General features: G+C 33.5%; 11 protein-coding genes and 2 pseudogenes across 16 annotated transcripts; 8 read left to right on the forward strand and 5 right to left on the reverse strand.

Annotated features, from left to right (window-relative positions):
• Positions 1-2,906: 2,906 nt before the first annotated feature.
• LOC146943876 (acetolactate synthase 3, chloroplastic-like) lies at positions 2,907-5,094 on the forward strand. The gene has a single exon (XM_085742176.1). It carries the CDS (start codon positions 2,936-2,938, stop codon positions 4,901-4,903), a length of 1,968 nt encoding a protein of 655 aa, XP_085598302.1. The 5' UTR covers positions 2,907-2,935; the 3' UTR covers positions 4,904-5,094.
• A 3,199-nt stretch (positions 5,095-8,293) lies between these two features.
• On the forward strand, positions 8,294-16,873 carry LOC146943877 (splicing factor U2af large subunit A-like). 2 transcript variants are annotated; one of them, XM_085742177.1, is made up of 18 exons: positions 8,294-8,446; positions 9,041-9,210; positions 9,336-9,452; positions 9,847-9,908; positions 10,486-10,556; positions 10,642-10,686; positions 10,778-10,837; positions 11,427-11,487; positions 11,787-11,899; positions 13,462-13,577; positions 13,687-13,785; positions 13,932-14,007; positions 14,175-14,263; positions 15,059-15,122; positions 15,206-15,292; positions 15,501-15,582; positions 16,191-16,258; positions 16,519-16,873. In XM_085742177.1, the coding sequence occupies exons 1-18, from the start codon at positions 8,396-8,398 to the stop codon at positions 16,654-16,656; spliced, it is 1,569 nt and encodes a 522-aa protein (XP_085598303.1). In that variant the 5' UTR covers positions 8,294-8,395; the 3' UTR covers positions 16,657-16,873. The 2 variants fall into 2 exon arrangements, with proteins under 2 accessions (XP_085598303.1, XP_085598304.1); XM_085742178.1 differs by lacking the exon at positions 10,642-10,686.
• Positions 16,874-18,974: 2,101 nt separating this feature from the next.
• Positions 18,975-20,862, forward strand: LOC146943878 (stem-specific protein TSJT1-like). The gene is made up of 5 exons (XM_085742179.1): positions 18,975-19,005; positions 19,108-19,368; positions 19,823-20,063; positions 20,155-20,275; positions 20,475-20,862. Exons 2-5 carry the CDS (start codon positions 19,163-19,165, stop codon positions 20,660-20,662), a joined length of 756 nt encoding a protein of 251 aa, XP_085598305.1. The 5' UTR covers positions 18,975-19,005; positions 19,108-19,162; the 3' UTR covers positions 20,663-20,862.
• A 671-nt stretch (positions 20,863-21,533) lies between these two features.
• On the reverse strand, positions 21,534-22,460 carry LOC146943879 (mediator of RNA polymerase II transcription subunit 16-like; annotated as a pseudogene). Its single transcript, XR_015025759.1, has 2 exons — positions 21,981-22,460; positions 21,534-21,831 (listed from the first exon to the last, which is right to left on the reverse strand). The product of XR_015025759.1 is annotated as a mediator of RNA polymerase II transcription subunit 16-like (transcript).
• Positions 22,461-23,995: 1,535 nt separating this feature from the next.
• LOC146943880 (mediator of RNA polymerase II transcription subunit 16-like) lies at positions 23,996-33,973 on the reverse strand (annotated as a pseudogene). Its single transcript, XR_015025758.1, has 16 exons — positions 33,871-33,973; positions 32,351-32,554; positions 32,197-32,268; positions 31,075-31,163; positions 30,338-30,450; positions 30,005-30,106; positions 29,431-29,521; positions 28,515-29,036; positions 27,519-28,053; positions 27,322-27,401; positions 27,020-27,102; positions 26,368-26,604; positions 25,612-26,079; positions 25,289-25,465; positions 24,510-24,866; positions 23,996-24,384 (listed from the first exon to the last, which is right to left on the reverse strand). The product of XR_015025758.1 is annotated as a mediator of RNA polymerase II transcription subunit 16-like (transcript).
• Positions 33,974-37,144: 3,171 nt separating this feature from the next.
• Positions 37,145-45,785, reverse strand: LOC146943881 (mediator of RNA polymerase II transcription subunit 16-like). The gene is made up of 16 exons (XM_085742180.1): positions 45,562-45,785; positions 45,397-45,465; positions 44,923-45,011; positions 44,216-44,328; positions 43,769-43,861; positions 43,550-43,640; positions 42,196-42,789; positions 41,233-41,767; positions 41,035-41,114; positions 40,728-40,810; positions 40,158-40,394; positions 39,630-39,801; positions 38,819-39,267; positions 38,494-38,670; positions 37,723-38,061; positions 37,145-37,586 (listed from the first exon to the last, which is right to left on the reverse strand). The coding sequence occupies exons 1-16, from the start codon at positions 45,738-45,740 to the stop codon at positions 37,440-37,442; spliced, it is 3,447 nt and encodes a 1,148-aa protein (XP_085598306.1). The 5' UTR covers positions 45,741-45,785; the 3' UTR covers positions 37,145-37,439.
• A 4,575-nt stretch (positions 45,786-50,360) lies between these two features.
• Positions 50,361-53,381, forward strand: LOC146943882 (cold-responsive protein kinase 1-like). Of its 2 annotated transcripts, XM_085742181.1 has the most exons (7): positions 50,361-50,455; positions 50,585-50,702; positions 50,857-50,969; positions 51,732-51,942; positions 52,045-52,282; positions 52,372-52,522; positions 52,669-53,381. In XM_085742181.1, exons 2-7 carry the CDS (start codon positions 50,621-50,623, stop codon positions 52,984-52,986), a joined length of 1,113 nt encoding a protein of 370 aa, XP_085598307.1. In that variant the 5' UTR covers positions 50,361-50,455; positions 50,585-50,620; the 3' UTR covers positions 52,987-53,381. The 2 variants fall into 2 exon arrangements, with proteins under 2 accessions (XP_085598307.1, XP_085598308.1); XM_085742182.1 differs by lacking the exon at positions 50,361-50,455 and having other exon boundaries at positions 50,581-50,702.
• A 747-nt stretch (positions 53,382-54,128) lies between these two features.
• Positions 54,129-57,993, reverse strand: LOC146943883 (clathrin light chain 1-like). The gene is made up of 3 exons (XM_085742183.1): positions 57,535-57,993; positions 54,899-55,052; positions 54,129-54,801 (listed from the first exon to the last, which is right to left on the reverse strand). The coding sequence occupies exons 1-3, from the start codon at positions 57,894-57,896 to the stop codon at positions 54,376-54,378; spliced, it is 942 nt and encodes a 313-aa protein (XP_085598309.1). The 5' UTR covers positions 57,897-57,993; the 3' UTR covers positions 54,129-54,375.
• Positions 57,994-64,471: 6,478 nt separating this feature from the next.
• On the forward strand, positions 64,472-69,103 carry LOC146943884 (NADPH HC-toxin reductase 1-like). The gene is made up of 5 exons (XM_085742184.1): positions 64,472-64,650; positions 64,869-65,035; positions 65,290-65,502; positions 67,501-67,889; positions 68,722-69,103. Exons 1-5 carry the CDS (start codon positions 64,536-64,538, stop codon positions 68,861-68,863), a joined length of 1,026 nt encoding a protein of 341 aa, XP_085598310.1. The 5' UTR covers positions 64,472-64,535; the 3' UTR covers positions 68,864-69,103.
• A 1,184-nt stretch (positions 69,104-70,287) lies between these two features.
• LOC146943885 (uncharacterized protein At4g19900-like) lies at positions 70,288-71,869 on the forward strand. The gene has a single exon (XM_085748778.1). The coding sequence runs from the start codon at positions 70,402-70,404 to the stop codon at positions 71,719-71,721; it is 1,320 nt and encodes a 439-aa protein (XP_085604904.1). The 5' UTR covers positions 70,288-70,401; the 3' UTR covers positions 71,722-71,869.
• A 2,249-nt stretch (positions 71,870-74,118) lies between these two features.
• LOC146943886 (putative polyol transporter 4) lies at positions 74,119-77,316 on the reverse strand. Of its 2 annotated transcripts, none has more exons than XM_085742166.1 (2): positions 76,723-77,316; positions 74,119-75,814 (listed from the first exon to the last, which is right to left on the reverse strand). In XM_085742166.1, exons 1-2 carry the CDS (start codon positions 76,928-76,930, stop codon positions 74,451-74,453), a joined length of 1,572 nt encoding a protein of 523 aa, XP_085598292.1. In that variant the 5' UTR covers positions 76,931-77,316; the 3' UTR covers positions 74,119-74,450. The 2 variants fall into 2 exon arrangements, with proteins under 2 accessions (XP_085598292.1, XP_085598293.1); XM_085742167.1 differs by having other exon boundaries at positions 76,719-77,156.
• Positions 77,317-79,028: 1,712 nt separating this feature from the next.
• Positions 79,029-86,537, forward strand: LOC146943887 (uncharacterized). Its single transcript, XM_085742185.1, has 18 exons — positions 79,029-79,142; positions 79,531-79,638; positions 79,740-79,865; positions 79,970-80,032; positions 80,131-80,238; positions 81,565-81,642; positions 82,230-82,322; positions 82,449-82,535; positions 83,465-83,566; positions 83,646-83,765; positions 83,849-83,908; positions 84,415-84,563; positions 85,342-85,426; positions 85,520-85,578; positions 85,688-85,733; positions 85,835-85,926; positions 86,014-86,083; positions 86,184-86,537. The coding sequence occupies exons 1-18, from the start codon at positions 79,080-79,082 to the stop codon at positions 86,253-86,255; spliced, it is 1,581 nt and encodes a 526-aa protein (XP_085598311.1). The 5' UTR covers positions 79,029-79,079; the 3' UTR covers positions 86,256-86,537.
• Positions 86,538-91,680: 5,143 nt separating this feature from the next.
• LOC146943888 (uncharacterized) lies at positions 91,681-93,592 on the forward strand. The gene has a single exon (XM_085742186.1). It carries the CDS (start codon positions 92,331-92,333, stop codon positions 93,159-93,161), a length of 831 nt encoding a protein of 276 aa, XP_085598312.1. The 5' UTR covers positions 91,681-92,330; the 3' UTR covers positions 93,162-93,592.
• The last annotated feature ends 25,479 nt before the right edge of the window (positions 93,593-119,071 follow it).

Here is a 119,071-nt window from a genome sequence, read left to right on the forward strand (position 1 = left end):
TTTAACTTACACTTAACACATTAACATCTCTCCATTAAGTGTCAGACTCTCCGTGTTCGTGATCCACCACCTAGAACACTCCCACTCCCCTACAACGTTGAACCATGATATCATACCACAGTTGGACTTTCTGGAGGAGCCAACAATAATGTGGATCAACTCATCGAAGAAAGGGCAACCACACGGTGAAAATGAGACTACAGTTTGATCCAAAAATCAGTAATACAGTGTGGTTGCACGGGTGGATTATAATGAGACTACAATTTGAAAATGAGACTACAATTTGCAAAGAGAAGTTGCATAAAGACATACAGATCATTCCCTATCAAAATCACGACATCGTTAACGAGATATAATCCACAACCTTGAAGATAAATCAATTTCTTACCAACGAAATCAACTTTCATTGCCTCATAAGTTCAAATGGATTTTGTTAGTCATTTTGAGTCGAAGATGTGTTTTTTTTGGGTTAATTTGATAGTTTCTACCTATGAAGCCCGGATACGGGTGCGGGTACAATACGATACGGGTACGCGGATCCGTGAATTTTTCAAAATTTAGGATACGATACGGCTAAGATACGTTAACAAAAACTTACTTGAAGAAAATAAACATTGATTAATAGAACTCAACACAAATTTGATCTAATGTTGATTAACTAAATCACCTCTCTCTCTCTCTCTCGTTACATTCATCCACAAGAAGTATAATTTTAAGTGGTTCATCGAGAAACAATTCTACTGATGCATATCTAAAATTGAATCATATACATCTCTACTGAATGTTCACAACATTGTCACACTTTTTTACTCATCATCTTTTTCTATGGATACATATATGTGAAATATCTTATAAGTATCCTTGTGTATCTGCGGAGTATCGTATAAGTATCCGTTAAAATATTTTAAAAAATTTAAATAATTAATTCTGATACTTCGTGGGTGCGTATTCGTAGAGTATCGGTATCCGATACGGGTACATCTCTGTTTTGGAGTATATGTACTTCATGGATTTCTACTCAATGGTTTAGTTTTTCTTTTTTTCTCGAACTTGTTGTATAAAATTTAGTAGTAAATAGACAAGTTTAATTTTATATAAACAATTATTATTATTTTTTTGTTACAAAAGAGGGTAAAGCCCATATGCATAATTTTAAAACTCGGCTCGGTCATCGACTCGGCAGAGGCATCGAGTCATTGAGTCGATGGTCGAACCATCAGATCATTGGTTGAACCGCATGACATAATCAGATTAAATCGGATGACTCGGTTAGATAACCCGGTGTTTAGATTAAATTTGTATAGGTATTTAATCATATAAAATCGGATTGTACCGATGACTCGATTACTCCAAAAACTAAAATAATAACATATATAAAATAAAAAAATATCCAACAAACATAATTTCATATACTAATTATTCATGTGATAAAAAAAAAGCGAAGAGTAATTATTCATGAGCTTTAAATAGAATATTTGAGCTTTATAATTATATCTTTTTTAGGGAAGCTTTATAATTATATATGTCGATTTTTTTGAGGGAATTTATATATGTCTACGTTTTTGTATGTTAATATTGTGAGTTATTTTTATAAACAAAATAAAAAATTGATAGGTATTTTCTTTGTAAAGTATTAACCGTTAATTTTGTGAGGTATTTTTATCAACTGAAAAAAGGTATTTACTTTGTACAGTATTCAATATTTAGACAGTTATGATCTTTTCCAAAAATTTGTTTGATATATTCTTACGAAAAGAAAATAAAAAATAAAAAGGACAGGTGCTTCAGTGGTTAGGAAGTTGTTTCTTAATGGAAGTGTCACGAGTTCAACTCACATATGTGCCATTTTTTTGTAAAATAATTGAATTATCAACTCACATATGTGCCATTTTTTTTGTAAAATAATTGAATTAAAACATGATTTAGGGTTCGTTTGGTTCGAGAGTTTTGGAGGGGAGGGGAGGAGAGGGGAGGAGAGATTTTTAAATGTGCCATTTTTTTGTAAAATAATTGAATTAAAACATGATTTAGGGTCCGTTTGGTTCGAGAGTTTTGGAGGGGAGGGGAGGGGAGGGGAGGAGAGATTTTTAATTTTGACGTGTTTGGTTCAATTTTTAAGGAGGGGAGGGGAGCAAATTTTATTACACCGCCAAAATTATCCTTAGATTAATTTAAAATCTCAATATTATCCTTATAACAATATTTATTATTATTAGGTTGTAGGTTGTATTATCTTGTATCAACTTTTATTATTATTGATATTGAGATTTTAACAACTTTTATTATTATTAGGTTATATTATCATTGTAACAACTTTTATTCCATATTCTTGTAAAAAAAAAAAAAACTTTTATTCCATATTATCAACAACTTTTTTTTTCCTTGTAACAACTTTTATTACTACTTGTAACAACCCTATTACTAATCCATTATTTCCGTCTGTATTATGTTGTTATCGATTACATCATTATTGTTTCGTTACTTTATTATCCTTATATAATTAAGTTTAAGGGTAAAACAGTAAAATAATTTTAAAATCCCTCCCCTCCGTTAAAATCCCTTCCTTCCCCTCCCCTTCTAATTCTCGAACCAAATGAAAGCAAAAAAAAAAAAAAAAAAGAGAAGAACCGGTTCGACCCATAACTCGGCCAAGTCACCGGTTTTTACCAAGTTTGACCGGTTTTGACCTTTGACCAATTCTTGCCGAGCCAACTGCATGGCCGATCCGAAGGTATGTTCGAACCGGTCTACCCGCCGGTTCCCGGTTCGAGCCGAGTTTCAAAACTATGCCCATATGAACAATTATTTATTTTTAAAATTTATTTAATTTCACTATTTTCTGTTTGACTAAATTAATTTCACCACCTTTAGGACAATATAAACAACAGAAACTTCTTAGGGCCTGCATTTTGAAACTTCTCATCTCAACAAAAACATGGCAGCCACTGCTGCAAAAACCGCGTTCACGACCACCATCTCTTCATCTTCACCACAATCACTTCCAAACCAAAACCACGTTTTCAGAATCACTTACCCATTTTCCACTTCCCCAAACACTCCCTTCAAACTCAACCACCGCTCTTTCAAAATCTCCGCTTCCATCTCCAACCCTACTCAAAAAACCACTCCCATCCCCCCACATGAACAATTCATTTCCCGATTTGCCCCTAACGAACCCCGAAAAGGCGCAGATATCCTCGTCGAAGCACTTGAACGTCAGGGAGTTACAAATGTCTTCGCTTACCCTGGCGGCGCTTCAATGGAAATTCATCAAGCACTCACGCGCTCCACCGCCATTCGTAACGTTCTCCCTCGTCACGAACAAGGTGGAATCTTCGCTGCCGAGGGTTACGCTCGTTCCTCCGGTCTCCCTGGTGTCTGCATCGCCACTTCCGGCCCAGGTGCTACTAATCTCGTCAGTGGACTTGCTGATGCTATGCTTGACAGTGTTCCTCTTATTGCCATCACCGGTCAGGTTCCCCGGAGAATGATTGGTACTGATGCTTTTCAAGAAACTCCGATTGTTGAGGTAACTAGATCAATCACCAAGCATAATTATCTTGTTCTTGATGTTGATGATATACCTAGGATAGTGAATGAAGCGTTTTTATTAGCTTCTAGTGGTAGACCTGGACCTGTTTTGATCGATATACCTAAGGATATTCAGCAACAGGTTTCTGTTCCGAATTGGGATCAACCTATTAGGTTAACTGGGTATATGAATAGGTTACCCAAGGCACCGAAAGAGGCACATTTGGAACAGATTGTGAGGTTGTTATTGGAGTCTAAGAAACCTGTTTTGTATGTTGGTGGTGGTAGTTTGAATTGTAGCGAGGAATTGAGGCGGTTTGTTGAGTTAACCGGTGTACCTGTTGCTAGTACTTTGATGGGGTTGGGTTCCTATCCTAGTTCGGATGAGAATTCGTTGCAGATGCTTGGGATGCATGGGACTGTTTATGCTAATTATGCGGTTGATAAGAGTGATCTTTTGCTTGCGTTTGGGGTTAGGTTTGATGATCGGGTTACTGGGAAGCTTGAGGCTTTTGCGAGCCGGGCGAAGATTGTTCATATTGATATTGATGCTGCTGAGATTGGGAAGAATAAGCAGCCTCATGTGTCGGTTTGTGGGGATTTGAAGTTGGCTTTGAAGGGGATCAATCGAATTTTGGAGAGTAATGGGATAGAGAGTAAGCTTGATTTCGGAGGTTGGAGAGAAGAACTGAATGATCAGAAAGTTAGGTTTCCGATGAGTTATAAGAAGTTTGATGAAGCTATTCCTCCGCAGTATGCTATACAGGTTCTTGACGAGCTTACCAATGGGGAGGCTATCATAAGTACTGGTGTTGGACAACATCAGATGTGGGCTGCTCAGTTTTATAGGTACAAGAGACCGAGGCAGTGGTTGACTTCTGCTGGTCTTGGCGCTATGGGATTTGGATTGCCGGCTGCCATGGGAGCTGCTGTTGCCAATCCCGACGCTATTGTGGTTGACATCGATGGTGATGGAAGCTTTATGATGAATGTTCAGGAGTTGGCTACTATCAAGGTGGAGAATCTCCCTGTTAAGATATTGTTGTTGAACAATCAACACTTGGGTATGGTTGTCCAGTGGGAGGATCGGTTCTATAAAGCCAATAGAGCTCACACCTACCTGGGAGACCCAGCCAATGAGAAAGAAATATTCCCCAATATGTTGAAGTTTGCAGGTGCTTGTGGTATACCGGCAGCTCGTGTGACAAAGAGGGCAGACCTTAGAGCAGCGATTCAGAAAATGTTAGATACCCCTGGCCCCTACCTTCTTGATGTCATTGTACCGCATCAAGAGCATGTGTTGCCAATGATTCCTGCAAATGGATCCTTTGAGGATGTCATAACCGAGGGTGATGGCAGGATAAGTTACTGATTTCCCAAGCTAGGTTCATCTTGATACTGGTTTTGTATAATAGTAAGCCATAATGTTATAATTTTTGTTCTAGTGTTCGTAATAAGACAAATAAGACAAACTTATTTGTTTCTCTACAATTTCCATTTCCCTTATAAATATTCCATACTGTTCTTATAAGTTATAGATGATGTTTTAATTGGTATTGCTTATGTTCTTTTTGTTCATTATATTTCTTTTGGGTTATTTGGTTACTGAAATTGTTTTTTCCTGCCTTTATAATGTGGCCCTTTAATCTTTATGAGTAGCAAACAACCAATGAGAATACTATTAAAAACTGAGTAGTGAAACGTAGTTCATGGATGCTGAGTAACAAAATACTGCGGATCAGGCCCTCCCCCATTTAGGTACAGAAACAGACGTTTTGTTGAATAATGGGAAACACGTGAATCAAAATTGGCATATTATGATATAGTATATACTTGTTTTTTCATTGGATGATCTTTCTTGTGATCCGAATGTCGATTTTAGCCACTGATGGTGATAGCCCCATTCTAGTTATGGGTGATCAGCAGTGTCATTACTTGTACTCCTAAAGATAAACGGTGCAAGGCTACCTGATTGTCTTGCAAATTGAAATTGGCTGGAGCAGATCATTTGTTTTTTCCTCAAGAGAGGAAGAAACTTAGAAAGGGTTTTTCATTTTTTATAACATAGCTTATTTTATGCAGTTGCTTTGTTAGAATGATCGGCAAACAATATAAAATGTGTTTGTCATTCTACTAATCCTAGTTCTTTTGCATATTAGGCACAGTCTCTTCAATGTAATGTGTTTGTTTATTTAGTTTTTTATGGCTTACAATGCTTGTCCAAGCTACTACCTAGAGCCTACAGGAGAAGAACAATAATATTTACACTCAATGTTTAATTTCAATTCAACCAAGCATTTCGTAATACAGAACTCTGTCTTTAGAGCACTCTCCATACAAAGTAGTATCTTCAACGAGGGTACGTGGAGTTTCATAGTAAATGCCATAAAAACTTGGAACAGTTGTGGTCTTATTCTATCTTCAGGAAGTAGTGATGGTGAATCATCGAGTTACGTTGTGTTGTTTATCTTTGTGTTCTTATTTCCTTCGTTTTGGCGTCTGTCCGAAAGGAAGTTTTGACTGCGGCTGACGTGGCAGTGAGGAGTGGTTTTCTTTTGCAGGGGCAGTTGTTGCTGCTTAATCTGCATAATTGTGCAGGAGAAGTTCTGGTGTTTTGTGGCCAGTTATTTTCGTCGACAGGGATTGTATTTCGATGCAGATTCTTATTGGTCATATGTCATTTAACATACTGTTTTATTTGGTAGCTCTGATTGGAATTTCTTGGTTAGAAGCGATTGCGACTTCCCGGGGTGCAAGGCTGCTAACTAAGAGGCAAATTGGTTGTTAGCAGTATCTATTTGCCAGAGTTAATTGTTGTTTGTTGTACATATTTTATCAGGTCAAATTGGGTGATAGTATTTGAGTGGCATGCACTCCTAAGCTCATGCTGAGGTTTTCAGTAGCTGTATGTAGATTTTCCCTTTCAGTGTCTTCATGTCAGCATCATTTGAGTTTGTTAAGTTGGTTTTATTGTATGGATGTTTTTATCAGGGAGCTCATATTTATCAAGTTTTGTTGTGGAAATCTATTTGGTTGGTTTGGTGTCTATTTTTCTTGGTTTTGTGGAGAAATCCTAGTTGTAAATACTAAATATTGTGACTTTGTGGTTTGGCTGTATCTTTGTATTTGATCTACCCCATGTCCAACTTGTGCTTGGGATAAAATCGTGTCTTCTCAGAAAGAAAACAAAAAGTTCCCTGCCCCATTCTCTTCTGGTGACCTTAATGTTTCGCCGTATGCTTGCCAAAATGATTGCTCAATCTGCCCTAAAAAAAAATGCAGCATTTTATCGTAAGTATGTTTTTGACAGATTTGAGCACATAGAAGGTGAATTGAGAAATCATCCTTACCATTTGCTACATATCAATCATCTACCGAAAAGTGAATTATAAGGCAAAATAAAAATAAAAATACATTTGCACCTACAAGTTAAATAATCAAAATCAGATAAATAAGACTTTGAAGAGTGCAAACTCTTTTTTTTGAAGGAAAAGAGTGCAAACTCTTAATAACACGTGTAAGGAATAATTCCCTTGTTCACAAAAGTGACTTAAGCAAACATCTTTTAATGGGTCATTTTATGTGTGATTTACACATGCTAGAGAAAATATAAAAAAATGTCTCTCTTAATTTTTAATGGTGAGAGATTACACATTACTCTTACGGTAAATCATATGTGAGAGAATCTATTTCCGACGATATATATGTTAACTAAGATGAATTTCCTTGATAAAAAAAAAAAAACTAAGATGAATACTCCTTCATTACTTTTGATGTAAATGTCAATACTACATTTAGTTGACTAGAAAAATTGTATTTGCCTAAATTTTAACATAACGAAGTTATTATTTCGCTATGAAATACATGTGAAATATAAGGAAGAACATGATCATCATAATGAGAGAATAGATATTAGTGAAACCACTCTAGACCAAGAGTGAACAACCCCATCAGTTGATTTTTTAATCAATTTACCGAAAAGTTGAGATTAGAAGTCAAAGCACATCCGCACTCACAAATTAAATAACCCTTTTTAGATAAATCTAACTATGAAGAACTTAAACTTGTAATAACTATTTGAAAAAAATCTAACAAAAATTATTATTTGAAAATCAATCTCAAAAAATATGATGAAAAAATGAACAACAACTCCTTTGAAAAAAATCTAACAAAAATAATTATTTGAAAATTAATCTCAAAAAATAGGATGAAAAAATGAACAACAACTCCTTTGTCCACAATAGTCATTTTAAGCAGGCGTAATAGAGTTTAAAATACGGTTTCGGCTGTGCGAAAGCAAACGGAACCTTTAAATTAAATTTCTAACTTTGGCCCATGACCTATAAAATCTTATTTTTTTTGGTGTGGACCTATAAAATCTTATTAGTATTTTATTTTATTTTTTCTAAAATATAATTGGTATTATTAATGCAATAACTAATTTTGGAATATAAATAAAATATCAAGGGTGATATAATAATGATTTTTTTGACTAAATTATCTTATACATGTAAATAATGATTTTTTTTGACGAAATTATCTTATACATGTATTATGATTGAATTTAACTGTAAAATAACAAATCAAAATCAAAATAATATTATTAAACTCAATAAAAATATATTTTAATTTATTTTTTAAAAAAATATTTTAATTAACTTGTAAAAAAAAAAATAATATTGTCATTATTCATTAACTATGGTTTGGATTCAGAAATGGTTGGCAGCAATTACATGATGATGACGAACGCTTGATTCAAATCAGAGTCATTTTTTTCTTCATAAACTCAAACACACGAAGAATCAATTTAGGGTTTCAAATTTTTGAGCAATACCATTTCATCACCTTCCTCGCTTTCCCTGCAATGTCTGACATCGATAATCACGCATATCACGGTGCTTCTTCCCCCGACAAGGTGCTTCCTTTTGCACAATAGTTTAGCTACGAACTTATTTCTATCCATAATCGTATACGGTTTTCGAATTCATACATAAAAATCCTTTTTTTGTTTTAGGCCATTGTTAGCTTTGATTACGTTTTCAGCTTTTCTTGAAAGTGTTTGCTATTTATTTTGTGTAAATGCATTGTTTTTGAGATAGTATTAGTAAAGTAGTGATTGTTTCATAACATAATTATGCTAATAATTGGTGTGTGTTTGGTTCTGCTGTGACAAAAATTGAATTTAAGTGACTTGATTCTGGATAAAAGTGAGTTGAACAATACATTTGAGTGTAAAAATCAATTCTAGAATCAAAAGCTCCACTTTTTAACTTCAAGTTAAAATCAATTCTGGAGGCAAAATCAATTTTACTCGAGAGTAATCAAACATATCAAAATCGATTCCACTCCTCTAGAATAAATGTCGGCTCTTCCAAAAGTGGAACTGCAATTTGCAGTGGTTTTATGAGATTAAAACACAATGTATATTGCTTGTATACTTGGATTATTTGTTTTGGTTAATCTCTTGATAGAGTTGGATGAGATGACTGAATGTTTTTAAATACTTCAGCCAAGTTCCCGTGGATCTGGTCATGAGAGCACGAGGATGAGAAGGAGAGATGGAGACAGGAAAAGTTTTCATGACCACCGTGACCGTCACAGAGATGATAAATATGAAGGTTTTAAAGGAAGAGGCAGATATGACAGTTATAATCGGCAACGTGGCCGTGATTATGATAGGTTTGGACTATTCATCATGCTTTTCTCCTCTTTTCAGATTAGATTTTCTAAAGCAATGTATAGATTAGCAGCTTTCTATGTACTATTTACCATTTCATACATTGTATAGTATGTTCCTTTTGTAGGCATAATGACTATGATCGTGACAGAGATACAAGGAACAGATATGGAGCACATTCAAAGAGATCCAGGAGAGAATCTAGATCTAGATCACGGTCCAGATCCCCTTCTCAATCTGAAGGGTACACGAACTTCTATTTTCAGTTTGTCCATTGTTCTTGTGTGATATTAAATATCTCCTCGGTCTTCGATAATTACCAAATTACCAATATTTGTTTTACTTTCGTACCTATTGATCTAGCCTCACTTACCAACGCAATTTATAAGTGGACCTTTTGGCTTGTTAACTAGTAAACTCATATGCACTTTATCTGTTAGAAGGTGAGACAAGTATATATATTGAAAACAACTTATATTGATGAAGTTTCCCTTTCACTCTTTTGTAGATTCTTCTATGAAAAAAAAACTGGAATAGGGCAAACTTACTTTACCCGTTACATTTTTTTTTTTACTTAACCATGCAAGTACAATTTTTAATTTTTGAAATCTGACTCTTGAGCTCCGATTTGTCTACAGCAAAAGGACCTCTGGTTTTGACATGGCACCACCTGCTACCGGTGTAACACCCACTGTTTCAGGTTTGTACCCAACCACTTAATTTAGTGCTCTACATGTATGGGTTCCTCATTGAATTTCGTATGCTAGCTTCAGTTCCCCCCACCCCAATTCAGTCTGTATTATGCATTGCCTTAGTTTAAAGTGTTTATGCTGATATTTTCTTTACATATTTAAGATGATAAATTTAATTTTGAAACTAAGAATCATTCTTGTGTTGCTTTGCTGTTGTGTGTGGTTTTGTGTCTGGCTTATTTTTATGGTTGGGTGAGAAGGCAATGTTGGGCTGCATGTCCTACCAACCTACCTATCAGTGTACACCCTGTATCATATTCAATGGCTGGCTTATACATTCTGTAGCTGTACCTTTCACTCTCAACGTCTGCAGTGGTTGAACTGATTTCTAAATTATTATATATTCAATCATACTTAATATTAGGTATGATATATTTACTTTCATTTGGGCTTTATTTGTAGTGAAATGAATGCTTATGCGTCCCTCATTTGTTTGATTTACTGAAAAACTATAAATTCATGCATCGTTTCTCTTTACAACTTATTTTTTATGTATTATTGTTTTATTAAGAGTTAGTAATGCAGGGCAAATGCTGGGGATTGCTCATATGATTCAAGGAGCCACACAAAATTTCTCACCATATGGGATATCGCAGGTGCTAGTTTTTCATGATTGTTCTGCCACCAGATTTTCAGCTATTTTAGTTCTACTAGCACACTAGATGATTTCATTTGTCACAGATTGGAGCTCTTTCATTAATGCAAGTTCAACCTATGACACAACAGGTTTGCTTGATTCCTGATACGTTTGTGTTAATTTATGCATTTATAGGCTTATATATCTGTATGACAGATTCTTTGTTTTTTGTTCTAAAAGGCTACAAGGCATGCTCGGCGAGTGTACGTTGGTGGGCTTCCTCCTTTTGCTAACGAGCAGGTTCTCTACATGGACATGTCACCCATTTAAGTTCTAAAATATTTTTAAATGATTAACAACTCTCATAATTAGTTCACTCCAATTCTATGTAATAAATTCATCTAAATTTAAACAATGTTGCAAATTGTTATTAAATGTAGAAATTAATTGTTGCAAAAAGATTTAAGAATCATAGTTATGGCAACTTGGGGAGTGCAAAAGAATTGCAGCTTGCACTTAATTTGGAGTAATTACTATTAGTAGGGTTATACTGGTCATCTATAATGAATGCTATCTGGAATTGATCTTGTCAGGGCAAAATGTTACTATATTCATGCTCTAAGTAATATTTCATATTAGTATGTGATCTCCTTTATGTACCAGTTGTACTATTTATGTTCTTCCATGCTTCTTTTTGTTTTTTGGGGCGGGGGTGTGTTGTATTGTATGACATCGACAATAACTAATGTTGTGCTAGTGCTTATTGAATACTAGTATGTTTGCTGCCTGTTCCATTAATAAATTAGGCTATATTCCAATTAACACAATGTAATTGTTTCCCTTTGCTTTTCGGAATTGTTGAGTTTGTTTTATTTTATTTTTGTAACAGTCAATTGCATCTTTCTTTAGCCAAGTCATGATTGCTATTGGGGGAAATTCTGCTGGATCAGGTGTTGTATTTTCAATAATTTATTTTGTGATTATATCTATATAAAACTTGACATACTTGCTCTACTCAAAATCGATAACTTGTGAAAGAAGGATGTTTCATTAATCTGACCTTTGAATTACCAGTAGTTGTGCTGCAATTGTATTTTAAATTAAAAAGGATTATATAGGTTTTTTAATTAAATTGTTTTATTGCACCATGCAAGTGTCTTGGGTCTTGGACTAGAGATTATGTATGTATGTATCTATGTACGGATCATATTTATTTATTTATTTATTTTCAAGATTTCCTGACTTACAGGTGATTCGGTTGTCAATGTCTACATTAATCATGAGAAGAAATTTGCGTTTGTGGAGATGAGAACCGTTGAAGAAGCTAGCAATGCAATGGCTTTAGATGGAATAGTATTTGAGGCAAGCACTTTCATATTATTGTGAAGCCATCATAAGTTTTGATATTAGATTGAGATTAACAATAGAAAGAATTAAATACGTCAATTGTTGTACAATCCATCTCTTGAATTTCCATTTTAAGTCATAACTTAAGGCTTGGGATTCTGGAGCATTTGTCATTCTCAAGATTATGACAAATTAAAATTAATGGAACATATATATGTTATTAAGAAAAACTGATAGACGAGCCCAATAAATCCACAAACTTCCTTCACTGTTTTATTTTAAGAATAAGAATAGGCCAATGAACAACACTCTTCTTTTTGTCTTGATCTACAGCAACACCCTCAAGAAATGATTTGACCAAGGTAAGGAATTGTTGTTTAACCAAAACTACATTTCTTTTTAGCAAACAATTGCTGTATCAAAATATCCAGCTCCATCTTCACATGTAACAGTGATCCTGCCAATTTCTACCATAAGAATGTCACATTAAACCAAAACAAACCTCAAATATGGCTCACATGCTGCTTTCATGTTACATTGAGAAGTAGCGAGGGTATTAATCAAGCCAAATTACATAATTAAAACTCGTATCTGTTCTCAATGTTGTCTTTGGGATATCTTTAGGCTTCACTCCGATTTGAAGGTATCTTGACCCCAAGTTTATCAGAGCCCATGCAACTCATTCAACAACTCCTCTATCATATTAATGGGTGCATGTTGGGAATTGTTGCTTTATTGAGGGTATGATAATCTACAAAATCTCCAGCCTCCATTCTTCTTTACATCCAACATTTTGTTCACCAAGTGCTCAGTTTCTCCTTTCTGACTGTGAGCATGTATGACCTTACATTTATTCGACACATGCTCGAAAGTATTTGAATGGTACGTTCCCCCTCTCATTTAATGAGAAAAATGGTAAATCAGGATAGTTACATTCATGGTTCCCCTAATCTTCAATTAATTCAGCCACTTTAAGTTCCTCATCTTCCATCGCTTCCTCCTATTCACAGAATGAATTCTTCAGAAACAGTTTGTTCAATACAAAGAATGAATTTTTCATCTTCTCTCTATGCAAAGGGCCATAGGGTTGACAACAACCCACCCCCTTTTCTTACAACACATATCCTTGAAATTTGATAAGTAAAGTAATATGCCTAATACTTCTATTTCTGTTGAAATCTTTGTTGACTGCCTGTGATAAAATAAAACTACTGCGTGGTTGTCCTTTTGACCTTGTGTCGGATTATTGTGAACGAGTAGGGCAGAAGATGAATACCTGTCCGAACTCCAAATCATTGATTTTCTTCCTTATTTGAAATATTTGGGGTGTGATCTGTAATTCCCCCAAACCACCACTGTATTATACATAGGGGGTAATTGCCGCCGCGAATCCAATCAATTTGAACCCCATTTTTCCCCCATACAATTTGACTTATCAATGTAATGAGCTGGAGAAATTGCTTTCTGCATATTGTTTCGGATAACATCAGTTACACCATTAATGAAATAGCCCAGAGTTTGCCCGTCCAATATGTTTTAGAGCACTAAAAACTGATGTTTTTCTTGTGATATCTCAGGGTGTTGCTGTGAGAGTTCGTAGGCCTACTGACTATAACCCTTCATTAGCTGCAGTTCTAGGTCCCTGCCAGCCAAGTGCAAACCTCAACTTATCTGCTGTTGGACTTTCTGCAGGGTAAGTTGACCACATCCTTTGATGTTTATATGCATGTTTTACATGGATTTTTCATAATGCTGGAGTATACCTTCTGTTCTGACCTATCTGGAATGTTCCCACTTTCCAGTACAATTGGTGGAGCCGAGGGACTTGATCGCATCTTTGTGGGTGGGCTGCCATACTACTTTACTGAAGTACAAATGAGAGAATTGCTTCAAGCTTTTGGGTATGATATCATGGATACATCTATTCACGTGTTTACTCTTCTATGTATTCTGGAATTTTATTTGATTTTCTAACCATGCTTATTGATTTACTTTACAAGCATAAACCTGACACATTTCTGTTGTGATATCATTTGACCCATTGCAGTCCTCTTCGAAGTTTTGATATAGTTAGAGATAAAGAAACAGGAAATTCTAAAGGATATGGTTTCTGCATCTATCAGGTGAAGAAAGTTGTATTATAGATCTTAATGTCAATTCACTTTTCAAATGTTTCTCTAAGTAATTACCTTGCAATTTTTTTTTTTTTGGGGCATTTGGTAATTTCCTAACAGAGTATAAAGCTTTGTATTTTTTTCTTTCAAATTTATTTTCTGGTTAATCTTTTTAGGATCCAGCAGTAACAGACATTGCTTGTGCCGCTCTCAATGGCCTTAAAATGGGAGATAAAACATTGACTGTAAGGCGTGCTACTGTCAGGTTAGCCTTTCTATGGAAGAGTCTATCTATTATTTGCTTGAACTTTTATTTAATCTATTTCTTAATTTTGTTTTCAATTATTTTCCATTACTTCCTATCTTTATTTCCAATTATTTTCTATTACTTCCGTGGCACACACAATTTCCAATTTTTCTTCCTTCAATATGCTAATTTGCCACAGAACATGATTCATAGAAATAGAAGGGAGAAATTTAAATTGAGAGGAAGAAATGACCAAGGAGGGGGAAATAATTTTCTGAGAGTCTGAGACTATACTCAGTAATATCCCTTTTAAGTTGGCAAACCTCTAGTAGCTTCAATATTAGTACTACTTTTAGAAACCTTAATCGGTATTCTCTTCAAGAAATTGTAATTTAATAGAAAAAACTGATTGCATTAAATTTCTATTCATGTCTAAACCCCTGAATCCCCTTCTTGCTGATTAATCTTAATTCCCTTAGATACATACATCATTCATGGAATTAGACCATTCTATTATGCTGTCAAGCTTCTTTATATCTGTTTTAGCATCTGTTAATTTTGTTTGCTTTTGGTATTTTGTTGTATTTCCTCAGTTATTTCCCTCTGTTTGTGTGTCATTGATAATGTAACGAGCATGTTATGTACCAAGGGGGTTAATAACGGTTTATATGGATTTTGTATTTTCGTTAAAACTGATGCTGCAGCAATACTCACCGATGCATTTTGATTATCTATATGACTAAATCTTAAATTTATATACATTTTTACTTTCTATTGATTAATAAAATTCATTGTGATGTACTTGTCGGGCAGTGCACATTCTAAACCAGAAGAGGATAACATCTTTGCACGGGCTCAACAGCATATAGCTATGCAGGTGAGGCACATACTTTTAGCTTCTGTTTTTCTACTTGTTTTCCATTCATTATTACTCAATTATTTACATCCTTCAACCAACAGAAAATAGCGTTGGAAGTGGTTGGGCTAAATATTCCAGGAGTCCCAACAAACGATGAAAGCCCCACCAAAGTTTTATGTTTAACTGAGGTGATTTTAGTTTATATTACATGCAAAGTTTTACAACCAAAGCACCCTGTTTAGAGTTGACTGACTGATTTGCTTTCTGTTTTTTATTTATTTTTTGTTTCCTTCCCCTCTTTATTTTCATTTTGTCAAAATTTCCTATGGCTGTTAACAATTTGATTTGACTGACCCTTATTTTCACCTCACCTGCTCTACCTTATTTCCTTTGAAGGCCGTCACTACTGAACAATTAACTGATAATGGAGAATATGAAGAAATATTGGAAGACATGCGGGATGAATGCCGCAAATTTGGTATGCATGTTGTGTAATATGTGCCATATTACTTTGCCATTTTCTGCTTAAAGTTGTGCTTATGAACTCATATATTACATTTTCTCTGGTTAAGTGGGTGAGTTGGATCTATTTATAAAATGTAATTAATCTCAATATCTCATCCAAGTTTTTGGAAAACTATGCTCGAGGCATTAATAGTAAGCTTGTTCAACTAATGTTTTGATCGACATTTATAGTTTGGTGTCAACAAGTATCAAGACAAGTTCAGTATTTCAATTATATAGTTAATTCTCTCTTGGGACATATAAAATGGCTGATAGCAATTCAGTACGATGGTTGTAAAACAAAAATTTGTTGGAGAAGCTTGTCTTTCAGAGTGTCTTAGACCATTTCAACGGGACATAGAGTATTAAACAAGTTGTGCGCGTGTGTGCTCGTGACAATGTCCCTTTGCCAGTCATTATAGGTGTTATAGGAAGTGTGTCTGATGACTTTATTTTTGTGATAATATATTTTACTGCAAGATCAATTGGACAATAACAAATGAATGTTCTGAAATTCCAGTAACGTCTTTGTTCATGGGTTTCTGATTGATATAATTTCTTGCACCTTATTGGAATGTACAGGGACCTTGGTGAATGTTGTTATCCCTCGTCCAAATCCAAACGGAGAGCTGTCTACAGGAATTGGAAAGGTACATAGTTCACTTGTGATGCATTTGAGATTCGTTTGTTAATGTCATGCATGCAGCTCCACTTTAGTTTGCGTATGAAACATATGTAGTGCGTGAGTTACATACAAATTTCACGCACCTCGGGCTGGGCCATAGTGATTTGAAACTTTTAAATGGGTCGAGCTTTGTGGTCTTTCTCTGTTTCTCTAACAAATAAAGTATGCGAGGCTATTCTTAATCCAAACGTAGTTGTTTAATTGTGGTTTCGGTTTCTCTTGTAGGTGTTCTTGGAATACTCTGATTGTACTGCTTGTTTAGCTGCAAAAAATGCTCTAAATGGTAGGAAATTTGGGGGTAGTATTGTGACTGCATTTTATTATCCAGAAGAAAAATATCATAGTATGGATTATGATTTGTAACCGATTGTAGGGAGAGATATAATTATCTGTTTGTAGTGTTTATAGCCACTTTTTGTCACTCAAGTTTTTATATGAAACTTTGCAACCAAGTTTATTACATATATAATGTACTTGTCAATCATATATTGATGCTATTGTCCTTGATGTGTTCATGCATTCACTGGAAAATAACGTTTATTGGTTCAATCTTAATTATCAACTGTTAAATTCTTCAAAACCGTTGATGGTGTGTATATATTATTGTTTTTTTTTTTCGTGCTTTTAGATAAACATTTCCACTTACCGAGTTCAGTTCCTACTCGTAAAAAAGGTCATTACTTCCACTTTATGTGGTTTCGGTTTATCTGTATACCCGAAATTTAAAAAACTCAAGAGAAATGACATTTTCGCAGCCCCAGTTGAATAATTCTGAGAAAAGCTTTGCAACATAATGCGTCCAAATGTTGGATATCTCAGCCCCAGTGATGTAATGTAAGCAACATGATAGGTAAATAAGAGACAAATGTTTATAATAATAGAGATAAAAGAGTATCAAATGTAGTATCTTGTAATTTTGTTTGTTTGTAAAACACAAGTCTGTTTCAGCATAATTAGTGGTGTCAAATACTAATTTAGTCTTGTAATTCCACTTTTTTTTTTTTGTTTTTGGAAATTAAATGCCACTTTTATGACAAAAATATCAAATTCCACTCGTCAAATTACATTGTCATTTTATCAAAAAAGAAGCAAATTATGTCACAATTCGTAGGTGTCGACGAGTCATAATGGGCATGGGACGCTATAAAACAAAATGAGATGATGCATCCATTACAGACCAAAAAACGATGATGCATCCATTGAATTCAGATTCCTCTGACTTGTAAGATTCAGACATGAATGACGTTTTTAACCTCAACAATAATTTAATAAAATCTGGCACTATCTGTGGATGATGTACGGTGGTTTTCAAAGTTGCTGAGTCGGATCAATGTCATATCAAAATGGATAAGATTTTTCCTTTTTTTTATATTCCTGATCCTGTATCCGAAAAATAAATATATTTTAATTCCCAAATTCCAATTACGCGTTTACACTAATTACTACCATCAATTACCTCCATTTCATCATAACACGTTCTCTTCCATGACTAGATTATGATGCTATGCCACGCACCCATCTAGGAATACTAATTAATTCTAATCATACTACCTCCATCTCGGTATAATTGACCTACTTTAGTTTTTCACACAGATTAAGAAAAGTGTATAAATAAAGGGGAAAGTGGAATATATTGTATTGGGAATGATAAAAGTAGTATTATTTAGTGTTATATTGTATTGGGAATGATGAAAGTTGTATTGAAAATTGAAATGGGTCAGTTATTTTGGGACACTTTTTTTTAGAAAATGAGTCAGTTATTCCGGGACGGAGAGAGTAATAATTTTCAAATTCAAAATACTATTATGCATCAGACCATTTTCTTAGGAAAATGTTGTTTTTATATCAAGAAAATAAATATAGGATATTTTGTTTTTTAGAGGAAATATAAAAATATTATGTTGAAAAATACGAGATCAACTATTACATGTTCATTGTTGGAGATTAATAATTGTTAAATGATAAAAAAATTTTTTTTTGACAAAATTGTTAAATGATGATAACAATTCTGTACTAATAATATATATTATTAACAAAAACTATGTTTTTCTTCTTTAACAAATGTCTATTTTTTTTTTGAGCAAATGTCTAATTATGACACTTATTAGCACGGTTATTTCTTTTAAAATATTATTATAAGTGAATTATACATCACTAGAATATTTATATTAGACAACATGCACTTTCATAACATGGTTCTTAGGATCTCTCAAAAAAAATAAAAATAACATGGTTCTTTGGCACTTTCTTTTGTCTCCTCCAATATAATTAAAAAATATCACTTCTGCATCTGACCTACATACATATTTAAAAAAAAAAAAATGATTGAGATACTCCCTCCGGTCACTATTATAAGTAAATTTTAACTTTTTAGGTTCATTCAATAAATGATGTATGTGGTCTACAATATAGACCACATACATCATTTATTGAATAAATTTAAAAAGTAAAAATTTGCTTATAATAGTGACCGGAGGGAGTACGTTCCTTTTTCTTTTTCTTTTTGAATAAACGTTACTTTTTCATGATTATCTACTATTCCTTATTTAGATTGGATAGGATTTCCATTTTCCACGTCACCTCTTTCACTCGCTTTCTTCTAGTCAAAAAACTAAAAAGACTCAAACACCCTTTCTATTTTCATCTATATATATCCTATACCATTCCCTCTCATTCTTCTCATCATTATCCATTTTCAATCTCCATTTCTTGGTATGTTCATTTTTTTCACTCTGTCTTTTTGCTTATGTTTTTCTTTTTCTTTTACATCATCGCTAATTTTTCATGTTTTTATTTATTTTTTTTTTTTTGCAGCTAATTATTACTTAAACAAAGATTCGAAGCAAAGTTTTTTGATCTAGAAGAAAACATGTTGGGAATTTTCAAGGAAAAGTTGGTTAATGCACCAAAGGAGCTTAACAGTCCAGCTTCTAATTCACACACTAAGGCTAAACCAAGTCATGAAATTCTTAGAGATTTCATGTCATGCAATTCCTCTAATGCATTTTACATGACCTTTGGAAATGATGCTTTATTAGCCTATTCCCCTTCAAACAAACCCTCCATTCATCAAAGGTATGCTATAAATACCTTCTAATTATAAACTAATGATAATCCATTTAGTTTTTTTTTTTTCTTTCTTTGTGATATGAGTTGCACTTAAAAATCAAAATATTTAGATTTAGACTAATATTTCATTTTATTTTTTTTATAAAGTTTTGCTTTGTATTTTTTGATATATTGTATATAATTTTAGCTTCTATAGGTTTCAGATCTGATTGTAGGCACAAAGAATCCTAAGTTTATGTCTAAGATTAGACCTGCAAACCGTAGGAGAAAAGATTATATGCAATTATATTTCAAATAATATTAGGTCAAACTACTGGAATTAATTTTCTTGATTTCATAAAAAAGTGTATTCTAAAAAATGACCTGAACTAGATCTAGGTAAATAAAAAGGTAGTTGAAAAATGAAACTTGTTTATTAATTTCTATTGCTAATACAAGAAATGTGTCATTTGTCACACAGGTTGTTTAGTGGTTTGGACAACATATACTGTGCTTTCATGGGTAACCTGCATAATCTTAGTCAATTAAACAAGCAGTATGGACTATCAAAGGGAGGCAACGAGGCTATGTTTATCATCGAAGCATATCGGACACTTCGTGACAGGGGTCCATACCCTGCTGATCAAGTCCTCAAAGAACTTGAAGGCAGTTTTGCATTTGTGATCTATGATCATAAGGATGGAACAGTTTTTGCTGCATCTGTGAGTCACTTTCTTAATTAGCCTCTAAACGTTGGAAAAAATTAACCTTTTTTTGACTAATTAATTGATAATTATGTTTGTGTTTGATTAGGGTTCTGATGGCCATATTGGACTCTATTGGGGTATTGCTGCTGATGGTTCTGTGGTTATTTCTGAAAATTTGGAGCTTGAAAAAGCTAGCTGTGCTAAATCATTTGCACCATTTCCAACTGGTATGTATATTTGGTTTGCAAAGTCATGAGTTTTTAACTACCCTATGGAAAGATCATAAATGATTTTGTAATTTACTAATAACATGTTGCAGTTTTGATTTTTAAATAACCATTTAGATCAAATTGGCATACTAAAATAATGTGCGAAATTGTCTATGGGCTAATAGAATTTAATTCTTAAATGTTGTTGAAATTTCAGGGTGTTTGTTTCATAGTGAGCATGGCCTGTTGAACTTTGAGCATCCAACCAAGAAGATGAAAGCAATGCCTAGGATAGACAGTGAGGGTGTTATGTGTGGGGCCAATTTCAATGTTGATTCTCAGTCGAGGAATCAAATGATGCCACGTGTCGGAAGTGAAGCTAACTGGGCTACTTGGGGAAGCTAGACTAATTTTATCATCATCATAATAATAATAATCTAAGTTTCTTTTGTATTTTGTTTGCCAAGAGCAACTTATTAGTCCTTTTGGGATATTTAGTTTTTGTCGTTTGGTTTCGTTGTTGTGTACATATTTGTGCTTCAATGTTGAGCATGACTGATGATTTCCGATATGAATAACACGAAGTTTTAGTTTTGCCTAATCAATTTCAGTGTCTTCTTTGCTTCTGTTATGCTTTATTGCTATGAATCCATAACAAAAATGCATATGAGAAGGAGAAAAATCACATATTAGTAAACACGAACGACCTGTTTTCGATTTGACATTTGAGATGCTTTTATGCTTTTATAAGAGACATACACAAAAATTCAAGTATGTTGTCCGTCACTTGATAAAATTCAAGTACATAGGAGACAAACACAAATTAATTCCACTCAGAAAACACATGAGTGTGTTAGGTTGAGCGTTTTCGCTCTCCAAATGCACGGTTCCGCATCGAAACGCGGTTTTCATTGTTAATTGATGATATACTAGAGCCAAGTGCTAGACATCTTTTTGGTATTGTTATGTTAGTAGGTTGCAGTTATTATGTTATTGAGCAACAATTACAATTAGACAGTTATTGAATAAATAGAAAAATGGAAGAAAAAGTCAGTAGATAATTAAGCCCTGTTTGTCTTAGATTCTCTAAAAATAATTTTTCATATAAATGAGTTATGTGATACGAGCAAACGAGCTAAACTTAACGAGCTGTAGAGTTGAGTTATACCAATTCTTGTAAAGTTGAGCTGAGGTAAGTTCAATTCAACTTCACTCATTTTCAACTCTAGTTAGGAGAGCCTCTCAATTTTTTGGCTAGTTAGGAGAGCCTCTCAATTTTTTGGTAGGGTGCAATCCAAGACTATGAAATTTCTTGAGAATCCATTGTGTAATCCTATTCTACCATCAATAAAAGTTATTTCTATTTTATTTCTTCGTTGTACAAATTGTACAAATTCAGTGAAAATGTTTCTGCCTACACTAACCAGCTATGCAACTCGTACCCATCTTCCTTCACACATTGGACAGGCGTAAGCCCAGCGGCTGACCCACCAACGCTCCCGGTCATTTTGAATGGGAAGGTTGGTTGAATTGGGTGAAGCAAAGGCAGAAGTCTGCCGCTGACATCGTATGCACTGCACCACATAGAAGTAAATAGAAAAGTCAGAAAATAGAATACTATTCACATGGAGGCAGAAAACAAAGTTAGGAGTTTGGGAAGAAGAAGGGTAATTTCCAAGCATCATCGTAAGAATAACTTTATGTACAAGACTTCTTTTCATACCTTGTACCAGACCCCTTCAAGGCCAGTCTTCCATAATGTAGAAACGTCGTCTCTTCGAGATCCCATTATACCAAGATAAGCTCCCAAACCCACTGAAGTGCTCAACCCAAAAGCTACATCATGCTCGGACATTCTGCACTTCCTTGGCCATAAGCCATTGAAATCAAGTGGATTTGAAGTAACAGGTGTTGGTGCATCATTCTACAATCCTCATCATCTGGATCAGTACAAGGTCGTCCAAACATATTCAGTCGATACCAGTCCTCTGCTGGAGGGTGGAGTTCTAGCTCACGTAGTAGAAAACTTGCGACATTTGCAACTCTAGAACGAGGCATGTTCTGCATAGCCATTTTTATTTAGTTTAGGGGCAGGCATTGCTCTTAAGAAAGTTAGTTACTCAGTCCAAGGAAAGAAACAGATCTTAATTCACCCAAATGAAACAAAACAAACAAAAACATGTATTTTATCAAGAGCTCAATATTCAAACATATCAACTGCTCCTATATGAAAAAAACTCGACGAGTCTTTGCTGCCTCTCAGTGATGCCTATTAGTCTTTGCTGCATCTCAAATACATTTCCACACACTTATTTAGTTCATTTAACCAACCATCTGATTGTGGATAGTTTGTCAAACTCATTTTAGAGCAGTCCCTTGTAACAGAAAAAGATTATTCCAGAAATTGCTGGTAAACACTTTGTTTCTATATGATACATTGAGTTTTGGCATCCTATTTAGCTTTACGATTTGATTCTGCAGAGTTTTTGCAACTATCATGTTGATATACTTATTTTATATGCTATAAAGTCAGCAAATGTAGATAGTCTATCAATCACCTCCAGCATTGTTGTATACCCGAATCAATTACAAAAGTTGGTAATAAAATTCATTGCTATATCCTCCCTTCCCTTCAAAGGATTTTTTTTTTTTTGAAGAATCCCTTCAAAGGAATTGATAGTGGCTATAGCAATCCAGTAGGTAAAGTATGGATGATAGTCTTCACTGCTGACATGTTGCATAATGGTGGCCACTAAAATTGAGATCTTATTTCAGCCAAAGTTCTAGTGATGCATTTGTGTCCCTCTATAGGAGAACTATGGTTTTCTTAGCACCTTCTATTTCATAGATTTGTTGTTAGGCACTACTAGTAGATTAGTCCAACACATTAGTCTCCTTTGACAGAATGATTTAGACAATTTCCAATATGAATAACACGAAGTTTTTGTTATAATACTCTTATATCCTTAAGAAAAATGAACAAGGGTAGGAGGAAATCACACACAGAAGAAATTTATATTTGTTCCATCTGATGGTTCGTTCGAATTATGAGAGAAATGCTCACATTCATTTGAAAGTATCAAGCTAAGTAACTCTGATCTCCCACTCACTAAGTAAGTAATTAACTAAGCTCTGGTCTCCTGCTCACTAAGTCTTTATAACTGTAAAACATAAAACAATGTGAGATGAGATTACTAGCCTGTTTTGTTGGCAACAAACGCACGTTCACCACACTCCCCACCGTGATTTCTAAGAAGTTACAAAATCAAGCTTCTGCGCTGCCGTGATTTTTCACCCTAATTTTCACAAAGTTGACGTTGAACCAAATATATGCTACATCTCAGTGGATCCCAAATGATGGAACATACGAGTGAAATGACAACCTAGAACTATCTACACTTATCTTTAATTCCTCATCTAGTCTTAGTATAACTATGTATCTAAGTTACTAGGCGACCCAATCACTTAACCCTAAGCTATCGTTTCTTCCTATATAGGATAAGATAATATAGGGTAATCCATTTAGCAAGAAAAGATCCTATTGATTAAGTATACAAATGAATATATGATATTATACAGTCTTTACTAATCAAAACCATATTAAAAAAATATAATTTACATAGTATAATCCATTGATCCCATATATTGAGCAATTATACTAATTCCTCAAGCACAACATCCATTTATAGTAAGATAAACCCACAATTGATTTATAAGACGCAAGAAAGGTAAAATACATGATTGGAAGAGAACTTGAGCGCCAAATTAAGTTATTTGCAAACACTTTACCGTTCATTTTACTTGAGACTCATTAGAGCAACTAAATATAAAAGCATACTTAACTTGTAAAAGATAAATAAAATTGGGTAGATTTTAACACTACCCTCCGCATCCTGCCTATCAAGTAAATCTACATCTCTTCTTCCCTATACAATTTAGTCGATATTTGAGTCGGATACCAAGTTCCAAAAGAAAAACAGCTATACAACTCGGACCCATCTTCCACCACACATGGGACAGCTGTAGGCCCAGCGGCTGACCCACCAACTCTCCCGCTCATTTTGATTGGGAATGTTGGCGGAACCTGGGGAAGTAAAAGCAGAAGTCTGCCTCATACATCTTATGCACTGCACCACACAGAAGTAAAAAGAAGAATCAGAAAATAGAATAACATATGAAGTGTCTTTTTACTAATTTTCAAGCATCGTTGAAAGTATAACATTTTGAATATGTACAAAACTTCTTTTCATACCTTGTACCAGACCCCTTCAAGGCCAGTCTTCCATGATGTAGTAATGACATCTCTTCGAGATCCCATTATTCCAAGATAAGCTCCCAAACCGAGTGAAGTGTTCAACCCGAAAGCTGCATCTCGCTCAATCATCCTGCGCTTCTTTGGCCGCAAGCCATTGGTTCCATAATCGATATCGTTACTTTCCAATGACCTGGAATCAAGTGGATTTGACCTAAAGGGTTTTGGTGTATCATTTAGATCAGTACAAGGTCTGACAAACATACTAAGTTGATGCCACTCTTCTGCTGGAGGGTGGAGTTGTAGCGCGTGTAGTAGAAGATCAGTGTCATCTGCACCGCCAGGACGAGGCATGTTCTGCATAGCAATTTTTATTTAGTTTAAGGGCAGGCATTGCTCTTAGGAAAGTTAGTAACTCAGTCCAAGGAAAGAAAGAACTTAATTCAACCAATAGAAACAAAACAAACAAAAACGCATATTTTATTGAGAGACCAATATTCAAACATATTAACTGCTCCTGTATGATCTAAAACAGTGTACTTTATTATTAAATGAGAAACAACATGCTATAAAAGGCATCATTATTAAAGAAAGACTACTGAACCCCTTCATATCCTATTTCATTAACTTCCATCACTCTTACATCACATTTTCAAATCATGAATTGAATGGCATCATAAACTTGTGGCAGTGATGCACATGTTTGTGAAATACAACTAATAACTAGTTCCGTTTGTCTACCAGACACACTAACTTTGAAATGAGAACACAGAAGTTACCTGCATATATGGGCCAAGGGATGCTTCCACAACCTCTGGCAGTACAGTGTAGCTCCCCTCAATATAATGCAGCTGAACCTGAATGTTTCCACTCCCCACCTGAGAAACCGGCAAGGGGTGTTGCATCCCAGAAGTTCGGCGACAGAGATCCAAAAGTACTTGAAAAATAACCTTGACCTGAATTAATAGTGATTTCAGACCTCGAGTAAAACTAAAAGTTCAATCATTTTAAGCAAAGGAAAGAATTGCCATGGTTCCCAAACATTCATGCAAGACAAATAACCAAAATAAGAACTTCTGGGAAAGTTGTAGCAAAGTTATACCTCTTCAACACTATACCCTTGGCCTGCATTTCCATTACCAAGTCTTACAGGCCCTGGAGACAGTTCTTCACCTCCTTTTGATCCAGGCACAATCTGTCTAGCCCGACCTATCTGACCGTCATTTGACCTAACCAAACTTGTCTCAGAAGTTCTCCGCAAACCACTCTTATAGCGGACAAGTTGTGACCGTTTAAAGAAAAAGCAGAAGAACAAAAGTTGGCATAACCTATGAAGGAAATGACAGTCCCCAATAAGTCGAACTGCAGGTGTTCCTGTATTAATGCTTATGAGCATTAAAGATGAAGGACCACTGATCGAGGGATTAAGAGTTAGGTTGGGCACTCCACCAGAAGTGCTTCCGTTCCCTACAGTGACAGCTTGATTTGCCAATGTACGAAAAATCTTAGCATAATGCCACAACCGAGTGATCAAATGTGATGCCAGATCAATAACTGAATCAACATAGGCCTACATAATATATTAAAACAATTATGAGATGTATATACAGTTAAATGTGTAACAGAATCATAGCAACAACAACTCATTGAAAGAAAGGAGGCAGTCAAAGGGTTACAGATACAAACACATTTAATAGGTTGGTAGATATATTTATCTATATGATGTATTATATTTGCGAAAAAATAAGTTATTTTAACAGTGAATATAAATAGAAGTATGTATAGAAAAAACTATAAACTCCCCATCAAACAAAATATGTGGCATGTAATTCCAATTTACAACTGTAAACAAACAAACCTGAATACATGGAGTTAGTTCAGGTTCAACAGCCATTTCTTCCATGTCAATGTTAGATAGTATCTCCTCGGATGACTGCCATGGATCAGGCAATAAAGCTGAAGGATTTATTAAGGCGGACTCAATTCCTTTCCCGAGCATATCTAGCATCACCCTAGCTTGCATATCAAGAACCGTTGCCCTGACCTCTTGAGCATTTGATCCTACAAGTAGCCTACTCTTTATCATGTCTAGACCCTGCAATCATACAAAACATAGTTGTTTTGAGCACTGAAAGCAGCATAGAAAAGCCATTTCCATATGCATTAAAACATTACACTAAGACAAAAAGATAAAATGTAAAGTTAATGTCAGACAATTTAACAAGAGATGTACCGTATGAAAGCCACAAAAAAAGATTGGTCAAACTAAGGGAGACCAAATTGCTACTAACATGCATTTGCTACAAGATCCATAATTTACTTGTCTTATGAGACTAAACTGATACTAACAAGCATTTGCTACAAGATCCATGATCCGACTAATATTATATCCATGAAACACTCCATCAATACCACATAGAATCATACAAAATAACAGAAAAATAATAATTGGAGTTAACGACAAAGAAGATAATTGAGCAAGCTAATGCTGATAGTTTACAGAAACATACAAGACAGTACTGTTGTCTGTGCTGAGCAGTAGGAAGGGAATGGAAATCCGCATCTAAGACTGCAATAACACCGATGACTGAAACTGAAACCAAAAAAATAATCTCATTAACATACAGAATCAGTAGGCAGTAGCAATTATGCAGATGCTTTATAATAGAGTGCATATATGAAATAAAATAAATTGTAATGGTCGTCTTTTTTTCTGGCATAAACCCAGAAAAAATAGCAGCAGGACTAAATAGTTTGCATCTCTAATTTCCCAAACACAAACTTCTATAAAAAATAATTTGCACATTCTTACCAATACCCTCTTCAGCAGCTCTCTGTGTACAACCCACAACATCCCACCAATCAACTCCAACCAAAAGGCTAAACCAGAACCTGTTTTTCCTAACAGACGTTAGCAGAGAAATAAACCATTGATAAAAAAATACACATAAATCACAACTTCCAGAGCAGTTAGGAACATGCCATGTCCTAAAGCATTTAAGCAATCACCTTTCAGCAATTGCATGTTCCCAAGTTGATGAGGTTGCTTTCTCTTGACCAATTGGAAAAGGTGATGGAAGAACTCGGGTTATTTTCAACATGGTCTCACCCTTTCCTGTGTCATGCCAAACAGAAGCTGAACAGCAGCTTGTTGCAGAAAAAGCAGGAACAGCAATTGATGCTCCAACATTAATCTGATAGTTGGCTACAGGTTCAAAATTCGAACCAGAAAATATGCGTACTCGGCCCTGAAAAAAAGTAACGGCAATTTCACCACCTTGAGCTGAGTAACCAACTCGTGCGAGGGTCCCAAGATATGTGGGAAGATCAAAAGGATTGAAATGGATCCCTTTTGACTTATCGTCTAATGCGGGAATACAAATGTCCACTTTGGACTCCCAAATCGTTTGCATAGGAGGATTTCCATCAAAACTTTCAAATAATGGATGGAGGACAACAGGTTGGAAAGATGATTCCCATCGTTGGACTCTCCACCCTGTGATTGACGGGCCCTCATCTGGATCATGAGGGGACATGTACATCCCTGCAAAGATGAGTTGCAACTTTTAGTATCTATTTTCTGGATAAATGATCAGTGCATGTGAGACTTAAGCATAAAATTCTGACAAACATAAATCACAATCAACATCATCAACATCATCACAATATGTAGAAGATATTATATTACTCAAGTTGGTCATAGAGGATTTTGTAGGCAGTGACAACATTAATAACGAAGGAAACGGTAATAGTAGGCAAGAATCAAGGAGAAAATGCATATTAAAGGAATATATCATATTGCCAGTGAAAAAACACAGGTTAAGACATAAATGTTTAAAAAACTTGAACAGTTTAACACAATATGGGTAAAATAAGGCTTCACAGATCTTAGTGCCATTCAATTGTAATCAGTTTATAAATATGGTTAGGATAATAATGAATGTAAAAAATAATGTAGAAAGAATATATTGAAATTGAGGATTCAAGTTAGAATTATGTACATACCCTCAACCACGACAGCAGCTATCACAGAACCGCCACGCGTCGGATCAAAGGCCACCCCTGCTACACCACAACATTGGGTAGTGGGTGCCGCTTCAGAACTCACATATGCTGAAAAACTTGAAACTGTTGAGCAGTGAAGTGGTATAGATTGATCTTGCCAACTGAACAAAAAGGCAGGTAAAGGAGAAAATCTGCCCCAGTTGGGTGGGCTAAGAGGTGCTGAAGTTGTAATACTTGTCTTGGGAGAAAATTCTAGACCATTTCCCCGTCCAGGCAAAACCTCCCATACTATAACCGTAGCTGGATTAGAAGCTTGCACACCGGCCACGTGTAACGTACCACTGTCTGTGATGATAGCATCAGCAGCTATAATCCTGCTTGTCCCACAGTCAAATAGCCCTTTGCTAGTGCAAAACCATTTGGGCGCTGCTGCATTCTGAGTAGGAGGACTTTGGGACCAATGAAGTTGAACCTTTCCTGATCGAAATACAGAACAGACACAGAGAAAATTGGGCCATCTAGCTGAAATCAAAACAACTATAAGTGTCAGACACACAAGCATCTTACAATTTAATTAGAAAAGGAAAACCACAAAAAGCAATCAGATATTAAAGACAAAGAGTAGATAACATAATTCTAATTTAAATTTCAGTCATAAATGTCGCGACCAGCATCATCAACATATAAAATTTGTTTGCTATGAGCCTAAGAAGGAAGACGTTGGATATCTTTATCATGATATGAGATTTGAATAATATGGCATCAGCCTTCATCTCAAATATAAAAAGAGAAATCATGCAACAACTAAACTATAGTCCCGATAGAACAATACACATGTACATACACGTACATCCCTATGCTTTTACAGCTTAATAAAAACCATATAAAGTAGAACAGTAATTCAAAAAGGATAGACCTGAAGTTTAAGGTTGTTGTGAAATAAACTTTTCAACAAATCTAGACTTCGAATTTGTAGGAGCTCTTGATTTTGATGAAAACCACCTATACTGTTTTTCAAAAAAGTAACTCGGATTAAAAAACAGATCACATTGAACATTACAATATCTATATATATATATATATATATATATATATATATATATATATATATATATATATATATATATATATATATATTTGTGTGTGTGTGTGCGCGCGCGCGCGCTCCCATTTTTATTAACTGTTAGAGTTCAAATTGCAAGTCAATACAACAATGCCCTGAGAAAACCTATCTTTCTATTTTTTTTTTTGAGAGAATCTTTCTATTTTTTTTCAAACCTACAAAAACTATATTTTTTGTTATCTTTCTATTTTTTTCCCAAAAACCTATCTCTCTAAACTCTTGGAGGATTTTATTTATCGATAGAAAACTTTTTTTGAGAGAATTGTTATAAGTTTTTCTTATCAGATAATTGTTTGTTTCTAATAAATCACAAAAGACAATGTATAGGAAATTTAAACATAGCACATAAGAAAAGTTAACAACATACCGGAGAATCCCCTGATAGCCACTTTGTAACAACTGCGGTATCTTGACGCCACTCATGCTCAAGCTGCCAGCAGTTGGTGTCAATTACAAGATTAGCTGGCCCCTGAATGGTTAAGAAATTAGCAACAAACCGGAAAAGCATATAGCCTTATGAGTAATGGAGATGCTAGAGAGGAATAAAGATGGAGAAAAGAGGCAGATACAAGCACGAAGTCAATGACATTAACCTCCTTCAAGGCTAAAAAATAACTAACTCTATTATAGGCAGAAAGCAACTTGGCAATTAACATAGGGAAACCTATAATAGAATACTTAACACATAACAATCACTTACTTGAGATGTTTGAGTCCAAATAGTTACTCTTCCCTGGAAATTTGCTATCAATAATGCACGGGGACAACAGATAGGAGACCATTGAATAGACTGGACAGAATCAAGAGAAGAATCTAGAGAAGGCATTTAGTGCAACCAATCAAATTTCCAAATATATAATGCATTTTCCTATATAATGAAGCAGTTCAAGCAAGAAAGAACATATACGACGAACAGTCCATCAAGTAAATCAACGGAAATATTTCCATATATGAGAGTATTCAACTCTTGTTATAGAGGATCTCAATTTCCTCGGCTGTCTAGATTGTATCATTTATATTCAATTCAGCTTATTTCTTATTTTACCAATATTATACAAATAAGATGTTATTATTATTATCATCATGATTTAACTTATATAGTCATCACGAAGATCCTGGACATTACTGTTGAAATCAATTATACTGCCCCTCTGGTTGTGAAACATCAATTTCATAAAGATTTGATTACAACTTGAAAAGGAGTCGATCTGACATCTAATGCTTATTAGCTATATCCTCCAAAGGTTCAATTCAAAATATGAGTGCCAAAAATTCTTAAATTAGAAGATTCCTTCTCTGCTTTTAACTTGATGCTTATAATGGTAATGAAAATGAAATAGATGAACTTCTAACTTTAACATTACTGCCATGTGAAGAATAATATCAAACAAAACCGACCAACACAGTAATAGTGAAAGAGCCACGGCATCAAAGTACCTGCTACAACATTGAATGCCGCAATTTCAGTTGGCCTCTCTGGGATCACAATGTGTATAGGGATCCAAAACCGTGGATTTACAGATGATCTATAAAAAAAGGAAACACAATCAAACATTACAAAGTTGCCAATAAAAACAAACATACATGATAACATATGATCTTTGGACATTTTTAAACTAACTTTTTTTGTACATATAAAAGTTTTTGTTTTCCATGAACATTGTTCATTCAAATTTCCTGGTATTCTGTCTAACAAATGAATACACACACACACACACACCAAGTGAGAGGTGTGAGTCAATGTAAGAAATGGGGGGATATAATATTAACTGTAGATCAAAATAAACGATCAAGATTAAAATTTTCAATTAAAAAGGAACACAATCATTGTTCACACATGTAATAGAGAAAGTTTCAGAAATTAATCAATGGAATCTTCTTGAACTCATCCATAAATTCTTTAATGCATTGTAACCACCAAAATATCCCAATCTAGTCAATTATTTTCTCTTAAATCTTTCATCAACTATCCATTATACAAACTATTAGATTTTGCACCTAACTCAACCTAAAAAATTGGCTTGTAAGACAAGAATTGCTTGAATCTCTAGTCAACTATGGAACTGAACACACCCTCTTGTGCTTAGGATTGGACATCTAAAGCATGGACATTTTGATCATGAACAAGCACGGGTAGAGGTGGAATGCTTATCTAGGATAAGCTTCGATACCATCATAGAATTTCGGTCAAGTCTACCTCAGCCTCACAAAATCGGCTTGTAAAGTTAGGTCAAATCACTATCCAATAAAAGTCTCTCAATGACAAAAACTATCATATTTTCAACGAAACACTTAGCAATATCCAGAGATTTTATGAAAATTGAAAACATTTACCATCGTAAAATTTCGATCAGAGTCTAACTCAATCTCATAAAACCTACTTGTAAAAATAGTGTTGTCCCTTAAATCCCTTAATTATAAATAACTATTAAGTTCGTATCACTATCCAATACGATCGTCTCTCAACAAAAAAAAATCATATTTGTAATAAAACATATAGCACATATCCAGAGATTTTAAGAAAACATGAGCACTGAGTGGATAAACACACACACAAACCTTGGAATTCCGTTGGCACATGTTTCAGTAGCACAAGCAATAACATTCAGTTTTGCACACCAAGCAACAGCACTGAGAAGAAAAAAAAACATTGAAAGTGTAGCAGCATTATGATAAGCATCGAAAGAAAACAGTGGAAAAAAAATATGTATACCTGAAATTGCAACGCATGCTTTCATGAAGAGTTATCTTGTGGAGTGAAGTTGAAGGTGATTGTTCGAGGCTAACGTGGAAAACAGTGCCTGCTTCAACTTTTTCTTCTTCTTCCATCATTGGATCATTCACTGTTGCTTCTGCTTCACTCTCTTTCATTGGATTCATAGTTCTCTGAAGTGGTAGAAGGAACCAAAACTCGAAACTGAATAAAGGTGGCAAGTCAAGAAAAAGTATAGGTATAGTTAAATAGAGATTAGTAGACTCTAATATGCTGTGGGTTTTTAATTTGTGTTTAGGGCTTTTCCCCTCAAAAAACAAAGTTTAGGGTTTGTTTTATAATTTTTTTTTACTAAATTGATTAAAGTTAAATAAATTTGGTAAAATAAAATATAAGTTTAACCAAATAAATTAATTAGATGAAAAAAATCACATTAGGTGAAAATCATGAAGTAAATATGCTAATATTAAATATACACTAATATGTGACTTTTTTTTCTTTAGATATATTGAATATTGTATGCTCTATATATTGTTTTGAAAGTCTTATGCGTTTTTTTATGCTTAACGGTGAAACTTTGTCCACAGTATTAAACAACCAATATTGCTGTAACAAAAAAATAATAATGCTGATATTATTAATCTCTATGTTTTAATTTAAAATAAAAGAAAGTCATATTTTGACCAAAAACAAAAAAAAATAATGATTATATATTAATATTGTCAAATAAGATAATAAATTAGCTTAAGATAATAAAAACCTACCTATTAATATTTAAAATTTAAATTTAAATATTTAAAATATGAGCCCAGTAAGGATAATGCATAATATATGCAAGGTCTGAAGTTCGAACATCGGACACCACAAAAAAAAAAAAAGCTTTGAAAATATGAAATAAATTATATTAAAGGGATATGATCATTATTTTCTTCAAAAGTTTTCTTTGACAATTTGATAGATCAGCTAATTATAAGATCATTCATGTAATTAAAATAAATTTCAACACTTTTAAAAAACTCAATTTTCACAAAGCTAAAAAATGAAATTTTTTATTAGATCTATAATATCAACGACATGATCTATCATTTTCGTAAATAAACGAGTGATAAAAAATCCAAAATTAACCCTCCGAGACACACATATAGAGCTCCAACAAACATAATGAAAGAGAAGAAGGTATTTTTCTAAAATATCTTCGATAGAGAGGGACCCTATAAGTGTCGATCTAACCCCTAGCAAGCTTGATCTAAGAGTATAGCAAGATATTTGAAGAAATGGAAGATATTTTTTTTTTGAAGATGTGGTAAAGAGTTGTTTATAATTTTCAACACTTTTAAAAAAATGTCAAATTTTTCACAAAGCTCAAAAAACAAAATTTTCTTTAGGATCTATAAACTCAATGACCTAATCTATCATTTTCGTAAAGGAATGAGGAATAAAAAATAAAAAATTAAGCCTCTTAGACTATAACGGTGATTCAAGAGACATAGAGAAAAAGAATAAGGGATATTTCAAAATACCTTTGATGGATAGGATCTTAAAAGTGTAGTTCTAACCCTTAGTAAGCTTGATCTAAGAGTCTAGCAAGGTGGTGTCCTGGTGGTGGCCGCAACAAGAGAAGGTGAAGGGAGTTTTTTTTTATTTTTTTTGAAAATGTGAGTGGTAAATAGTTGTTTATATGCTAAGGAGAAAGGATTGAAATATTAAAATATTAAAATAATGAAATCAAATACCATTTTAATTTTCCTTAAAAAAAATATACCATTTTAATTTAATATATTACTAAAAATATATTTTATTATAAAAATTTCTTTAATATTTTTCATCACATCTTTAAATTTAATATTATTTGATGATTAAAGTATTTTCCATCAAATTTTAATTAAAATATTATTTTTCATCACATCTTCAATTTAATATATTATTTTAATAATTAAAATATTTTATAAAGTAATAATTATTAAGGAAAATAAATTATTATTTTAATAATTAAATTTTTCCAACTAGGTGTTGCCACATCCTCAAAATTGACTCCAAAATGGGATGGAGGATCAAAACTCCAGAAAACAAAAGTCCATTTAAACCTAAAATTTTGGTGACAAACATACTCCGCTAAAATTTAGACATCATATATATTTTTTTTTTGTGGTGGCCTGGAATCGAACCCCAGACCTTGCATATTTTATGCATTGTCCAAACCAAGTGAGCTAAGCCCACGAGGATAAAATTTAGACATCATATGAATTTTCACATGTTTCCCCTTAAAATAAAGTCGAATTTTTTCTCATTAGATAAACAATTAACACATCATAAGACATACAAACATGTCATCAAACATTCTTAATGCTTGGCACAAATCACAAAATTATGTTTATGTCATATAGATGAAATAAATAACAAAAAATAGAAACATACATCGTTGAATTAGCTATTTCAAATTTACGGGTGTTTCCCCTTAAAATAAAGTCGAATTTTTTCTCATTAGATAAACAATTAACACATCATAAGACATACAAACATGTCATCAAACATTCTTAATGCTTGGCACAAATCACAAAATTATGTTTATGTCATATAGATGAAATAAATAACAAAAAATAGAAACATACATCGTTGAATTAGCTATTTCAAATTTACGGGTGTTTCCCCTTAAAATAAAGTCAAATTTTTTCTCATTAGATAAACAATTAACACATCATAAGACATACAAACATGTCATCAAACATTCTTAATGCTTGGCACAAATCACAAAATTATGTTTATGTCATATAGATGAAATAAATAACAAAAAATAGAAACATACATCGTTGAATTAGCTATTTCAAATTTACGGGTCTTACAATAGTCATTACACATGAAACAACGAGAGAAAAAATGTCTCCAGTGAAATTTAAAAGAAATTATGCAATCATCAATGTTAATGCTTAGTATCTTGATGATTAGACTCTTGTAGAGGGTTTAGAGGAGGTGGCTAAAGCACTGGACATCATTCGGGAATTTAGGCCAAAATTGGGCCTTCAATTGAATATTGGTAAGACTGGGATCCTTTGACGTAAGGCATGTTTGGATACTTTTGAGGAGCATACAGTTTATTGTAAGGAACTTTTTGGCTTTAAGAATATACAAGACTTTGTTAGTGATGTCCATTTTGATATATTCAAGCAGGCAGGAGTATTAGTGAAGAAGGAGACGCCTGTGAATTTACTAAGTGGCCTACTAGATAAAAGATCGACACTTAGGTCAGCGTATGTTATTGTGTACGGATGGGTAAGAGGAAAACATGCATGTGTGAACTTGATCAGGGTTTTACCACTTGTGGGATTAGGTGTCGATGCTTTTATTATAGGACATTTGCATCAAGGAAAATGGTCAAACATGAGAAAGCGTGTAACAATCAACATGTTTTTATACCATTTGCATTTGACACTTTTGTCTTCGTAGCATCAGAGTTTGTTGACCTTCTAGATAGAGTTCAAAGTGTAATGCATAACAATGTCATGTCTCCTTAGTTCATGAATGTTGTGCTTATAAAAATTGATTTTTTTTCATCCAAAGAGATCTAACGGTGTAGCTTACCCGCTAGTCTTCCATTCATATGTAATTAGTCATTGATGTATAGTAAATATTCAACGAGATTATTAATTAAAAAAATTATAGTCTAAGTATATAGACCTTTTGACCAATGTTACTTCCTTATATCACATCCTTCTTAATTGTGTGCTGGATAATTAACTTTGCTATAAATGTGGTTCACTGTTACTTTCTCAATTATACGATCCTTTTGAGAATTTTTTATCCTTTTTTATAAGGCTCATTTGTTATTTCCAGCTACTTTAATTATTTGTTAACCAACATACCTTTATTTATTTTACATATTTTTCTTCAATCAACAATAAATATCATGTTGAAAATATAAACCAACTCTCTATCTTCTAAGGATATAATTGTAAAAGCAATAGTAATTACAAAAAAATTAATATTACAATCAACTTTCTTAATTCCCGTGTTTGTGTGAAAATCTTAATTCTCGTGTTTTTGTGAAAAAGGGCCTATATTTAGGGACAGGATAGCATTAATGAAGGATATTTTTGTAAAGTGACTCATATTTTCTCTTCAGAAGAAGTATTATCTACACCGGACTATGCATGCTAGAGATTTTTTTTTTAAAACTCGGTATCTGATCCAAGAATCGGCTAATCCGAGGGGACCAATCCCACCACTTACTTGAGGAGACCCCATTTAAAGTCAGAGCAAATCTCTGTATGGACTTACCCACCGATATTGGTACTAGAGGGAATTGAACCTAAGACCTTGAGAGGAGCAAACTCCAAGATCCCAAGCCAACCACAAATGTGTTTGCATGCTAGAGAATTAAAGGTCAAATGCACCACTTAGATGCATCATATAAATGCTTATATTACTTATGGACAATGCATACATCGTAGAATTAAATGCATGCTTCCGCATGATGTACTCATGAATGCATATTTCTTCATTGATGGCCACTAAAATTGAGATCTTATTTCAGCCAAAGTTCTAGTGAAGCTAATTGAGCTATTTGGGGAAGCTAGACTAATTTCATCATCGTATCATAATCATAATAATAATAATCTAAGTTTCTTTTGTTTTTTATTTGCCAAGAGCAACTTATTACTCTTTTTGGGATATCTAGTTTTTCTAGCTTGGTTTCATTGTTGTGTACATATTTGTGCTTCAAGGTTGAGCATGACTGATGATTTCCAATATGAATAACACGAAGTTTTAGTTTTGCCTAATCAATTTCATAATGTCTACTTTGCTTCCATTATGCCATTGTTATATTAATTTAAATTAAAACAACACAAAAGAAATAAAAATTGACAATGGTTAGAGCAACTAAATATAAAAAAATACCTGTAAAAAATAAATGAAATTGTGTAGATTCTAACACTACCCTCCACTACTGCCTATCAAGTAAATCTACATCTCTTCTTCCCTGTACAATTCCAGTCAGCATTTTATCTACATGGTGACAATTTTTGTAATAAAACCAGCTATACAATTTAATCGATTCTTGAGTCGGATACAAAGTTTTCCAAAAGAAAAGAAGCTATACAACTCGGACCCATCTTCCACCACACATGGGACAGTTGTTGGCCCAGCGGCTGACCCACCAACTCTCCCGCTCATTTTGATTCGGAATGTTGGCGGAAGCTGGGGAAGTAAAAGCAGAAGTCTGCCTCATACATCTTATGCACTGCATCACAAAGAAGTAACAAATAGAATAATATATCCACATAGAGGCACACACAAAAAAAAGAAGTGTCTTTTTACTAATTTCCAAGCATCATCAAAAGAATAACATTTTGTGTATACAAGACTTCTTTCCATACCTTGTACCAGACCCCTTCAAGGCCAGTCTTCCATGATGTAGTAATGACATCTCTACGAGATCCCATTATACCAAGTGAAGTGTTCAACGCGAAAGCTGCTTCTCGCTCAATCATCCTGCGCTTCCTTGGCCACAAGCCATTGGTTCCATAATCAATATTGTTACTTTCCAATGACCTGGAATCAAGTGGATTTGACCTAACAGGTCTTGGTGCACCATTTGGATCAGTACAAGGTCCGCCAAACATATTAAGCCGATGCCACACTTCGGCTGGAGGGTGGAGTTCTAGCTCGCGTAGTAGAAGACGAGCGTCATCTGCACCTCTAGGACGAGGTATGTTCTGCATAGCCATTTTTATTTAGTTTAGGGGCAGGCATTGGTCTTAGGAAATTTAGTCACTCAGTCCAAGGAAAGAAACAAATCTCAATTCATCTAAATGAAACAAAACAAAACAAACAAGAACATGTATTTTATCAAGTGCTCAATATTCAAACATATCAACTGCTCCTATATGATCTAAAACAGTGTGCTTTATCATTAAATGAGAAACAATATGCTATACAAGGCATCGTTATTAAAGAAAGACAACTCAACCCCTTCATATCCTATTTCATTAACTTCTATCACTCTCACTGTCTTGCATCACATATGTGAATTGAATGACATCATAAACTTGCGGCAGTAATACATCATGTTTGTGAAATACAACTCATAAGTAGTTCCAATTGTCTACAAGACACACTAACTTCAAAATGAGAACTCAGAAAGTTACCTGCACTTGTGTGGCAAGGGATGCTTCCAGAACCTCAGGAAGTACAGTGTAGTTCCCCTCAATATAATGCAGCCGAACCTGAATGTTGTTACTCCCCACCTGAGAAACCGGAAAGGGGTGTTGCAGCCCAGAAGTTCGGCGACAGAGATCCAAAAGTACTTGAAAAATAACCTTGACCTGCATTACTAGAGCTTTCAGACCTCAAGTAAAACTAACAATTTAATCGTTCAAAGCAAAGGAAAAAATTTCTACGGTTCCCAAGCATTCATGTAAGAGAAAAATAACCAAAATAAGAACTTTTCGGCAAGTTGTACCAAAGTTATACCTCTTTAAAACTATACCCTTGGCCTGAATTTCCAGTACCAAGTCTTATATGCCCTAGAGACGGTTCTTCACCTCCTTTTGATCCAGGCACAATCTGTCCAGCCCGACCTGTCTGACCGTCATCTGACCTAGCCAAACTTGTCTCAGCAGTTCTCCGCAAACCATTCATATAGAGGACAAGTTGCGATCGTTTAAAGAAAAAGCAGAAGGACAAAAGTTGGCACAATCTTTGAAGGAAATGGCAATCCCCAATAAGTCGAACTGCAGGTGTTCCAGGAAAAGTTTCTGTATTAATGCTTATAGGCATTAAGGATGAAGGACCACCGATGGGGGGAGTAGGAGTTAGGTTGGACACTCCATCAGAAGTGCTGCTAATCTTGGCAATAGCCTCTTGTACCCAAGCGTTCATCTGTGTGCTTCCACTGGAAATGGTCGTCCCATTTTCTCCTCCTGGACAATGTTATTTTTGCCTTTATTTGATATGTAAAATATAAAATAAAGATAATGCTGATAGTCGAGGCAACTAAAATATTCAAGGTAGAAAATTGAAAATTGATAAAAAAGCAAAAGGCACAAGTCTTTGCATCTATACATTTTATATATTAAAACCAAAAAAACTATACAAAAACAAAAATCAAAGCATTTTTCTATTATATGGATCAAACTACACACAATCAAATAATTCTGTAATGTGCTATTATGAATCATGTATGCTGCTGACAGATCATTTACATCCAAATCCTTCTTAATGGTTTAATTCTGTAAACATATTTATTCGAAAAAAAATAAAAAATATATCATTGCAGAACTACCTTGACTTGTTTCAGGAGTTGTTGAATTTTGGGCAGGACTAGCAACCATATTTTGGTTGCTTACGTTCCCTGCAGTAGCAGCTTGACTTGCCAGTGTACGACAAAATTTAGCATAACACCGCAACCGTGCGATAAAATATAAAGCTAGATCAAGAATTGAATCAACATAGGCCTACGTAATATTGAAACAATTATGAGTTGTATATACAGTTAAATGTTTAACAAAATCAAAGCAACACCAACTCACTGAAAGAAGGGAGGCAATCAAAGGGTTACGTTACATATAGAAACACATTTAATAGGTTGGTAGATATATTTATCTATACGGTGTATTATATATGTAACAATATAAGCTATTTTACCGGTGCAAATATAAATACAAGTATGTATAGCAAAAATTGAACACTCCGAACTGAGCAGATAAAACCGTGCAGTTAACAACTGTTGTGGCAGAAAATTGTATCAAAAACTCCCCATCAAACAAAATATGGAGCATGTCATTGAAATTTACAACTGTAACAAACAAACCTTAATACATGAATTTAATGCAGGTTCAACAGCCATTGATTTGGGCTCAGTGCTGGATAATGTCTTGTTGGATGCCTGCCATGGATCAGGCAATAAGGCTGAAGGATTCATTAAAGCGGACTCGATTCCCTTCCCGAGCATATCTAACAACAATCTAGCTTGCATATCCAGAATTATTGCCCTAGCGTCTTGAGCATTTGATCCTTCAAGTAGCCTACACTTTATCATGTCTAGACCCTGCAATCATACAAAACATAGTTCTTTTGACCGCTGAAAGCAGCATAAAAAAGCCATTTCCATATGCATTAAAACAGTACACTAAGACAAAAAGATAAAATGTAAAGTTAATGTTAGACATTTTCACAAGAGATGTAGCCTTTGAAAGCCACAAAAAAAGATTGGTCATACTAAGGGAGACTAAACTACTACTAACAAGCATTTGCCACAAGATCCATAATTCAACTAATCTTATAACCTTCAAACACTTCATTAACACCTCAGGACACGCTTGGAGTTAATGACAAAGAAGATAACTGAGAAAGCTAATGGTGATAGGTTACAGAAACATACAGGACAATACTGTTGTCTGTGCTGAGCAGTAGGAAGGGAATGGAAATCCGCATCTAAGACTGCAATAACACCGTTAACTGAAACTGAAACCAAAAAAGAATCTCATAAACATACAGAATCGGTAGGCAGTAGCAGTTATGCAGATGCTTTATATGAAATAAAATAAATTGTAATGTCCCTCTTATTTTCTGGCATAAATTTCAAGTAAACCCAAAAAAAAATAGCACCAGGACTAAATAGTTTTCTGGCACAAACTTCTATAAAACACAAAAATAGTAGCAAGACTTAATAATTTGCACATCCATACCAATACCCTCTTCAGCAGCTCTCTGTGTACAACCCACAACATCCCACCAATCAACTCCAACCAAAAGGCTAAACCAGAACCTGTTATTCTTAACAGATGTTAGCCGATAAATAAACCATTGACCAAAAAAACACATAAATAACAACTTCCAGAAAAGGTTATGAACATGCCACGTCCTAAAGCATTTTAAGCAATCACCTTTCAGCAATTGCACGTTCCCTAGTTGATGAGGCTGCTTTCTCTTGACCAATTGGAAAAGCTGGAGGAAGAACTCGGGTTATTTTCAACATGGTTTCACCCTTGCTTGTGTCATGCCATACAAAAGCTGAACAGCAGCTTGTTGCAGAAAAAGCAGGAACGGCAATTTCAGATCCAACATTAATCTGATAGTTCGCTACAGGTTCAAAATTTGAACCAGAAAATATGCGTACTAGACCCTGAAGAAAAGCAACGGCAATTTCACCACCTTGATCTGAGTAAACAACTCGTGCAAGGGTCCTCATATTTGTTGGAAGATCAAAAGGATTGGAATAGATCCCTTTTGACTTATCGTTTGTTGCCGCAATACTAATGTTCACTTTGGACTCCCAAACCGTTTGCATGGGAGGCTTTCCATGAAAATTTCCAAATATTGGATGGAGGACAACAGGCTGGAAAGATGATTCCCATTGTTGGACTCTCCACCCTGTGATTAACGGGCCCTCATTTGGATCGTAAGGGGACATGTACTTTCCTGCAAAGATAAGGGCCTTCAGATTATTTTACTCAAGTTGGTCACAGAAGATTAGATAGATAGAGACTGCAATAATAATGAAGGCAACAGTAATAGTAGGCAAGAATCAAGGAGAAAATGCATATTATTTCCATTTCATATATCTTCATTTGGAATAATGAGAAGGGAATTTGATTGAGATAATGGAAAAAAAAACTGTAGATGGCATAGTTATAAAGGAATATATCATATTGCCAGCGAAAAAAATAGTATGCACAAATGGTTTTAAAGCTTGAACAGTTTAACACTATATAGTTAAAACAAGACGGTGCCATTCAATTGGAATCAGTTATAAATATGGTTAAGATAATGATGAATGCAAATAATAATGTACAAAGAATATATTGAAATTGAAGGACGGGAAGATCAAGTCAGAATCATATGCATACCCTCAACTATCACAACAGCTATCACAGAACCACCACGAGTCGGATCAAAGGCTATCCCTGCTACACCAGAACACCACGTAGTGGGTGCTGGAGATTTAACTGCAGACTCAGGACTCACATATGCTGAAAAATTTGAAACTGGCAAGTAGTGACGTGGTATAGATTCACCAAGGTTTTGGTGTAATTGGTTTTTCCCTTGCTTTTCTTCAGCTAACAAATAATCTTGCCAACTAAAAAAATGTGCAGCTAAAGGTGCAAAACCACCCCAGTTGGGTGCGCTAAGAGGTGGCACGCCATTATTGATACTTTTCTTGGGAGAAAATTGGAGACCGTTTCCACGACCAGGCATAACCTCCCATACAATAATGGCAGCTGGATTAACAGCTGGCACACCGGCCACAAGCAAGGTACCGTTGTCTGTGATGATAGCATCACCGGTTATAATTCCACTTGGCCCGCAAGTCAATAACCCTTTACTAGTGCAAAACCATTTGTGCGGTGTTGCATTCTGAGTAGGAGGCCATTGGGACCAATGAAGTTGAACTGATCCTGATTTTAATACAGAACAGACACAGAGAAAATTGGGCCATCTAGCTGAAATCAAAACAACTATAAGTGTCAGACACAAGCATCTTACAATTTAACATATAGATGTCCACTATTAATTAAAAAAGGAAAAAATGAACATATAAATTGAGTTACTAAGCAAATAACACAACAATCAGACAAAAAGAGGATAACATAATTCTAATTTAAAATTCTGTCATAAACACCGTGACCAGCATCATCAGCATACAAAATTTGTTTTAGTATCAGCCTAAGAAGGAAGGCATTGGATATGATAAACAATTTGCAAGTCATACTCCGATAAGAAGTGTCGTCATGACATGAGTTATGATAAAGATAAAGATCAAGGTGGAATCAGCTAGCCACTAAGACAGTTGAGTATCATAATAGACAAATGAGTTAAAAGTGTAAAGAACATTAAGTTTGCTGCTTCATCTCAAATGATTCTTCATCATGGAGATATTTTAACAACAAAAATAAAATCACAAACGCAACATAGAAAATTGCTAAGGCCAAATGTGAAACAGAAAATACAAAGAGAGATCAGAAGGCCTATGTCCATGGGTGAAAAAGGATAATTCAAAACCAATTAGTAAATTTAAATAGAGAAAACCTAACGGTCAAACTATAGTCCCAATACAACCATACACATTCCATACATGTATATCCCTATTCTTTGACGGCCTAGAAAATTTCCTAAAATGGAATAAAAACGATCAAGTTGGAGTATTTCTTCAAGGTAATCGAACTACCACCATAGTTAACAGCCTTACGAAAAAGAATAGACCTGAAGTTTGAGATTGTTGTGAAATAAACTTTTCCTCAAATATTGACTTCAAATTGGCAGGAGCACTTGATTTTGATGAAAGCCACCTATACTGTTTTTCAAAAATGTAAGCCGGATCAAAAACAGATTACATTGAACTTCACAATATCTATATATGTTTGCTCACAAAGACAATGTATAGGAAATTTAAACATAGCACAGAAAAGAAGTTAAGCATACCCCTGATAGCCACTTTGTAACAACTGCGGTATCTTGCCGCCAATCATGCTCACGCAGCCAGCAGTTGGTGTCAGTTACAAGATTAGTTGTCCCCTGAATGGGTAAGAAATTAACAACAAACAGGAAAAGCATATAGCCTTATATGAGTAATTGAGATGCTAGAGAAGGATAAAGATGGAGAAAAGAGACAGATACAAGCACTAAGTCAATGACATTAACCTCCTTCAAGGCTAATACATAACTAATCTTCCATTAAAGTATTTGAAAAATCCATATCCGTTTGCATGAGGCTATATCTCTCAGTACATGTTTATACACACACGCGCGCGCGCGCATAAAACTTAGTTAGTTAGCTATGGAGTTTAGACCTTTGAGCTAATATTAACAGAATACTTAACAATTACACTAAACAGCTACGCTTGAAATTTTAATAGTAGAAACACTTACATGAGATGGTTGAGTCCAAATAGTTACTCTCCCATGGAAGTTCGCTATCAATAAGGCACGGGGATAACAGACAGGCGACCATTGAATAAACTGGACGGAATCAAGAGGAGAATCTGGAGAAGGCAGTTAGTGCAACTAATCAAATTTCCAAATATATAATTCATTAGCCTATTTAATGAAGCAGTTCAGTTCAGAGACTAAAAGCTGAGTGGAAAATGCCAAGAAAGAACATCAAAATATTAATTCCTTACGGCGAATAGTCCATCAAGCAAATCAACGGAGATATTTCCATCAATAATATACAAATAAGATGTCTTTTGTCAAATCATTCGATGTAGAACTATTATTATTATGATTTAACATATATATTCATCAATTATATTGGCCCTTCAGTTGTGAAACAACAATTTTATAAAGATTTGATTAGAACTTGAAAAGGAGTAGATCTAACATCTAATGTTTATTAGCTATATCCTCCAAAGGTTCAATTCAAAATATGATGCTTTATACTAAAAAATTCTTAAAAATAGAAGATTCCTTCTCTGCTTTCAATTTGATGCTTTATACTCAAACATAATATTCCTAAATCCATATTCCTAACTTCACTATTGTTTAGCCAATTTTTTAACATTACTGCCAAGTGAAGAATAATATCAAACAAAACCAACCAACACAGTAATACTGAAATAGCTACGACATCAAAGTACCTGCTACGACGTTGAATACCGCATTTTCAGTTGGCCTCTCTGGGATCACAATGTGTATAGGGATCCAAAACGGTGGATGTACAGATGATCTATAAAAAAAGGAAACACAATTAAACATTACAAAAATGCCCACAAAAACAAACTTTTTCTTGCACATATGATCTTTGGGCATTTTAAAACTAACTTTTTCTTGCACATATAAAAGTTTTTCTTTGCCATGAATATTGTTCATTCAAATTTGCTGGTTGTCTGTCTAACAGATGCAATGGACCCTCAAAATTATCCCAATCTAGTCAATCATTTTGCTCTTAAATCTTGCATCAACTCTCGATTATACAAACTATTAGATTTTGCACCTAACTCAACCTATAAAGATTTGCTTGTAAGGCAAGAATTGCTCGAATCTTAAAGAAACTACCTATCAAGAGATTTTAAGAAAACACGAGCAGTGAAAAGATAAAAAGAAACACAAACCTTGGAATTCTTGCACATGTTTCAGTAGCACAAGCAATAGCATTCAGTTTTGCACACCAAGCAACAGCACTGAAAGAAACCAAACATTGAAAGTGGCAGCATTGAAAGAAAATAGTGGCAAGATTGTATTGAAAATAAAATGAAGGAAAAAGAAAATATGTATACCTGAAATTGCGACGTATGCTTTCAGGAAGATTCATCTTGTGGAGTAATGTTGAAGGTGATTGTTTGAGGCTAATGTGGAAAACAGTGCCTACTTCAACTTCTTCTTCTTCTTCTTCCATTTGACCATTCACTATCGCTGCTGCTTCTTCAACTTCTTCTTCCATCATTGGATCATTCATAGTTCTCTGAAAGTGAACCAAAACTCGAGAATATGAATGAATGAAGATGACAACTCAAGCGAAAGTATAGTAACTCTAATATATATGGGTTTGTGATAGTACTTGGCTTTTTTTTTTTTTAATTTTAGGATTGTAACAAAAAAATATATTTATTTTCTGGATAATATTTTTTTATATGATAAATTATATTGAGAATTGGAAATGAAAGAAAATTATTAAGTTAATCGATAGGATGAAAGAATGTCAAAATAAATTTAGACATAAATTAATTCTACATCTACATCTATATTATATACAAAGAAAATAAGTTTAATATACATCCTTCAAAAAAAAAAAAAACTTAAAATACATGAGTTTGAGCTGGCTTTTTTATTACCTATTTTTTTAACTAAAACATTTTAAACATATATTATAATCAAATCCGTGCAAGCCTAAGGGAGGTGTATTGAATTAGGATTTTAAAAGATTTTTTTAACATGAAAAAGTCTGGTGGTATTCAATCAAGAGTCAAGACTCTTTGCAACTTAAAAAAAGTTATGTGGTATTTAATCAAGACTCTTTGTCATTTAAAAGAAGTCTTGTGATATTCAATCAAAACTCTTATCACTTAAAAAATGAAGGATTGTTTAATAAATTGAATTTTGTGGGATTTTCTAGTGAAATTTTATCATGGAAAAGTCTTCCATAAAAACATGAGATTTCTTAGGATTGTTTTTTCTTTTAAGATTTTACTATATATATCTATATATATATATATATATATATATATATATGTATATATATATATACATATATATGTATATATATATATACATATATATGTATATATATATATACATATATATGTATATATATATATACATATATATGTATATATATATATATATATATATATATATATCACCAGTCATCACTTCCTTTCTTTCTCACTCTCTAGTGAAATTTTAAAAGAGTCTCTATTTAGAATATTGTAGGAGAGAGTGATATAATCATTTTTTCTCAAGATTTTTTTAAACAAAAATTATCCTTTAAAATCCCAATCCAATACACCCCCCTAAAAATAACTCAAGTTCACAATACAAAGAAATATAGATAGATACAAACACTAGCACATAAAATAAACATTAATTCTAGTTCAATAAAATTAAATACAGTCATCCACACAATATGTCGATGGCAATGTTTGAACCACCACTACTAACATTGTTGATTTAGATAACCGGATCATATGTAGCCTAAAAGGATCCATAGCTTGTATCCACTTCATCACTGTCAATGTTGGAACCACCGCTATGACTACTAGCAGTGTCGATTTCAATAACCGGGTTATATGTAGTCAAAAAGGATCTGTAACTTTCATCCACTTCATCACTGTCAGTTTCAATAACCGGATTATATTTAGCCAACAGGGAAATGTAATCTGCATCAACTTCATCATTGTCTGCATCTTCAATAAAAAAAAAAAACTTCATCATTGTCACTAATATGTACACCCAAAAGTAATTCACAATCTTCATTTGTATCATCATCTATTGTATGATCAGATTCAACAATTAAAATTGTTGTATTTTCATAAATTTTCATATTTAACTTTTTAGCACCAGCGACTTGATTGTGTTTCAAACTATCATTAATCGCCTCTCGCCTCCTCCATCGCCTTTCTAACCTTGTTCTTTTATCGTCGCGATTAGGACTTTTCAAATTATGCCTCATACTTGATTCCTCATTGAGTTTTTCCTTTCCAGCACACAACGGCACATATGGCTCCCATAGTTAGTAATTTGAGTGGCTTTTCTAAAATTGTATAAGCATCAAAATTTTCCTCACTCCCTATATATACTGACAAACCTTTAGCCTTGGCGGTTTGGTTCATTGTTTGACTTCCCTATGTTCCTTGTTGATCTTCAACATCTTTTTCCATCCCCTCATGTACATCAGATTGTTCAGCATTCAAAGCAGAAACACCACTCGCATCCTTGTAAGCTATTATTTGGTCCTTTGCATTGCACTTTCAACTTCATGTAGAATATTGGTTTTGCCATCAACTTTATCATTTCAGTTCAATATTGAATCTATTGTTTCGATAACATCAACAACAATATTAGAGTTTGACATTGACTCAATATCATCAATATTCCCAATCGGCATGTCAGGAAATATTGAATCAATTGTTTGTAATATGTCAGAAAATAGTGAACCCGCGGCCCCAGCAACATCCTCCAATGTGCAAGAGTGAGTACCAATTATTGATTGGTTCATCACTTCCCTTTCCGAATTCTCACTCCCAGCTTCTCCACTCAAATTCACCCCCACCCCCCCCCCCCCCCCCCCCCCCCCCCCCCCCCCAACACCTACCCTTACCGGAATCACCATAAGACATTTCATCATGAAGCTCACCCCCACATTCCACAGACCCATCTAGGGTTTCACCAACAACCGTGGTTGCACAAGTAGACAACAAACCCATTTATATCAGCGAGTTAAAGGCGGTGTGGTTGTGGTAGTCGGAGTTGGCGACAGGTCTCTGAGTGGAGGAGGGAGATGGAGTTTCCAGTTCAAGTGGGATCCGATCCGAGTAGAAAGGTTAGGCAGGGTGCTTTTGGCGCCACAACCTATTTTGAATTTTATAAAAAGGATAAGGATTTATATCATATTTGTTATATTATTGTTGTTATTGAAAAAGATAAACATGGTTTTTTGGATTTGTTGCAGTTTGAAAGTCATAACATGTACGCACGCGCACACATGCATGCACGCTCACACACACACGAACATACACACGTGTTATCCCATTTAAGTAATGAATGCTTCTAACATTTTAATGAATCAATCTAGTCTAGTATTAAAAGGACGAAAGATGGAGTTTTGTCTAAATTATACTATTGTTTGGGAGTTCAAGAACTACGAAAAAACTATGAACACTTTTCAAGAACTCTATGCAGACACACCTCCTTACTTTGCGGTACCCTCTCTGGAAGCTCCGGAAGGTGATAGGTTGATCCGGATCAACCTCCACCTATCGTGATTTCATCGGACATTCTTGAACGAAAGGAACAACTAATTTGAGTGATATTTAATACTTTTGAAGATCAATTTTGTTTCTTTGATATATATATTCTTTAATTATTTATTTTTTCAAAAAAATATTCTTTAATTATTATTTTTTTGTAGTGTTACAATGTAACGAGGCTAAAAGAAAAGAAAAAAAAGTGGAAGAGAAGAAATTAAGCTTGGAATTTTATATATTTTTATAAAGATTAAGTAGGCTCAATGTATTTTTAAACCTTTAATAATTTTTTAAAACCGTAATTATTAGTATTATACCGATAATAAGATCCAAACATTCAACCTCCTTATCCTCAGCGGCAAAGCTAATACAATTTTTACGAGGGGGCCAAATATAAAGAAGAAATAAAATATATTTTAAGAATTAATATATTAAACTTAATTAATAAGTAAAATAAGTTTGCAATAAATTTTCCTTATATTTAATGAAGCGACAACGAAGAAAATAAAATCTAACAATAATTATTTATAAAATTTGTACTCTATGAAGTTTTAACAAGTCAAATTTATTTATAATTGACACTAAACTAAATAGATTATAAGTATTTTCTTTAAATAATCTCTCTTTAAACCAACAAAATTGTTTAGAGTGGCCAAGTAATATATTAATGGGGTAGCTATATTTTAAAACTATACAAATTATGCAAGGTTTATTTTTCTTTTGGGGTAGCCAATGCTACCCCATTGTTATGAAGGGATTCGCCCCTGCTTATCCTCATATGTTAACTTCACGATCAAGCCTTCAAAGCAAATCAACTTGCCAATGCCCCATTTTCAACCTACTTTAAATTTGGTTAGGGTAGATTGAACCTATTGAAAATTGCAAGAGGTAGGTTAACGGACTCGTTAATTGGTTCACCCAAAAATAGATTAAAAAAAGTTTTTATTGTGCATTTTAAACTAATCCATATCACTCAAAAAATTCCCTAGACTTATGGGATTCCTAAGCTATATTACATCTAAATTAATTCGTTTATGAGTCTACTAATGATAGTATAAAATTACAACGAAAAATATCAAAGTGAATAATTTTAGTTTTATTGGTCTCATGGAGAAACTTTCATTGAATCAACCACTTAGTTATGAAATTTTAGATATCAAAACAAACAAAAAAAAATATATTGAAAGAAATTGACAAAATTTGAAAATGAAAACATTTGATTATTATATTCATGATTTGACTGAAATTACATTGAAAAAATCAATATACTCCAGAATATTTATTTTAAGTCAACTGAAAATTACGGCAAAATTCTTGATTCATTGAAGAAAAATCTATGTTTTGGCCTTTTCAAAAATAAAAACAAAAAGTGAAAAAATGTACATAACTGTTTAGACAACTTTGTCATACATAGGAGGAAGGAATAATAAAGTACTAGGAGGTAGTGGATGTGTCACTTTCTGCAAACAGTGGTGACATCTGGAAAATCATAGCATGATATTTATGACCATTTCTATTTCTTCATTCTTATTCATTTCAGCCACCAGCTCCATTAATATAATCTAAAGCCGGCTGCTAAATATTAACTTTTTTTCAAAAGTCAAATTATTGTAGTGTTTATTTCTGCATTCAACTATAAGGTCTATTCCATTCACACATTTGTTTCCATTTCGTTTCCAGCTGTATTTTTATCTAAATTTGATCAAAGGTTATACTCCTTTTTGTTTTTTTATTGTTTTTTCTTTGTCTTATTCTTAAATTATTTGAGTTGAAATTAAATATACTTTGTATGTTTTTTTTGTCATAAATTGACTTAGAATGTGATTATGTATTGCAGATTACAGAATAGAAGTGATATAGCAACAAGACCATTATGAGGTGTGGCTGCTTTGGAGCATCTAGAACTAGAAAGAAGGAAAGTAAACCTTCTGATTATATTTCTGGTGAAATTGAAGGTGAAATTCTAGTTTTTACTTTTAAGGCCTTCAACAATTCTACAAAGTTTGTGTAATTTCCTTAGTGATTAAACATCTTTGATCAGTGTAGTGGTTAATTGCTTTTAATTAAACTGAAAATTTCTTAACCTACAGTTCCTTTTTTGTTGTGCAGGTTATCCTTTAGATAATATTAGGCATTTTTCTGATAAAGAATTGAGCTTGGCAACTGATAATTATCATTTAGGCAATAAGATAGGAAGGGGAGGCTTTGGAACTGTTTACCAGGTATTTAGGTTACTCATCCTTCAATTTTTGTTGAAGTTTTCTAGTATATAACATTAGGAATGGTTGTCTTAAGCTTATGCAACATTAATATTGTTTTAGCTGTCCAGTTAATTAGTAAAAAAAATTGGAAAAGGTAAATTATTATTAACGGCGACACTAATAACCATCCATACCACTGGGCTGACACTTCATGCACAAAATTTTAAAAGCACCTACCGTGGGGCTCGAACTCACGACCAGCTAAACAGGCTTCTTTTTTTAATATTGACTATTGAGTCTTGACGACATTATGTGCTAGCTTACTTTCGATGACGAAGAGTATATGTTTCCAAAAAATCAGGGCCGGCCCATAGCCCGTCGAGGCTGGGCGACGACACCGGGCCTCCAATTTTTTGGGGCCCAAAATATATTTTTTTTATATGTAAGACACGAAAATAATGGTTATATATCTAATAAAAACGAATTATTTCAGTCTGTACAGCTTGCTTTAGTGGCGTGGCCACTTTTTGTTGAGTGTGAGGTCATGTGACCCACCAAAGTATGATTTATAATTTTATTTTTTTTAAAAATGGCTTATTTATTTTTTTTGGGGCCCGGAATTTAATTTTTTTTGCATCCCTTATAAAATTAAAACCGGGCCTATGAATTTGTTAAGACGGCCCTGCAAAAAATGACATCACAATTTACCATGTTATATGTCTTTTTAATTTACTAGTATTGGTAAGCCATTCTAAGTAAATATCAATGTGACAATTTTGCTAGGGAACATTAAAAGATGGAAGAAAGATAGCAGTGAAGCCTCTTTCTGTTGGATCAAAGCAGGGAGTTCGCGAATTTTTGACTGAAATTAAAACCTTATCAAATGTTAAACATTCAAACCTTGTTGAATTGGTTGGATTCTGCATTCAAGGACCTAATCGTACTGTAGTATATGAGTATGTTGAAAATGGCAACCTACATACTGCATTACTTGGTAAATTATTTTTTCAACTCAACTGCTTAGTGTGAATTATCATATCACATCATATAAATATCATATCATGCCACATATTAAATTAATTCAATGATTTTGTAGGCAAAAAGAGTTTAAGCGTCAAGATGAAGTGGAGAGAGAGATCAACTATTTGCATCGGTACCGCGAAGGGTCTTGCATATCTTCATGAAGAGCTTGCACAACATATTGTACATAGAGACATCAAAGCTAGCAATGTGCTACTTGACAAAGACTTTAATCCGAAAATAGGTGATTTTGGGATGGCCAAATTATTTCCAGATGATATCACTCACATCAGCACAAGAATTGCCGGAACAACGTATGTGTATATTTAGTTTTGATGTTTATAATTGGACTATAAAAGTGATGGATAATTTACACTGCCTTTGGTTTTCTTTATTTCAACAGTGGTTACTTGGCACCAGAATATGCATTAGGTGGACAGTTAACCAAGAAGGCTGATGTATACAGTTTTGGAGTTCTTATACTTGAAATAATAAGTGGTAAAAGCAGCTCAAGGACAAACTGGGATGGATCACATAAATCCCTTCTAGAATGGGTACACAAATCTCAATTTCCTATATTTATAAGTTTTGCAACATTATACATTTAATGTTTTTTTAGGTCTACAAATGAATATTATTTAAGCCTATGAAATCTTAAACATCTCCTTATCATATATTGATGATTATGTGTTCTTAACAGGCATGGCAACTTCATGAAGACGAGAAATGGTTGGAGCTAGTAGATCCGGAGATGGAAGAATTTCCTGAGAAAGAGATAATCAAGTACATTAAGGTTGCCCTTTTCTGCACACAAGCTGCAGCAAGAAGAAGACCGTTGATGACTCAGGTTGTGGATATGCTCTCAAAGGAAATTCAGCTCAATGATAAACAACTAACAGCACCAGGATTGTTCAATTATGATGCAGGAGAAACTTCTCAGAAGAAATCAAATCCTGAATCTTTAGTTTATCACACTAGTTCTACTCAGCCTAGTATTACCGAGGTTACAGCTAGGTGATAATGCTTATATTATTCTTTTGTGTGAATTGCAGAGTTGTAAAATGAAAGAAAAATGTAATTATTTTTTTTTAAATAGAAATTAGTAGATTAGTCCAAGCGGCGGTGAGGAACTTGGTTCTCCTTGATTAAGATCTTGGATTTGCCATCTATAAGTGAGAAAGATAGATGCACAGAGAGCTTTGCCATCTATACAGTGGACAAGTTCATTCAGCTCGACTCGAATTTGTCAAGGTGGTTTAACATAACTTCTAGATACTGAGGTCTAGACTCTAGATCCAAAAATTGAGAAGATAGTTTACATTATATTAATCTGTTTTCTTTGATAAATCTTTGTAATGATATGTTATATTAACTGATATATCAATGAGAAAACAGACAATCGAGTTGCTTTGAGTCTGACTATATTTAATTTCTCATATGCTCTAGCAATAAACACAACAGAAGTCTTCAAGTAAATCATACAACTAGAGCTATAAGGTCTGAAACCTCGGTTGAAACATTGGAGCCTTTAAATTGTGCATATCTTATTCATTACCTTTTCATTTTTTTTTTTTTGTCAATAATTTATGATCGGGGAAAAACAAGGCTAATAGTAAGTGCTGAACCGTTGAATTTGAATTTGGACTAGTGGTGAGAAATTTGAGTAATTTACTTAGAATCATTAGTTTGAATCTTATCGTTACTATTGTGCATAACAAAAATTTAATACAAGCAAATCCAACACCACAAAAAGTTCATTTGATTGGAAAGACTACTTTGACGACATCCAACCAAATATTGATTTCCAGCCAAACACCTTCCAATCAATCAAGCAACCAACAACCTAACCTACGCTGACTTACATAATCCTAACATATATATAGACTCGTACATCAACTTTTAGTTATAAGTTTTTGACTAAAAGATAGTTATCAATTTATCCACTCTCAATTAACTTTATACATTGTTATACCAATTACTGTGTGAAAATCACAAGGGAAAGTTCAAATGTGAACAGAATGGAGACTCAGCAACTCATGGACCAGCTTCCCTCTTAATAAGTTCGACCAAAACATGCCTATAAAGGTCGATTACTTGTGTTATAGACAATGACTGGGATCAAGCATACACCAATAGAAAAATTGACACTTGGAAAATATATCAGGTCCCAAAAAGTCAGCAATCTCATGATCATGAAGTCAATACACATCTATTTATAACCATGAACACTGAATCTACATGTCATAATTGTCTATAATATATTTAATTCATTAAAACCTTTAATGCAGGTACTACAATGCAACCAATAAGCATTAGGAACTAATAACACGACCAAGAGATTCATTGAACACTGCATGTGCAAAAAGGGATATCAGACAAATGATTGAGAGAAGGAAACGAGGCAAAATTATGCAGCAGGTTGGTCCTCGGTCGCAGAGGCTTCTTTCTGGGGTTCCTCTGCTGGGCCGTTAGAGGCCACATCCTTTGGTTGTGATCCTGATGCACCTTCAGCTGCTGACCCAGTTACTTTAGATGATGTTTCTTTTCCATCCTTTGCGTCTTTAGCATCTTTAGCAGGAGCAGGTGGTGGGGGAATCATGTGAGGTGGTGGTGTATGCTTCAGCTTTAGCAGTATTTGTCGCATCCTGGAAAGATCTGTGGGTTTGCCGGGCTTAGGGCCTTGGACAACAGTGATTGACGGCTTCTTATCCTGATCTTTTTTGCCTCTCCTCTTTTCAATGTTGGCAACCTCACGAGGAATGAGCTCTGCAATTGTCTTCCAATAAGCTTTGTCTGCCTCTTTGTGAAACTTCTCTTGATTAGCTACGAATAACTGCTCCATAGACAAATTTCAATTTATATTCAGATTACATGAGCATAAGAAAATGCATCAGTCAAAAAAGATAAATCAAAATGCTGGTAAATCCTACCTTCTCCCTTTCTCTATTTTGAACCTTGTTAGTCTCAACATTAAGCTTCCTTTTCTCATAGAAAGCCACCTTATACTCCTCAGCCTCCTCAATAATCTTCAATCGCATTTCTTTTTCCCTTTTCTCCTTCTCCTCTAGCTCAATGGCATTTTGACTGTACAAGGAAGGCCAAAGACATTCATTGTGTCATGACAACTGAGTTCAGCAAAACTTAATAGCTCCTAAATCTTTATTGGACTAAAATCAGAAATTATGAGAACTATTGTTCTTTGTTTAAGAATAAGCTTGCCTCTAATAACTTTACAAACAGGAGATTTACATTACCAGCATTAAATTTTTTGGCTCAAATTTATTAATGTTATTAACTATACTAGTGTGAAGAGAAGCTTTGGAGCAATGGTTGAAGTTGCTGCCGTATGAAATCACTGGTTCAAATAGTGCAATCAGCCTCTTGCAAATACAAGATAATTGCCCATAATAAACACATAATGGATCCCATGCTCCCTTATTGTAACAGGAATTTATAACAATAGGTTGCCCTACGTTAACTATGCTATGACTATATCGCATTGACCTATTATTTTAGGTTGTAATAGGAAGTAGCAATTTACAGCTATTTTTTGAAATCTATAACACTGAACTCTAAACATTTTATCTAGGCTCCAACAAAATACATAAATGTTTCCTAATAAGCATGAACCTTGCCATTAATATAAATATTTCATATCGAAATTAAAATCCTAATTTTTGTATTGTTACTTGATCCTACATAAAAAATTGATCACACGGTATACAAATCAAAACAACACAAATTCATTTTTTTAACCATAGGACAGTTGCTCGGCGTGATATGTCAAATATTATAAAGCTTTCAAATCAAACAGATGAGCAATCATGGAAAATTGACTAGAAATAGTAGGGTAAAGTGTTGTGACTGTAAGGAAGACGCGATCATTGTAAAACCATATAAGATCAATGTTTTTTTACTCATAAAAGAGCAATGCTAGCCAACAATCTTCAACACACTATTCCGAAACACCCTTTATTATTAAGTTAAATCCATGCAAGTCTCATTAAACTATGTGAGTGTCACTGCTCAGTTGATCGACCCTACTCCTTATCCAGGGAAACTCAAGAATTTCCCCTAACCATAAAGATCGTGTTGAAAAAGGTATGTTAAAAAGCGTATCTCACTGTATAAATCGTGAAGGGCAAGACCCTTTATCTCAATGTAAAACAGACAAGGTATTTAGGGAAAGTATAAACATGGATAGGGGAGGAATATGTTAGGGCCATGAAGACCTGCTTATAACATCTAGTAACACATGTTTACAAGAGTTAATTTCTTTTTTAGTTTAATTACACAGTACACTCAATAACATCAGCATATTTGCATAACCAGATTTGTCCAATATCTATCGCTCTGTAAATTACATCAGAGGAAGAGGGAGAGAGAAAAACAGAAAGAGAAACATACAGAAAATTATGCCATGATTATCTATTATAAAAACCCACTGGACTAAGGGTTCATTTGTTTTGGATTTTTTTAAAAAAAAAAAATAACTATTTTTTTACCAAAAAACCACTTTTATTATTCTAATAGTGTTTGTTTCAGATTTAAAAAAAAAAAAAAAAAAAAAAAAAAAAAAAAAAAATCATTTTTAACCTCAAAATGATAAGTTATTACTAGTAGCTTTTCCAAAATCTATTTTTTCTAAAAACAAGGAGCTCAAGTGTAAGAACTTCAAATCTTAAAAAATGCACCCTAAATCTTAGAGAACTCGGAACTTTCATGCTATATTTATCATAAAAAGCTCACAAAAATTTAAGAAATGTGTTCAAGAGGATCTGATGCGATCCTCATCAAGATTTATTATGACCCAGTTTTTTGTAAATTGCTAGACAGATCCAAGTTCAACAGGGGAGATATCCAAAACCCAATAATGTTACCTTAAATATGACCATCCAATCCAGCTTCAAATAACAAGGCGTCACGTAATGACTACCCTTTGGTTAACATACAAATTACAATCCAATAAAGTGAACAGTACACGCGAAAAGCCTAAAAAATGTTTAATTTGAACCGAGATTTTTCTACATGAAACAATCGAACTCGGTATCCTGGGGTGTATAACACGCGCAACCAAGATTGAAATCTAAGTGCAACTACCACCATAATCTTTTCTGTGCCATGGAATTTACCCTAACGAATACCTCACCGCAGATCCAACTTCCATTACCATAAGTAAAATATCAATTATTCCTCTTTCATATTACAAATTCAAACTTCTTCCACCCAAAGATACTCTTGATACCAGTATATACAAATCAATTCCTCCCTAGCATAGAATTTTACTAATTTTCAAACGAAAATTATATTTCATATCTTACTATAGCTCAACTAACTACCACAAGTAAAATCGCAATAGCAATCGCAATTGCAATTGCAGCTAACTAATTTCATCAATTCGTTTGTTTCTATCGATAAGATCAAGTTTCATCAATTCCTAATTCATAATCCTAATTACTTACAAAAACCGCAAAAAACTTCATAATCGAATTTCTAGGTCAAAGCAAAGTCATTACAGTCACAGATCTAAGCAAATTCAAACAAGATCCAACAAAATTCAACTTACCGGCGCCATTCACGAAGAGCGTAACCTTCCTCCGACTCCATCTCACCAGGTGGAGGAAGGATCGGACCATCAGAAACAAAAACACCGTCATCATCACCATAACCGTTTCCGTTATCGTTCCCGTTTTCTACAGTAACCGATTCAAACGGAGAAGGAGAGTAACCAGGATTGGGATCACTGAATCCGTAGATCTCCGGTGAAGTAGTTTCAGCGGCGGAGTGATCGACGGTGACATCGCCGTCGAAATTGGAGTAACCACCGTAACCGGAGAAGGTGTCGTCTTGATCGGAGGCGGCGAAGTTGTGAGGAGAAGATGAGTTGACGTTCAAGTCGTCAGTGAAAGCGTCGAAGGAAGAAGACATATCTGCGTGTTTCTCTCTCTAGAAATTCGGTTTCTCTCTCTTGCAATGAAATGAAATGTGCTAATGGCTTTGTTTGGACGTGAAGTTCAGTGCTGTTGGCTCTACACTTTTCTTTTGACTTCTTTAATACTACTTCATCATGATCAAATTTAAACAAAAAAAGTGGAAACAAGAAAAAAGAAAAAATGTAAGAAAATGTGCTCAAACTTTTTTTTTTTTTTTTACAAAATCAAGAGGATATTCATTCATTCAAATTGATAGAGTACATCAGATGCAAACATCGCTAATAACGTAAGGGGTGAATCTGCGAACAAACTCACAACACCCTAGTTAATAGCATATAACGACAAAATGCCTACACATAATATGATAAAATCTAAGTCACCGAAATACACATGCTTCCGGATCAACGTTGACATCCAAATCATTGATTGATGTCGATCTTTCAATAAGAGCTAAACGAACACCGTGACAAGACGCGAAATCAAACGCCGCACAAGACAACTAACAAACACAACGACTAGATCACAAAAAACACAACAACAAAAACTTGATAGATGTGAAAACCACTAATTTAGATTTAAAGAAAATGGGAAAAACGATGTAGAAGGGTGATTTTAGGTCAAAGAATGACCTAAAACCACCCCTCCTCAATGAATGAAGGAGAAAGAAAGTTTAGAAAGAAGTTGGAGTTTCACTCACTAGAAAACTAAGGTCGGCTGTATACCATTGAGTCGCAAACTTATTTATATAACTATAAAAAAATTGTGCTCAAACTTTTTATAAAGTCTATTTGATTAAATAAATTAAACTAAAGTTTACAAAAAGACTATTAAACATGTTAGGTTGGCCCGTAATGTTTCAAAAAAAAATGTTAAGTTGGTCTACTAAATTTTTATATATAATATATCTTTTATTATTGATATTGTTGAAGTTTATTTTATAAACCCGCGTCTTCGTATGATTTGTTTATATAGTATAAGGTATACTAGTTTGGTTATACATTAGCAGGATTTCGTCATTTAGTAGTAGACATATTCATGTGTTTTGAACCTTATAAGATTTGACCTATTTAGTAGTAGGTTTGAAGGTGGTGAAGCCGAGGTTCTATTGGAGTAGAGTAAGGTTTAGCTCAAAGAAGACCTGCATCTTGAAGAAGATTCAATGTATATTTCCTTTGGCATAAAGAGATTCCAGTTTGTGATCTGGCAACTTCACACTAGTACAAAAAACACTTATTAAATCAAACATTTTAAATGGGTTGCTATCCACTTGATTTAAAAAGAAGAAAAGTGGCAAGGTTTTTGTTTAGAAAGAATTTAAATGGGGTAACCAGATTAAAAAAGTATTTTAATTAAATTAAAATAAAATTAAAATGAAACACGGAGGCCTTTTCTCAAATCCATCTCTGGATCTGATTAACTCAACTATGTAGCCTTCTCTCTCAATTTCATCTCTCTCTCTCTCTCTCTGAAACCCTAACAAGTGTCGCCTCCCCCTCTCTCTTACGGCACCGCATTTCTTCACCCAGAATCTTCAGATCCATCATTTCGAGATCCATCCTTTAGCTTGCGACGAGTTTCTGCCCCTTGGTTCAGATTCATCAAATCCATCAGACCCAGAATCATTAGATTCCCATCGATGCTTCCTTCAATTTCCCGATTGAGGTATTATTCGCTCAAATTCGAATCTATTTACTCTGATTCCCGATTAAGGTATTATAGAGAGATTTTAAATGGGGTGAACCGATTTAAATTAAAAGATTTTGACTCTTGTTAATCTTTTTTAAATGGTATCAACCGATTTAAATTAAAGGATTTTAAATGGGGTGAACCGATTTAAATTAAACGATTTTAAATCGGGTAAAGGGTGGAGACTTAAAATCAGAGTCAGTTTTTTAAATCGGCCACCTATAAGTCGGATCATGAACTGATTTAAAAAGTCATTTTCACCCCATTTAAAAAGTGTTTTCTGCACTAGTGTCAAATCCAAAGAAATATTTGAGAGTTCCCAGATCCTTGATGCTAAATTTATCATTAAGTAAGGTCTTGATCCCAAGACCAAATAATCTACATATACAAGAATAACAGCGAAGCCTGAAGGACTTTTCTTACTGAAGAGGGAATAATTAGCCTTAGATTGAAGATATGATAAGTGCTAGGAAGTGATACTTTCATGTTATATTTTAAGCACTTTTGTTACTTGTTTTGCAAGTTATTTAGGGAAAAGTCGAGATAAAAGTGATAATTGCCTTATTACGCTTTAATTGCCTTACTTTACCCAATTGCGCAGGATTTGACCTCAAGACACTAAGCAAGGATGAAAAAGCCAAGAAAAGTGCAAAAGGGCCGCAGGTACCCCATTGCTCGCGAGGCGAGCACAGCAGCTCGTAGTGGCGAGCATCAAAACAAAGCCAGAAAGCCGAAAGCACCCTCTTGCTCGCGAGGCGAGCAGAGCTACTCACCGTTGCGAGTAAGGGCGGTTTGACCCTCCAAGGGTGACGTGGCAGAATCTTAATGGTGAAGGAAACAGCACTCGCCATGGCGAGTAATTCTGCTCGCGAGGCGAGCTCAAGCATGGCTGAATTCTATAAATAGCCACTTGCTATTCTTGGACAAGGAGCTTGATATTTTTCTTAGTTTTTCTCTTAGGTTTTAGTTTTAGATATTTTATAGAAAGAAATAGGGCAGATCATATAGAGTGAGAGTGGTTTTTGAAGTTGGATCTTTCTTCCTTTGTTGAGACATCACAAGTGTAATGGTTCCTTCCTTTTCAATCCATCCTTGCAAGGCTCCCATGATGATGTGTAGCTAAATACCCTTTGTTGGGATGAGAGGTATTTGATCCTTGCTAAACATGTAATCTTTTGATCTTGCAATATATGGTTCTAGCAATTTATATTCAATATTGTTGTTATTCTTGTGTTAATGCTTTCAATGAGATTCAAGATGATTTGGACACAAACTCTTGAATCTAGAGCTAGAGTAGCAATATATCTTAGGTTAACTTACTTGACATCTTTGTTAATCTTGTGATAATCACCATAATCAAGAGTTAAATGCTTTCGGATACTTAATCAGGCTGGACACGGTCGATTAGGTTATTTGATCGACTTTGTTATCGTTTAAGGGATTTGGACACGAATGTTTAAACGATACCTTAGAGTTAATTATATCACTTTGGACACGAAGGATAGTTTAGAATTGATTGTGATAATGTTGTTTATAAGGCTAGAATTCGTATGGATCATTAGGTTACGTGTGACGCTTGGTTAAGGAACGCTACTCCTAACAAGTTTCAATCCTTATTTATCTCAACTTTTATTTTTTTGCAAATTAGTTTAGCTAATCACATTTCAAACAAACAAGTACTCTTAATACTTTGAATGATAATTGATGTTAAACTGTCATTGATAACGCACTATTCCCTGTGGAGACGATACACAAATACTTATCTTGTTTGATGTTAAAAACAACTTCATCAAGATAGCATGAATGAATCAATGTCTCAGTAAGCTTGTTCCACTGCTTGCTAGCTTGTTTGAGTCCATATAGGGACCTTTGAAGCTTGCACACTAAGTTAGGTTGAGGTAGAGATAGGCCAGGAAGAGCTTGCATATAGACTTCTTCATTCAAATCACCATGAAGAAAAGTAGTAATGACATCAAGTTGAAATAAGGGCCAATTCTGAGGTGCTGCAATAGTTATAAGGGTTCTAACAGTTGTCATTTTATCTACTGGACTGAAAGTATCCATGTAGTTTATGCCTTCTGTTTGTGTGAAGTCATTAGCCACTAATCTGGCCTTATACCTTTCCACAGAGCCGTTGGCATGTAATTTCACCTTGAATACTCATTTACATCCTATAGCTTTATCCTGTGCATGTAGTTTTGCAAGACTCGTAGTATTGTTTTTAACTAGAGCAGTTAACTCAGCTTGAATAGCTAGCCTCCAATTTTCATCACCCATAGCTTCCTCATAGGATGAAGGTTCAGGAATAGTGGGGAGGTTGAGAATGTAGTGTTTATGTGTGGAAGACAAATTATTATAAGGTAATTGGTTAGAAAGAGGATACTTACTAGATGAAGATGATGATAGTGGATCAACATGAAGTGAAGAATGGATTATATCAGTAAGAGATGCACAATGATAATCTTGCAAATATGTAGGTGGTTGCACAACTTTAGTAGTTTTTCTAATTGGTAAGATTTATGATGGAGATGCTACAAAAGATGTAGACTGAGGTAAAGAAGAAGATGCAGACTGGCGAGATAAATTTGATGGTTGGCTATGGTTAGCAATATTTAATGAATGAGGTGAAGATGTAGACTGTGAATGAGATGATGATGCAGTATGTGTATTAGCATTGAGAGACATATGAGTACTTTGAGAATTTTGAGTATGAGTCTAAACAATATAAAAAAAAATCATCCAAAATAGGAGAAGTAGCTTGTGCATATTCAGCAGTGCAAGGGACATTGTTATTGAACATACTTGAATTATAAGGAAATATATGTTCAAAAAATATAACATTTCTACAAAGAAATTTTTTTTTAGAGTGTAAATCAAAAAGGATGTACCCTTTGACACCATCTTTAAAACCAAGATGAATGCATTTTCTTGATCTAGAATCAAGTTTCTTTCTATGAGCTGAAAGAGTGGCGGCAAAACATAATGAGTCAAAAACTTTTAAAATTTTGGCTTAAGTGCAATTTTGCCCCCCCCCCCCCCCAATTTTGGCTGAATCGGAATTTTACCCCCCATTATTTTAAAACTCGGAATTTTACCCCCTCAATTTAATGTTTTTCGGAATTTTACCCCCTCTATTTTGAAACTCAAAATTTTAACCCCCCAATTTAATGTTTTTCGGAATTTTACCCCCACCACATTTGATGTTATCATCCACCTAATTAATTATTTAAATTAAATAATTTTTAGTTACAAAAAATAAATAACTTTTTTAAAAAATAGATAAAACTTTAAAAAATACCTTAAAATGCAGAAAAAATTCTAAAAAAAAATACTAGAAAATAAAGATAAAATGTAGGAATTACAATAAATGAATAATTTTTTAAAAAAATCAAAAAAAAACTTTAAAAACACCTTAAAATGTAGAAAAATACTAGAAATAAAGATAAAATGTAGGAAATAAACAAGAATAAACGAAAAAAATTCCATTAAAAATACATGGAAAATTCCATTAAAAAAATGTAGAAAAAATTCTTAAAAAAATGTAGGAAAATTCCATGTATTTTTTTTTCTGTTTATACTGTTTTTCCATGTATTTTTAATGGAATTTTTTTCGTTTATTCTGGTCTATTTCCTACATTTTATCTTTGTTTTCTAGTATTTTTTTCTGCATTTTAAGGTATTTTTTAAAGTTTTTTCGATTTTTTTTAAAAATTATTTATTTATTGTAATTCCTACATTTTATCTTTATTTTCTAGTATTTTTTTTTAGAATTTTTTCTACATTTTAAGGTATTTTTTAAAGTTTTTTTCTATTTTTTTAAAAAGTTATTTATTTTTTGTAATTAAAAATTATTTAATTTAAATAATTAATTAGGTGGATAATAACATCAAATGTGGTGGGGAGTAAAATTCCGAAAAACATTAAATTGCGTGGGTAAAATTCCAAGTTTCAAAATAGGGGGGGGGGGGGTAAAATTCCGAAAAACATTAAATTGAGGGGGTGAAATTCCGAGTTTTAAAATAGGGGGGGGGGGGGGGGGGTAAAATTCCTATTCAGCCAAAATAGGGGGGGGCAAAATTGCACTTAAGCCTAAAATTTTTTATGTCAGGTAAACAATCATGTAAAATTTGAAAAGGTGACTTATTGGATAAGAAAAGTGTAGACAATCCGTTTATAATGTGAATGACATGTAGTTTCACCTTGAATATTATTTAGGATTGAGGTAGTAACGAGCAACATGCAATATCTTTTAATGTAACTAGATTTTTACACAGTTTAAAAAACCGATTTATTTTTTTTTTTGGTCAGGAAAAACCGAATTATTTTAATTGAATAGCACTAGCTTATTTAAATAATGTAAAAGTATTTAATGAACATCGCAATACTTTTCATCGTCCTCGTGAGCTTAACTCAGTTGGTATGGACAATGCATAATATATGTAAGGTTCGGGGTTTCAACCCGGTCACCACAAAAAAAATATTTTTCATCACATTTTTTTTTTCAATCCCCTAAAAAAAATCAATTTTTAATTCAATATACACCCTAAGTTAATTTTCATCATGATGCAGATCGTCTTTTTAATGGCACATGATGGAGACGGATTATGATCTTCATTTGGAAAAAAATGGATAGATAAATACATTAATTTATGTGTATCTAATTAAATTCTTTTATAAATTAAAATTATTTTTTAAAAAATTTATGAAATTGTTATGAATCGAAGAGATTATAATGTAAAATCATTGAAACACAAAATATTACAAAGTATAGACAAACACAGCAACAACTTAACGCAATTAATAGTGTACGTATGGCCTTGGAGAGACCCCTCATATTTACTAGGTGGAGTCCATATTTACTAGATAATGCATTGTTTTTTCACTATTGTGTGTGGTCTGAATCATATGTTAGATCATTGTGAGTGGAGAAGTTAGATTATTATCAGTGATGGAAAGGAGCTGCAAGGTGTGTGTTACAGGTGGTGCTGGTTATATTGGCTCTCTCCTAGTCAAGAAGCTTTTGGAAAAGGGATACACTGTCCATGCCACTCTCAGAAACTTGAGTATTCATTCATTCTATCCCTTTCCCTCTCTGCATTTTTTTTTTCTTTTCATGCCACCATCCATTTTTTTCAATTCTTTTTAGTGAATTCGTTAAATCTATGCATATAACATAACAACTGCATCACCGTTCATTTTTTAATTAAATATAAACTTGTTATATGCAGTGCTATTAGTATAAAAAAACTCTAATTAAAGTGAATTCATTTATTGATTTCAGAGGACGAGTCCAAAGTCAGCTTTCTGAGAGGCTTTCCACATGCAAATACAAGATTGGTGTTATTTGAAGCTGACATCTATAAACCAGATGATTTTTGGCCAGCAATTCAAGGCTGTGAATTTGTCTTCCATGTTGCCACTCCCTATCTACATCAAACTGATTCTCAGGTTCATTTCCCAAATATTGATTATTACTCTTTTCTTTCCTTTTGGTTATGTACTTGAAATTTTTAGCCAATTTTATTGTTGTGAGTGCTTAATTAACTTCTTCTAAGTGACACTTTAGATATATGAATCATCAATTTTGTTACTGAAATTGTAGTATTTGATAATTTTCTCACTACAATCAATGAACTTTTGAAAGACTGATTTTGTACATTATTTATAAATTTCGTTGATATAAGTGAATGTTGGTAGGACAGTTTAAGAGCATAGAGGAAGCAGCAGTAGCAGGTGTAAAAAGCATAGCTGAGACTTGTATTAAATCAAAAACAGCGAGAAGACTGATATACACTGGCACCGTGGTTGCTGCTTCTCCACTGAAGGATGATGGGAGTGGTTACAAAGACTTCATTGATGAAACTTGTTGGACTCCTCTCCAGAGTCTCCACCTTCCTCTCACCGCTTTCCATAAGGTAAATACTATATATATAATGCACTTTCTCACACAATAATAATGGACAAGACAACAATGCACTTTCAGCGTTTTTATTTATTTATTTATAGAGACCAAAAACATATTTAACCTTTAATTTTATCATTAGCCATACATAAAGGGTCGCCCAAACATCTACCAAAAAAAAAAAGGGTCGGCCAAACGTTTTTTTTTTATAGAATACGTTTATGTGAATTGGGTTTTGTGTCTCATTAGAGTTAGAACAAGCTTTAAAGATCAAAGTGCTCTAACAATTGTACGTAATGACGGATCATTCATCAAAGTGATCCTTGCACTAACAACGGGGGTTGAACCCACGCTCGTGTGGTGGTTGAACCCACGTCCTTTGGGGATATGAACTAATATTCATTAACCACAAACTTTTTTTTTTCTTCAGAAGAGGTGAAAAACCGCTTGATATTTCTATCTTTTTTTTTTTTTTGAGAGAATATATTTCTATCTATATCATGTTGTTAACACATCCTAAATTAAGGGTTAAACATACAAAGGGTAAGTAGGATTTGATTGACTAATGACATTAGTTTACGGATTATTTTTGTATGATCACAAGACTAAATATAATATTTTAGATACACTCATAAAATATTGATTATACCTTTTATTCTTTTAATTATTTGAAAAATAATTAAAAAGTTAATTCTATATTTTGATTTTTGTGAGTCTACCCTATTAATATTTTGTGACTATACACAACATGTTATTATTCTAGGTTGAGGGTCCAATTAAATCCCTCACCGGTGTACCACTCATCTTGACCATTAGATCCAACGCATCCAGCTATTTTACTATGCACAACACTACATTCAATCTTTCTTCTCTCTTTGTTTTCAGTCTCAAAGCCTCACCCAAATGCACCACTATCCAGTGAACTACCACCAACCACTATCCATGACACTGCCACCAAAAAAGTCCGTCGGAGAATTGCATTTACAACATTACACACCCTAAAGATTTCATAGGAAAATTCAAAGTTATAATAGGGTTGATTTTTTTTTCAACAAAATAATGATAAGGATGTTTTAAAAAAATTGCAACTGTACTTTTTCCATCATGTCCCTGTCATTGATTTTACTCGCAAGGTGCTTAAATGGTAAAATAAAATTTAGGGCTCTTCTAAATCTTGGCGTGAGAACAGATTTCATTGTTTTAATTTGTTGAAACAATTGTGACTTAAACAATGCTTTGAGGTCAACATGGTTGTAGTTAAAAAGGTTCAATTTTATATATACATGACCAGAACAATGAACTAAAGCAGTGGAAGGAAGTTATTCATAAGTAATTTCTTGGCTGATGGTTCTCAAAACCTATTTTTTTTCTTCCCACAAATTATCCACAGAAGAATCAATCTGAAACACCCATTTAATGATTTTTTTAACAGTCTAGTTTGGTTTTCTAAGAATGTTTCTGGTGAACATTTGAAGCATTCATGGATATTGTTCAGGCTGTGGAGAGCGAGCGAGAGTGCTAAAAAATAGAAAAAAGAAGCTAATCATGTGTGGTAACAGTTAATCAGATAGTATGTGCTTATTTGATCTAAGGGTCAAGATGAGTGGTACACTGGTGAGGGACTTAATTGGACCCTCACCCTAGAATCCACCCTAATATAAGTTGTCTAAAGTTTTTTTTTTTTTGGAGGTGTACCTATATTTACATCCAATATGTGGTTTTTACCACTAATCCTCGATATTAAACTTGAAATCACATTGAGATCGATGAAATTACAGCAGCGTCGTAATTTTGTTGAACTACCAAATCGTAACTTTTGGCAAAATCAATATGACACATCTATGGCATCGTAATTTTGTTGAAATATCGAATTGTAACTTTTGGCAAAATCAACGTGACACACTATGACTAAGCCAAATTCCCCGCGAATCCAAAGATACACATGTGGTGTTCTTGCTTCAAGTGAATCTCTAGCTCGATATATAACAAATCACGGTGAATCTCTTTGTAGGAGTACGCTTATTCCAAGACATTGGCAGAGAGAGAATTATTAACGAGTTATGGTAAAGATGAAAATGGAAATGGTGGAATTGAGGTGGTTACTCTTGGTGTTGGCCTAGTGGGAGGAGATGCTCTTCTCAGTTACTTACCCGCAAGTGTTGCAGTGATTATCTCTCAGCTTCAAGACAATGAAGTTGCATATCAGTCTATGAAGTTCTTAGAAGATATAGATGGAAAAATTCCACTAGTCCACATTGATGATGTTTGTGAAGCTCATATCTTTTGTGCTGAAGATTCATCTATCAATGACAGATTTTTGGTTGCAAGCTCATATGCATCATCAGCAGAGATAGCAAATTATTATCTTCAAAACTATCCAGAATTCAATTTGAAAGAGAAGTAAGTTATTACTACTACTTTCTATACCAACTTATACAACATATAGTATCGATTTGTTTTGAAAATAAATTTCCTACAAAGAGAAATCTCTTATATCTATCGAGCTTGAAATCTAGATCATCAAATTACAGATTTGATAATGTCAAGCCGGTGAGTGAGACAATTAGGTGCAACTAATCTAAAGTTTACAAATAGTTTATGGAAAATGAACATATGTTAAAAGCTTAATATAAAACACAATGTTTCAAAAGTAGTACATTTAATTTTTTTAATTTTTTTTTAAAGAAAATCAATGCAAATTTACTTTTGAATTCTTTAACATGTGTCATAAAAGGAAACATTTACAAGATACGAAATCTGTCATAAACTTTTTACGTTGGTCTGCCTCTAAAAAGATGGGTACTTATATCTAGACACGATTTCACTCATTAAACACCCAATCCGATCCACATGGCACACATGAGGTAAGACTAATAATAAGAGCGAAAATTTTATATCCAATCATGCTTTGTTATATATGGATGTTAAATGGAGGTATAAAAATTAAAGGATGTCTATCAATATTTTTTCAAAAAAAAAAAAAAAATTACATCGATCCGAGTGGAATTTGACTTTGTGGATGAAAAAAAAAATGTGATCAAAATATAAGACCCTACTAAAGATGGTTAGATTGATTCTCTAGTGAAAATCTAAAATCTTAGTATGATTCACAAGGTTGGTAGATAATTTGAACTAAGCTTATAAAAAAATATCTAAAATCTTACAATATTTGCCATCTGATTTTAGGTAAAAAAATATCTAAAATCTTACAATATTTGCCATCTGATTTTAGGTATTTGGAAGAGTCAAACAGAGCAATCAAATGGGCATCAACAAAGCTCATAGATAAAGGGTTTTCCTACAAATATGATCTCAAGATGATACTAGACGATAGTGTCAAATGCGGAAGAAGGACGGGCGATCTTAGTATATAATGATGGATCATCTTGGGTTTGATTCTTGCAAGTTAAAAAATGTATATTGGTCAACCTTTATTTGGTTTTCGGACAAGCGGATATTAGTATTACGTTGTTGGTATGGAGACACTCCGTAGGTAATCAACGATGGTCTAAATAAAATAAAAACAATATGTAATGATATCTTATAAATTGTGTTATACTAATTGATTATGGACTTGCATAAAAAAATAAATAAGGTAAAGGAATCAAACCCAAGATGTTTGTGTTTTTTCGTATTTCATTTCATCTTAAGAAAAGCAAACTAAGTGAGTGCCTCTGCCCTTGCCTCAACCCCCAATCACATTCTAGATTCTCGTGATTATATATGGCAACCTAAGAGAGATATGTGATTTGTCCTATCTTTTTGGTATTTTAGCTACAGCAAGGTATTGTTTCTTAGTACTATTTTTGTGCACAAAAGTTTATATTAGGGTGCTCTTTTTGGTTTATTAGGGTGCTCTATTAGCATAGTTTAATCTGTGAAATCAATAATGTTATTTATCCCTTAAAACAAGTAATAATCACATCACAAATGTTTGACAAAATATTTAAAATTTGTATGAAGATATTTTACACTTTCATTTCATATCATTTTCTTGCTTAATTACAAAACTAACTTTCTTATTATCTTTGTGAAGAAAATTTACTTAGATATGTATTAATATTTTTAACTATCACATGTAACTGCCGGTGGTTGGGGCTTGGGGTTGTATGTGGGTTTCCATTTAGACATAGTAAATTTTTAACAAAAACCATGAAGCAACACATACAATTTAAATTAAAATAAATATAAAATATACTAATTTATGTTAGAATAGTCATTCAACTATCACCTGATATTTACAGCTAGTCCAATTCCTTTGGACCAAAAAAACTGAAAGAAAATTGCTACTTTTACCGAAAGAATTCTAGCAAAAACTTCACGACAGCTACTCCATGTACCATCCAAAAAAAAAAAAAAACTGCTCCATTACCTCCCATGATTTCCGGCCAGCAAGCAAGTTTATTGGCTAAGTGTTGTTTCGCTATCCGCTCGGGACACATTCTTTCGGGATATATAGCAGTACTCAAGCTGAAAAGGGTCATTCACACTTTTAAATAAGAGAAATGGTATTTGAACATCCATTTTATAACAAAAAAAACTTTTATGACAACTTTCTATCTCATATTCACATTATATTTTTACTTTCCCTTTCTATTACTTTGGTTTCTGTACCAATACATATTTTTCCTTGTAAAAATTTGATTGTCCATTTGGTTGTCAAACAAATGGATGTTCAAATAACACTACTCTTTAAATAATAAGTAAAAAACATTAAACATGTCTCTCTTTTTTAATAAAAAATAAATAATAATTAAAACAGAAAAGTTGCATGAATGAACCAAAACAAACAGAACATAACATGCTTCACTTAAAAATTTAATGCACATTTCTCTCTCCCACTCTCCACTATTCTCTCCCACATTGTCTCTCAAACTTCAAAGCTGAATCTTTTTGAACCTTCTCTTCTCTTATGGAAGATCATATCAAACATCATCATAATCCTTTCCTCTATTTTCCATTTCTTCTACTTCACAAACTTCACCACTTTCTTCACAACTTCAAAAAATATATACTTTCCATTCTCTTCAACCTACCAACATCCTTTTTTGCTCTTCTCATTCTCTTCATCTTAGCTTACAATGCTTTCACCGTTTTCTGCATTCACATTCCTCGTTATCACTCCCCACACAAACCTCTCCTTCTTCCACCTCCATCACACACCAAAACCAAACTCTCTTCTTCTGTTTTCTTCGCTCGCAAGGAAGATACTTCACCAATCATCAACAAAAGACATTTCCCTCTTCTCCACAAAATCTCCATTCACAAATTCAAGAGAGTTAAAAAACACAAACGTGGCCTAAAAACCTTGCACTCTGACACAAAATTTCCACTTTTTCAAAAAAGACTTGGTGCATTTTTCAATGGAAATTCTTCTTCTTGTTCTTGCAAGTTGAGATTTTTTATGACTTGGATTTCACCCTTGAAAGCATTTGGTGATAGAGAGTTGTTATCAGTCGAAAGCTTGTTCAAGTCACACCCAAAAGCTTGTTTGGTTATAGTCTCAAAGTCAATGGATTCTGATAAAGGAACTCAAATTCTAAGACCCTTTGTGAAAAATGGTTTTAGAGTGATTGCTATTGAACCTGATTTCAACTATATATTCAAAAACACTCATGCGGAACCATGGTTTAATCGGTTAATACAAGGGAATGTGAATCCAGGTGAAATTTCATTAGGCCAAAACCTCTCAAATTTACTTAGACTTTCTCTCTTGTATAAATTTGGAGGCATTTACATAGATGCTGATATAATAATCTTGAAAAGTTTTTCAAATCTAAGAAACACTATTGGAGCACAAAACATTGATGTGAAAACAAAGAAATGGAGTCGTTTGAACAATGCTGTGTTGATATTTGATAAAAACCATCCTTTGCTTTTGAAGTTTATTGAGGAATTTGCACTTACTTTTGATGGTAACAAGTGGGGGCATAATGGTCCTTATTTAATATCTAGAGTGGTTTCTAGAGTAAGTGGAAGAGAAGGGTATAATTTCAGTGTGGTTCCACCTTCTGCATTTTATCCTGTGGATTGGAGAGGGATAAAGAGTTTGTTTAGAGGGCCTAAAGATGAGATTCATTCAAAATGGTTGGTTAAGAAAATGGAGCAAATTAGAGAAGAAAGTTATGCAGTGCATCTTTGGAATAGGCAAAGTAGGGAGCTTAAGGTTGTTAAAGGAAGTATTATTGATAGTATCATATCTAGTTGTTGCATTTTTTGCAACACTTATTAGGTTCTTAATTAAGTTTGTAGTTAGTGTCTTAGAATTACTAGTTTAAAGTTTAAACAATGGTTGTGTTGCAACTTGCAACTTATAAGTAGGCATGGACCAATTGTGTATTTGGAGAAAAATTATATTTTAGATGGTTAAAGTTGGTTAATTGAAGAACTATACTAGATAATAATTAAGGGGTTAGTTGGACTCATCACTCTTCCATGATATTTTTTATGTGAAAATTATCTAGTTGATCTCATTTCTGTTCTTGAAATTGCTGAATGGAGCAATTTAGTCCTAACAAATTAGGCTTTGAATATAATAAGCTCAATCAATTTCGTTCATCCGTCAAGTATGTCTTTCGGAAACGTCAATTAAAACCAATAAAAGACATATATATTGACTTGAATAGTCTTTGATGAGCGTATATATAACCTTATAATTGTGTATAACCTATAATTGTGATGCTATTTTTGTAAAAAATGACCAAGTTGACTAACATTATTCATTTTCTTATCCATTTAACACTAAATAGTGAAAAGGGTGGCATGTTTGCATGTGGTTTTGGATTGCAGTTCACAAATGGAAGTAAAAATTGATTGATATTCAACAAAGTTTTTCTAGTTTGGGAGAATTAAACTTTGAAAATGACTTCTCAGCTCACAATCTTTAAATAAGGCACCTACTTTATTTCATTCATGTGAGACTCACTTTCACTTTCTGTCTCATTCTCAACTCATTCCCTTGGCTTGCATCAGCTTATATATGATCTTCTAGCAAATATGTTTTAGGAATTTACATTGTAGCTCCTTTTAATAGCAACCTATTGTGGTTGAATAGATATTTTTAGAGGTAATTAAATGAATAAATGGATTCTTTTTTTTTACTAATCAGAACACTTTTTTTTTTTTTGTGCAAAATCATAGTAACATTTTATACTCTACCTACCTGAAAAGAAACAAGAAACAAAAAACAAAAAAGAAGGGAGAGGGTAGAGATAAGTGATCCACCTACTTTCAATTCCCAAAGATTCCATCATTGTTAGTTCAAACACAAATGTCATGCCTATGATACGCCCCATGCATCAATTGCCATATTCTAAATTTATGTTTATCTACCTGAATGAAATATAGGATGTGTTTGTTTTGACTTCAAAAAAATCTGTAAATTTTATTTTAGAGATTTTTGAAAGAAAAAAACTGAAGCAGTTGATCTAGATTTCCAATTTTAAGTATGAATAATTGTTCAATTTTGGTCCTTCTTATTTCTCCTTTAAACTGTTTAAATTCCAAGATATGTTCAAATTTCAAGTTATAAATAAAGCTATGTAAATAACGTGATGAGGTTGGTGCGTTATGTTTTGGTTTTTATTTTTGGGACCATATGTCTTGCATTTGTGTGTATTTGAGCGAGCACTTGTCAAACATGCATGAATTTGAATGAAACCCATTTTACAAAATTGATTTGAATAAATTTAAGTTTGAAGTAAAATGATTAATGTTTAAATGTTTAAAATCAAAACAACACTGCTAAGTAAAGTTAAGTAAAGTCTCATTGATGATTATTTAAGTCAAGATTCGAATTTGAATTCTATCAAACGGTTCGTTTTTTATTGAAACTTATTAACCACTTATCGGATTAATAATGAATTTTTTTCCAATACTACAAAATGTAATCTCATAAAATATCCATGCATTGTTTACCTGGTTAATAAATGGAACATGCTTCTTGCATGAAGAAGCTGCGCAAGAATTGGAAAGACTAATATTCCTCAAGGTGATTGTATGCACAATTGAAAAGACTGACCCTCAAGCCGACTAAAATCCATTTAATAGGTTGACATCTCTTAACATATGTTTTTCATTCGTATTCGTCAATAATTTTTAAAACTATTGGAAAAATTATCTGCTTTTTTAGCTGGTTAAGTACAGCAGAAGAAGTTTTTATCTACTGCTCCCTCCGTTTTAAAATGAGTGTCGTTTTAGCCAAAAAAAATTGTTTTAAAATGAGTGTCGCTTTCACTTTTTCAATGCAATAATAACTTTTTCTTTTCAATTGTACCCTCCAATTAATACTCTGCACACTACTTTCAAAATATTACTTTTAAAACTAACCAATGGTTAATAAGGATAATTTGGTAAAATAACCATTCACTTTCTCTTAATCATTGTATTTCTTAATATGTGTGTAAACACCTAAAACGACACTCATTTTGAAACGGAGGGAGTATTTATTTGTGTGCAGATGTGTTGCACGAATATAGGGAACAGAAATATTGTAGTGTAGTACGTATAGCATTCTAGCACTTGTCCTATCCTATTCTATTTCTAGCTTTCAATTTTGTACACGTGGCATTTAATTTAATCTTTACACGTGGCATATAAAATAGCAAGACGAGGAGTAGGAAGAACAACATGAAAATAATAATAAAATTAAAATAGATGAATATTGAATCGAGATCCTTTAAAATGTGCATTATAGCTCCATGAACCTAACATGAACTCATTCTCAACAAACTATAAAATAAAATCACAGTACAAATGAATATTAAGGAATGCTTAGGCTTATATTGGTGCAGGTAGTAGTGGTGGCTTGAACCTTGAAGGACAGCAACACAACACTGGAATCATGTTTCTACTGTTTTGTTTGTGTATATACAAAACATGTCCCTCTGCATGCACAATAAATCCTTTTATGTATATGTTGTAAGACCATAAATGGCCTTCGAATGCATGCATGCCACAAACTCATGACTTCTGCATCAGATGCTCCACATCTCCCATTTCTACCTCACTTTCTTGTGATTCACCTACATTTTGAAACAGCACTTCAATTTCTTCCAAACTCTTTCCTTTTGTCTCAGGAACACAGTAATGAACAAACGCAACAGCGCTGCACGAAATAACACCAAAAACAAAGAAAGTTCCGGCTACTGTTATTGCTTTGGTGATGGATAGAAAGGACATGGAAATTGCACCGCTGCTTACCCTACTTCCCACTGCTCCAAGAGCCGATGCTTGCGCTCTAAGCCTCAAAGGAAATATTTCGGATGACAGCACCCAACATATAGGACCAAGTCCTATTGAAAAAGAAGCTACATTTCCACAAACAGCAAGAATCGCCAACGCGATCCCAACTTTTGCGTGACTCAGAAAGGCCAGTGCGAAGCTCAGGCTAAATAAACTTATTGTCATTCCAATTGTGCTCACGTAAAGCAAAGGCTTTCTCCCCAATTTGTCGATTAGAAGTATAGCTATCAAGATGAACACTGTTTTGGTGAATCCAACAGCAACAGTTGCTGCAAGAAGCTTAGAGTTTCCTGTGATTCCAGCGTTCTTGAAAATCGTCGGGCTATAATATACTGTTGTATCTATGCCTGTAATCTGTTGGAAACATTGAATTCCACAACCAGTTATAAGCATTCTTCGAACGGGAGGAGAAGGATACAAAATTTCTTTCCAGACAGCTTTTGTTTCGTACTTATCCGCATTTCCTGATCCGGCAGCTTTCTGAATTTCTTGCAATTTTTCTTCGGCATCTTTCTCACTTTCGCTTATCTTTGACAGCACTAGTTTAGCTTCTTCAATCCTATTCTGCACGACAAGCCATCTTGGAGATTCAGGTATGATAAAAAGCGCGACGGCAATAACAACCGAAGGAATAAGTCCAACACCAAGCATTATTCTCCAATTTATATGCGATGGAAGCTTAGAAAACGCATAGTTTGATATGTAGCCAAGAAGAATTCCAAAATTTATGAAGATCTCGGGGAATGAGGTGAGAGATCCCCTAGCAATGGCAGGAGAAATTTCGGCGATATACACAGGTGCAATCATGACCCCAAAACCTATACCTACACCTGCTATGAGTCTACCTATCATCAATACTTTAAAGGATGGAGCAAGAGCCATAATAGCTCCACCTGTTTGGAAGATAAGTGCTGCCAAACCAATGGTCCATTTTCTGCCGATCCAATCAGATGTTTTCCCACCAGCTAAACTACCCAAAAGTGATATTATGCTCAAAATTCCAACAAGTACTTCTTGTTGGACCTCTGTTATCTTCAAATCCTCCTGAATGAATATAATTGCTCCACTCATAACACCAACGTCTGCAAAATGAAAAGCAAGATGGCAAGTGGCTTAATTTTGAACTTCATCGATGATATAAATGAATACACGCCAGCGATGTTTATGTAGTAATTATCATTAAATAACTTGGTACAACATGGTTGCGAACAAGAAACTAATAGGTTCTGGCCTATCGATTACCAGATTTAAGTTATCTATGTTTAACCGTCAGAGTTTCTTAAAGTAGCATTGCCTATATTATTTAAGCAAAAGGACATAATGCTATATTGAACTTACCATCTACAAGTTAATAAATGGACACAATAATAGTTTTACAAGTGAGGACTCTATCCACATCAGTGTTGTCAATTGCGAATAGTAGAAAACAACAATTTGTTCAAATTCCGACGTATAACAGTGCTATGATGTTGTCATGGTCGCTATTTGCCAGAACTTTGTACTATACAGTATATTGCTGAAAAATAGTGATTTGTTCAAATTCTAGCGATATAGCATTGCCACAGCCGCCGTTTATTGTTAAAGTTGGGTATCATCCGCCGCGCGCAACTGCGGAGACTAGTCCCTCGAGCTTTGTGAGACCCAAATGGGCGGCAAACTCTATTCAATAAGTACATCCACTATTAACAACACTTATCCACATTATATCTAGACATGATTTTCTTTCCTCTACAACATTCTTAAAATGCCATCTCAATTTTGAAACATAAAATTAGGGTTGCAAATTAAATTACACAAAAAACCCGGTATTTTATACATATCATTGTGAATGTTACAAAGCCACATAAATCCTATAACCAAAATATATAAATCATCTATTTAGGGGGTTCTAAAAATTGTATTTTTATTGAAAAATTTGTAATTTTACCAACAATAAAATTAAAGTATCAAAATTACAAAATGTGAAAGATAAAGAAATAGAATTACCTACCATAGCCGAGAAGAACAGAATTGAGAGAAGCAAAAACAGCACATGCAAAGATATATTTCTTGGAATCATGCTTCCTGGTTGCCAACCCTTCTTCTTCTTCTTCCTCTTCAGATGTCATCCTAATGTACTTATTTTTAGTCCCTAATGGAATCTCAGATATCACATCTCCATTCCCATTCCCATTTTCTTGTACATCAACCAACCCCATTGTTCTCCTTCAATATTCAATTCTTTTTTATGAATTGAATATTCAATATTATATAAATCAACTATAGAGAAAATTTCAAGGTAAAGACTTGAACATTGACTGTGTTATTCTTCCAGATCTGAAACGCGGAATTGAGGACGAAAATGGAATTGTGGGGACTAAAAGTTGAAACGTGATTTTTGCTTCAAGAACAAAAAAAAAAAAAAAAAAGAGGAATGTTATTTGCATAATCAATTTACAACCATACTTTATAAAGAAAAAAGTGGTATTGGCGCTGAAACCATAACATAAAAGATAATGTGAGTATGAGAGAGAAAGTTGTTGCAAAAATTGTCACTAAATGGAATAAATATCATTTCTAAAAAAGAAAACATTGTTGACCAATGCTAGCCACAGTTGCTTTGTCAAACGCTTTTAGACACTTGCTATTTTATTGGTCCACATCATTTTAATGAAAACATATTGTGACTGGCAACCGGTTCATATTTAATATTAATTTAAAATTAATGTTTTTTTAATTAACTTTCTTCCCCACTCAACTGTATTCTTCAACGCCCAAATAAAATCGCTGTTTACAGACCAAACGGCGGCAACCGCCTTTATCGTCAAGTTCGGCGAAATCATCGGAAGAGAAGAAGAGCCGTTAAGATGATTTGAACGACGGACAAATTATTGCACAAGTATTTTCTTTTTTTGAAAGAATTGCACAAGTATTTTCTAAAAATCGTTAAAAGCCAAACACAAGGTCTGGAACATAGAAGTAAGATTCAGCTCAATTTTTTTTTAATACTCAAAGTGAAAGAACCGATATGTAATAAAGTAGCTGGTGTTTGTGTTTGAGGAGGTGATTTGTTGGTGATTCTTAGATGTAATCAAGAGTTTTCTGTGTCTTCAATTTTTTATGAACAATGAGTTGCCTTTAATTGAAACACAGCAGGTTTGTATGTGGTTGTGTTTGAGTAGGAGATCAGTGGCTTTTCAGTTCTGGGGTTGTGTTTGAGAAAGACAAAGATGAGTCTATTTGGTGTCTCCTTGAACACAATCGATTGCATAAGCTTTTTCTTTATTTATTTATTTTTTCAATTAAAGAACCAGTCTTTCTAGACCAGTAAAACCAGTAAGCCGGTTAAGAGACTTGGAATTTGTTAAAAAGTAAGGCACGTGGCCCAATGGTTGGGAGAGTACTATAAGAGAGTGACTGAGCGATGGTTCCTAGCATTGCTCAACATTGTTTTGTTTTACACATAGTCAAGTGTTGGAGACAACAGTGTACTTTTTTGTTTCCCTGCAAAGCAAACGTGATTGGAGGAGAAAAAAACATGTATCAGGTTTTTTCTATGCGGTTCGTGCTTTTGTCATATATTTTTGCTAATGATTGTAATCCACGTCACTGTACGAGGAACCGGATACGACATTGTACCGTGTTTTGTGTGTATTGAAGGATTCCAGCGTCGGCAAAATATATTTTGCAAACACATTTTTTAGAAGACACAGCTTTAAAATATAATTAAGCACCAAAACTAAATTAACAAATATTAATCTCTTAAATTTCTTAAAAAAAAAAATACTAATCTCTTAAATTAACAATCTAAAAAATAAAACACACTTCTTAGCAGGTGTTTTTGGTTTAAAGTAAGTCAATCAAAAGTTCTAAATAAGTATGTTTAAAATCTTTTAAAAAATTAAAAGTTTAAGTATAATTAAACAATTTTTAATTTTACACAGACTAAAAATAGATATTGGTAAAATTTCTTTAATTATCCTTAACCTTTCATATTTTGAAATGATTTTTTACAAACATGTTGAAAACATTATAATAATTTCTTTTATAAAAATGGGAATTTTTTAACATATAATGAATCAAATATGAATTTTTTCAAAAAGTCAAAATTTCAAGATAAAACTATTGAAAATTCGGACCTAAAAATGTAATTTTGAGCTAATGTATTGCGGAAGTTTGAGGTGGCAAAGAGCAATTTTTAATATATATTGGGTTCGTTTAAACCCGCCGAAACGGCCCAACAACAAGCTCCAATTTCCTTGATGTGAAGGCGGTGGATTGTGAAGATATAAAAACTCGATAAATCTCTGTTCAATTGCATTATTCCATATTTCAATTTTTTCCTCAATTTCTCTTAAACCCTCGACGATGGCTGCGGTAACACTTCCTTACCAAAACGGAGTCGTTGCGGAGAATACTGATCCGAAGCAGGTTTCAATTCTTCTAACCTCTGTTACTATCGCATAACCTTTGATTCATTTGATTTTCGTTGTTTATAGATTGGAGGAAATTGATTTGAATTAAATTGATAGGTGCTATTCAAATTTATTCTGAATGTTTGTGTTTTCGTTTTGTTGAATCAATATTGTAGTGAAATTAGGGTTTTCGAACTTTAATTAAGCGCGATTTAGTAGAATATATATTATACTTTGTTTTGATTGAAGCTCTTAAACTGAATTAGTTATTTTAATTGTTCTATACTGTGATTGATTATAGAGTGTTTTGGAAATTGTATATCTAAGTAGATAATGGTTTTCATAATTGGTGAAATTGTATATCTAAGTATTTTGATTTAGTAAGCATACTTGTTAATATTTAGGTTCTTGAACAAGTTGAAATTGAGTATGTACCAGAGAAGGTAGACTTTGAAGGCATGGATGAAGAATTTAGAAAAATATTTGAGAAATTTAGTTTCACTGCTTCAGAGGTAATGTGCTGCCCTTAATTGATTTTTTTTTTTTTTGTCGTTGCAACTTCTTTGGTTTATTGTTTTGAATTTTGATTAAAGGTTTGCTATTGTAATACTAGGACACTGATAAGAAGGATGAGGCGGAGAAAACTGCAGCAACTAAAAAGAAAGCTAATTCTGATTCTGATTCTGAAGAAAATGATAACGAGCAAAAAGAAAAAGGCGTATCAAACAAGAAGAAAAAGGTGAAGCAATTTGTAGCATGTGTATTTCATTTTGTGTTTTATTCTAAATTTGTTGTTGTATTCCTGTGGAGATCCATTCTGAAAAAGTTTAATCTTGTGTTCAGCTTCAACGAAGAATGAAAATTGCTGAACTGAAACAAGTTAGCTCAAGACCTGATGTTGTTGAGGTAGGAATGTCTTATATTGCACAATTAGTTTGAAATGGTTGGGTATCCCCTTCTTTCAAGGCCATTATGCAAATGATATTTCATAATTTCATTTTCAGGTTTGGGATGCTACTGCAGCAGATCCTAAGTTGCTGGTGTTTTTGAAATCTTATCGGAACACTGTACCTGTACCTAGGCATTGGTCACAGAAAAGAAAATTTTTGCAGGTTAGTCAGCTTCCTAACTTGATAGTTATTATAGGTTAATGATGTAAGCATGTCTGATGGTTGTGCCCTGCATGAGTGATGTAGTAATAGGGTGAAAACGATGAAGTCAATAAGGTTTATCTTATATATGTATGTATGTGGTTCTTGCAGGGGAGCGGCTGTGGCAATCACCAATCCTGGACTGGTAGGTGTTTGGAAATGGGCATCCTTGGGTTGTTTCTCCTTTATTATCTTTGTTATAATGATTGGGAATATGGTGCTCACACTTGTATTGTTTTATATGATGGGGAATAGGACTGTTCATAATTCAGTTCAGTCAAAAAGTGAAATGAACCAAACCATAACACCAATTCATAAGATCCGTATTGAACTGTAATATATTAATTACAAACGAACTAGACTAATGGTTCTTAATTTCAAACCGAACCGTTGCTATACAATTTTCCCCAAGTTGAACTGTTTTTTTGCGAATCAATTTTTTTTTTTTTTATAGAATGGTGAATCAGTTTGTGCATATACAAAAGCTTTTGGCGATGGATGAAACAGTGGTTATGGGACTATAAATTTCAGTTTCATTTAGGGATTAATTCCCAAATTGTGGGAAAAGGGAATGTTGGATTTGAAATATACATGTTAAATTCCAATTTATAATCTTGAAAACAAGTGGCAATACCTAGTGAGTTAAACATAGTCGCGAATCCCTGACTTCTAAAACTACGTGGTTTGTTTGAACAAACCTCGTGAGGGAGAAGTAGCTTGGGAGAGTGAAGTACATAATCTACAGATCGCGAGATTTGCGACTCCTGAGGAACAGACCGTGACCGTGAAAATGGATTTAGGATTCGTCATTGATAGAGAGAGGATTTAGGTTTACAAGCGGATCTTGGATTCGCGAAGAGTTTATAAATGACACCGAACCTGAAAATAAACGAGGATATTTGTAGTTCGGTTCAGTTATTTGCAGTTCAGTTCTAGTTTAGTAAATTGTGTGTGAAATAGTGGTTTGGTTCGTAAACTACCAGAATTTGTTCGGTTAATTTCAGTATAGTTCGGTTCAACTTTTTTGTTGTGGGCAGGCCTAATTGGGGACCTATAATTATATGGCTTTTTTGCATGATATTAATGGGTATTTATTCACGACAAAGGTTCTAATAGCTCTACTTTTAATTTTCAGATGCCTTTCCATTGTGCTTAATGCTCAGGCTGAAATTCCTCTTTATCTTCAATTATTTATGATTGATATTACTTAGCCCAATTATATAATTGATGCTGACATATATTAAGTTAGTAGTTATCTCATCAGAAGCTGTGTTATTGTTTTGGCAGGGGAAACGAGGTATTGAGAAACAACCCTTTCAACTTCCTGATTTCATTGCTGCCACTGGTATTGAGAAAATCAGACAGGTAATCTGACCTGTTTGCATATATATGTGTGTGTGTGTGTGTGTGTGTGTGTGTGTGCTGTGCAGAACAACCTCCCATCAAAATAAGTGAACATTCTGTCATTTACTTACGAATTTTATGTGCTATCTGTGTTCCTGAAATTGCATTTTTTCTGTACCATCAGATGCTTATTCTACTGCATGCATTTTTTATGTGAACTACAAATTATGAACTTGTGCTTTGTTTTCCAAGAATCTCAAGATTATTTAAATAGGTAGCTGGGAAGTTGGTATATGTAAAGAATTTATGTAGATTTTGGGATGGATGGGTTGCTGGTTTTGATAAGTTGTTTGTACTTATAGCAAGTTAGAGTGTGGGAGTTCTGTTGTAAAATCAATATATTATCAAGTCACGTGCAGTAGAGATATGTTATATTGGGGATGTTGATGGAAAAGCCTTGTGTCCCTCTGTTGAATTTCTGTTTCATAAATGAACTTTATATGAAATGGATGTTTTCCTATGCTACATACATTCATCTATGTTCTTTAAATCATTTCACCAGATTGTTGTAGTTGCTGTTTTTTTAATCTGAAGTGTTGTGCATGCAGGCTTATATTGAGAAAGAGGACAGTAAGAAGTTGAAACAAAAGCAAAGGGAACGTATGCAACCAAAAATGGGAAAAATGGATATAGATTATCAGGTTTCATTTGTGTTTTTGCCTTTGTGTTTTACAATTTTATTTTACTTACATGATTTTATGTTGATCCATATGTTCTATAACTATTTTAATTCCTACTTTCTAATAGTTATATTTCTTGGTTGCTAGGTCCTTCATGATGCATTTTTTAAGTACCAAACAAAGCCAAAGCTGACATCCCTTGGGGAGTTGTATCACGAAGGAAAAGAATTTGAGGTATTACCCTTGCTAAAAAGTATTGAAGAAAGACTCAATATAGTGTAACTTATGCTTTGGTTGTACTTATTTATTTCTTGCGACATTTTGGTTTTGTTGTAGTGTTAGGCTAGTTCTTAGGACACCATAGTAACTTTTACTTCACAGGAGTGGATCTCTAATGTTGAGCAATAGGTGTTTGGCCCAACGATTGATTTGAGTGGAACTTTTCGTTTTCTTTTAATTATTTAGGACAGATAATTCATGTGCAATTTCTATTTTTGTTGATAAACGTGCAAAGTTTGTGATTGCTGTAACTTGTATGTTAAATAAAATCAACAAGTGGCATATACTACTGAAATTATTATTGGGATTCAATTTTCAAATGCAGTTTCCTCTTTTGCATTAGTTTGTTTCCCACCACCTGATGGGAAAAACATAGATTGTTGTTGACGTATTTCCAGTATTTTGTTTATTAGGTCATTATGTGTTTTTTGTGTTGAATTTGAACTTCTATAGACACAGTTCAAAGCTCCAATGTAAATGTATGAAATATTTCTCTTTTGAGAGGTTGGATCCTCTCCTTCTCCCATTCTCTTCTTCTCCCTCCTTCTCCATTTTGTGTCTTTCTCTCGAAATTTTAGAGAGAAGATCAAGAAAGAGAAAAAAAATAAAAAAATAAGATTAAGAGTGAGAGAATATCAAGAGAGAGAGACACAAAATGGAGAAGGAGAGAATGAGATAAGGAGAGGATCCAAGCCCCTCTTTTGACGAAAGATCTAAGAGTGTGTTATCTTATTCTAGCTTTAACTAGAGGTTTCCATTGATCTAGTTGAGCGTTAGTGATCCAGGCACATTCACAAGTTTTCACTTTTAATTTGGCTCTTTTATTTTACTTATATATTATTGGAACGGAATTAGTTTGTATGATGACATTGGTTGGTGTGCAGGTAAAGTTGAGGGAGATGAAACCTGGTATGTTATCACACGACTTGAAAGAAGCTCTTGGTATGCCTGAGGGTGCTCCTCCTCCATGGCTTATTAATATGCAGGTAAGGACAGTGTCTAGTGCATTTTTCGTTGATCCTGTATTGGCCTTGTACATTAAACGTGTTCTATTTTTTTCCCCAGAGATATGGTCCTCCACCATCTTACCCTCAGCTGAAGATCCCAGGACTGAATGCTCCCATACCCGCTGGAGCTAGCTTTGGTTATCATCCTGGTGGATGGGGCAAGCCTCCTGTCGACGAAGTATACTTTCTTTATAAATTCACTGTTTATTTTTGGTTCCCCCTTTATCTTATTAACCAGCTTACGTATCTTCATCTAAACAGTATGGACGCCCACTATATGGAGATGTTTTTGGTGTTCAACAAGATCAGCCTAACTATGAGGTTTGCTTTAATTAGAAGTTATACTATTTAATTAGAGTGGAAGCTTTTTATCAAATACTATTTTACAAAGCCACCCATTTTTTCTAACTTCATTGTTGGGTTTCAATAGTAAACATGTTTCTGAAGCATATGAAATTTCATTTTTATCTGTTCATATAGACTATATATGTAGTTTTCTTTTTGTTTCTTATCCTGTGTTTAATGTAAACATTGTAGAGATGAAAGCAAGAGAGTAATTAGTGTTGTATCATATCACCTTGCTTATCCAAAACTTCAAAATATATTCCTCAGTGCTATTTCTTGATTACTCTTTTGGTGTGGCGGCGTTTTAAAAATTCCTTCTCTTTTCACCCATAAGAGGCAGTCCTTTTATTGGTTGAATGAAAAACGTAAGAAATAAAAATACTAAGTTTTACTTAAGAGCCCCATACAATGTCAACTTTAAAATGTTATCATTTTCATTGTGTTATTTCTTTTCATAATTTGCTGGTGTCCTCATTATGCAGGAAGAGCCAGTTGATAAGACTAAACACTGGGGTGATTTGGAGGAGGAGGAGGAGGAAGAAGAGGAAGAAGAAGAGGAGGAGGAGGAAGAAGAAGGAATGGAAGAGGAGGAATTTGAAGATGGTGTTCAGTCTGTTGATAGTCTATCAAGGTATTGTTATTTTACCATTTCATTATCTTGTTAACATGTAATGTAGGTTTGAAGTGTGGTTGGTCATTTTACCAAAAGAAAGTGTGGGTGTTCTGAAGTGCCTCACCTTGATTTTGCTAGTTTTTTTCTTTTGAAAGGGATTACTATTCTTAATGGAAAATAACCCACCAACATAAAGAAAATCAATTATAAATTACATGTCTTTCAATTAAGCTTATTTGGCATTATCACTTGTTCGTAGTCAAAATATTACTTGCTATGATTTAAATGATTGATGAAATGCAATGTTGAGTTATTTATTAGTAGGGTCATCTAGTAAATTTATCAGAGGTACTGGGTTAGATAGATGTGGTGCTTATTAGGTTAGGTACTTGGTTGAAAATTTAAAAAAAAAACAATGTGGATATGCAGGTCCCACTTAGGGTCTGTTAGGTTTAATGGATGAGAGGGAAGGGATTTTAATGGAAGGGAGGGGGGAAGATTTTAAAATACCGTGTTTGGTTCAACATGGGAGGGGTTTAATGGAAGTAACATGTAAAATTATATTTTTCACCCTTGTAATATTTGAGGTCATATTAATTATACAGGTATTTTAGTCTAAATTTAAATAAGCAATCTCACCCCTTAAGTCCCCCACTTTTTTGCTCTCTTGCCCTCCCCTTCCCTCTAAAAAAAATGAACCAAACCACTAAGATTTAGAGTAATCCATCCCCGTACAGTTATTTACTGTCAATTTGAACTCATTCCTTACCTCTTTTTCCTGTGTCATTTTGCTCAGCACTCCTACTGGAGTGGAGACACCTGATGTTATTGACCTACGGAAGCAACAGAGAAATAAGGAGCCTGAGAAGCCTCTTTATCAAGTGAGTTTTTCCTACTGAACATTTTTTAACAGCTTTGACTTCTGTTTGACTAGTCATATCATTGACCTTTTTATTTTTCCGTTATCTATGAAGGTGCTTGAAGAGAAAGAAGAAAAAATTGGTGCAGGATCTTTACTTGTACCCGGACACACGTATGTAAATTTTGCAGCAACTCTATATAGTATTTGAGTAGCATTTTTCTCTCTCCATAATTGTTTGTTTCTTGATAAGTTCTGACGCTTCCTTTTCTCCTCTCTGTAGTTATGTGGTTGGCACTGGCACCCAGGATAAATCGGGTGCTAAAAGGGTAAGATGTTTTCTCTTTTAATAGGGTAGAGGGTTGTTTTCAATGATATTTGTTTTAGGAGGTGACATGTTTCATGTTTTTTTCTTTTTTGGAACTTCCAGGTCGATTTGCTTAAAGGTCAAAAGTCAGATAAAGTGGACGTCACTTTACTGCCGGAAGAGTTGGAAGCCATGGAAAATGTTCTGCCTGCCAAGTATGAATTTCTTTTCATCGTTTCTATTTCAGATTTAGTGGGTTATTTTTTTTGAAGAAATGATTTCTTACCTCTGGATTTATGCAGGTATGAGGAAGCTAGGGAGGAAGAGAAGTTGCGTAGTCAGCGAGAAGATTTCAGTGACATGGTTGCAGAGGTGTGTTAACTAACCCTACTAATCATATGGGACTGCATATTAACATTTTTTTAACATACCATTATGATCTGTATCTAACTTTGGTCTTTATCTGGTCCAGAATGAGAAGAAAAGAAAAAGAAAGATGCAAGAAAAGGACGGCAAGTCGAAGAAGAAGGACTTTAAGTTTTAGTTTTTTTTTTTTTTTTTTTTTTTTTGGTTGGTGTAATTCTCAGCTTGTACTTCTCGCATTGTGTGACCAGAGAACTTGTTTAACTCATAGTAGCTATAACTGTTTCGGGCAGGAATGTACGATAAGTAAATGAAATTAATAAAATTAAAAAACTAATTAGAACATGTAGTAAGAACTACTTTGTAGTCAGAACTACCTTGTATATACGCTGTCACACAACATCACCTGTCTGATGCAACTCTTTTTTCCAAGTTCGCAGAAATGGATTTCAAATTTGCAACACTTTATGCATGTTTGGTATTACATTGGATTTGTTGAAATTATGGTAACTCGTCATGATACTAAATATACACTTAATTGTGTGATTGAACAAATAAAATCAATTTTTTTTTAAGATTGAACGATTTGTTATAATTAAAATGCCCAATAACGGGCCATTTTTTTTTGAAGTCGTTCATGTGATACCAAATTATACAAGTGTAGATTCAACACGAGGGATTCTTTTCTCGTGGTTTTGTTCTTACACATGCTTAGCTTACAAGGATTTCCATGTCATTCACGTAACTTTAACAGAATTGAACCTACCACTTTTGCGTCTCTGATCACCATGTCACTTTCATGTTACGACAACAACCACCAAAAAAATGCCCATGCGTGTCTATTTATTGCTTATTTTGTGAACAGCTCCATATCAAGAAATACTTGAAACAAAATATAAGAATGGGATAACCGAGCAATTGAGCTCAAGTGGTAAATGAGTGTCACCAAGGACGAATTGTTTTGGAAGAACCCGAGTTCGATTCCTTTTTTGGATGAAATAATTTTTAGTCAGGATATCCTTACCTCACGGCTGAACTCCGGATTACTAGGACATTTTTCCCTAAGAATCGGAGTTTTAACTTAATATATATATATTTCAAATCAAAAAAAATCTTAATAACTTAAAGGGATGAAAATTTCACGTGGCAACAAATCCTGTGTAAATGATGATTTCCCGTCTTCCAACATTTTTCGAAACATGTTTGTCTGGACTGACATGCAAAAATACGACAATTGCTCTTTCGACATCCATAAAAGGCAGGCGGTAGTTAACTATCGTTTGGGAACATTTTTTAAATCATATCATCCAATTTAAAGTGTCTGAACCGTTCTCTAAAGTGACCCGATTTAGAAAGTGTCTTTACTATCATCTAAAGTGCGGACCTGTAATTAACTGCCGTTCGGTGGATTTTGAGAGCAATCATTGGTTTTCAATCTGATCCAATTGGAACATGCAAATTTCTAGGTTAGAAAACTTGATTTATAACAAATGAGTGAGTCAAGTCAATTGACTAAAAATATTGATCTATTGATTGATGGACCAATGCTAATTTTTTACAAAATACACATTTAAGAAAGGCAAGGAATTTTAAAGTGTGATCACTAAGTTTTTTTATCGTTGAGATATAAAAAACTTGATTTATATAAATAATATTTGTTTTAAACTTGAAAGATAAACAGGCTAAAGTCTGGCTTTTTTATAACTAAATGATCAACGATAAAAACGCTGACTAAGTTTATATTTAGTAAATAAAAGACATTTTTTTTGAGGAAGACATAAATAAAAGACATATTTAAACCCAAGCTAAATGCTTACATGTCATACAGTCTCAACAGATTACCTAATCCATTCTCACACCTAACTGCGTTCATCAAAGGGCAATTAACCATTAAAAATTTGATTTCAGTGATTGTTTTTTTTATTACCACGTGGTTTCTTGCTTCACCTGCCACCTAGAAGAGCCGCCAAAGAATATATGTGCACAAGATAATATATGTTAGTTTGATTCTTAATCAAATTTATTTTAAATGACCATAATAGTTTAATGGTCTTTAGCTGGCGTCTAAGTTGGACATAATAGACTCTTCCCTCTTTTAAATTAAAAAAAAGACTCTACCTATAGTTTAAGAGAGTTCAACTTAGATTTAATTCGATATGTCATTTTCATATTTGTCCGACAAATATTCTTTGTTTTGTCATTTTCTTATTGTATTTTATCAGTTGAAGATACGAGACTCTTTACCTAATCAACCGACCAAAGATTGATTTTCATTCACAGACTAATATCTTACCGTGATGGTAGTTCAATTATACACCTACATGTGGCTATAGGGTTCCTTATTCTTATACTAACACTTAATTTTATAGCTGCCAGCAAGTTGAAGAAAATTCATTAGGTAAAATTTCACCCTAACTTATAAAATATTTTTGTAATCTTTTATCTTCTGAGCTGTATTTACATTTCATTGTTTATTTATTGAGTTTCTCGCAAGTGATATCAGAAATGCAAAATATCAATAGAAAATAAAAGCGAGCGCATAAGCATGTAGCCATGCAGTAAATTATAGGACTCAAATATTCTACCAAAAAAATACTAGGACTCAAATCAATTAATTCAATATAGTGTACTAAATCCTATCAAATGTGAGAAAAATAAAGGAGAGGAAAAACGTGCACTCTCTAGTCCTATTTATAAGAAAGGGTCTTGTTAACCAGTGCCCCGGGGTGGAGCCACTGGTTAAGGAATCTATAAATAGAATTTTCTGTCTTGGAAATATAAACTGTCACTTTTATTAAGTAATAATTACAATACTTTTTAATAAAGACTTACTTTATTTGGTGCTTAACCAATGCCCCGGGGGCACTGGTTAACATTCTCTCATAAGAAATAATCAACTTTTTAGATTCATTGGATAATTATGATCAATTATAATCTAAAAAACTAATTATTTCTTATAAAAATATGACATGAGGAAGTATTTCGTTTCAACAGTCGTGTTTACGAAACTATCTAATTTAATTCATAATAATATTTTGGTTACAATCAAGTATTTCGATGAATAAATGAAAACCAGCATAAAATATGACCGTCTTAACTAGACTATTAACAGCCTCATCGATGTATCTTCTAATAAAGTCCACCTTCGAGTTTGTGAAAAGAGAAGGGAAGGTATTTCTACATTCTCTAATAATAGTTCCAAAATCAAATTCATCTCTTCTATTATTATGATAGCTATCAACCACTCTTATAGAGTCAAAATCAACACTCTTCAACATTACTAATACAGTAAAAACTCTATAAATTAATAACGTCGGGACTGGAGAAATTTATTAATTTAAAGGGTTATTAATTTATCGATAAATTAATAATTATTAATTTAAAGAGTTTTTAAGTAATTATACTGTACATACCAAATAAAAAGGCAAATTAGTCTATGTCTCTTAGAATTACGTTGCAGCGAACCTTGAGACTCAACGTAAATTAGTAACTACTGTGTTCACATGCATTGGAAAACAATAATGACTTTTGAAGTACAGTAAATGTAAACAAGAGGAACAAATGTGTTCAATGTATTCTTAATATATTTTTTTTCAGTTTCTATGAATTATTAATTTATGATTTACTTGGGGCCGAAAATTATAAAGGGATCTCCGAAAAAATTATTATCTTATTATTTTATCGAGTTTTTCAATTTTTTACATTGGCCCAAGTCAGGACCGGACAAATTTATTATTTTAGAGAGTTTATTAATTTACCGAGTATTAAATTAAAGAGTTTCTACTGTATGCAAGTCTTAGACATATCTAAGAGCATAAAATAAGCACAAGCGAAATCCATTCAATTTTTGTCAGAACAAAACTCCCTTAATATATAATCGGAATACAAAAACATATTTCTACTCTTCAACATGTTTTATCTCCCTTAAAAAAAAAACAGTCATTGTGAAGATCAAATTTATTTACAGAATAAGTTAACTAGATAGATATTGCCATATATATTATTGGCATTGTTGTACGTTCCTGTCATTGTGAAGATCAAATCAAATAATGCTTATGTGTGTGTATGACACTTCAGTTATTCTTTGTCCAAACGTGTCGGCTGATCCATCGTACACAAATTAATTTGTGTCAAGACATTCGTCGTACTCCAAACATGCTCCTAGTACTATTTTAAAATGTCTTTAATGATTCTATTGCTTATAATATTTTTTTTTTTGAAGGAAAAAAAAAAATATATATATATATACACATGATTATAATATATACACATGATTATATTGCTTATAATATATACACATGATTTATGTCCTCTTGACCAAAAAATATTATACAGATGATTTTACATTTAATTTTTACGAGCCTCTAAAAAAAAGTGTTAAAGACATTTTTTTTTAGATTCAAATTAATTCATATTCATTAAAAAGTTAAAATTTCAATTTTCGATGCATTGAAATTGAATACATAATTTTTCATAAAAATTTCTATTTATAATCATCCCTTAAAAGTATTCTTAAGGTACTCATTAGCATTTCTTAATTGTATACTTATATATCTTTTCTACGTTTTTACATAAATACAAATTAAGTCATATTCACTAAAAATTTAAATAAAATTCAATTTTCGATGCATTGAAATTGAATACATAATTTTTCATAAAAATTTCTAGTTATAATCCCTTAAAAGTATTCTTAAGGTACTCATTAGCATTTCTCAATTGTATACTTATATATATTTTCTACGTTTTTACATAAATACAAATTAAGTCATATTCACTAAAAAGTAAAAAAAAAAAAATCAATTTTCGATGCATTGAAATTGAATACATAATTTTTCATAAAAATTTCTATTTATAATCCCTTAAAAGTATTCTTAAAGTACTCATTAGCATTTCTCAATTGTATACTTATATATCTTTTCTACGATTTTACATAAATATAAAATTCGATATATGTGTGTCAAGATCAAGATTTAAACATTCTTAATATAAGAGATTACTTTATTATTAATTTCTTTATTTGAGGTGAATTTAAGAAATGAACTTGAGACCTACACCATTATAGGCCATAGACATGAGACCTACACGTGCATGCAACATTATAGATATACCCAACTTGTAACATGTAATCACATGACATTGGACCATAAATCACCACTACACTACATCCATTCTTTCTATGTGTCCCACAAGAAAAACCATGTGTTGCCAACTGTTTTTAACCTTGATGAGAATCTAAGGCCCCACTATTACCACCCTTCCCTTTCCCCTAATGTCATGTTAATCCATTTAGAAAAACTAGCCTTTTGTGTGCTTGTCGTCTTTTTTGCCAACTTTGTGTTTGTATTGGTGGCCATTGGCCAAGTATGCCTATACTTCAAATTATTTTAGTATCATGCACATCAACTTTCCTTTTACAGCAAAAACACTTGGAGCACTATCAATGGCCTATAGCTTTCCACGTGTCAACCACCCACCTTCAACTTGGAGGTTAAGTATCCCTAAGACAAAATTTGAATTTCCTAAGATCGTAAGTTCACGAACGTTCATACATCGCTAATAATTGGATCGAGATTGGATGATTTAAATTTTGAAGTAAATTAATTTTTTTTCTAAACTCTAAAGTATCAAACTTGATATATAATTCGTCTGATCATGATTCGACGGCTATAATATATTAAATCCATAAATGAATATAAGTAAATTGATGAATGCCGACATTTAAATCCCTCTAAAAATGGCTTAGTAGCGCTATTTCCCTTTCCTATAATACTTGTGTGGTGAGCAAGAAAAGTTGAACTCCCAGGTTGTTACCATAAATTTGATAGGGAAATTCCTCTACTAAACCTATATACAACCCTATAAGTAACAATCAAAAAATTAAACCACTCCTTTCTTCCACACACAAAACAAGTTGAAGTAATTTTTCTCTGATCTTATTAGTATAATTATTGTTCCTTTACAGATAGATAAGGCCATAAATAGGCACTATTAGATATAGACATTTTATTAGAGAAAATACATGCTTATTTCTTCTCACCTTCCTAGTCTTTTCCTTCTATCAAACCACTCTCATTCATCAATTCCCTTGCACTTCTACACGGTTTATCCTATAAACAACGTGATAATATTAATCTCATCATCCTCTTATTAACCTTAATGATTTCTCTTCTTAAGGGCTAAACTTATCACTTTTTTTTTTCATTTGATTGCATAAAAGAAAATCCTGTTTTTGATCCTATTGTTATCTTATTAAGATATGGGCTTGAGTTCTAAGCAAGTTTCTAGTAGAGGTGTTGATTGGAACCAAACCTTGTTGCAAGATCAAAACATGGAACTTCCAAAGACTCCTCCCATGAGAAAACAACAGCAACAAAATCAGCAACTAGAGGCAGTGAATTGTCCAAGATGTGACTCTACAAATACCAAATTTTGTTACTACAACAACTATAACAAGTCTCAACCTCGCCATTTCTGCAGAGCTTGCAAGAGACATTGGACTAAAGGTGGTACTCTCAGGAATGTTCCTGTTGGTGGTGTTAGGAAGAATAAGAGAGTCAAGATATCAACTTCTCCAACTTCTATTAGCATCACCTCAAAAACTACTATTAGCACCTCCTCCACCACCACCTCAAATGACAACAGGCAGAATAAAAAAACCACACCTTCTTCTATGCATGAATCTCTTATTCATCCACCATCTTTGTTGCCACCACAGAATCTAATGAGTACCAAAGATCAATCAGGTGGTAACAATGAAGAATTTGGTATTGGTAATGACATGTTTCTGAGTTCATCTATGCCTTTTCCTCAAAACCAAAGCTTTATATTCCCATTCTCAAACTCAAGCTCTTTAAGATCATCCAATGGATATAACTATGGTGAAGAGTTTAAAATAATGGAGGAGTCAACTATTAACAACAGTGCAATGCCAAGCACTAGTGGTAGTGGCACTATTACACATCCATGGGAGATACCTGCAACAAGTAGTGGCATGGATATGTCAAACTATTGGAGTTGGGAGGATATTGATTCTTTGGTCTCAACTGATCTAAATGTTCCTTGGGATGATTCTGATATCAAACCTTGATATCAATAAAAAACCGAACCGGACAGTTCAACCGACATTTATTATGGTTTGGTTATTTTGGAAGTTCGATAACGAGCGGTTTAACACGGTTGAATCATGATCTAGAAGTCTCGCCTGTTTGATGTCCGGTTCAGGTTTTAAACCATTGCCTGATATAAAAAAAAAAAAAAAAAATATGATTTGTTAACACATGGTAGTTTAGTTTCTAATGTCCATAGGTTAGTTATTTACTTGGGGTGTTGTGTTTTTGATACAGATTAGTAAGTGTTTCTTGTTCTCATATGGAACATATTATGCAGTGGTGTATGAGTATTTGGAGCTGACTTATTTTAGTTTCAGCTTCAGATTCAAGCAAGAGGGTCTAATTAATATTAATGTAATCCACTGTGTCTACCTATTCATTTCTATGTTATTTCCTACGTTAATTGTAACTTTTTCTTTATAAGTGTTTGGGGCTAATTTGTTATGGCTAGGGAGAAATGTTAGTATCAAGTGAACAATCATGGACCTCTTTTATGTAGAATCTATGAAACACTAACATATACATGATAGCGGACACAATATGCTACTAATATGTTGACACTTTAATGATTTGATTGAATGTTGATATAGTTTATGATGGTATTATACATTGACATGTATCGGACACTTGTTCTTTAAAAAAAAAGAAAAAAATATCGGACATTTAAATGTACTTGAATATACTTTTGATATAAAATATCGATGCTACAAAACGTAGAACTCTTTAAGTGTTGGATATTTGTTTAAGGGAGTTAGAAGTTTATTATCTTAGTTATCTTAAATATTATTATATAAAGGTGTATCCTGCCTTATTTTTATCATATTCTTCATTCTATTAATTTCAAATAATTCACCATTTTTTCGGTTTATTTCTTTTAATTGAGCTAAACCATGCTTCTCAACGTTTGATGTCCCAACTCATACTACATACTACATGGCTACTACATAGTCCACGATAAAATGGTAAATTAATGTATGAAATTGGGTTAGGAATTAGGATTATTCTTTAAGTTTAGGTTAATTGTTTGTTAGTGGTTTATGATGGAGAGATGAGTATTGAAATGGGGTCTAGTCCAGCAAAGCTGAAGTGACAGAATGTGATGGAAGATTCTTATGGATATAGTATGTTGGAGTGATATAACAATGATTTGATTGCTCAATATTCATCACAACCACTCGTTGAGAATCATTCTTAGTTACTGGTCCAGAATGAAAGAATTCTGGTTGCTAATATTTTATTGCTACAATTATGTGGGCTTGTAGTTCATAATCATCACACTTCCCGGAATAACTGATTCATTTCAATTTTCAATACAACTTTCATCATTTCTAATACAATATAACACTACTCCCTCCGTTCCTTTATAATTGTCACTTTTGCATAAAAATTTTGTTTCTAATTAATTGTCGTTTTCAAAGTTCAAAGTATCATTAAATGTGTCTTTACCTATATTACCCCTATATATTTATTGCAGAGAGAAAAATGTATGAAATGAAGTATTAAATGATTAAGGTTATTATAGGAAAAAGATAAATCGTTGTATCAAAAGTAGTAAAAGTATTTGTTGTCTTGGTTTGTGTAAAAAGTCAAAATGTGACAATTAAAAAGGAACAGAGGGAGTAAATAATACTACTTTTATCATTCCCAATACAATATATTTCACTTTCTCCTTTATTTATACATTTTTCTTAATATGTGTGAAAAACAAAATTGTGTCAATTAAATTGGGACGGAGGTAGTATTTCTAATGTTTGTTTTTGCTTGTCGTTACTTATATTATTGCTCAGCTATTAACCAACAAAAAATAGACCTCTGTAGTACTACATGAATTTGCACCCTACAAGATATTCTCATTCTCAGAGTTTGGTGATGTAACTGGAATCACATAATTCACATTCAGATCTTAGTTGGCAACAAAAAAAAAATCTTCTAGAGATTGACAGAGAAGAGAACTATTTGGTGAAATTGATATTTTTTACAAACTTTTTTACCACTCACATCTCATAAAACCATTGTTAATAGCTCTTTTGCAATATATTTTGGCTCAGCAGTCCACCAAAGGACGAGGCAGGTTGAAGTTTCAACTCGGCTACTCATGTTGTTACGTCTCGCACTGCTATCTTATTCATTACACACCTCTCTCTCTCTTTCACTCTCACTCTTTAGTATTTTTGAGGAGCAATATTGGGTTGAATCATGACATTAGATTAAGAACAACATTAGGCTCAAGTCAAAATGACTCAAATACCATAAATGAGACTTTTCGAAACAACTTGTAGCTCGATTATCCATTGGACTAAGAACAACCACACAAGTAAGATACACTACCCTCGTTAAAAAACTATCATCGAGGTGTATATTGAAGTTGTATTGAAGTTCCATATTGCTTAAATTTTTTGGATGTTGTAACTAATTTTAGATTGAGATTTACATTTATTTATCGGCTTAGACAGACACATTGGCCAATTCATGAGATCCACCTCAGATTAGGCCTCAAATTTATATTTAGTAAAATTATTACTATGGTTTTATTCCTCATTTTGTCCTCACTAGGACCGCTAGCCATTTGTGTGTACAAGAGGTGAAATAACCATAAAATAAGATTATGGCCATGACTATAGAACATTTGAGCTTATAATAAAGTTTAGGGTTAATTAAGTAAATTGTCCTTATAAATATTCAGAATTTTGTTTTTAGTTCCTATAAAATAAAATCACACTTTTTAGTCTTATAAAATTTTCCATCAGCATTTTTAGTCCTTGTAAAATTTTTCCATCAGCATTTTTAGTCCCTGTCAAAAATTTCCATCAACATTTTGGTCCCTAAAATGCTTAAGGAAAATGTCACAGGGACTAAAAAGTGTGATTTTATTTTGTAACGACTAAAAACAAAACTGTGAATATTTATAGGGACTAAAAATTTAATTAACCCTAAAGTTTAATTATTTACATATCGAGGTTTTTGTCTTGCCTCCTAAACTGCTTTGAAAATTGTTGTTGACACATTGCATAAGGCTGTGTCACACTTGTAAAATATGATTATGCCCCCTCGGCAGTTAACTGCCGAGGAATTTAAAATCCGGCTGCAGTTAACTGCCGAGGAAAACCTCGGTAGTTAACTGCCGAGAAATATGTTTCATCAGATGAAACAGGAAACCTGCTCCTCCTACACACTATTTTCATCAACTTCCATACCATTTCATCCAATCCCCCCCAAATCCAATAATTTTTTTCATCAAATCTTGCTCCAAAATGATTCAAGCATCAAGCATAGGAGCTATCAACACACTCTTGACATAAAAAAACAGGTATTGAGCATTTTAATCGGTTTATTTTTTGATTACTGTATGGGTATCTACGTCAGTTACGTAGAACCCTGGCATGGGAAATCTCGGTTGTATACTGCCGAGGAAATTCTCGGTAGCTTACTGCCGAGAAAAACCTCGGTAGTTAACTACTGATGAATACTTGTGAAAAAAATTTCACAACCGAAAAATGGCAGCTACTGCCATTTTTTTCAATTTTTTTTCTCTGTTTTTTTTTTGTTTTTCTTTGTTTTAATTCATTATGGCATGTATGTTTATGCATTAGTCAGTTGTTAATTCATATTTTTGTGTTGTTTAATTATAGTAATGGTAGAGAACGCGGAAGATGTTCCGGGAGAGACAAACAAAATTTTGTCCAAATTTCCGGAGATGTCAAACCGCCTAAGATTGAAGCCAAACCAAACATTGATGGAGCTTCCGTCCATGTTGAAGCTTCTAAATATGTTGGCCCCGGTGTCCTCCCACTTCAAGCCCACGAAGTTGACACGGTTAGGTTTTTTTCGGACGACGTTAGGTGGAAAGATAGAGAATAATTGCTTGAGTGGGTACGTCGTCAAGCAAATAAAGCGGGATTTACAATTGTTACAAAAAGATCAAGCTTGATCCATCCAATGTTGCGCGTAGTGTGTGAAAGGAGTGGAGCTCACAAAGTGCCTAAAAAAAACCGAAGCATGCAACAATGGGCTCAAGAAAATGTGGGTGCTTATTCATGATTAGTGGATATCAAAGTACGCAAACAAAGGGATGGGGATTGAACATTCTTAACGGAGTTCACAACCATGCGATGGAGCCGGCTTTAGAAGGACACATTCTTGCTGGTAGATTAAAAAAGGACGACAAGAAGATTGTACGTGACTTGACCAAGAGCAAGATGCTTCCAAGAAATATTTTGATACACTTGAAGAACAAAAGACCACATTGCATGACAAATGTGAAGCAAGTGTACAATGAACGTCAACAAATATGGAAGGCAAATAGAGGTGACAAGAAGCTGTTGCAATATCTAATCTCGAAGTTGGAGGAGCACAACTATACTTATTACTCTAGAACACAAAGTGAAATTACTACAATCGAAGATATCTTTTGGGCTCATCCAACATCCGTTAAGTTGTTTAACGATTTTCCAACGGTTTTGGTTATGGACTCCACCTACAAAACCCACATGTACAAGATGCCAATGTTTGAGGTAGTTGGGGTCACTTCGACCGATTTGACATATTCGGTTGGGTTTGGATTCTTGACACATAAGAAAGAGGAAAACTTCGTTTGGGTTTTAAAAATGTTGCGTAAACTTCTTACGTCAAAGATGAATATGCCTAAGGTGATTGTTACCGACATGGATGGGTCTTTGATGAAAGCGGTTGGAATTGTTTTCCCGGAAAGTTATGCAATGAATTGTTACTTTCATGTGCAAGCAAATGTTAAACAAAGGTGCGTCTTAGATTGTAAATATCCTTTGGGAAAAAAGGATGGGAAAGAGGTGAGTAATCGCGATGTTGTCAAGAAGATCATGAGGGCATGGAAAGCTATGGTTGAATCGCCCACTCAAGAGTTATATGCAAATGCATTAGTGGAGTTCCAAGATGCTTTTAGTGATTTCCCACCTTTCCTAAAGTATGCCATGACCACCTTGAATGAAGTGAAGGAGAAAATAGTGAAGGCATGGACATACCGTGTGTTGCATATTGGTTGCAGATCCACCAATAGGGTAGAATCGACTCATGTTTTAGTGAAGAAATATTTGGACAATAGTGTGGGTGATTTGGGTACTTGTTGGGAGAAAATACATGACATGTTGTTGCTTCAGTTCACTGCGATAAAAACAACCTTTGGTCAGAGCGTTACCGTGTTGGAACAAAGATTCAAAGATGTCACTTTGTACTCCAGCTTAGGTGGTCATGTGTCTAGATATGCTTTGGACAACATTGCTTTGGAAGAGTCACGTTGTAGGGAAACGTTGTGCATGGACAAGGAAATTTGTGGTTGTGTTCAAAGGACATCTTACGGCCTACCATGTGCATGCGAAATTGCTACTAAACTCCTTGAAGAAAAGCCAATTTTATTGGATGAGATACACCACCATTGGCAAAGGTTACGCATGGGCGAAGAAAGTAATGAAGTTGGTTTTTCTGTCGATGATGAGTTGAAGGGTATTGTAGAACGTCTCAAGAAACTCCCTTTCCAAATGAAGCTTGAAGTCAAAGAGGCTTTGCGGCAATTGTCATTTCCTGAAACCACCATGATGTCTCCACCACCACGAAAAGTACCAACCAAGGGAGCCAAGAAAAAAGTGGACATTGCGAGGTCTAAAGGAAAAATTACATCGACTAGTCGGATCCCTTCTTCTTGGGAGGTTGTTGATTCCCAAAATCCGGAAAGTCAACCGTCACCATCACCAACAACATCATCGTGTAAAAGATATTGTATTTTACTTGTTTATAAGTGAGTTTAAGTGTTGTATGAATTATATTGCCTTTGGAATTGCTCTGGTTTAATTACAGGTAAAAATTGGCCTAAAAATGGCTTGGAAATGCTTAGCATTTATGCAGACACATTTATGCAGAACCAAGTGTCTGCATAAATGTTTTTCTCGGCAGTTAACTACCGAGGATTTCCTCGGCAGTTAACTACCGAGGGGGCAAAAGCATATTTTACATGTGTGACACAGCCTATTGCAATGTGTCAACAGCAATTTTCAACTGCTTGACAGGTCCGTAACAGTAATTCAGATGGTTGTGACAAAATGCAAGTCTTTACAATCTGGCTATATGTAAATGATTTTGATTTTAATTGTCAATTTGAAATATTGTGTCCTTACAAATGTAGACGTGTTTAGTTTTTACCGTAAAATTACTCCTAGTATAATGTTCTTGAAATTTTCATGTTTTGAACTTATGTTAGAAGGATTTTTTTATAGGAGAGCTTGTGTTAGGATGATTGTTCTATTACATATTGAGATATTGAGATTTAATTCTTTTTTACAAAGAGAAAGTTTTCTTTGGGTTGGCCATGTACCGAGCATTGTTTTTGCAGGCTGATAATGTCTTTTCTTGCATTGTAGTGTAATTTCTAAGATTTGGAGGAAAATCATGGATTGGCTTCGGTTTAACTTTTTAATCCCTCATAATTTGTTTGTTCATCTTGAATGTTGGAGTGAGGAAGCGAGAGGTAAGAAGATGCGGAAAGGGTTTTGGTTAGTTTGGCAAGCAATTATTTGGGTGATATGGAAAGCTAGAAATGCAAGGATATTTGAGAACCATATAAAAGATATGAAGGAGATGGTCGAAGAGATTAATTGAATGCTTCACCTTGCCTATTTTACGTGTGGAATTTCAATCTGGAGATTGCTTATGGAGGTAGTTTAAAGGGGGGAGGGATTGTGTTTGAGCTGTGCTGTGCTCTCTGGATTCACAACGGTTTTGTTGGTTTTTTTAGGTGGTTGTTCTGCTATTTTTAGTAGTGCTTCTGCCTTAGGGGGGTGCTAGGAGTATTTTTCTGCCTGAGCTTTTTCTGCTATCTGGCCTGGGAGAGAAGTCTTTTCTGTTTGTGAGGCCTGTTTGTATTTTATTGGGGGGTTTCTCTGGTCTGCTGTTTGCGCCCCCCTTTTATTTTTGGTTTTTAGTGGTTTTATGGTTGGGGTGTTCCGCCTATATAAGGTACCCTGTTTGTTTTTGTATTTCTGTTTTTGCTCGCCTTTGCGCTTCTTGGGAAGGTTATACGTAATAAAATTTGTTGTTTAAAAAAAATTGAAGGATTTTGAAATATAAATGTATATATAAAAGGAGTTTCTTTTTCCACCTTTCTATGTTCATAGACCCCCTTATATATTTTTCTGATAAAATTAACCCTCTTCGAAAGTATACATCATGGCGGGCTTTGTCCAAAAGTATACTTTCGGACCGCTCTTTTAAAACTCACTTTGTCAATAATAATTTAGACTAAAATAAGAGTCATCGGAAGTATAAATTGAGAGGGATAAAATTGAGAGAAAGTATGATAAACTATAAATTTTAAGCTATAAGTTAATTGAATTAGCTTGTCAAAATAGATTATAATGTGATGTTCTTAACAATTGAATTATGCTCACGAGTACAACAATAACTTTAATGTTATACCTTCAAAGAAATGGTTGTGTCATGTATCAAAATGGACACCACTTGTGTATCATTGAGATACCAATGTTATATAATATTGGCCAATGAAGGTGTGTCACATAGAAAGGTCTAAAGAAGAAAGAGAAATGATATGAATGTGAAATGTTACATGACACACCTTCATTAGTCAATATTTATTATATAAGATTGGTATCCCATTGGTACACAAGTGGTGTCCCTTGTAACATATGCCAAACGGCAACACATGGTTAGAATGGTTTTAATTATTATTTTTTTAATAGAAAATAACCAAAATGTTCTTTTCTTCCCACATCCACCGTCCCACAAATCTTTCTCTCACATTTCTCAAAAGTCGAATCTCTTCAAATATTTATCCCTATTTCACATTCCAAAGCTGTCACCCAAATATATCAAACATTAATTTCAACGTTTTGCTTTATTCTTAGCTAGATTGGGATGGCAAATATTGTCTTTTAATTATGAAGATACCAATTCCATCAGTCCCATGCGCAAGCAAGCAAAGGGATATTGTACATAGAGTAGTGATACATAGACCACCTTAGGTGGCATGTACCACTTGTACACCCACACACAATTGTGATATGTGTCCATGTGGTCCCCGTACACACAAAAAACTCACATTCACACACTCTCACACATTCTCACATGGGAGTGGTACATAGTGTGTATGGAGAAAAGGGTGTTCATGAAACTTTATCCTTGTACATGAGATTAAGCAAGCAATCTTGCCACGTAAGCATGCTCAATTGTTGTACCTCGCTATGTTTTCCTCTTTGAGTATAAAATACTCCTAGTAGTAGTTGCTTTTACTTTTCCTTCTTTTAATTAATGTTCTCTCTTTTGGCTTTGCTGCATCTGTTTGGTAAATTGTTTGCAGAAAAAATGGTAGAGCAAAGCACGTTGCACGATAATGATAGTACTTGTGTGGCCAAAGATTGCAAAACTAAAAAACATCCCAAAATATAGCAAAGTAATAATGTAAAAACTTTGTAACTGAGTTTTGATTTCTTTCCTTTTTTTCTCTTTAAAGCATGCTGCATACACACATGCTCTTATACACTTTAAGATGACATATCATAAGGCTGATATTAATTGTGCATTCATTTTTTTTGTCAAGCATATATTCAGCAATTATTGAGTGATATTTAATATTAGCATATAGTACTTTCTTGTTACAAACATCATGTGGTAATTGACTTAACCATCATGCTAACAACTTTAATTTGCCCTTTTAGATGAATTCATTAATCAGATGGGGCCATGGCTATAGTCATACCCATCTTTCTATTATTTATGTGTCCGTAGCCACCATCGCCGCCGCCGCTTAATTCACTCACTGCAGGTGCAAGGGCAACTCCATGCTTGGATGAACGAGTTTGATGATTTGAACTAGCAACACCTGAAGGTGGAGGATACAAACTAGCCCTAGAGTAACGGTCTAGACTAGAACCTGGAGAGTGGCAATTTGGATCAATGTAACTTGGAGGCTTTGGAGGGACCTTACTGGCTTCGGACATAAATGTCACACTTAGTAAAACCAAAAATACAAAAAATGTTGTATATTTTGTTGTGTCCATTTTTAGTTCTCAGTTCTCACATTAATTTCTTGTGGATGTCCAATGTTTAAATATTGAAGGGTTGGTTAGCAAATCACGTGCAAAGTTCAATTGTATGGGAGAGTTATTTTTGCATTCAACTAACTACATGCCATGGTTCTTGTGTGAGTACAAAGAAAAAACGTACTTCTTTTCTTTCTGTCTTCACAAAAATGAATCTTGTATGATTGTCTCACTCTTAATCTATTTTTTATTATGATATAATAATAATATATGCTTTTTCTTGATATTATATTAGTTTGCGTGTATTTCTCCCAAAATCCCTTATTCCATTTATATATAACTAGCGCTCAAACGGACAAGAATGTCAATCTGTCCGCTCATTTCACTGCGATAATGCATATTCCCTCTGATCTCAAATGTAAGAAACAAAAAAAAAAAAAAATTGATGGTCTCAAATATAAGGAAAAATATAGTAAAATAAACCTATTAAATGTCACAGTTCCAAGTTTACCTTCATTAAAACCACTTCATTAATATCTTTACTACTCCAAGACAAGGGTAAAATTAGAAAAATAGTAATACTTTTTATAATGACTTAAATGTGGTCAATCCAATTTCTTAATATGTGTGCATTTTTTTTTTGTTTCTTACATTTGAGACCGGAGGGAATATAAATTACAAACAATCATAGCTATACATAATATATATTTTTATTAAAATTATTTTGATTAAAATTATAGATATTTTGTACTTTCATATTATAACAAATTATGCGTGTATTTTTTAATGTAACAAATTATACGTGTATTTTTTAATGATACCAACAATATATATACATATAATATACTCCCACCGGTCCTTATTATAAGAAAAAGTTGACTTTTTAGGTTCATTGTATAAGTGATGTATCTAGTCTATATTTATAACAAGATACATTAATTATTCTATGAACCAAAAAAGTCAATTGTTTCTTATAATAAGGACCGGAGGGAGTAAATTCTTATTTTTAGGCACCTAGTTTGACTCTAAAGGGTTCTTTTTGGTATTTTATCTTAATTTACGGTGGATTTCTCTGAATTTATTTGGTTTTTTTTAAGGATGAATTTATTTGGTTATGTAGTCCATATTGGTTAGGTATAGAAGAAATGATTTTGTGGAATGTAAATAGCAATGGCTTGAAGCAAGCTGAAGTTTGTGGCTTTAAGGATAATCGTATTAAAATTAAAATAGCATTAATTTTTTATTTTTTGGATTAATAGTGTTTTATCCGGTAATATAGACGACTTCTAGTTTACCTCTTTAAACAACAAGTTTAGATTCTATCCATGTAATATGTAAATTCTTTGGTTTTGGACCCTGATGCCATCTATGTGGACAAAAACGCTGACATTTCATCTTCTTCATTTATTCATCTTCATCTTCAAACATTCATCATCATATCTTCAAACTCAAATATACATCTTCTTCGAATTCCATAACCCAAATCTTCAAAACCCATCAAATTTTAGGGTTAATAAACTAAAACCCCTATTCTTATTTCCAAGATCGCTAGTTTTTTTAATTTTATCTCTCCACCATCATCATATTCATCACCAAACTCAAACCCCAATTTTTTTTTCCAAAAAAATCAATAGAAACACACATAAGTATTACTCATTTCTTACGCGTCTTCATTTCCACTCAGAAAGCGTCGCAGCCACAAGACCCAACCAGACATACTCACACAAACACCTTGCAAAACCTCTACAACACCAGAGAAAAGTGATGAAACACAACTTAATCCCAACGCTGCCACAACAGAAACAGAGGCGAGGAAGAGAACTATAAGAGCTGAGACCAGCCCAACCACACAAGCACAACGACGACATAAATGAAGGGTTTCTCAGATTTTGTAAATTTTCGATTCTGAGATTTCAGTTGATGTGGAAAAGATGAATCGTGAGCTTTAGTTTTTTTTTTTTTAGAAACAGCAAATTTATTCACTACGAGCACGTGTAAGAAACACATCTAAAACTCGCGAAACAGCAAAAGAAAATACAAGAGGCACTGATAAACCAGAAACCCCAAATAACATAACAGCTGACAACCAAAACTACCAACATAGCAGAAAACAAAATTGCTGTCATCACAGAAACAGGAACCAGCCAGCAGCAAAACAGAAAAAAGTGAGGCTAACATATGCCGAACAGCAATACAGCAGCACCAAAAAACAACCGCTAACAGCAAAACACCGCATACCCCAGCCTCAACCTCCACTAAACTGAAACAGCCCCGTTAACGCATAAGACACTCTCTTGGACACCAACACCATTCATAAAACAAACACGCCGACACCTTCAAACGATCCAACATCCATCTCCACGACAAAACCTTAATCGCCTCCACTAACTCCACCGCCCCACAAATAGCATCATTAAAGATACGCTCATTTCTCGCCCTCCAAATACTCCAGACCGCGGCATGCCAAATCAACTGGAACCCTTTACGAACCTTCTTATTTGACACTGCCCCGTTCCAACACTCCCAATGAACGAACAGATTTGGCGGTGACACAAAGTTGAAATTAAGCCAAGTCAACAGACCTTGCCACACCTCCGAAGCTAACTCACAGTGAATAAACAAGTGGTTTGTCGACTCTGTCATCCCCTCACACAAAACACTATTTAAAGATGCTTCCAGCGGAAGCACATGCCTGTGTGCCAAATTCACTTTAGATGGTATTCGATCATGAAAAAGCTTCCAAGAGAACACAACCACTTTGGACGGTGCCGGACTTTTCCATATATTTGAAAATACCTTACCTTGGGCCTCCGATATCGATCTCTCCTCAAGCATTCTAACCTCCAACTTCTTATACATAGACTTCACCGTAAAGACACCACTCTCTTCCAACCTCCAAACCCAAACATCCTCCTCCACAGTCCCTCTAAAGCCTTCCAACTCCCCCAACAACTCCCTTAACAAATCATTCTCCCATACAAAAAGAGAGCGTCTCCAAGAAAACGACCAATGACATTCCCTCGAATTAATCTCCCCCAACTCGGCGACATTTGCCTCCTTTTGGTTGGATAACAAAAAGAGCCTTGGGTACTTATTCCGAAAGGCAATATTTCCTCTCCAAGCCACATTCCAAAAACTCGTATTCACACCATTCCCCACTTTCCTCGAAAGTTCGAAATTAAACCAATCTGAGTCATCCAAATTCACCAAATCCCTCCACCATCGCGAGACATGAGTCGGGCAAGAATAATCCTCCCCCTCAATCACCCCTACACTTGTAGCACCATATCTCTCCACCAACACATCCTTCCAAAGCGCATTCTTATGATGTAAAAGTCTCCATTTCCATTTAGCAAGTAAACTCAAATTTACCACCCTAACATCCCTCACCCCCAAACCACCTTCCTCTTTTGGTTTACAAACCAAACTCCACCTCACCCAATTTATCTTCCTCCCACCTTCCACACCCCCCCCCCAAAGAAACTCCCTTTGGATTCTCACAATCCTCCGCCACACTTTCACCGGCATCTTCATAAAAGACAAATAAAAAATCGGAATCGAATTCAAAACCGAATTTAAAAGAACTATCCTTCCACCGAGACTAATGAACTTATTTTCCCAATTATTTAATCTACGAGATAATATGTCCAGTAGCGGTTGCCAAGTCACCACTCTACCGGGATTAGCCCCTACCGGTAAGCCCAAGTACTTAAAAGGGAGACAGCCTTCACTACAATTCAAAAAATCACACGCCATCTCCAAAAAATCTCTCGCCACATTCACCCCTATCAAACAACTTTTAGGAAAATTAACCTTTAATCTGGATGCCATCTCGAACCCCCTCAACAAAGCTTTCAAGGTCCAAAGATTTTCCACCGAGGCCTTTCCAATACAAAGAGTGTCATTGGCATATTGAAGATGTGATATCTCCAAACCTTCCTCCGAAAAACGAAAACCTTCAAATAAGTTTAAGCGAACCACATTCCGCATCAATCCACTAAAGCCTTCCGCCACCACAAGGACAAAAAAGGGGCAAGCGGGTCTCCTTGTTTGAGACCCCTTTGGATATTAATTTCCTCCGTTGGACTCCCGTTCACGAGGATCGACATATCGACCGAACCCACTTAGCACAAAAACCTACTCTATACAACATATACTCCAAAAAGCCCCAATCCACCGAATCATATGCCTTTTCAAAATCGACCTTCAAAATCAAACATTCTTTCTTAGTTTTCTTCGCGAAATCCACCAACTCATTGACTACTAAAACACCATCCACCAAATTCCTCCCTTTGATAAAGGCCGATTGGGAAGACGAGATAATTGTATCCATAACCGTGGCTAACCTCTTCGCAAGAACCTTAGAGAGAAGGTTGTATAAACAACCAAGCAAGGATATCGGTCTAAAATCCTTTAATTCCAACGGAGAATTAACCTTTGGGATTAAAGCAACAAAATAAGCCAACAAACTCTTCGGAACCACCTCGTTAGCATGAAATTGGTCAAACATAATTCTTATTTCATGTTTCAACAAATACCAAAACTCCTTAATAAAAGCGAAATTAAAATCATCCGGACCCGGGCTTTTATCTCCATCACACTCCTTCACCACCTCCTCAATCTCCCGTAAATCAAAGGATCTCACCAAATCCACATTTTGCTCCTCCGACAATCTCTCAAAAGGAACTCCATCTAGCTTTGGTCTCACCCACTCACTAGAAGCCGTGAGCTTTAGATTTAGTACTAATTTTTTGAAATAAATTTCTAACCATACCATGTTATTCCACTAGTGTAACGCCCCGTGCCAAGCATGGGATACATTTTATTTAAAATTCTTTAACGGGTTTATTTTTAAATATTATTTTATTTTTTTTAGTTTGATTTCATTCCAGAATTTTGACATTATGTTGTACTTTATCATCATATTTAAAATTGAAACAATAAATCAGTGTTTATTGAGACCAAAAAGGTTAAATTTTATAAAGATATAACTATTTTTGTGAGAGTGGCAAAATAGTGATAAAATAGTGATATAACAATAAAGATATAACTATTTTTATCGGAGTCGCCTTTTTAAATTCCCTGAAGATAGAAAAATAGTACATTCAAACTGATATATCTTTAAAATTAATTGACAAATAATTAAAATAATAATTAAATATTATAATGTGTTATATATTTAAAATGAAAAAATAAAAACAAATTAGGTTCACCCATTCAAATTCAATTCAATGTTCTTGTAATGTATCTCTGTTCTTGTAATGTATCTTTGTATTCTCTTTCAATACCCATCAGAGTTGGTTTAATTTCTTTCAGTCTTAAAGGCTCACTTACGTATAATTTCTTTTATTGAATCCTTATTATTTTTAGTGTGGAAGCTAGGGAAGTCAATTGGGTTAAGTGGGATAAGGTGTTTCTTGGTCGATATAGTTGTTGCTTGGAGGTTCGTATAGTGCAGAATTTTAACATATCTTTGTTAAGTGAATTGTTTTGGATGCTAATATGGATCAATGAGTTTGCAGTTTAAAGTTTTAGCATATTAGAATAGGATGGAGGGAGTTCATGTGAAGAGTGGGGATAATTAGGTGTATATGTGGTAGAAACACTTCCATAGTGCTAAAATAGGGGCGTAGATGAGGATTTGAAATTGGTTTGATGACAACTTGATGATAATGGAGAGTAATGAGAAAAATATACTTTTTTGCCATGATTCGTGGTTGTAGAGTGGTCCTTTGTGTAATATATTTAGAAGACTTTTTTAGTTATCTCAAAATAACTCTGTGCCATTTAAGGAGATGTGTAGGTTAGAGTCGGATGGGGTTGAGACGATGTCGTAGAATTTTTCTTGGAAGAAGGTGCATGGGATATATTGTTGTTCTTTGTTGGACAACATTTTTTTAAGGCTAGCGTCATTGATAAGTGAACATGGAAAGTTGATCATGGTGAAAGGTACCCTGATAAAGGGGTATATCATCTGATGATGCAGATGGAGCATGATGAACCTATGACTCTAAAAAATCTCATTGGGAACAAAGTAGTTCCTCTAAATGTCTATCTCTTTTCGTGGAGGCTCTTGAATAACTAAATCTAACAAAGGATGACTTAACTTGATGGAGTATTTTAAATATGGACTCATTTTTATGTTCTGACAGGTGTGAGAAAGAGGAAAATGTTCATCATTTTTATTTTTAGTGTGAATTCTTCGATAATATTTGACATAATATTCTAAAGTGGTTGGATAATTATTGTGTTCTTCCCATTAATTCCTGCGAGAGTACTCTTAATGGTTCTCAACGATTAAAAAAAGGTTTATTTTAGTTTTTAGTTGCTTTTGTTGACTTGCATTTGGATTATTTGAAAAGACATAAATTCTTACATTTTTGTCACAAGAACCCGTTTATGGTGTTGTTAGATAAATTTACAATTCTCATTTAGTGGTGGCAAAATGCTAAGAAATTAGGTTCGTATTTTGAGTTGCAATGTTGTTGGAATAATCCTTCTACTTGTCTTGATTATTCTACCTCATGATTTGGTTCTTTTATACCTATGCATCTCGAACTTTGTATTTTCCTTTGTTAGGCACATATTGTGCTTGAAGGATTTTTAATATAATTGATTTGATGTCTTCATACAAACAAAATCCACCTTAGTCAAGACACCAACTACATCACTATATAATATCTTAAATGTTAAGTAACTTAACACTAAAATTTTCACGTTGTTAGAAAAGGGTGGGGTTGGGGGTTCAAAATTATTGTAATGATAAAAAATTTCACTGTTTGGTTATATATATATATATATATATATATATATATATATATATATATATATATATATATATATATATATATATATATATATATATATATAACCACACAATTACATTGATAGTTATAAATTATTACCTTTAAACAATTTAATTTTTTGCAACATAATGCCAACAACAACATTTTGAGATTCACCAGAAGATAGAAAAGAGTTCAACTCTTCAACATACTCTCCAAAAAGAGTACATTTAACGCGATACCTATTCAAAATTTGCAAAGATTATACAAATATTAATTAATACCATAATACATGTTTTAAAAAATACACTTACAAAAAATCAAGCTTACCCATTTGACTCCAGTTCAATGACATTCATCTTAATTTTTCCACTGTCTCATTGATATTCTCTTTAAACACACACTCCAGTCATGACTCAAATTACATCAGGTGCAGGTATAAACGAATACACTTTTGTTGGGACCAAAACAGTGTTAGATAGTTTGACTTTTGTGTTGATTGTGAAATTCAGTTTGTATTTGCTACGTGATGGTCGATACGAACCACTGTTGCAAGCAACATCAAATGAGGAAATCGTGAACACCATTTTCCCTCTTGGAGCTGCTCCTTGAACTTGTAGATCAATGTTCATCGTATAGACGCACCAATTCGATCACCCTAGATAACAAAGATTAAAACACTATACTTTAAACCAAAAAAATACAAAAAACAAAAACAAAAAACAAAAACGATATGAAAAAAGTACATTTCGATCCTTTAGAACCAACTCCATGGAAAATGGCAGTTTTTTTATTTTTGTAGTATTGAACAAACCAAGCATGAACATCCCTCACAACCAATGTCCACGATTGTTTTCTTGGCGAAACATCAGAGAAGTAGTCGTGTTTCGTAGACATTTTTCTTTGCAATAGAAAAAATTACAGAAATAACTTAGAATATAGTTATCAGAGAACCAGAGAATAGAAAAAGAGGAACTATATTTTGTGATTCTTGTGTACTCGTACCCAAAGACGCTACTATCTATATAGAAAAATAGTACCATAACGGTTAATATCTATTAATTATTAATTTGACCGTTTTAAAATTAATATTATCAACGTCTTTAATATTATAAAATGTGCATTAAACGATTAGATTATATTTCATGTAACCTACAAAAAATTAACTTCATAACATTTGAAATTTAATAATATCTTATTAATATTAAGTAATAGAATTTTGTAACGAATAAATATTAATTATATAACCTTAAAAACTAATTACTACAATTAAATTTTTAATTAGTAGATCATGTTCGATTTTGACTATCCCTATGGGAGGAAAAATCCTTTAGTTTGTTTACAGACTGTTTTGTAATGTCTGGTTTTGTTTTTTGGCTGTACTTAGCTTTGCTGTATTGTAACTAACATTTTTCAGTTCTCTTAGGCACTGCTTGTTTCTTTATTATATTTCGCTTAGTTTCTTCAAAAAAAATTAGTAGGTTACTGTAATAGTGTAACGGACAAAAATTCAAAATATAATTTATTCAAGTTATTTATTATAATTTTGTAACCTACCAAATTTTTAATGTACCGTATAAATGTTAATCGAATACTAATTATATGAATAATTTTTTGATTGTAACGTACATATTTTTAATGTAACATTAAAATTTTAATCAAAACAATAATTATATTAATAATTATTTGATTGTAACGTACCAATTTTTTAATGTAACATATAAATTTTAATCGAAACAATAATTATATTAATAATTATTTGATTGTAACCTACCAATTTTTTAATGTAACATATAATTTTAATCGAAACAATAATTATATTAATAATTATTTGTTTGTAACCAACTATGTATTTTATGTACAATTTAATGTTAAATAAAAAACGGTTTTTAATAATAATTATAATTATTAAGCTTGTATTAAAAATAAGGAGAAATTTTTGAAAGTAATGCCAAGTAGGATTTTGTTGAGGTGGACATCTTTAGAGGAGAGGAATTTGAAATAAGTTATTTCTAAGAACTCTAAATTGTTAGTATAAAGATTTCTTCTTGTTCCATCTTGTGTTTCTATTGATTTTAATGGTTGATTTCTTTTTCCACATTTCAATTTATTGTAAAGTGATTTAAGTTTCAAAAGGGTTCTTGTGTGTTCACGAGTACGGGGAGGTAATGGGTTGAATGTGTATATAATAGGAATAGGAAATATGGTTATAAACTTTATAAATAAGGAAAATGATTACAAACTTGATGATGTCATATCACAGAGCTATAGAGTTACGAACATTCATCTTGTAAAAAATTCACAAGCAACAACTCAAAATTATGTGATGGTTGAATTGTATCAAACAGTCACTTCACTATAAAAAATCATAAGGGTAAAAATTCACAAGCAACTTAAAAAATTCACAAACAATCATGCATAACCAAATACTAATTATGTGAGTAGTAAAAGTTAAATTAACTTGCAGGCACAAATTTACAAGCAGTTTAAAAAGAATCACAAGCAACTCATAAAATTCACAAAAATTCTGAAAAATCACTATGTATAATCAGAAACAACTCAAAAGTAACTAAAAAGATTACGTATAGTGTAATCCAGACTTATTATGGGTTCTTGCAATAATTATAACAGTTATTTTAAAAACAAAAAGTATACATGATGCAATGGGAATATAATGACATTCAAGTTTCATTGATTTTATATCGTAAAAAATGTAATTTGTTCTAGGTCTTGTTAACTAGTGCCCCTGAGGCACTCTTTAAGCATGCTAAATAAAGTAATTATTTTTTCAAAATTTAAAAGTTTTCAATTTCTAATGCACTGGTTACACAAACTTTTATAAAAAGTTACTATTTAAAGTCCTTAACCAGTGCCCCGGAGGCACTATTTAACATTTCCCTTTGTTTTATACTACCTCTAGTCCTAATTATTAAAAACATTACTTTTCAAGTTCATTGAATAAATGTGTGTTTGAGATATTATATATCTCAGATAAAGTTATTCAATGAACCTGGAAAAAAAATCAGTAGTTTTCCTTACAATGACTTAGTTTTTCATATCACAAATAATGTAATCAAATTTATATGTCGTCCATTGTGGTTCTATTCAGTGCGATGAGTTAGTTTATGCAGCTATGTGCAAAGTACACCTAGTTTACAAAACAAACAAAAAATCATGCAAGGAAAGAATAATTTTTTCACATATCTTTCCATCATCTAAGACTTCTTGTGTAACCATCTTATTAGTTATGTTTTTCACTCTTTTGAAGAAATCATAAATCTTTTCTTTTTACTTCATTTGCAACATTATTGTCTTTGCAAGATATGAAGTTTCACCTTCTTGGTCTTCTCACTGCATGGGCAACATTTTTCAAGAATTTCCCAGGCTTGCTTCGTTAACGTGGCCTTGGAAATCTTGTTGAAGTTCGCATCCTCAACACATTGTTACAAGAAGAACATTGCCTTGCAATCTCTCTTTGTGTTATTCGTGCTCCAAGACAAGGTCTCAAACCTTCTATTAATCTCTCAATTCCCAAATTTACCAAATCTTACAACTCTCTCCCTCTTGTTGCGAAACATTTGAGTTGTGAAATTTTCTACACTGAAACCATCTCTCTCACTGCTATCTAATCAAAACCCTCTCTCACCATAACCATTTTCCTCTACTTTTCATCATCGTTTCCCTCTCTCACGAAAACATTTCGCCCACAATCATCCATTCCCTTCGTCTCTTCTTTAATGGAAAAGCAATTCGTCGAGTTTAAAACTAAGCTTGAGGAATTGAGAAACTCATGGTATGCTTCTTGTTGCTCAAATCCTCTCATTTCTCTTTTATCATTGACCTAATCAATTTCCCTATGATTATACTTCTTATTGCTCAACTTAATCATCAACCTTATAAATTTATCTGCAGTTTTCTAGGGTTTTTGTTCACACTTACGCATACACAACATGTTTGCATTTTCGGATTTGGCGTTGTTGTGTTCTTTGTGTCACTGTGTTTAGGTATTGTTTTTCCATTCGCCTTCACATAGTTTGGCTCGCTTATTTTATTTTTTCTTCCTTTTTTTTTCTTCTAGAATTTGATTATTGTAATTATTTTGTTATTAGTTTAGTTTATGGTTTTGAACTACAATGTTGTTGTGGCTTGGTTGGTGTGGCTATGCTCTGGTTTTCATCTGTATAGGCTCCTCACTTCAGTACAAAGCATGGTGCAACAAAGGACTCTGCCTTTTGCGTCACACCAGGAAACTGCATTGTTTCGACATCAATATATCACCTCATTTCTACGTCAGGAACACTTCAGCACCTGTGTACTCTGTAATGTCCCGAATTTTGGTCCAAGATACTACGTTTATTTATTTCTTTTAGAAAAATATGACTATTTTCCTTTTTAACAATAGCCAACCATAGTAAATTTCTAACATAAACAAAGACAAACTCCTTAAAATATTTTAAATTACAATTTAGTTAAAAACCCTACTTTGTCCCCCATACACGCTACAAGTAAAACATCAAGCACACACCATGTTTTCTTTGGTGCCTATAATGTTGGTTGTAAAGGTTAGTCTTCAACACCCATGAAATAATATCAATAATAAATTATAACATCAAATAGGAATATACAACCATTATCAAGGAATCATGATAAATTGTTTCTTTTTCATTTAGAATATTATTCACTCCAAAATGTATTATAAAAACAAACACAAGACTCAATGTTTTTTTTCTTTTCTCAAGAAGACAAAGACTCGATGTTAATGCATATGCATGAAATGGAAATATAACATGATCCGGATATCGCCCCAACTGGCATAATAATTTTAATCGCCCCATTTGCCATATAAATATGAATCGCCTCATTTGACATTTAACAATGAATCACTCCACTTGGCACCTAGAACACAACTATATGTCATGTCATGCATGCTATCCACTCTTCTTTAAATTACAAACTTGTCAAACTTTTCACATTCTTAATCCGCACAATTTATCAATTCCACGTAATCACTAAACTTCATGATTAATAAACTTTCCCGCAAACTCTAAATCACATTCATAATGAAAATCACTTTATATCAACAACAATTCTCATTTCGCAAATCAGCTAGCATCAAGACATTAAATCACATATACTTTAACAAAATTGCAAATCACTAATTCTTATATTTATCAACCACAAAATAAAAAATAAAAAAACATAATAGATCTTTTCACTCATCCGTTGAAATCAAGAAGCATATCAAATTTAATACAATAACATATTATTTTAATCTAAATCATGGTCAAGACAATAGTCTTTCTTCCAAGCTAAAATGACTATAAGCCCCTAAATTCTCAGATTTAGTGCATATTTGATTTCTCTCACCGTAGACTTTATTTTAACGATCGGACCGTCAAAAAAGAAGAATCAAATGTTGGGAACATGAAGTCCAAAAATTAGGCTGATGGAACAGTGAACGAATGCGCAGTCGCAACTCTTCCCTAACCTAACTTTTAATAACACAAATAGGCTCAAACAAAAATATAATATTAAGATTAGAGATTGGAGTTTGAAATTCAAACAAGAAAAATTGGACATAGAGTATTTACATGGATGTTGCGAAGGAATAGATGCTAGGAATAGATTGATGGATTACTCAAAAAAAAAAAAGGGGAATAGATGATGGATTTAGAAAATATTTGTATACAAAATGTGAACCAATGGAATGTTGGAGATGTGTAGTCAAAGACTAGGAAATGACAAGAGAATATTGTGAGAAAAGGTTAATCTGCGTGAGGGTGTATGGATGGGAGGGGTTTGTTTTCTTGATTTGACTAATTATGGACCCGTTTGTTTTAGATTTTAAAAAAATGGATTTTCCTTTGTATTTTTAAAAATGGATTTTTTTGAAATTTACTCAAAAATAGTAAAAGTTATTTCAAACTCATTTGATATAAGGTAAAAAAGAGATTTTGACATTCACTAACTTAAATATTCATTGTTCGAGATTTTACATAGTAAAAATCACATATCTTTTCAAAAATACATCTTTCGAAAATGATTTTTTATGAAAAGCTTTTTGAAATAGCTTTTTTTTAGAGATTTTTTCAAAATTTTAGTATATAAAAAAAATTATAACCAAATGATGAAATACTTTGAATGATATTTTAAGATAAACTATTCAAATGGATTTTTCATTTGAAACTTTCCTTGAAAATTTCTTTGTTAAAAAAATTATAACAAAAACACATTACACTATCAAAATCTATTTTAAAAAAAGTTATAACAAACGGGCTCTATATCGATGGAAAAAGATGATTTCAATGTGTACTAGACCCAACTAATGAATTCAAGGAATCAGGGAATTAGAATACATTGATGCTCATAGTGCATTCATATTTCAACGTATAAGAGAAAGGCAATGCTTGATAGAACGAAGGACGGTTCTCGTGAGCTTTCTAAATGAAAGCAATCGTTGGTTCAAGCAAAATCATTGTCTTGTAAAAGAAAATAAAAGCATCGTTGGTTCAAGCAAATGAACATCCCTCTTAAAATATTTTGGGCGTTAAAAAGGAAGAGGATGGTTCTCAATGGAATTCAATATCACCGTTATTTTATTATTATTATTATTAAGAGAAAAATATGGATGGAACTCGATGATAGGTTTCTTCAAGTGCATTCACTTGAGAATGATATTCTTCAAGTGAATGGTCTCATATTTATCAGTAATGTTATTTTATTATTTTAATTATTAATATAATCATTCTCCAGAATATTCTGGTCCTTATTTAAATAGTTTAATTCATAATAACTTTAGTTAATCTAAACCTATTTAAATCTGATGAAATAATTGTGTACTATAAAATTGTTTTATCTAACCATTACCAAGAAGTTTATTTTTGAGTATATAAACTTATTTAAAAGTTTCAGGATTAAAATTAAAAAGGGTCACAATTCAAACATCTTTCTTGCGACGTTTATTGCTACTTCAGTTAATATGAGATAAAAGTTGGTTTTTTTTTTGTCAAGCTTACAAGAGTCGGGTTATATTGGCACAAAAATAGTAATTTACATTGTGATGAATATATACAGAGGTAAACTATCGGATAAAATGGTAGGTAATTCAAGAATTACCACTACTTATACAACTGCTAGAAAAATGAGAAGAGATGAAAATTGCTGTTGACACATTGCATAAGGCTGTGGCACACATGTAAAATACGTTTTTGCCCCCTCGGCAGTTAACTGCCAAATTATGAAACCGGCTGCAGTTAACTACCGAGGAAAATTGAAAACTTCGGCAGTTAACTGCCGAGGAATCCTCAAACCCCTTTTTTTTTTATTACAAAAACCATTAATTTTTTTTATTCTTTAAACCTAAATTTTCCTTAATTAAATTTAATTCTTTAATCCTTTTAAGGAATTAAACACAATTTTTTTTATGATTTCATTCATGTGATTTTGTTGCCATAAATGAAGAAATATGAGAGATGAATAATATTCGGTAGTTAATGGACCTAAAATGATAATTCAATAAAAAAATGCAACAACAAAAAACGTTACAAATGATAGAATAATTATATTTGTAATTATTAGTAATTAATTATAATATTTAAGATATTTTTTTGTTGTTCACAGATTATCATATTTCAGATATTATTCATCTCTCTTTCAAATAATTATATTTGTAATTATTCTATCAATAATACCTTTTTTTTGTACAAATAAAACCACTTTTCTACTCTTCAAAAAAAAAACATTTTTTTAATTAATAAAAGTGATTGAATATGTAGTAATTCTATGATCTCATATTTTTTTTATTTATGGCAACAAAATCATATGAATGAAATCAACAACTTTATAAAAAGAATCGTGTATTTAATGGCAACAAAATTCATATTTCTTCATTTATGGCAACAAAATCACATGAATGAAATCATGAAAAGAATTATGTTTAATTCCTTAAAAGGATTGAAGAATTAAATTTAATTAAGAAAAATTTAAGTTTAAAGAATAAAAAGAATTAATGGTTTTTGTAAAAAAAAAAAAAGGTTTGAGGATTCCTCGGCAGTTAACTGCCGAAGTTTTCAATTTTCCTCGGTAGTTAACTGCCGAAGTTTTCCTCGGTAGTTAACTGCAGCCGGTTTCATAATTCGGCAGTTAACTGCCGAGGGGGCAAAAACGTATTTTACATGTGTGCCACAGCCTTTTGCAATGTGTCAACAGCAATTTTCAGAAGAGATTGAGTAATGTGGTGAATTATATGCATGTGATTCGGACTCAATTTGAGGATTGTTTGAGAATCCAAGTCATTGTTAGGATTACTAGTTCCATATAAGTGGTTGTTATTCTCATTCTCTTCAAATTATGCAAACTGGAGGTTCATTTCCTTGATATTTTCTTCTCATTCTTTCTTCTTTCCCTCGCGTTCACAACTTCTTTTATTCTCACTAGCGGAAAGACGGGCACTATCGTGCCTGTCTGTCCGCTCTTTCTACTGCGCTAACACATGTGATTATTTTATTATGTTTGTTTGTATAATTTTGATTAAATTTTTTAAATTTTTAAATATTAATGGAAATTATTGATATATTGATTTATAAACAAAATATTGTCAAGTTATATAACAATTATTTATGAACTCAACATATTTTAGTTTGTCTGCGTATAAAATAAAGAAAAAATAATGATCTTTTATTGTTTATTCTAATAGTAATTTGTAACATCATAACATAAATGTATAAATGACATTTTATGTGTAAAAGAAACATTATTGTTATGATTGCGATAAAAAAATATCTTTAAAAACTATATTTTTCGTAAAATCCCCATCTTCTCCTTCTATTTTCCCTTCATTAATGAGAACTTTTGTTGAATTTTGGGAAACTCCTCTCGATAAAGCTACATATAATTGACCATGACTGAAAACATGTCGCGGAAGATATTGTAAAATTATGCATAATATTATATCTATAAATAATAAACAATATATAAATATAATAATCAATTTATATTGATGAGAATAAACAAAAGAGAAAGATCAATTAAACTTATCTGTCTTGATATTGTTGTAGAATTGACCATCTACATAATTCATCAGTATCTTTAAACATCAATTTGATAAGAGGACTGCAAAATGAACAAATAGTAAAAGTAGTCTGAGACGTGCTGATCGCACTGTTCTTAAGGATTTTCCGCGTAATTATACGCTAATCCCCCAGGATTTAACATACCCTTCTTGATAGTAATCAAGGATACAGAAACTAGCAAGAATATAATTTAATCAGGAAGATGAAATCCAAAGTAATATATAGCTTGATAAATATTGATTTTTTGTAGGTTTTTATTCTACTAAAAAATGAACTTGGGGAACCTTTTTTATATATAAAAGAAACGTTAAAGAATTGTATATGTTTTTCATTCTAATCAAAGTGGAATAATGTTTCTCTATAAATGCCAATCAATCTGTTGCATATTAAAACAATAAGTTACACATTAAAGTCAATTTACAAGATTGAAGGAAAGGCAAGTTATAGAGAGCATTTGACCAAGTAAACCATAATTGAAATGTATTTATTTCAGCATGAAATAAAATATGATAATTATAACTTTTGAAATATAATAAATAGTATAAAAATACAACAATCCCCCACATATTTCAAAAGTTCAAAAATAATTTAGAAAACAAATTTTTCTGGGTTTACATCTTAGATGTGATGCATCAAACTGGTGTAGCAAGCTATATGAACCAGTGCTAGAATGATAATACTTAACACACAGTGAAATTGGTGTAGCAAGCTATATGAACCAAAATCACTTTATGTATGTTAGCGGTATATCATTCGCATCACACCCCCACAATACTTGTTGTTGGCGCTGTGGTGCGCGAATAGGCCGTGCGCGTGCCTGGATTATTTCATGAGTGCTCCAGAGATTTCGCCAAGATCCCATACAAGCGGCCCCACTTGACACTCACATAGGTGATTTCATCAAGTGTATGCTGCAAATCATACACCACCCATAAGGGATATGAAATTCATTAAAAGCTTTATAGGCTTATCTTCTCAATAATGCAGTGTCTAGCACTTCTCACACACACCA

Source organism: Medicago sativa, chromosome 2, assembly GCF_051527215.1.
Source record: "Medicago sativa cultivar Bolivia chromosome 2, Bolivia_mono, whole genome shotgun sequence".
Taxonomy (NCBI): domain Eukaryota; kingdom Viridiplantae; phylum Streptophyta; class Magnoliopsida; order Fabales; family Fabaceae; genus Medicago; species Medicago sativa.

Excerpts from the sequence above, each read along its gene's own strand:
- LOC146943886 (XM_085742166.1), bottom strand. The coding sequence starts at position 76,930 with ATGGGGTTGGTTGATGTACAAGAAAATGGGAATGGGAATGGAGATGTG. Across the intron at positions 75,815-76,722 it reads TTCTGTTCTTCTCGGCTATG|ACGTTGGTGTTATGAGTGGA; the intron begins GTAGGTAATTCT and ends TTCATTTTGCAG.
- LOC146943878 (XM_085742179.1), top strand. The coding sequence starts at position 19,163 with ATGTTGGGAATTTTCAAGGAAAAGTTGGTTAATGCACCAAAGGAGCTT. Across the intron at positions 19,369-19,822 it reads AAACCCTCCATTCATCAAAG|GTTGTTTAGTGGTTTGGACA; the intron begins GTATGCTATAAA and ends TTTGTCACACAG. Across the intron at positions 20,276-20,474 it reads ATTTGCACCATTTCCAACTG|GGTGTTTGTTTCATAGTGAG; the intron begins GTATGTATATTT and ends TTGAAATTTCAG.
- LOC146943882 (XM_085742181.1), top strand. The coding sequence starts at position 50,621 with ATGAGGTGTGGCTGCTTTGGAGCATCTAGAACTAGAAAGAAGGAAAGT. Across the intron at positions 52,283-52,371 it reads ACAAGAATTGCCGGAACAAC|TGGTTACTTGGCACCAGAAT; the intron begins GTATGTGTATAT and ends TTATTTCAACAG. Across the intron at positions 52,523-52,668 it reads ATAAATCCCTTCTAGAATGG|GCATGGCAACTTCATGAAGA; the intron begins GTACACAAATCT and ends TGTTCTTAACAG.
- LOC146943884 (XM_085742184.1), top strand. The coding sequence starts at position 64,536 with ATGGAAAGGAGCTGCAAGGTGTGTGTTACAGGTGGTGCTGGTTATATT. Across the intron at positions 64,651-64,868 it reads TGCCACTCTCAGAAACTTGA|AGGACGAGTCCAAAGTCAGC; the intron begins GTATTCATTCAT and ends TATTGATTTCAG. Across the intron at positions 65,036-65,289 it reads TACATCAAACTGATTCTCAG|TTTAAGAGCATAGAGGAAGC; the intron begins GTTCATTTCCCA and ends TTGGTAGGACAG.
- LOC146943885 (XM_085748778.1), top strand. The coding sequence starts at position 70,402 with ATGGAAGATCATATCAAACATCATCATAATCCTTTCCTCTATTTTCCA.
- LOC146943877 (XM_085742177.1), top strand. The coding sequence starts at position 8,396 with ATGTCTGACATCGATAATCACGCATATCACGGTGCTTCTTCCCCCGAC. Across the intron at positions 11,488-11,786 it reads GGGAAATTCTGCTGGATCAG|GTGATTCGGTTGTCAATGTC; the intron begins GTGTTGTATTTT and ends CCTGACTTACAG. Across the intron at positions 14,008-14,174 it reads ATGGTTTCTGCATCTATCAG|GATCCAGCAGTAACAGACAT; the intron begins GTGAAGAAAGTT and ends TAATCTTTTTAG.
- LOC146943883 (XM_085742183.1), bottom strand. The coding sequence starts at position 57,896 with ATGTCTTCTTCCTTCGACGCTTTCACTGACGACTTGAACGTCAACTCA. Across the intron at positions 55,053-57,534 it reads GCTCTTCGTGAATGGCGCCG|TCAAAATGCCATTGAGCTAG; the intron begins GTAAGTTGAATT and ends TTCCTTGTACAG. Across the intron at positions 54,802-54,898 it reads AAAATAGAGAAAGGGAGAAG|TTATTCGTAGCTAATCAAGA; the intron begins GTAGGATTTACC and ends TCTATGGAGCAG.
- LOC146943888 (XM_085742186.1), top strand. The coding sequence starts at position 92,331 with ATGGGCTTGAGTTCTAAGCAAGTTTCTAGTAGAGGTGTTGATTGGAAC.
- LOC146943881 (XM_085742180.1), bottom strand. The coding sequence starts at position 45,740 with ATGAATGATCCAATGATGGAAGAAGAAGTTGAAGAAGCAGCAGCGATA. Across the intron at positions 43,862-44,215 it reads TTTGGACTCAACCATCTCAT|GGGACAACTAATCTTGTAAC; the intron begins GTAAGTGTTTCT and ends TTACCCATTCAG. Across the intron at positions 41,115-41,232 it reads GAACGTGCAATTGCTGAAAG|GTTCTGGTTTAGCCTTTTGG; the intron begins GTGATTGCTTAA and ends TAAGAATAACAG.
- LOC146943887 (XM_085742185.1), top strand. The coding sequence starts at position 79,080 with ATGGCTGCGGTAACACTTCCTTACCAAAACGGAGTCGTTGCGGAGAAT. Across the intron at positions 79,143-79,530 it reads AGAATACTGATCCGAAGCAG|GTTCTTGAACAAGTTGAAAT; the intron begins GTTTCAATTCTT and ends GTTAATATTTAG. Across the intron at positions 83,567-83,645 it reads CATGGCTTATTAATATGCAG|AGATATGGTCCTCCACCATC; the intron begins GTAAGGACAGTG and ends TTTTTTCCCCAG.
- LOC146943876 (XM_085742176.1), top strand. The coding sequence starts at position 2,936 with ATGGCAGCCACTGCTGCAAAAACCGCGTTCACGACCACCATCTCTTCA.